This window comes from Drosophila novamexicana, unplaced genomic scaffold, assembly GCF_003285875.2.
Source record: "Drosophila novamexicana strain 15010-1031.04,08,12 unplaced genomic scaffold, DnovRS2.1 tig00004554-arrow-pilon, whole genome shotgun sequence".
In the NCBI taxonomy this organism is placed as follows: Eukaryota; Metazoa; Arthropoda; class Insecta; order Diptera; family Drosophilidae; genus Drosophila; species Drosophila novamexicana.
The window spans coordinates 4152289-4290482 of record NW_020825051.1 but is presented as its reverse complement, the minus strand read 5'-3'; the positions used below and the strand labels follow the sequence as shown (position 1 = coordinate 4290482).

Sequence of the window (138194 nt, the reverse complement as noted above, 5' to 3'; positions counted from 1 at the left end):
TTCAACACTAAGCGAGGCTGGAAACGTCAGGCCAAGCATCGAGTACCCAAGTACGAACACCAGCAGGCGACGCAATCCTCCATGATTTATAGCTGAGACGGCCCGTTTTATGTTTTATTTGCTGCGCTGTGACAATCGCCGACACCGACATTTGCATGGATCGCTTGTTGCACCGCCTCGACAATCGGCCAGTCGTCCAGTCGCCCAGTCTCCCAGTCGCCCAGTTGCCCAGTTGCCACTCGCCAATGCGACATTAAAGGGCATTCTGCTGTCAGCACCGCTGCACACTCGCAGCTGTCCGGCTGGCTGACACCTGTGTGAGATCTGCTGATGTGACTTTCGGAGTCGCGAATCTCGCAACAGACTTTATTAGTCGCCAAACACAGATTGCAGCCAGCTAGTTGCTGAGGCACCCCTTCGTCTGCTCCGGCTGCTCCTGATGCAGGTACTCCACACTAATTGCTGGCAATTAATTTACACGCGTGTATTTTACACATTTGGGTTATGTGCTAATTTCTACACAATGTGCATGACGGATGGCGATAAAGAGGCGCTGATGATGCAATGACATAATAAAGACGACAACGACAGCGGCACACAATGCCACCACCCCTGCTGCCCCTGTGCCTCCTCTGTCAGCGGAATATGCAAATACTATGCGCCGATAAAGATCACGCCGTACAAACAATAAACAGCGGCAACATCAGCAGCAACGGCAACAGCAGCAGCAGCAGCAGGCAACAGCAACAACAACAAGAAGAGTGCTCTTGGCGGCAGTACCCGACTAGCAGATACTCTGGGTCAAGCTACCCCTACAAGCACTTTAGCTTTCTTCTATGTATATGCACGCACAGCTGTGCTTCTTCCTCTTTAATTTATCCCACCCGATATAAAAACCTGTCTTGAATGACTTCGGTGCTTATTGTCCGATCTGATCTTTTGCTTCGATTTGTCTGTTGCATGCATTTGCATGTTTACACCCTTCCACCCATGTTTAATCGATCCAGGGTATAACCAGAGCAACAACGATCGCTGCTAACTGTTGTCTGTTGCTGTCATGTTGACAATTGGTCGTTGGCTTTGTTTTGGCCCCGTTGTTATTATTGTTGCAACAATTAACACACAATGCCGGCTAAGCAAAAGGGTTGCCGTTACCGCTGCCGCTGCTGCTCTTGTGTGCAGGTGGTCCTCCTGCTACCGCTCCTGCTCCTGCTCCTGCTGCAACTGCTGCTGCTTCCACTTATGCAAAACGAATTCAATTAACACCTTAGCATAAAACATAAAATGTCTACGGACTTTCTGAATGCTGTGCGCGGTGGCACGCAGGTCTCGTTGCTTTCGTCACCCTTGTCGTGGCCAGCAGTCGGATTCGACCCAGGCCTGCGCAGCGGGCGACAACAACCACAATAATAACAAGAACAACAAGAACAACAGCAACAACTCATTGAGCAGAAGCAGAGCGCAGAGCTATTGGGGTAATCGGCACGCCAACGCCACGTCCGCTGCGGCGGCCACCAGGAAGACGAGCAAGACATCGCCCGGCCGACAGGTGAAAACATGAAAGGAAACGCAACTGCTGGCTCTAGGGGCGCCGCCAGTAACCATGGCCAGTGGCCAGTGGTGGTGCTCGCGAGCTCGCCTAGTTATTTATGTGACAAAATTTTGCAAATAATTGGATTGACTGATCAAAGCGATAGGCAGGCGAATGTTCTCAACAGTCGGGAGTCGGGAGTCGGTACTCGAGAGTGGGTATACAGAGCGTGGAACAGGAATTGGAATTTAATTCAATTAAATGCGTACTGTGCTGCAATACCTCAAATGGGCTGCCAGTTGTTATTGTTAACCAGTTAAGCGAGCCAGTCGCAGAGGCAACGACAGCTGACCCAGCTGACCCCAGTTGACGTTTTGTGATGTCTTCATCTGATGAATGACCGGCTCGTACCTGAATGATGAGTGCTCATGTTTAGACTGACGCTTATTAAATATGTGCAGCGGTTGCGACAACTTGCAGCTGATAAGCAGCAGCTTTGGGGCAACACACGATTCCAGATCGCAATCGGCTCAAGTAACGACAAAAGCTTTCCCATAACTCTCCAGAATGCCCCCTTCTGCCCCGAAATACGCAGCCTAGCCTAATTGGATTAACTGAATCCAATGAAACCGAAAACAAAATCACATTTGAGTTACCTTTTTTTCGTTTTGTTATGCGAATCATGTTGGGATGATGCTGGGCAGCGGTTGGGCTCCAGTGCGTCCCGACATTGAGTTTTACTTAGAAGCGTCTCATTTGAGACCATTTGCTCATTTGAGCGGATCGACGAGCTTGATGTCGAAATCTATGAGATTCACGTTCGACTTCGGCGTAATAATGATATCCATGGGAAAACATTTATTCGCTCGCCACGGTTCCATATGGGACCAGTGACTCACATTAGTCGCAGTCGAATCGGGTCCTACTATTTACATATAATTATGTCCAAGAAGTCGCCATCAATATTTTAGACTTGTGTAAATATCAGTTGCACTTGAGACGGGACAACGGTTTGACGGGAATATTTCATGTATGCGAAGGCCAATGGCAAAGCCACTTGAGTGTATCCCCCGAGCCCAATAACCCTCAATTTGTGGCCACATCCACAATTGTAAGTAACTATTCTACTCTATAATTTGTGTTATTCGCCTTCGCCCAAAAATATGTACTTCTTGTGTTCTCTTCGGTTCGGTTCGGTCGAAAAAGCCAGCACTGGTCTGATTTTTGAAAATGCAAATTATTGAATTCCAAATGCAAATAATCATTAAATTTAAATTGTGGTAAACTCAGCGGCAGGGCTCGAAAATGTAGCCAACCAAAACGACAAACGAAAATTCGTCTCATACTCTGCGGTCAGCCCTGTAGCTGGGGTAACTTTTCATTTCCATTCCCATTTCCATTTCGAATTTCCATTTGGGTTTCGCCTCAATTATACGCTCGGCCAGCGTCTGTAGGGGGCGGCTTTTGCCTTTAGCTCTGCGCCAGCTTGGAACTCGGTCAAAAGTCTGTCAACCCTTTCGGCCAGCAACACCTCTCGGAAGAGCCACAACGTGGCCCAAAAAGTGGTTGCGCTTCACTGGCATATATTTAATCATAATTAGCGGGACTTCTGTTTTGCACTGACCTCTACTCCCAGTTGGATTCAACGCCACACGATGCCATCACATGGTCGCCGCTGATTGCCTCAATCCTGCATAGCGTTTGACCAGAGCTCTACAATAAATAACTGGCGCATGATTACACTTGCAGCGACCCGCAACCAGGATGATTGCGGCGGCTACTGCAGTGGCAGTAACAGTCGCTGTGGCAGTGGCAGTCGCAGTGGCAATTGCACTTTGGCTATGGCTGTGGCTGTGGCTACTTATGGCCGTAAGCTGTAGTCGCACTCGTAAGTGCGCTGATCGCCATCGCGAGTGCTTCCTGTGCCGGCTATTATACTCCACACACACACACAAGCACACAAATATACACGCAGTTAGAATGGCGAATTTGGGACAGGTTGAGACGCGGACTAGGCATTGGGTGCAGCTCACCTGGACACGAAGGCGTTTGCTCGTAATCGTGTTCGCCTGGCGGTCGCGTATGCGGCATATAATGACCACATTTACCATTTACCATTTACCAATGGCGCATGTGCTTCTATGAGCATGTGTGTTCGTGTGTGTGTGTGTGTGTGTGTCTGTGTAGGTAATTACGTGCAATTTTCACTCCTTTCCAAGCGCACAGCCACAGGCTGGCTGCTTGAGTTGGCTTGTCCAACGCCAGATGGCCAGTGTCGGCCACTCGGGTCCCTCCCCCCAGACGCATTACACAACCTCCATTGTTTCCGTTTTCCGCACAATTATTACTTATACAATATGTGTATAAATTTCAAAATGTATATTTTCATATATGAAAAAAAAAGAAGGTGACAGAGACGCGACCAAGTGCCGTTGCTGTTGCTGTTGCCGTTGCCGTTTTTACGGCCACTTAACAAATAAATAAATGGGCTGCAAATTGCCGGGCTAAAAAGCGTATCAGGAGCAGAGCACAGAACAGGGAGAGCGAGAGCTAACCACAAGACAACCCCAGCCAAACTGCCAGTTTTGGCCAAGATTAATAGCTGTAATTGTTATTCATTGAGCGCCGCGCTCTGCTATTGTCTCAACACTTGGCCGTCATTCGGAGTAGCCGGACCCGGAGCCGGGCCAAGCAGCTGCCATTTGGCTAACATCTTAAACCGCAAAGTCTGCCAAATTGCCGCATCTCTGGCTGCCAACCAAACCAAATTGAAATGTTCGCCCAAGCGATGCGATAATATTTATTGAATTTTCAATTATTTACATAAGCTAGCAGGACGGCCCAATAAATGGCAGTGAATATAGGCATAAACGAATAGAGCCTCTGCAATTATTGCAAATTGTCCATAATTGCAAGGAATTAATTCTAATTTGGCATGCTGGCTAATACCACATTCCTCTCGTATGGCATACGCAGATCATTTGCTCCACTTCGGTTCCCAGAGAACAATTTTTGAAATACAGCTTTGCTATGCGATTCTCATGAGACAGATTTTTAGGGTTCGGAGTGATTCTATTTTAGATTTTTTCCTTTAGATTTATAATATTAAACTTCTCGAACTTTAACTTGGCATATCAAAATCTTTCTTAATTTCATGATGAAAGGTTATATCGGAGATTTTAGTCTTATTTAAGATCCATATTTGAGAGTGATACAATAAGAGAGAGAGAGCTAGGGCGAGAGATAGAGAGATACTTTCTTTTACCTGCTCTCTTTCTTTTTTCCACTTAAAATAGCCTTTCTATGCGCTTCTCTTGACTTCAAGTGAGCATATTTTGATGTCTGATCTCTTGGATCACTACCCGTCTTTCTATGTGATTTCCATAATCTCCAAATAATTGTCAATAGAACATGTGTAATCAAATTGGTATAGTTCTAGACATTTAGCGACTATTTGTATAAAAGCAAAGAGGTCAACAGAAATGGCAGCAGAAACCAAAGGCGAACAAAGCAACGGACCGAATGAGAGGGGCTGAGGGTCTGAGATGGGGCGGTCGTGGTTGGGTCGGGCGTGGATTCACGGACGTGCTCGGCGCAGAGCCAACGAACAATGTGCAAGTGAAGCCCCATAAATATTGTTTAATCGATGTTTGCTCTACGTTTTATTGCATTTATGGCGTTTTTAATGAGCGCGCCTCTCCGCGCTCTGGGGCCGCAGCGGCGCACTGGGCGGCGGGGCGTTTTAGTGCAACATTTTAATTTTATGCCACGCATGGCGAGCGGTAATGGCTGCCCGAGCGGCCAAAGGGGCGACTTGTACGCCGCTAGCGAAAGCGGTCGCCGATGGGTTAGATGGGTGAGCAGGGCGGCGGGGCAGTGCAAATGCGGTCGCAGTCGCTGCCAATAGGCTTACAACGTTTTTGCCAGTGACTTTGAACCAACGCTCCAGTTGCCGTTGGGTCTGACCGCTGGGTTCCAGGCGCAGCAGACAGTGGAGAGGGGGGGCGGCACGTCAATAGGCCGCGGTGCATCAGTGTCTGCGAAATTGACATTCATCAGCAATTAATTTTGTGCGCCTCGGCAACAATGTATTAGCCGGCGCGGAGCGCAGGGGGGGAATGGCCGTGTCCCGAGGCAGAGATTGTGTTGCCAATTGGCTCGTAAAAAGCAGATTATGCTCGCCGTTGCTGTTGTGGATGTTGCCAAAGTTGCGGCGGGTATTGGCCAACTTAATCTTATCGCTTTAACGGTGATTTAGCACTCCAGCGAGAGCGAACGCCTCCGCCTTCGCCTCGGGCTCCGACTGAGCCAAGTCTGTGCTGCAGATGCGGCCATTAAAGTATCTCATCAAGTTTTATCGACCATTAAAATGAAATCCGTATTTAATTAACCAGCCCAAAATGTGAGCATGAATTGGCCTCGCCAGGCGCGCACAATTCCAACACTGACCCGAGTCCCAAGCTCCAACCCAATCCTGCTGCTCCTTGAGCCGCGTTCCCAGCTAGTTTGTTGCTGATTATGGTTATGCTGAGTGTTATGGCCAAACATGCCCGTTGCCACATTGAGCTTTTGGCCATGTTCGACCTCCAGCGCAATTCGGAGTGCTCCATGTGTGTGTGTGTGTAACCTCTGGCCACGGTGTGCTAAATTGCTTAACCCTAACAAGGCGCACGTCTTGGACCATCTGACAGGGTGTTGAGTGGCAGATTACATGCATTAGGCTGCCACTACGCAAGCTGCCGCGCCCCCCGCCCCCACCAGCCGAGCACTGTTGCACATTTATCGCGCCTTGACAAATTTACGGCTTGTAATTGCAGTCAGCCTGAAAATGAAACCGGCGAAAAATCCACAACTTCATAAACACACAGACAGTTCCGCAATACTCGCTTCCACTGGCCAGGCCCGGACCACGCCGACCAGGCCGTCAGCCCGTCAGGCTCCCGATTCGGTCGATTGTCGGCCAATTGTCGGGCTCTGTCTTTTGGCCGCTTATCGCCAGTTGGTTTTCCGCGCGCGCTACCCAGCAATTTGCGACTTTGGTTTCCTGCTGGCCCTGCGATCTGGCTGCAGATGCCGATTCCTCGTGAGCCTCGCCTGCGCCTTCAACTCTGTGTACTTCGTGTTTCAATTTTCAGTAGGCTTGATGCTCACACGGCGCCTTTCACTGCGAATTCGCATTGAAATGGCCCGCATTGACTGGACTGTAATGCCAGCGGAAGTATCTGCTCGCCCAACCCCCCTCCCACTCTGTGTGTGTGCCATAATTTACAAATAAATGTGGCGGCCAGCTGGTCGAGCGGCCACGTCACGCCAGCGCCAGCAGGCACACCACACACACCACACACACACCCCCCGCCGGACGGGCTGGACTCTGTCTGACTGGCCAGTAACAGTAGCCGCTGCGCGCCCACACACCCTCATTTCGGGGATGCGGGTGCGCGTGCTGATAGCCTGCCATTAGAATGCGTCAGCCATGTTTTGCCCATTTGCCTTTGTCGCGACGGGTCCACCCTAAGTGGTCACTCCAAGCTCCGAGCTGCAGGCAATTACTCATTCCGCAACATAATTCACAGATAATGGGATATTTGCCAGAAATGAAAACATTTTCGACTGCTTTGAATACTCGTAATCCATAAAAAAAAACGTTCTTAATTGCAAAGAAAGTGCAATAAGTTTTGAATATGTGGAGAAAATTTAACGAAATTTATTAAGTATGTACTTAATATCGAAGCCAAATCAAGATTAGGAAGATGGAACGCTTTAGTGGACCGTGACTTGAAGTTGCTTAGTAGTTTTGCCGGAATCGATATTTATCAATTTCTTGTTATAAAAGAAGGTTATCGACATTTGTTCCCGACTGCAGATATGTATTCTTTTAGAGCTTAATAATATAAGAGTCCCGGGTTGATATAAGATATTGCTCATATCTAAGAAACTAGATAAAACTAATAAGTACAGAGCTTCGTCAAGATAACTTGCAAAACTAAAAAATGACGTTTATACAAAAACTAAATGATGTACTTTGTTCCTATGACAGATATCTGATACAATGAAACGAGCATTTAGTTTGTATGGACGAGATAGACAGACATATGTCTATATCAACTCGTCTCATGTTAATAAGGAATATAGAATATATACAAATACATACATATATAATGGGGTGGGCGGCGTCTAGTTCTATGCGTTACACTTTTTATGACAAATTTAAAGAAAAATTCTACCAGGTGCGCCTGTTTAGCCATATTATTTTTGCACGGGGGCAATTTTCAAGGAAATCTATTGAATTTTAAAAGTTTAAATCTAGACATAAGCTATAATAGAGCATGTTTGTAAGAATGCAGCTGTATACCGAGTATACTTCCCAGGGAATATACGTTTTTAGTTAGGGCATCAAATAAAAAGAAAGTGTTACGCCCGATAATTGAGAAAGTGCCGAAAACAGAAGGCGGAGGCAGACTGGGAGACTGCGCATCCTGAAGCGATGGTATCTGCAACTGTCTATGGTCTAGTGCGGGGATAACAAATGAAGAGGACGTGATCCACAAAAAATAAAACGAGAAATGAAATATGAATTGCTGTTTAAAATGTGTGTTCTGTGTGTACAACGCGGCGCTATCGCCGACCACGGGCTGATTGATGGTTGCGCGCCTACGCAGCAAAGGCAAAAGTGAGCGGGGCAAATTAAATGGTATTATTAAAAGGTAACAAGCTAAACGCCTTTTAAAATTTCGATGAGCGACAACGCTGGACACCGGGCAAAACAGAGAAAGGAGAAAAAAAGAGCTGCGAACGCTTTATTTATGCATTAGCGTCGAGCCGCGGCTGCACCTGCCACAACGGAGGCGACGAACCCTGTTCTCATCCTGGCCAAGTGAGTGAGTGACTGGAAACAGGAGCAGCCCTTGCAACTGGCCACTACTGTGGATTTAAATAAATTCCAAATTAAGAAAAACGCCGAACAAAGGGTTCCCAAAGCGTTTTCCACATGCTCACACACCCCCTCTCCACTCTCTCTCTCTCTCTCTCCATCTCTCTCTCGGCCAGATCCAGACCCCATCATCAATTCATCAAAACTTATGCAAGGGGTAAGCGGCAGAGTGTGTGCATAGAAGGAGCTCGGCTGCCGATTAAAACAAAAAGGACGATAACCAGCGGAAAAAATTAGAGCAATGTGTATAAGGTCAATATGGCATAAATTTTCGATGCGCACCTAAAACGAAAAGAAAAAAAAAGCGACATCAACTTGTGTTTTTTGATAATGACGCAACATTTGAGGTTTTTGTGGCCGGCGGAAATGCCACGACGGACAGGTGACTTTTGGACTCGCGCAGCACAAGCAACAAAAACGCCAAGTGATAGATGCGTATCCTGAATCCTGCGCGTGTTCGGCATGCGCTGCCCATGAAAATTAGCCTCCTCCGGGCCCCCGGGCCAACAAGCGGCTGCAATCGCGTGCGCCCAGCAGCTTCCCGATGTGAGTGTGTGTGTGTGGACGTGTGTGTGTGGACATGGGCAGCCGCCAACTGCAGCAACTCGTGTGGCCGTTAGCTTCGCATGGAATCGGTTGCTCTAATAACCTATCTAGTGACGGGGCCAGTTCCCAGTCCCCAGTCCCCGGCCTTGCATGACGTCTCATCACCTGCCTGTCGGATGAAGCAATCGACCTTTGTGGCCTGCCACATCAAGCTGTTTTCGACTCTCGCCTCTCGACTCTCGCTCTCCTGCCTGGAGATTATTTTTGTTTTTTTAGTTTTGCGTCGCGTGATTTAAGCATTTGTTTCCTGATACACTTTAATTACGGCCTGCTCGGCCTGGCGCTTTGTAATTGCAGCATCTGTAGGGTGCAGCGAGGCAGAGGAGGGGCACGAATGGAACACTCTGTATCGAAATTGAATTCAATGAACTGCAAAATCATCTGGCTGATGAGTTTCCACATTGAAGTGCTGCACAACTGTTGTACCTTCTCGGGCTTTTGATACCCTGTAGTAAGAAAAGTGTTGAAAAGGGCATAGGGCATAATGGTTAAGGCAGCAATTCTATAAAGTACATTTATATGAACTACTCCAATTCGTCTAGAAATATATTAAGTTAAAAGAAAGGGGTTTCGAAAAACATTTAACATAAATATTAATAAGTTGGTAGTTAAAAAAAAAAGCCTATTCAAATATCGATTTATCGATTTTCAAACCACTTTCACTTTATTTCACTTTATTTCAAGGGGAATATCAAGATATTATATTTATGGTTAAAATCTGCCTTTAAGCTCGGCTTTTGATATAGTTTCCGCATCTCCAAATCTGGTTCAAACTTTAGCTTTTGAAGCATTTTTATTTTCAATTCAATTAAATTTTTAAATTACATTTGCCCGTTGTACTGAAAATATTGCAAGTAGTCAATATTTTCATATGCAAGATGCGGGCTATAATAGATCTCCACCCAAATTTGCAATTACCAAAGTTGGTAGAAATGCAATAATTGGGCCAAGGTTCTTTTTGTTTTAGGTCTTCTTCAAAAGTTAATTATATTAAAGCAAACCCTGTTTTTTTATTCTGAAATGTTTCTAGCTAGTTCAGCAATTATTTTAACAACTAGTTTAATTTAAAGCTCGCTTCAAATCATATTCCGAAAAGAATTCCCGGTTCAAACCCAGCTTGTAGGCTCAATATGTTTAAATGTTACAGTACAATTATCGAAAGCAACACCATATTTTTTTTTTTGAGTATCAATCTTTTGAGCAGATTAACAGAATCATGAGGCACAGCAGAACGTTTTCCTTTTGTTTATGCATATTATTCTTTCTTTTATGTGTTTAACATGGTAAATAAATATAGCATGTATTTATTGGCCTGTTAATATGCTGTTAATTCGTCACGTCGCTAGCCAAATGATGAATGCCTGTCAATTTATGTGTGTGTGTGTGTGTGTGTGTGTGTGTGTGTGTGTACGGCCGATCGGCTCTACGGTTCCTGGTCTTGGGGGCCACGGAGACGGCTGAAGGCAGCGGCAAAGGTAGTCAGAGTCGCGCGACCCATCGGTAATCGACGTCAATCGGTTAGTTAACATATATGCACGCATGTGTGTGTGTGAGAGTGTGTGTGTGTGTACATGTGTGTGTCACGTAGCTCATAAGCGGCATTATGAAGATTGATATGAGACCTAATCACGTGGTAACATAAAGGAATTGTCATTATATTACACTAGCTCGCTCTCTTTCCCTCTCTCTCTCTCTCTCTCTCTCTCTCTCTCTCCCTCTCTCTCTTTCTCGCTCTTGAGCACACACACATGCGAGTTGGCGACAAGTGCGGCAGACACTTTAAAGCGACTAATTCCATTTTCAGGCACCCCGCAGCCTTTCCTGCGCCGCTTCGCTCGTTTTTCTTTTATCAGCTCTGGCGGAAATCTCTAGCTACACCTTGCTTAACCCACACACAGATACACACACACACACTCACACACGTACAGTTGCCGGCTTGTCCTTTGTAGCCGCTGCTACCTCAATACAAAACATCGATCGCTTTTTGATGATGATTTTTGATTAAGTGGCTGCGATTTGTCAAAATATTTCACGCTTGCCGCAGCCAGTGTCGCAGCCAGTGGCAGGAGCCAGGGGAGAGACTGGGGGTGCTCGCACGTGAGCAAGAGTTGGGGTGACACTGCGGATGAGGATGATGCTGGTGCTGCTGGTGCTGTTGGCTCTGGCAGTAATCAGTACTCAGTACTCGATGTCAACGTCCCATCAGCGTTGGCGTTGTCAGCCAGAGTTGGCTGTCCGTCCGTCCGTCTGTCCGTCCGTCTTGACAATCGCAGGGCACTCGGCTACCTGCAACTGTGCGACTCCCAGTCGCAGCTCGCGTTCTAAGCCGTGAGTTGGTGTCGTTAGTGCACTGACAGCATAACTTGTACCTTGGCTTCTGTCAGCATTGGAGTTGACATTAAAAAATGCCCACAATGCGTTATGTTTCAATAAATGGCCGGCAAGACAATGTTGCAATAGTAAACAGTTCTCTGAGCCTGGGAGACTGATACAAGATAAAGATTTCGTGATGAGCAGCAGCAGCTTGTCAGAGTGACTAATTGACAGACGGGCAGCAATACGCATTGGCGTATTGATCGGAATTATCAACAATTTGTGCCGAATACGTGTTCCAGATGCTGCTAGGATCTGAATGGGATTGGGATTGGGCTTGGGCTGATGCCCTCAGCTGGCAGCTAATTGATGTGCAATAATAAATCTGACAAACTTTTCAAATACGAACACAAATACGAAACACACGACTTGCAACTTGCTTTTGGGCACTTGCGCCCGCAGGGACAGGCCAATCCAATTACGAGCGTCTCGAGAGCTGCGGCTAAGCGAAGCTAAACTAACTTCAAGCAACTACAGCTGCAGCTCGCCAGCGCCAGCTTCAGCTCCAGTTCCAGCTTATTGGCATGGAGCCGCGAAGGGAGCGCCAGTTGACACATGCGAGCAACTGCAACTCGTCTGGGGCCCGCGGGCCGCGCCCTGCTGCCCGCACTATCTGCTGCCATAAAAGCAGCAACAGCAACAGTGGATAACAGGGAATCGGGGGGAGGGGAGGAGCAGCAGGAGCAGGAGCTGCCTCTCGGCTGCAGCGACAAAGGCAGAACGGGAGAACGGCAGAAGTGATGACCGGACAACAAACTACATTCAACAGATAAATACTGAATTTATGACTTAATTTAACTGCGAGCCAACGACAATTTTGATGATACGAAGCGGGGCGGCGGGGGGGCAGGGGAGCGGCGGGGCCAGCGGGCTGTGGCTAAGGAGGCGAACATGAGTGGGCAGTGGCAGTCACAGCTTGGCCGTGGCCTGGCATTGGGAACGTACATTAGCCAATCCTGGTCGCACATCGCTTCATTCACAGCCAGAGACAAACATAACTCAAGTTGAAAGTGGGGCGGGCTGGGGCTGGAGCAGGGGCAGGGACAGGCGAGGGCTTGCAGCTGTAAGTACTTGGTCAGGGTCTGGCCTGGGCTGGCCTGGTTTGCTTGATGTCTCTATTGGCGCATTGACTAAAATAAAAGAAGCTCGGCGCAATTTGCGTCACAGCCAGCAGCAAATTGAGGGGCTGAAGAAGCAGCAGGAGGAGCAGGCGGACGATGGTTATCAATGCGTGTATGTGTGTGTGTGTGTGTGTAGTTTAGTGTGCCTGCATTAATTTATCGCTGCACTAGGCGCACAAATTGTAGCCGAAGGACACCAGGCATTGCCCGGACTGCTAGACGGGGACCACATGGCAGCCAAAATCAGAGCAAACACGCGTAGTCTTCACGCGAGTTGGGCATCCATCTCAGCAGCTGGGCGAGCATCAGACAGCTGACGGCCTGACGGGCTGACGGGTTGACGGACTGGCAGGAAGGAAGCAGCACTTGCACAACAAAATATTATCTGCACCTCCGGCTGGACTTGCGTGTTTCTTTTAATGTTATTACGCGTAGCTGCGTACGGAAAGATTTCCATTCAATTCGACCTCAACACACACAACTTTGTGACAGCAATTAACCGTCTCAGTCAAGCCAGGTTCGCCTTTCACCCTGCTGCTGCTCTTAGCCAAAAAAATAAATAAAAATAAGAAAACATAAAAAGTAGGTGTATACACCTTCAACTTGTGGTGTGCGTGCGTAGATATCTAGGCATCCATGAGTAGCTTTGGAGTTCACACACGACGATCAAATGTAACCAAACGAAACGAGTCGAGACGCGAGCGTTTCGTGACCCAAACAAATTATTAATTATTAATTGGGGAAAATATGCTATAATTGTGGCGGTCGCTTCTTTTCTGGCCCAAAAATTAAATGAAATTAGCCGACCAGGTAATTTCACTTTGCATGTGACGATTCTCTCCCCCCTCCTTCTCTCTCTCTCTCTCTCTCTCTCTCTCTCGGGCTAGGAGAGGTGCGTGACCTGATCGCTGGCCAGGTCGCTGGTTACTGGTGGGTGAACCATTTGATTGGCTCAATGCGGACAGCTGGAATGCATTTGGCTTGGCAAGCTGCAGGCGTTAATTGCAGCGCTAAACGCAATAACCAAAATGCGAGACAAGTCAGCATGAAACATGGCCAAAACATTTCGCGCGCCACAAAAGAGATTTTCAGAGCCGTCGACTTCAATTTTGGTTTGTCACATTTGTGCCCGGACCCATCCAGGCCAGGCCAGTCCAGTCGCGTCCCATCCAATTCACTCCAGTTCCGAGCAGGACATGCTGCTCAGACAGACAAATCAGCAGTTGAATGCATTTAACACTTCGCAGCGGTTAACAAGTTCAGCTTTGACCGTTGTGCTTTGGGGCCCGAACGGACCGCGGCGCGACGCTTCGATAATTTTGATTTATGTGGGTAAATCATGAAGGGAACGCAAAGATTTACGACAGATCAGCCGCAGATTTATTACTTTTTGATAGCGCTCCAGAACAGGCTGCAGAAAAGGATTCTCGCCCGATCCGGCTGCTGATACCAGATGCTGCCAGCAGAGAATTTGGGTGCAGCGGGGCAGGTAAATGCGCTAATGCGTGCCGCCGCGTTTTTAAGTTGTTCTAATTTGCCAGCGCCTGTCCTCCAGCCGATTCCCATACAGCCAAGAGGTGTCATCGACGGCACTGACCGCCGCCGCCTCTTGCACAGAGCTGCAGCGTTTGACAGCAATCTTGAGTTTAGCCGCGAATACAACGTTTTTAAAGTATAATAAAAAGGAAACACAATAATTATATTGTAAGAGTCTCAATTTCAAAGAGAACTGACAACAATTGGGCGATACGCATGGGTGTGTTAAAATATATGTCCCATCGATTCGATAAACTACTTTCTTTTTTAATAGTTCAACAAATATTATATGAATATGTTGAAATCCATAAACAAAATGGCTTTGTTCCTCAAAATCGGCTTATTATTGGCCAAGTTACGATAGATTTATTTTACTAAGGATAAGAAATGTTCACAGTCTTTAACTATGTCCTTATATATTCATCAGAAAATGTTGTATTTTCCAATTTAGATACAGAATTAACCTAAAGAGTCAAGCCATGTCAAAAATGATAAATTTTTGTAGAAAATCGCTTGAGTTTTGACAAAGCTATTCGAAGCCTGGCTTACCCTAAAGTTAGGATATTTAGGTCCAAATATTCAGGCATGAATTTGAACAGTTGCATATCCATTTTAATGCAGAAACTAGAGGTAAAGAAAGGTGAAAAGTATATTCTTTGTAGAAACCAGATCCATATTGATAATGTGATATGAAAGTTCGAACTTTCTGACTGGGCTTTAGCAGGAAATTGGCTAATTTTCAGCATAAATTTAGACAGTAAAATAAAAAAAGGATATACTTATATTAAAAACGTGATATACATAAAATGCAGAATAAATCTAGTCGTAAGATCATGATCAAAAATGGCGGTTTAGTTTTAGCAAAATCAAAAAACCTAAAGGTCAACGCAGAATCTTTACTATAGCCTATGCATATGCACCTGGGAGTTTTTTTAATATCTGTTTAGTTGATAATAACTAAAAAACTTAGTGGCTTCTTTAGTTGCAGTATGCGATATTATGGCCCATAAATTGTTCATATAAAGCAGAAACCTATTTCACTGCGAATTGTGATGAAATCGTTTTGTGTTGCGCTGGGGAAGCGCAATGGGAAAGTTGAATGGTGCCGCCAACTCCGTTTGCCACCTGGTTGCTCTTGTTGGCAGTTTCGATTTACGTGGCATGGAGGCAAGCAAAAAAAACGAGCAAGAAGAAGAAGAGCAAGCGCTGGGCTGCAGCTGGACCTGGAGCGGCAATCGTGATTCGTAGCTGGGCTTCGAGCGCAATTATAACGGTGCAGCGTTGTAATTACCTGTGAATGGCATTTGCATAATAGCAGCCAACAGGGCGGCGTGCCACGGCGGGTGGCAGAGCTGGGCCGGACGAAATAACACACAAAAACGAAAACCCAATGCAATTACCTGCATATAGCTAACATCAGCTAACGCCAGCTCCAACACCAACATCCCAGTGCGCTGCCCACCTAACCTAACACGCTTGATGGCACCACCAGCACCACCAGCACCACCATCTCCGACTCCGTCGCCGTCGCCGTCTCCATCTGCGTCTCCGTCTGGCTGTGGTGTTGCTGCCACGCTCTGACGGCTCTCGGCCGCCATTTTGCTGCGTTTTCCGTGACCGTCGGCCTCGCTCTCTCTCTCTCTCTCTCTCTCTCTCTCTCAGAGAGCTCCTCAGCGGGCTGGCAATTGCGCTTTGTTACTCGTAACTCGTAACAATGTAACAAGTCGTTGTTGCTGTTACAGCTACCCCACCCCCCGTTGCCCTGGTTGGGCCTTTGGGGCTCCTTTGCCCTCCCACGCTACGAGCGCTTGTCAGGCGGTCGACAACAATGTTAATCGGTCTTATGGTTTGCTCAAGATTCGGGTGACTAAAGACGTTTCTAGCGTCCATTTATATGCAAATTGCGGTATTTATCGCCATTTTGTTTTTGCATGTTCGCTTTGTGTGTTGTTTCTTATTGCGCTTTTTGTGCAACTTCTAATTGCAGCCGCATTGGAGAAACCGCCGCCGGCCTGGCCTGGCCGGGCCTGGCCTGGCCTGGCTTGCAAATGAAAGCGTAGTTGTACTTACTTTCCGTGAAGTGAAGTCAAGTGGGTGGTAAAGGGGAAGGGGCAGGGGCAGGCGTCTGTGGGACCGTGTGTGTTGCTGCATTTAATTAACCTTATAACGGTTCGCTAACTAAAAGTGCCTTTCGATCGTTTGAATTTGAATTTGTGAATTATACGTTGCGGTCACTGGACAGCCTCGATTTGAATGTGAATGCAAATGGGACCAGCTACACATATAGCAAATGTATCTGGGAGCTGATCGGGTCACATCACAACACAACAAACAATCAACAACAGCAAAGCGAAACACTCGAGTTTTACTTTGAGCAATCGGAAATTGGTTCGTGACGTGCGGCGCTCCTGTGGAGAGTGGAGAGAAGGGAGAGTCGGTAGAGTCGGTAGAGTCGGGAGAGTGTAGAGACGCAGACAGGTTCGCTGCAAGTCAAACAGTCAACATGTTTTTGAGTCGCATCTCTCGATGGGGACCGGGTGCAGGAGTGCCTTTTGTTATCGAATGCAAAACTATTTAGCCATTGCATGTTGTTAATAATTTTAAAATCAGATTTCCGCAAGTTTGACGCAAACACGAAGGTAGCCATAGCTGCAGGAGTTGCTTGCTTTTTGTGTGTTTCTTTTCTTCATGACGTGTCCGTGTCTTGATTGCGGTTGATGCAATGCGCCCTTAAAGCCAGCGACTGCGGCAGCGGCAGCGGCAGCGACAGCGACTGCGAGTGGGCCCTGACAATTGTTGCGCAATTACACAGAAGACCTATGGGCACGCAACTTTTGGACGGTTTTGCGGCTGACGCTGCCAAAGAACATCTACCGAATGCGGATCCAATCCCAAAGCAACGCTTAAACTCGGATCACGCCTCAGAAAACTGATGCAGCTACTGCTGCTGCTGCTGCTGATGTTAATGTTGCTGCTGTCCTCAGCTCTGGGTTCGTCCTCAATCACGCCATGCACATGAACTACTTTAGTTCGTCTCCGTCTCCGTCTCTGTCTCCGTTTCCTTCTCCCTCTCCGTCCCCGTCTCCATCTGCACCTTCAGTTGCTGCGCCTCCGTCTGTGTCATCGTCAGTTGTTGTTTCTGCAAAATCAATGTTGACGCAAATACGTGTATGTAGAATCATTTTACCGACAGTTCGGACTTATTTCTTTCGCTACCGAATTTAATTGGATTTTCTCCCTGACTTAAGGGCTTTAACTGCTGTGGTATGTGGAAATCATTTCTGCCCCAGACACGCAATGCCTGGCCTCCAGTTCAACTGCAGCTGAATTAGCTTGTCGCACAGGAGCACAGCATTAAGAACTTGCCCCGCGTGGCTGCCCCCCCCCCCCCCCCCCCCCCTCCCTCCATCACGCCATTGCTGCCCCATTCCCCATTTACCCCACCGAACCGTTGTTAAGTAAAAACTCACTTAATTTAGCGACGGCGTGGAGTTAATCATTACATTTCGCCAGTCGCCGCCAGCTAGGAGGAGGTCGTCTCTCTCTCTCTGTGTGTCTGTGTGTGTATGTGGAGTGCGTGCAGTGTGTTGGAGATGAATATGGATCCTAAGACTGCTCCCATTCCAGCTGTCTAGCGATGGCCTAAATGTCATGCAATCCACATTTGTTGACATTTGTAATAAAACCTAAATGAATTAAGTAAATTTTCTTTGGTTAATGGTGGATAACTTTACAAGGAGTAAGGCTTCGGGATTCGAACTTGGCATATCAGAAAATTTGTTAATTTCTAAGATACTTTATCTTGTATTCGCTGGAGTAAAGTTAAAAGTTTGATTCTTCTATAAGTCCGAATATTTGTCATTGACAATTTTAAGCTTGGGTTAAATATATCATTAAACTTAAGTTTTGTTTCTTATCACCAAAATATTTACTTTTCAACTAACTTGTTGGCGAAATTGCATTTGTGGCCGCCTCAAAGAGAAGACCACAAAAAAAGAAACGTTCAAGCCAGAAGCTTTGGCCACCTTTATTACTGGCCAGACAAAAGGCGGAACTTTATAATTCTGAGCAGGCGCTAAGCACTTCCTCAGCTGGCGGCCATTGTCAAGCGGTACAAAAAAAAGAAAGGAAAAGCCCGAACTCATTTCCGCTGACTGTGGCTCAAAATGGTAAAGAACTTTGGCTGATTACGAAACCCTAATTCTCCAAAAGAGCTGAGGCGGAATCTTCTCTTGGTAATTCTTCTAGCATTACCAATTTCTAATTACCGCCGTACACATTTCTCAAAGAAGCTAAGAGCAGAAGAAAAGAAGAGAAGAAGGTTCATCGGCGGCGGCAAATTTTGTTTTTACGGTTCACAAAACTTGTGGCCATTGTGTTATTGCCCAAAGGCCATAGTCGGGGTAGCACATATGAATACTGATGCGGTCGGCAGTTACCCCTTGCAGACCATTACACACACCCGCAATCGCAATCAGCATATGCATATGCCTACATATGGGTAAACATCACCGCGCCGCTAACCGTAGGCACAAAAAGCCAGCGACGTGCACTTCTTGTCTATGTTGGCTTGGAACATGTATAGTTGGGCCCCTGCTCGGGCAGACGGACAGACAGGCGGACAGCCGGACACCCAAGCCCGCCAAACAAACAAAAACAGGAAGCGTGGCTACCACAAATATGCGCGGTCTGCGCAGGAGGGCTTTGACTTGGGTTTGGCTTTGGCTTTCGGCCTCGTCTTGGGCCCGGGCTTGGGTTTGGGTATTGGGCATTGGCTGCCACTTGCATGTAGATACTAGATCGTTATCTGACCAGGAACTTTGCTACAGAAATAATAGTGAAATAATGTTTAAATAATGGCGGCGGCGGCTGGCTGTCAGGCGGCCATAATTAATTCCCCATACCCGAAAAGGCGCACGAAACGCAATTAGGCGCGAGCATAATTTGTTGGCGTTGACGTTGACTTCGACGTCGACGTTGACGTCGGCAGCGACACAATTGGCATGCAAATGGCGCATAGAGCTCTTTGTGAGACCATTAGATACAGTGATAAATGCTTAATTAGGCGCGTAATTAACGTAATCAATCATGCTGGCCGAAAACAAAATGAAAATCAATCATCAACAGGCCAGAGGGCGGTGGGGCGCTGGCGGCTGGCGACCGAGCGCCATTATCCAATCTGCGGCAATCAACTACAGTGAGAAATAAGCCAACAATAATGATTTTCTACAGTATTGCCCCACACACACACACACACACACACACATTCATATGTTCTCATTCGGAAGCGTTTACATTCCAATTGAGAACCTTACAAATCGTCTCATACCGTTTAGCGGGGGTCGTTGAGCGGCAGTCGCCAACGCTCATTGGCTGTTCAGCGCTTGCGGCAAACGCATGCGTTAGAGCAGGACAACCGTTGTGCACGCAGCCGATGCAGCATTGGTGTGACTGGCACGCCTCTGATATGTGCAGCGCTCTCACTCAACTTGAGTTCGACTCAAACGCGACTGAGCTCGTAATTATGACATAGGCATTTCGATTATGTAAGTTGAGCCGCAGTGCAAAAATGAGAAAACCAAAAAAAAAACAGAAAAACAATAAAAAGCCAAAGACAAATTTTGTGTTCTCTCAGAGGCAAATTAACAAACTTTTTAGTGAAACGCAGCTTTTTGCTTAGTCTTTTATCTATGGAAATGAACAAACTATAAATACTGGTAGTCGTGCGTGTGTACGCCTGTGTGTATGCGTGTGTATGTGTGTGTTGGTGTGTTTGCGGTGGCATTTTGCCGGTTAAAGTTTGCTGTTTAATTTGAATTATTGTTGCTTTTGCGGTGGCAAATTATAGCCCATTAAAATTGATTATTTTTCATTATCTGACAGAGGGCTCATCAGCAATCGTTCAAGCTGGCAATCACGCCCCCCACCCCCCGACCGAACGCATCCATGCTCTAATATATTGTTTGGCAAAATTGCCATGTAGTCGGATCTTGATTGCGGTGATTGGGCCTATGGAAGCGCGGCCTGTGCGACACTTTTACTGCGTGGCGACGCCTTCGAACTTGGACAATTGGCTGCCAAAACAAAGCAGCGCTTCCGCCAAACACATAACTGTATATAAAAGCAAGAAACGCGCCGCTCCAGGGCTACACAGGCCTGCACAGAGTCACGCACGCTGAGCCGCGCTCCATTTGGCATAATCAGAACGGCGAGAACGGCGAGAAACAAGAGCTACCGCAGTTCGTCCGACAGCCATTACTTTTAACATAAAATACTCGTACTCGGATTTGCGCCGTTGCCCAGACCCCGCTCCCCAAGGGAACCAAGCGCCTCGAGGGCCGCAAGGGCACGGCAATCCAAAGCAAAGCCAACCAGCGTCGTCGTGGTCGTTATACATACATACATATGGATATGTATGTGCCCCGAGAGAGTGTGAGGGGCTTTGGGTATGGGCATAAGAACGGCGACGGGAATAAGCTTGGGAATGGGCAAATAAATCAATTAGGCGCGTCGCATCGCATCGCCCACTGTCTGTGCTGACCTGAGTAAGTGCGTCTCGCTCACACAGGCACACAGCAGGGCAGCAGGAGTGGGGTGGACGTGGACGTGCCACAGCACGTAGCACCATGATTTTAGCGCGCTCGCTCTAGCCGCCACGGAAAACTAGCTCCATCCCAGTCGCACTTGTTGGGTGTGTGTGTGTTTGTGGGGGGGTTGGTTTAAGCTTAATCGGTTACTGTTACTGGCTAGCCAGTCGCGAATTCCTGGCTGTTTCTTTTGCCTGGACCTGCCATTGATGTCTGGCCTAATGCGCTTTTTGCACACCCTGGCCCGGCCTTCGAGCAGTATGATGGCTACTGCACAGCGGGCGCCCACGCTCAGCCCCTGCAGCCAGCGCCGGACGACGGCGTCCATGGTGGAAGACAAGCAGCGACCATGAATGCCCTCATATATCATAATCAAAGTGTGCGATTAGCAGCAGCGGCTACACGGGCTTCCGTTCGCTTGACAAGTTTTCCAACAGCTAAGAGAGACAAATAAATAACTGAAATACAACAACTTTTACCACATCACACATACGCCCCGTATTACAAAACAAAATCACTCATCAATTAAACTGGCCGAAAACTTTTTGAGCTGAATGCTGCTGCTGCTGCTGCCGCTGAACAAAAGCAGCGACTGCTTAGGTAGTCAATTAATTATTGAACTTTTACTACTGTTTGAAAACAGAAACTCGACGAAGCGCTCAATTGTGCGACGGCTTACTCGCTCTCGCGCGCGCGCTCGCTCGCACGCTTAAGCACACACACGCACACACACACAGACACACGCGCACTCACACGTACAAAACGAGTAAAACAAGCAGAGCCCCAATGCTCGCTCGATGGCAACCACAGCCAGAAGCAAACCAACAGCAGTTGAAGAAGAAGAAGAAGAAGAAGCAGCGACAGCAAACAGCAGAAGAAGCAGCAGCATACAGTAACAGAGCAGAGCAGAGCCCGATCAGCTGCGGCTGGCGAGGCGGCAGAGAGACAGACAGGCAAGCAAGCAGGCAACAACAGTCGGCGCGCCGAGTCAGTTTCTGTCTCAGTCTCAGTCTCAGTCGGCGTCAGCCAACAGCGTGAGTGAGTGCGCGTCGAACGGGAACGTTGCGCCGTTCGCGTTCGTTTCTATTTTCTGTGCTCCTCTCGAGCGTGTGTGCGCGTGTGTGCGTGCGTGTGTACGTGTGTCGTATCGTATCGCAAGACAAGCTCAAAACGCCGACGGTTAAGCAAAGCCCTTTTACTAGCCGAAATCTGCTAACAAAAATAAAATATTGCATTTAATATAGCAAGCGCTCCATATTCAAGACAACTTTACAAGTTATCGACTGCTTAAGGATTTACAAAAGTTATCGATAACTGACCGTTAACTATTCACTGTGTTATCGTTTGTGCTATCGTTCGTGCCTTTGTTGTGCTTTGTGGCATGGCTACAACAGCGCCAACGGCAGCCCCCACAAGGACCTCCAGCAAAAGCACTGCGGCCTATTCAACAGTCACGCCCACTTGCACCGCCAGCGTTACAGTTATGCCCAGTGTCGGCATTCCGCCGGGCCTGCCCGTGGGCATGGCAGCGGTGCCCATGCCGCCACATCTGCCGCTGCTGGGCGGCCTGGACAGCGCGGCCGGCAAGGCCATTGCAACGGGCAGCGGCGCCGCACAGCCGACGGCAACAACAAGTCCCAGCTTGGCGGCCGTCTCGCCCACGCCCACAGGTAAGTGTGACAATTAGACCAATTGGACGCTGCCAGAAAAATAGCCCGGCTCAGCACCTTGCCCAGTCTAAACATTGCGCAGAACTTTATAAATTCCTTGAATTGTCAAGGATATAGCTGGCCAAAAGAGCTGAACAAAAAATAAAACCCATGCTTCAGTCCCAAATTAAATTCCTGACCGAGCCTGAGCCCGAGTCTGCGACTGAGCCTGCGACTGAGCCTGAGCCTGAGCCCGAGCCTGACTTGGCCATTGGAAAAGCGCAATGATTTGGAAATTTCACAACAGCAACAACAACAACAAAAACAACGACAAAATAGTCGACTGCAGCGCAGAGCTGCCAACTGTTTTGGTCTTTCGCACATCAGTGGCAATTTGTTTTGCACAAGTATGGGTTGTCAAATAAAATTAGTTCATGTCGGCGGCCATCGAGTGGCCACGTCGAGATGCGACTGCCAGTGCCACGGCGGCAGGGGGGGAGGGGGCAGCAGGCAGCAAATGCGGTTGTTGCAGCGGGCGAGACAACGGGCCAAAGCTTTGACTTGTCTCTAAAAGGTGTTGGAAGTTGCACAATAAATAAATAATTATAAAAAGAGCGCAGAGAGACGCTAAACCAGCAAAGGCACACACTCAACACACACACACACACATACGCACATACGCACACACACACACATATACCATGCGAGACCGACCCGGGTATGGGTACATGGCATACATTGATGTTTAAGCACTGGGCAGAAACCATACTTAAGGGTTTCGGGTTACTTGATGCGTGTATTCGCATTATTCTTAGAAAGCCGAGCGTATAAAAGGTGTGCACAATGATTTTCAAGTGTACATAGCCATAGCCTCCTCAGCTCGGCCGATGCTCATCACATGATGGCCCTCATTTGTGTCCATATGTAGTTGCTCATGATGTTTATGCCACTTATGTCACCCGACTTTCAGTTTGTGCCATAAGCATAAGTCACTTGACCGGAAATTAGTTGGGCCAACCCTTCCGCTTCGTAAGGGTTCTCCTTTTATGGGCATCAATCGAAATATCGTTACGAAATGCATGAGAATACTCTCTTTGACACGTGGATATATTCTTTAGATCGGAACTGAAATATTAAACCAAACACCTAGATCTTATAGCCCATTTCCTTTAATTTTGAATGAAAAGAGGTTTAGTCTGCAATCTATAATGTACTTCTTAAGTATATGATCGTAAATCTACATATCAAATGATGTGGCTCTTAGTTTCCAACACGGAAGTAATTAAATAAATCAACAGATCTTATGGACGTGTGCAGATCGACTTACTTGTGACTGCTCATCAAGTCTCAAGGCCTCTTTCTGCGAAACACGTACGCTACATAAATTCGTTAAGCCTTTGTTTACCAATTTTATGGGCTAAGGATATTCAAACCCATTGACAAAATAAAAGTTCCCTGAGTAACGCGCCATAATATCTTGTAAACATGTGTTCACCTACATATAAGTAGTTTACAATGAACTTTACCAGGCGCATATATTGCTTGCAATATTGATATACTTGTTATTCTTATCCAATTGAATTTTGGATTAGGAATTAGGAATTTGGATTAGGATTAGGAATCATAATATTTAACTAGGCATATAAAATACGATCGAATGGGCAGCCTTTTCGTTGGCAACTGGCTGGCAACTGTCACTGCAAATCGAGCAGCTCTTAAGATGTGCTCAACGTGAGAAGATCACAATATAACGCATTAAAATGAGCATTGTAATTGTGCACACCTACATATGTTTACTCTTCAATGAACTTTATCAGGCACATTTCCTAAGGAAACTTAATTAACGATTTAATACACCAGGAATGCTGGGTAAGAACTTAATACTCTGAGATGTGCATAGGAAATAATTCGAGCGAATTGTCATCCTTCTGGTTAAATTATAGCAACAAAGATCACAATATTACGCATAAGAAATGCACATTGTAAAAGTGTGCACACATACATAAGAGTAATTTACAATTAGCCTTACCAGGCACATGCCTTGATTGTAATATTGATGCAATAGAATTTTGGATTTAATGCTCCAGGAATGCCACGTAAGCCCTTAATACTTTAATAATATGTGACTAGGAATGTATAATTCGATCGAATAGGCATCCTTTTGGTTTAATTAAGGCAACTAGCTGGCAACTGGCTGGCAACTCTCCTTGCAGATCGAGCAGCTCTCTAGGCGAGCTAAACGTGCGAAGATCACAATATTACGCATTAAAAACCAGAAGCCCCAACGAGTAATGTGCTGCGCGCGACAAACAAGATCAGCGAGCAGCAAGTGGCCACAAGGCGGGACGGGACGGTCTTCTAGAGGAGCTTGGGGCAGCGAAAGAGCGACAGAGCGAGAGAGAGAGAGAGAGGGAGGGACATCGCCTGGCTGGGACAGAGCGCTTAGTGAAAAAGCGGGCAACTTTAATTTATATGCAGTGCCTGGCAGCGCAGCAGCGGCAAAAACTTTACCGGTAGCAATAAATCAAACTATCAATTGAATTCCGAGGCGATCATCACTTGTGCTCTCTCCCTCTCTCTTCATCTCGCTCTCTTTCGTTCTGTCTCTCTTGAATGCGGCGTCGCTTCTTGTTAAAAGTTGCACGCTGATGTGCGAGTGCGGCCGGGCTGGACGGAACGGACAGTATGGGCTGCGCCAAGTCGTGCGATTTTAAGCCGATTCTGCAATTGACTGAGGTGCGTCGAGGCAGCCGTAGCTGTCGCATTGCCGCTAAGATCAGTAGTAAATCATCGGGTGTATCCAGCTCGAAGTTGGGTCTCAGCCGCTGCCACTGCCACCGACCTGGTACGCATTTTGTGGTACTGCCGCGTTGACATCCGTGGCATAAGCGCAGGCAGCGTGTACTCTGTGTGTGCTGCAGCCTGGCCTGGCCTGGTGATTGGGCTGGTCGTCAATTGTTTGGAGCGCAGCATAAATCAGGCATAACCATAACCATAACCGCGACCACAACAATTGGCGCAACATGCGGCTGCAACAAATTGTTAACTACCCGATGCGCTACTTGGCCGCAAGCAGATCAGGCAACAGCTTTAATTAGCACAGCTCGCAGCGTAGCTGAGGGTCGTCGAGGTCAGTGTTGGGCATACCAAAGCATCTGCAACCTGGCTGCCACACACGCAGCCACAAGGCAAACAAAAGCAACAACAACAACAACAACAGCAAAACAGAAGAGAAATACCAAAAAAAAAAAAAAAAAAAAAAAAGAGGTGTTAAAATGTGTGCAGTTCTCGCGATCAGATAAAATGTCAAAATGAACATAAAAGCTTCTACATCTGAGGAATTGCTAATCGGTGCCAAGACAAACGACAAACGACAAACGAGATACCCAACCGCCAGCCTCGTAGCCAAGTCGATCCGATCCTCAACAAATTGCCAGCGCGGAGACATCAGGAATTTCATAAATTCCAGCTCAAATTAGCTGTTGGCAGTCCGGCAATCGTTTGCCATACAAAACTGATTCATGAAGGAGACGGTAATGGACCACACCACGTCCACTTGACACGCCATTATGACCATAAACGTTGACACTTCCGCCAGCGGGCAGGGGCTTGGGCAGGGGAATGGGCAGGGGCACGGGCTTGTAGCACTCGTCACATTGTGGCCGGGACTGTGTGTACTGTGTCTTCGCTTAAGTCTTTGACGTGTTCGATCAAAAACAGACCGAAATTTGTCCAATCATTGTTGGCCCCCGTACGCCCCGTCGCCTTCAACCATGCCCATACACTCTGGGCTACAAATTTCTTGGTGTTTGGCTGCCATGCGCGGAATTCTGGCAGCAGCTTCGTTTAAATTCCAATTGACATTTAATGATTTTGCGCACTCGTTCTCTCTCTCTCTCTCTCTCTCATTCACTCTGTCTCTGTCGATCTTTTGCAGCGCTTACGCACAGCCACTGCCCGTCCACATCGATGCTAGCCGCCGGCTCACCACCAGCTCCCACGTTGGCCCTCTTGGCCCCTCAGGGCAACGCAGCGACGGCGGCGGCCACAAATCTCAGCGCTCTGGCCTCCCAGCATCGGCTACTGGAACTGTCACGCTTTGGCCTGCGGGGCTACGATCTGGCCCAACATATGCTCTCCCAACAGGGCGCAGTATCCAAGCTGCTGGGTAAGTCTTTTCTCTATTGGTACAGTTTTTGGGGGGTAGTCTGTGGTTTGTAGGGGTGCAAGTCTGGCCTGACCAATGCAATCAGCTCCAGCGTCTGCATAACGCGGAACCGAACCACAAAGCACACGTGCTCCAAATGCAATTGCCAAATGTGTCCCGCTGAATTAGGAGCCGAAGCGTCCGTAATCGATTTGGACGACTGTGACTCCCCAGACCACGAGTGGGCCACGTATACACGACAAATCGATTGCACCTTACCATGCCCAATTCTGACACCTGGGCAATAGCTAAAGCATGCTCAATAGAGGCCGCTGCCGCCGTCGTCGCAGCCGCCGCACACCTGTTGCCAGTTTTTTCGCTCTAAATTGCAATTCTGCGCGCCGCCCGCGACAAGCTAAACAAATTCCAAGGGGGCACTCGAGCGGGAGGTTAGCTTTGCTTTTGGATAGATTATATTTGTATGACATGGGCCAACTCGACTGCCAGATTCTAAGTCGGACATCTGTAGTGCAATGTCCTTGGCATAGTTAGTTTTTCAAACAGTTTTACAAAGAATTTTGCTTTGTTTTAAATAGCAGCTATAGCTCTTTTTAATAGTGTTTTATGTATAGCTTAGTATATAAGTCAACACATTAAGACAGCTCATCTTCCAAGGGTACGATCATGGTCAAATACTTACAGCAGACACTCACAAAAGAAGTGTTTCCTTCAAGTTCTAACCCAAAAAAGTAGTCAGTGGTTCGAACCAACTCTGCTATTGGTTGCGTTTGCAAAGCTGCTTTATTTCTGGTCTTGGTTTAAGCCTTGGTTTATCATATATATTGAAGCTCGCTATTAAGTTAAGTCAAATTATTAGCTAAGCTAAAGCATTAGCTAGGCTAAATCTGATCCTTACCCAAAATCCATATAGAATGTGTTTAAATTAATCCAATAAGCCAAATTTACTGGCTGGGTCTCCCTCAAAATTTATTGAAACAATGTGTTGGTTCGGGTTGTGATTAGTCTGTCTCTTAATCAACTTGGTTAGGGTCTTAGTAAGAAACAAATTGGAATACCAGTTATGATCACAGCTTGCAGCCTTGGCTCTTACGATCAAAGGTCTGGCTCTTACGAGCACATTTTACTCTTAAGTGTTTTTCAATTAAATAGTTTGATCCTTTTACAACTTGAAAATGGATCTGTTTAGTTACGAAAATTAAAATACATATTCTTGAATTCGCTACAAAATACCGCATATAAGAATTTCCAGACCTTAAGAACTTAAGGGCTTGACTGTATATGATACATTTTCCTATATGATTCGTGTTCGAAATTTTGATATCTGTTTCCCTCTGATCCACTTTTAGTTTTCAGTGCTTTGATTATGCTAAAAAATGTAATATACTCAACTATACCACTTTTTCCATTATTACCATCTTTTTAGACAAAGCTTTTCAAAGTAAATCTAATTGTTAATATACCTATATTTAAGCAGCTAAATTCCACCTGTTGCATTTTGTACTACCTTGATTTGTACACGAGTAAATAGGCGCATTGCTCAGTTCGCTCAGTGCAACCATTCACGGGGCTATCTTTGAATAATACTCATAAATTATCCGATCTGTGCGGAGTCGGTGGAGCAATAATTCATTCACTGTATTTAAATTAACGTTAAGGCAGGTTGCAGGCGGAGGGTTTTGTCGCTAGTTAATTTAAACTGTGTAAATGTGTAAATAGTTTCCGTTTTTTTTTTTGCAAAACTCTAATTTGCATAAGTGTAGATACATATATTAAAGCAAACCTGGGCTACTATGACAATGTATAGTCAATCAATGTGTAGTATTCATGCAATTGTCAGCTACACTGAGAGAAAAAGTGTGATATGTAAATTATATATGTTGGCGTTCAGTAGGTTAGTTTCTAAGAGAATAAGCTATGTTATCTTCTTTCAATCGGTTGAATGTAAGCTTCTTGCATGAAAAACTGGATTTTTCTTCAAGATATCTCGGTTAGACTCTCATAGTTTCTTCTCTTATATAAGCAAAATCTTATCAACTTCTAAATGCTTAATCATTCAGATCCATTTGGATCAACCGTATAGATACATTGGGATTAAAATTGAGTTTTTTTGTATGGGTATTTAATAATTGGTCAGCCGAAAAGTACTAATTAATTACTATTTCAATATCGTAAATGATATTCATTGCAATTAAAAATATTTTAAGCCTTTTAAGTACCAATATTGAGTGCGTTTTTCTCCAAGTGTAACCCCTGATTTCTAACGCCTAATTCACAAGATAAACAGCGCGCGCCTGTCACTCGCTTCCGACAAATTATCAACGAGAAGCTGCGCTGAAGCTGGCATTGTTGTTGTTGCTGCTTTTGTTGTTGTTGTTGTTGTGCGAGTTGTACAATTGTGTCGTTGCCGAATATTCAAATTAGCGCGCCATTGAATGGCGGAACGCGCCTTCAATTGTCTAGTTAGTCAGTTGGCAGCCGCAGCAGGTAGTTCGCAGCGGCTGTCAACACAATGCGGCCGGCGGGCTTGGAGACTGGTTCCGACGCCCACACGAGCCAGACGGGTGCCCAGTCGGGAGCAGCGTTTGATAATGCGAAAATTATGCGAGTTGCCGCAAGGCAGTAGCAGCAGCATCAGCAGCAGAGGTCAACATTTTGCATATTAACATAAAAAGCCAGAGTTAAGCCTGGTCAATCGCTCATCTTTAAGTTCTACATATTTGCAGGCACACTGCGCCCGCCCGGGCTTATTGGCGGCTCAAAACCGAAGGTGGCCACGCCGACAGTTGTCTCCAAGATCGAGCAGTACAAACGCGAAAATCCAACGATATTCGCGTGGGAAATACGCGAGAGACTGATTAGCGAAGGTGAGTGCCATTTGTGAACAATGCGAACAACAAACAGATGCCATTTGGCAAGGTGAAGGGACAGGAACGGGAAGAGAAGGGAACACAGAGCCGAACAGAGCGCGACAGTTGAGCTAATTAAAATAAGAACTGATGGGAACCCCCCAAAAGCGAAATTGCACAAAGCCATTGACAAGCGCCGGGCCAGAGTCGAGAGTCGACCATCAATGAATGGTCCTGTCCGGCGCGGTGCGTCTGGGCGGGCATAGGGTTACGCGTTGCAGCTTTTGAGATGCAGCTACTTGAGCAGCTGACAGCATCAGCTTGATGTGTTTATGGTGCGGTTGTCAGTACTCGTACTCGTAATACGAATTAGCCAGCGAATTGATCCAGGCCAAAGAGGAGCTGCTGCGTTCCTTTCTGTGTGTTTGCGCGCGGTCTCCCAGCTCCTCATTTAATGTTGTAAGAATTGTTTCGGCTCTGTGGGAGATTTATCGATTGGCTAATTTATGAACATCCGCTCCTGGGCTAGTCGATTGATATGTAAATGTGCTCACATTTGTGTCACTCACCGGTGGATGCCCGGCTGGTTGCCTGGTTCCCTGGTTGCCTCCAGCGCTGCGCCAGTCAATTGCGCTGTGCGATGAATAGTCCGATTGCCATCGCTCACATGAGACGTTCGGACACACACAAAGACCATGCTCGAGGGGCTCTGACTGCGACTGTGCTCGTATGTGGAGATGCCAATCGCAACTGGTCTGCTCATTACAGTCAATCTAATTTGCGTCAGTCGGCATTTGGGTTCATGAGCAGGTCACGACGCACTGCATCCGGCGCCAGTATCCGTTCGTAATAGTTTGCGTCTTGCCCCCAGGTGTCTGCACGAATGCCACTGCCCCCTCGGTGAGCAGCATCAATCGCATCCTGCGCAACCGCGCCGCCGAGCGTGCCGCGGCGGAGTTTGCGCGCGCCGCCAGCTATGGCTATGCTTTACATCCAACGCATCCGCATCCACATCCCTATACGAGTTTTCCCACCTGGCCGGCCACGTTGCCGGGCCACCATCCGCTTTGGGGCGCTGTGCCGCTACCCGCCAGCAGCGCTTTGCCCGGCAGCAGCAGCTACAACAGCGACGGCAGCTCCAATCCGAATACCAACAACAACAGCACCAGCGCCGGCGGCGGCAGCAGCGCGGGCAGTGGACGCCTATCCCTGCCGGCACTATCACCGGGGTCGGGCAGCCGGGACAGTCGTTCGCCGGATGTGGATGCCAACCGCATGATAGGTGAGTGCGCAGTTCTCCATAAATCCGGATCTGATCCTCAACAATAATCTGCTGTAGATATTGAAGGCGAGGGCAGCGATTCGGAGGACAGTGACCAGCCCAAGTTTCGGCGGAATCGCACAACGTTCAGTGCCGAGCAGCTGGATGAGCTGGAGAAGGAGTTCGAGAAGTCGCACTATCCCTGCGTGGGCACGCGCGAGAAGCTAGCGGCGCGCACGGCGCTGAGCGAGGCGCGGGTGCAGGTGAGTTGCCCCATGAGTTACCCGTGTACAATGGACTGTGCTCCTAGCCCCTGATTGTTGCCTACTAACCACACACGCCGACGCCGACTTGGACACACAGACGCTCGCTTCTTTTTTTTTTATCAACTAACAAATTGTCTCTCCATCGATTGATCAATTAGGTTTGGTTTTCCAACAGACGAGCGAAATGGCGGCGCCATCAACGGGTCAATCAGCTGAAGCAGCGCGACTCGGCCTCGACATCGCCTCAGCCCGCGGCTGCCTTGGGTCCACAGCAGCAGGAGCAGAGCACGGCTGCAGCGGCAGTCTCCAGTCTGCAGTATGCTACCCGTTCCAGCGTCTACCACACGACACTGGCGGGCGAGGGCAACACCTCCACCCCCATCAGCATCAGCACCAGCATAAGCCCTACGGCCCCAGGCCGCGATCCAGCGACAGCAACAGCGCCGCCGCCTGCCTCACTCACAGCATCAGTTCCATTATTAATGGGCGGTGAGCATAGCGCCTTTCGTGCCGCCCTGCCCGCCGCATCCGCATCCGCCTCCGCGTCGGCGGCCGCCTTCGCCCTGAACTTTGCCCGGCAGTACCTCTGGCGGCATATGGCGGCGCCGCAGAAGGAGCCCCGATCGGAGCTGGATGAGGAGATCAATGTGGATGCGGAGACGGAAACGGAGTCGGAGGCTAATTAAACAGTGCAATCAACATGCTGTATTTCCAGAACTAGATTCTAATCCAAACTAGAAAATATCTAACAAAAAAAAATGATGCAAGTTTGTGGATTTGTCAGTTTCCTATCGCTTTAAATCGAGAATTTAGTGCAATTTTTTTAACTTAATTTATTCAGTTTGCATTCAAAACACGTGCTGAGTACAAATAAAGACGGAATCGATATATGTATACATATGTATATATGCCTATATAAGACAATACATATAAGAATTCGACAAATTCTCACGGGTTTCGTATAATTGGTCGGGAATTCAGCGGAGTTGACACCCATCGATGCGGGAGAAGAGCGGCCGCTCGACGCGCATTCAAAAATAACTCAAGTGGACAAATCTGACAATTTTGTGGCTACCAAGACGAAGAGCCACAGATACGAATACAAACACAAATACAGAGGCTCAGAGTCAGGCTCAAGTGGCTGCGAATGTGGCCGGTCTTGGGCCTGGGCCAGGGCCAGGGCCTGGGCCTGGGCCTGGGCCTGGATGATTAATGTGGCTTTAATTACATGCGCTGAGAAGTCGTCGACGTCAGCGTCCTCGTTGTCGTCGTCAATGTGTATGCTCGGATGGATCACTATAATTATATAGATGGCCGAATTAAATTTTAATTTAACGCCTGTCAAATCAGAAAACCACTTGTATAATCGTTCGCTTAAGCGAGCCACAGCTCTGGCTTGGCAACTGCCTCTGGCTCCGACTCAGGCCTGGGCAACTCGAAACAGTTATTCATTTCACTTCATTTCATTTACTGTCCGACTGCGTCGATATTGAAGGAATCAATTGAACCCCAGCGCCAGCTGCTATTATTGATTGTAATGAGCCACCGAAGGCGTCAACTTCACCAGCTCAGCGCGAGTCCGCCGTGAAAGAAATTAAAGAAAGAAACCTCTGCAGAGAATGAAAACAATTAAACCCATGAAATTTACATACCTGCGGCTTTTGATGAGTCGCTGAAAAGCATTGTGCTTCCAAGTACACAAAATCTACATATTCATTTCTGTAATGGTTCAACTACAAAGGGTGCGACTACAGTGGCTGCTGACATGGCCTAGTTGGAGCTGCAACACCAGCGAAATCTGCGCTACATATCAGTAACAAATAGTTAGAGATGGAGATGTCCCACAGGAATGCTAATTTCTGTGGACCTGTCATGCGACTCGTCTTGCAGGACACGCTGCAAGACATGTCAACAAAGGTATCTTCGAGCTTTTCCTTTTAAGTAGTTTCTATAATGGTGGTTCAGTTCACGGCTCAAAGCAAAGTCCTGCTTTCAGGTTGGGTTTTTAAATCCTTCAAACCAGATTTTGGTTCATATACCTAAAAATGTTGAACAAATAACAATTTTACTGTAAAATTGCCCGTTGCACTGAAAATATTGCAAGCCTAAGTATTTTCATATACAAGATGCGGGCTAAATTGGGGCTTTGCATTTGAGTCTCCCTTGAAAGTATTTGTTCCAGTTTGGGTTTCGATTAAGTTAATATTAATTCCGTTCTCGAACCGGTTTGATTATGTTACAAGACCAGACTGATGACATGTCATCGAGTATGTCAATAGACTAGACACAGCCGATGACATGTCACCGAAGTCGTCATGTAAGCTCATGACATGTCAGCGAAGACGTCACCAATGAGCATGTCATCAAAGCACAGATTTCCATCTGGCAAGAATCTGTGTGCGTGTGTGCGTATGTGTGTGTGTATGTGTTTGTTGTTCGTTGTGTTAGCATGGAAAGTAACCCAACTGGGCTGTCGAACATTGGAATGTCTCTGTTAGCAGCATCCCTGCCATAGCTGTGGCTCTTAATTGCCAAAGGCGTTAGTATTAAGTGGTTTTCGTGCTTATTATAAATATCTCTTAATTTTTGCGATCCCCACACTTTGCTGCTGTGTGTGTGTGTGTGTGTGCTTATGTGTATGTATGAGTGGCAAAATCTTGAAATGGCAATCACCGACTGTCTCAGACTTGGTCGCAGTCCCAGTGCCAGTCGCAGTTGCAGAGCCAGCTAACCAGACAAGTGGAGGACGTCGTCTTTGCTCCTGTCGTCGGCTTTGTTGTCATTATGTTGTGTTATTTGGCACGATTTGTTGAACTAAGGAGCTGACGCTGAATCGTCGTCGTCGTCGTCGTCTGCGTCTGCGTTTCGCAGACCAGAGGCTGGGGCTGTGCGCGGTTGCATGATGCTGGCGATCGATTGAAAATCGATCAGCAACGATCGGCAAAGGCGGCAATGAAAATGGAAATGGTAGCTGCCTGTGCCTGTGCCTGTCCCTTTGGCTGTCCCTGTCCCTGTGACTGTTGCTGTAAGTGTAAATATCAGGCTTGAGTCTGCGGCAGCTTCAAATGCCCCCATCTACGCCCGTATTGGCCATGGGAAGCGGGAGCCAAACTGGCGTCGCTCAGCGCATATAATTGTCGCATGCAACATCGCGGCTATCGCACACATTTATACTTTAGCACGATGCAGAGCAGAGAGGAGCGGAGCGGAGCGGAGTGGAGCAGCGAGAAGCGACACGGAATCGCCCGGGACAGGTAGACATGAAAGGTAACGCATTGGCTTTGCTTTGCAGCGGCCTATAGAGAATAAGTAATTCACTTAACGCTTTAATATCGCTGATAAATGCGAAGCAATGCCCCCAGGATCCGCACTCCCCAGCATCCCCGCGCATCCTCGACAAACACATTGGCCACTTAATTGGTGCAATTTTCAACGATTTTATTGTATTTGCATGTGTTTTATTTTATTTTTTTTTTGTTTTAGGAAGATCACACTGCGCCTGCGCAGACTTTGTGGCAGCAGCGTGCGAACTGGACGCACCTCATTTACATACCATTCGTGTTGCTCCACGCTGTGTGTATGTGTGTCTGTGTGTGTGCGTGTGTGTGTGTGTGCGTGCTCTATAGATGGTTGCATGGAACATAGCGACAGCTGCTGATTAGCAGTGTTCCGGAATGAAGTATGGATTCCAATTTGACCGGATGCCAGACTCGGCTCGACTCGACTCGATTCGACTCGACTCAACGCAACATGCGCCGCACATGCTCAGCCAGGGCAGTTAGCCAGCCGGGCACAGAGCCCCCATCGGATGTCTATGCGAATTTAATGCAATGCTAAGCCTATAATTTGATCATATCCACACTATAACTCAGAGCTGGGTGCAAAATGCCCAGTGGCGCTGGTGGTGGGCACCACCATACACACCAGACGCACAGTGACAGAGCGCGGATAATGGATGCGCAGCAATGCCATTTTTGGCAGCTCGGGCAGTGCGCAACGGCTTCTGATAAGACCACCACCAGGCACCACTGCAGCAGCAGTAGTTGTTGAAAGCGTCGAGTGCCCAGCGAGCCCAGGCCAAGAGCTGGCCAAAAGCTGGCCAAGAGCCGGGCTCACTTAGCGGGCATGCGTCATAACTCAGCGGCGGACGGTGTTCGGTCGATCGGATTACCCGGCAGGCATTTCAATTCAACACATCCTTTGGTTTGCCTGCCCAATTATACGCGCAGCCGGAGCCACGGCCGCGGCCACAGCCACGCCCATCGTGAATCGTTTGCGCCGGGAACAGGGGGCGTGCGACATTGTGACGCAAATTATAGCAATGCGCTGACTTAAATAAATGCGCGAGTTTCAAAATTGAAAAGAAATTAACGTTGGGCAGTGCAGCCATCGATTGCTTGGGCGCGGCTCCACTTGCTGCCCCACAGATTCCCATCTCTGTGAATTGCAAAAATATTGTGCATAATTATATGCTAATGTTCACATTGAATTATTGCCCTCCACATGCTCCTACATACATGTGTACATTGGTATGTGAGCATCTCCCCCCCCCCCCCCTCTCCTCTACCTCTGCTCTAAGTATCTGTGTCTAATGCCGGAGGAAATTGACGCTCCCGGCGCCACAGCCGCTGGGACTCCAACTCCGGGACCACACGCGGCCCCTTTGTATGGGAATCGCTCAGGTAATTCCACAGTCTTGTCTTCCAGCGACCGACAGTGGAATTGTTGTTGATTACTGTTAGGAGTGTGATAAATCTCTGTTTTTATTAACTTTCGGCATGACGCTGCCGAATTGGTCGGAAGAACATGAATGAAATTAAAATGAAAATCAGATCAGCATGATTAGTTATAATTTGTAAGACGCCTCATCGATAACACAACCTTTACGAATACCAAAATTCAACAATAATTAATTAAATTTGTTCGAGTACTCGGGGAAAAGGTATGCAAAACTTGATCCAGTTTCAAATTGATTTCAACTACAGTATAGATATATACCATATGTAATTGATTTTTTCATATAACCAGAACCATAAGGCCTGTCCATAAAGAAATCCTTGGATATGGTAACTGGAAATCTGGAAGAGCATTTATTCAAATTAAATAGTTTTTCAAAAGATGTATATTGTCCACATTTATTAATATTGTACCTAAATGTTCCATTTAATAATATTATTTTAATATGCGAAAAATATAAGAAAATATTGCGTCAAGCTGAGAAAGGTTTTGGTATCCTCAAGGAAAAGTTTTAGGCTGAATAACAAGTATTTGATTTATTGTTGTAATTTATGTTTTAGTTCAAGTTCTAGCTGTTTTAATTGAAAATCATCTTCTCGGCGCTGCTCTTCCAATGCGATTCGGCGTTCCTCTAATTTAAACTTTTGTTCCTCTAATCTCAACTTGCGTTCCTCCACTTCTTTGGCCCATAAAAACTGTTCCTGGTGCAATTTGAGCGTCTCCCTCTCAACCCAAAGGCGATCTTCATGAAACTTTCTTCCGTTTGCATCCATTGATGCTGCGATAAGTCACCGATCCCAGATGTGATCGGGGGATCGGTTGTCGACTCGTCCTCGCAATGCGACATGTCGAGACTGCTCCAAGATCCCTGAGAGTCACGCACAACCATCTCCATTTGCTTGCGGACCGAAAAAATGTCACTCAGTTGTTCGTAGTGGGGGCACATCCTTAACAATTTTGCTGTAAATAGTTAATGCACTTATTGTCTCACTTTAAGAATCTGCAACAATACCTTGTAAGGTTGTTTCATCGATCTTGTCGCTTTCCTCGCCTCCAGCCACAATAGACTTTCTGTGCGCATCTGCCTTTTGCCAGCCGCCCTTTAGATGGCGAACTTTAAAACGAACCAAGTTCCAGGTCGCGTCTAACTTGGTCTCGTCTATCAGTTTTCTATAGTAGATTTGGGCAGTTGGTTTCTGTATGTCATAAGCATATTATTATGAATAGAACTTAAAATGCGCGCCATTTCTAACCTCAATATTACTGTGCACTCGCATATAATTCAAAATATCATTGACTTCCCTCTCCGACCACTTCTTTGGCTCAATCTCCCGTTTGCGCTTCGGATTCAATTTACCTTCCACTGCAATGAAACAAATAAAAACTGGTTTATTTTATGAAACAATAACTATTTAACCTACTTTTGCTTGTTGATGCCGTAAATCAGCCGCTGCCTTAGGCTAAGCACTAATGTATTAAAAATATAACACTTTGGGTGCTAACTTGGCGTTGCAGCTTTGCAAAATTGCAATAACTTGCAACAACAACTTGCCGCGAACAATTTATTGCAACGCTGCTAAACCCAGACCCTTGACTACGAAAAGCAGTGCAAAGCTGCAAAGCTAGAGATGCATAAAGAAACTATAATTGTTAGATTTTTTAATTGAGGTTTGGTGGACTTAAGTAGAATTTAAGTTAAAAGAGCGTCTCTTGAAAGCTCTTAACTGGCATATTTCTCAAATTAGCAAATCTGCTATTAAGCAACCAAAATATAAACAACAACAGCTGATTGTGTAGAGTTGCAACGCTGTGCTGTGCAACGCTCTGTCGGTATAGCAAGCTTGCAAGTGTGCGTAGCTGCAACGACAAGTGAACACCAGTGCTGCCAAGCGTCATTTCAGCAAACCAGCTGAATCGGATTATATACACACATTAAATAGATAAATAAGATTTCTGAGCACGAATTGCTATATACGGGTTTTCAAATGTGCACTTCTTATTGCAATATTAGTTAACAGCTACATTAGCATAACATTTCTAAGGTTTTCGGCTGGCGACCTATGAAAAAGACTAAATTGATATAGAAAATATTTAAACTGGCAGCACTGGTGAGCATCCTAACTGAAATGCGAACTTGTATTAAAAGCAGTGCGACCGAATGCTTTTTGTAGTTGGTATTTTGGTATTAGTTTTGGTCTATCTAACACGTCAACAAAGCTTAACACTTTTAATTATTATATATATTGATATTATAAGCAATATACATTTTATTATTTCAGCTAAATTGTAGTCAGTTTTAAATTGGTCCACCCGTTGCTGGTATTAAAAAAAACCGAAATTGGTTCATTTCGGCGAAACCATTGCATTTCTTGGCACGGTCACACTTACTACGAGCATTCCAAGTGGAACTCTGTGTTAAACAGTTTTTTTTTTTTGGCAATTAACTTTTATGACTGCAGTTAAGGTTGAGGAAACAAATGCACAAATTCATTAAATGTGTTAATTTAAGTGCAACAAATCAGCATTAGCCCCCGTAGTTTCAATTTACATGAATGTCGCATTTTCATAATTCAACGATTGCAACCAACGCCAACGTCAGCAAAAAGTTTGATATCAACTGTGAAGGCAGCGCAGTGTGAAAATCAGTTTAAAGACGGTTGTTAATTGTCACCATGGCTAGCCCCAGAACACGTCGAGTGCTGCAAGAGCTGAAACCTCAGGACGAGAATTCGGTAAGGTTAAGGCACACACACATGTGTGTAAAAAAACACGCAAGTCGCATAGAGAAGACATTGAAAAAACTTGGGCAAATACGTGTCCTAACTGTTTGATAATTGATTCATAGAAATGTTTCGAGTGTGGCACCCACAATCCTCAGTGGGTGTCCGTTACCTACGGCATTTGGATATGTCTGGAGTGTTCTGGCAAGCACCGCAGCCTGGGCGTTCACCTGTCGTTCGTTCGCTCCGTAACAATGGATAAATGGAAGGACATTGAGCTGGAGAAGATGAAAGTCGGCGGTAATCGCAATGCTCGTGAATTTCTAGAAGATCAGGAGGATTGGAACGAGCGTGCGCCCATAACGCAGAGATACAATTCCAAAGCAGCAGCTTTGTATCGCGACAAGATATCAACGCTGGCCCAGGGCAAAAGCTGGAATCAAAAGGACGCCGAAGCGCGCTTGAATAGCAACAGTTCGTATAGCTCCAGCAGCTATACTTCCAGCTCCAGTAGCACTACGCAGACCCGCGCTAACGCAACAGGTTATGGTGGCAGCGGCACCGTTGGAGGCTATCAAAATGGAGGTGGCGCCTATAACGAGACTGGCGGCTACCAGCAGTTCCAGACACAGGAGTTCAAAGATCAGAAGGAAGAGTTCTTTAGCCGTCGCCAAATGGAGAACGCTTCGCGTCCAGAGTATATTATTTGTGCACTTTTTATATGACTGATGCGTTGTAAACTTGGCCAAATATTCACAGAAACTTGCCACCAAATCAGGGCGGCAAATATGCCGGATTTGGGTTTACACGGGAACCACCACCGAAAACACAATCTCAGGAGCTGATAGACTCCACGCTGACCACATTGGCATCGGGCTGGAGCCTGTTCTCTTCAAATGCTTCCAAGTTGGCAAGCACTGCCAAGGAAAAAGCCGTAACTACAGTCAATTTGGCTTCGACCAAGGTGTGTTGATAAGAAAAATCAGCTGGGCTTTCTTTGTTCCATTGCTATTCTTATTTTGTTGTATAATTTTGTTTGAGTTTTCGTTTGCTTTTCGTTTTGGTTGTAGATTAAAGAAGGCACCTTGCTAGAAACCGTTCAGAGTGGGGTTACAGATGTGGCCTATAAGGTCGGTAATCACATGCAAACGCTTATTTTCGGAAAGTTAGAAAAAATTGTTGCTGAAATCTGTTCTGTGTCTATTTAAAACCCAAGGTGACGGATATTGGCAAGCGTGGCTGGAGTAATTTGGCAGGTGGCACCAACACATCGTCTCAGAGCGGCTACAACGATCCCAGTCTCGAGGACAACGGCTATCAACGCTCCCAATCGGTTGGTGGGAACCTGGCCGGCGGCTTGGGCCAGCAGAGCGGCGTTAGTGACAGTGACTGGGGTGGCTGGCAGGAGAATGCTAACAACAAAACGCATCTGACCAGCTCCAGCTCATATCAAAATCAGCTTAACAGCAATGCCATCGGCAAAACCAGTGCCGGGCTTACCCAAGACGACGATTGGGCTGGATTCAATACAACAAGTTATCAGAATGCGGAGACATCGTATCAAAATACACCGTCTGGTGGTCAAAGCGTTCGCCGCAGCATGAAGATGCAGGAGACTTCACAGAAGTTGAGCGAAGGTTTCGACAATCTGGATGTGAAAAATGTGAAACCCAAACCCGCTGCTTCGTTGACTGGCAAAACAAGCGCCGAGGATGATGCATGGGATTTGTTAATGAATTAACAACGGAAGTGAAACATTAGTGAAGTGTATTTGTCAGATATTTTGATTTGTTTTGTATTATTTTTGATTGTTGTCATTTTGTTAAAGAAACTTCGATTTATTCGTACGCGCATTTAATGTAATTAACGAATATTATGATCAAACTTATATTCAACGATTTTCAACAAAGAACGGTTATAATTTCCATTATTATTTTTACAGGTTAGACCAATTTTAAATAGAAATAATACAAAGCGAATTAATATGCAAAATATATATATGAATTCAAACCTAAGCACCTTTCCCAGCTAATTATCTAACAAGTTAACAAGTGTGTCTCAATAATTTGAAAAATCACGTATTTTATTTAATGCGAACTAGTTCAATTTATCCGTTCATTAACTGTGAATGGTTGGCAGCGCGGCCAACAATTCACTTTCAAACTCTGGCAACCCTAATGTGGTGCAAGGTGCGTGTTTGTGTAATTATTAGAAAATATAAATTAAAAACCACTTCACAGATGTCATTTGCAAGTAAATTACTGCAGTGCAGCGCGCGGCTTTGGAATGGCGTCACCCCCGCACGAGGCTTTCATATGCTAATGCGTTCCACGGCCATAGCCACAAGCACACCGGCTCACAGCACAATTGTTCAACAATTGGTGCCCACAACAAATACAACATCCTTTCTGGTGCCGTTCAATTCACTCGTACAACAAGTGGCCGGATTCAAGGTGAAGGGACGTCTTAAGCGCCGCTGTAAGGATTGCTACATTGTGGTGCGTCAGGAGCGCAGTTATGTCATCTGTCCAACGCACCCGCGCCACAAGCAAATGGCAATGAAGAAACGTGACTACAAATCCTGGATCTTGACCCATGCCACACAATCCAAGGAAAGGGGCTTTTAATGAGCATTTGTTCTCCATAAAGAACTGTTACCTATGTAATTAGTCAATTTATTTCTGCTGGCTTGAATTAAAAAAACTGTTCAATTGACGCAGTACGAAATCAATACTTTACATAATACACAAAACTTGCAAGCTTTACTTATATTTGAAAAAACAGTCGGCTAGAGAATACCTGATAAAGTTTTAAATACAGTTTAAGGATTTACAGTTGTTTTACTACTGGCTGCTTGTGCACTTTCCAACACTGTCGAACAGCTGACGCTTTGTTTATCTATAAATTTTGTCGCCGCAATTGCTTCGCAGCTCAATTAACAAGGGTTCGTGTCGAATTACCCATTAAAAACACACCTGACGTCAGTTAAGGTTCGTGGCCGTGTCCGGTGCATTACTGATAACGCGAAACAAATCGCCAGTTTTTGGCCATGACGAGCCATTTTATGAGCGTGCTGCGCCAGGCATTCAAGACATTCGATCGAGCCAATCTTGCCAGCTTCAATGCCAATCTTCAGCACCTCAAGCAGCTAACTGATGAGCTAACCTATCGGGATCTGCACATTAAGGAGGAGCTGTTTCGCGACGATGTCACCAATGCCGCCCGTGCACCCTGCAGCTACATGCACATCTTCGAGGACGAACGCTTCTCCATGAGCTTGTTCATAGTGCGCGGCAACAATTCGATTCCGTTGCACGATCATCCCATGATGTATGGCCTGCTGCGCTGTATCTGGGGCAAATTGCACGTACAGAGCTACTCACAGCAGCTGGCCCCAGATGAGCCGCTATTGTATGATATGAATCCCACGCTGGTCAAGGTTACCGCCGAGGAGCCCAGCCTGGTGACAGCCGAGACATCGAGCGCATTGCTCACGCCACGCAAACGTAACTATCATCAGATAACGCATGCCGGAAGCGGCATAGCTGCTTTTTTCGATATACTAAGTCCACCATACGATGCCAATATGCCGATATATGGTCCTCGCCGTTGCCGCTTCTATCGCCCCAAGTCGGATGGTGACCAGCTGCAGCTGCAGTGCATTCCTTCGCCAGCTAGCTATTACTGTGATTGGACACAAACGCCCGATTCTGTGCTGCAGTGCGTCTTTATGTGCGCCACCGAATCTTACGGCGCCAATGTCACCGATGTACAGTGAAGTATCTATAAAATTTATATGTAACCTTAATTTATTTCCACTCAACATCACATACAGCATGCCAGGAGCGGCAGCTTCAAACATTTTCTGTGTTATTTAAATAAAATTGCCTCTTTTTTTAATGTAAACATCCAGTGGAGTACTCACTGGACCAAGATTAACTTAGCTACAAAGTACATCGAGAGAGAAAGCCAAAACTTATTTTAAACAGGTCGATAAAGCTTTATTTCAATCGTCATCTTCAGCTTGGTAGATGCTTTGATTTCGTCTCTTGAGCTTCTTGAGATTGGGACTACCACAAATGGAAATATTTTCAGTGCTGTCTTCAATTTTTGAATCGTCCGTATCATTGATAGAAGGCTCCGGCTCTTCGTCCACTTCATCTGGCAGGTCAATGACATTCCTGTCAGGCTCTGCTGCTGCAGTCGGCGCTGGCAGCGACAGATTAAGTTTACGTTTGGGCGGCGTTGCCGAAGGCTCTGGAAACGTGCAGCTCTCGTCCACAGACACTTCCTTTGGGCTATGCTTCAGATTGAGTTCAGCAGAGCTGTCCAGTATGCTGCCAGTTGGTGGAAGATCCTTGCCATTGGCCAGCATGGCCAAGCAAAGCGGATCGTCTATGCCCAGGATGGCACAGAACTCAACGCACTGTGGATTCAGCTGTGCATTTGCCTGCTCAATGTGCATTTGCTTGTAGTTGTGATCCTCGTCGGGATCGAACGCCGGCACAGTGCGACAAAAGTTTTGGGGCACTTCGAGGCTTTCGAATTTGCTGCGTATATGTGATAGCTCCTCGGCGGTGGGCGTAAAATTACAGCGCTCCTCAATGCTGCCAGCCTTCTTGCCGGGCAAATAGTAATTGGTATCCTTCACCGAGATTAGATGATTCGTCGTGCGCAATATCGAGAGCCATTCGGCGTCGTATTCCAGCGTTAATTTGCCATCATTGCTCTCACTGGTGGGTATGTCCAACACCTGTAGGAAGCGTCGCTTGGGCAGGCATTTGTCTAGTGCCAGGAACTTGGTGACAGGCACTGCTACAGGCTCTTGCTGTAGGCTGCTCCCATCCTTGTCCTCATTTTCACCCTCGCTATCGCTGCTGCTGCTGCTAGAATCATCCGCATCCAGGGGCTTGTTAGAGTTTCGATTGTGCGGCACAAGCGCAGCAAATTTGCAATGCAAATGCGCAGCAAACCAATATGTCGGCTGCACAGCTTTCAACAGTTCCTCGAGCGGACGACTGCCCAGCTGCCCACTTTCTATGTCTTCTGTAAAATGTGGCTTAAACCGCAGCAGTTGTGCCTTGTTGCCATATTCTTGTATGCCCCTGGGCCAGTCGTGCGACATGAATATGTCCACTTTGCCGGAAAGTTGCTTCAGGCGAAACACCTCTAACTGGCGGACATGGTAGACGCTGCGACATGTTTTCTCCGTATACGGCGGGAATTCGTGGTGGCCGCGCAAAAAGTCGTGGCCTTTGTAGATGCCGCTAATGCCCGCAATGCGGATGCCATTTACAGTGACCACGCCCGCGTAGCCAAGGTAGTAAATATTTGGTGCTACCCAACCACCGTAGGGCAGCTCTTGTAAATAGTTGGAGGCTTCGTGATTGCCGCCAATAAATATCGTCAGAATGGGCGCTACGAGCTCACCGCTGTAATATCTGTAATGGGTTTGACTTAATTAAGTATTCAACACGTCATAGTTTCAGCCACCCACTTGTAGAATGTGCACATGTCCAGGTACTTCCTTGGCACAGCCATTGTTTGCAAATCCGTAACATTTCGCGTCGATTGAAAGTCACCGCAGCAGAGAAGCAGATCGACTTTAATGTTGCGTTCCTTTTCGATGCCTTGTATGGTTTCGTATATACGCTCCAGTTCGCCGTGGGCACAGCCTTCGATGGCGATTTTCATATTCGCGCCTTTTTTGGTTTAGTTTCCTAAAATATAAACAAATGCAGCATAAACACAACACAATCCGTGAATGGCAAAAAACGGTATATGTTATCGGTGCACCGCCACAATCTTGTGTATATGTAAAATCAACATGTGCCTTGCCATGTGTCGTTGCACAACACTGGAACAGAGGGCCAACTTTAAAAGGTTTACCAATTGACATCGCCAAAATTCCGTCAAATAAAATCATTGGTCAACAGTTTAATTCAAACGTTAAAAATGTTTTTATTTTTCAAAAATATCGCTTCGTCTATTACGTTATATACGAGTGTGTGTGTGTGTGTGTGTAGACAATGTAAGTGAAATGCTCTACATTGAATTCTCATTCTGACCATTTTACGCTGGAGTGTGTATGATCCATGCTTATTTGGGCTCGATCTCATTTCATGAGACGACTTCTAAATAGTTTTTCGTTTATAGTTACATACAATGATATACAATAGACTTTCAACTTAAGTTATTATAATTTAGTTGGCATGGAATTGCCAAGATAGAATTTTAAAATATAAATCTACAATAAATATAAAGCGATCACCCCACCCATCGCTGAATCGATGCATGCAACACGTGTATGTGTAAATGTGTACATAAAAGATGTACGAGAATCTAAAGATTGCCTCAATAGCCATCATATCAAGTTCCAGCCACTAGGTATTTTCGTTTTTGTTTTCGTAATGGAAAGAATATGAGAAACAATGAAGTCAGAAGAAAAGCGTACTAAGTTGGTGTCCCATCATTAATTAAGAGCCAAACTTAAACGAGGTGGGCACGGTGGTCTGGGGGAAGGCAAATCCGCCCTGCTTCTCAATCAATTTCGATTCTTTGGCCGCCTTGCGCTGATCAGCGGTCACGACCACTTCCTGCAGCGCTTTGGCCTGTTCGGGCGTTAGGTTCGAGGTTAGCAGCGAGTACCAGGCCTGATCTTGGGCGGAAAGTGCTAAAATAAATAACAGAAATTAGTAACAACATAAGTTTAGAGATCTCAGATTATTTTACCAGTAATAACTTCCTTAAACGTCCAGTATTCGTCGATGGCGCTCTCGTTCTCCTCCTCGTCTATAGGCGTGGTGAAAGTTTCAAGGCCAGTTTCATTTAAATCGCCGACTGATTCCTCTGCTTCATCGTCCGAATCTTCCTCGTCATCCTTGAGTTCAGCTTTCACCTCAAAGCCGGCAGCAGGGCCTTTCGTTTTGGTGTAGTCTGCTAGTTTGTCCAAATAGTTTGGCGCCATCTCATCCATTTCGTCTTCATCGCTCGACAGAGCCTCTGTGGGGCAGCAATAGATGCGTTAGTACCACTTCACTTTACTTCAGTTATTTCAATTTTTTCTTACCCTCGCAATCATCGCCATCCTCCTCTTCTTCTTCCTCTTCCTCCTCCTGTGCACGCGATTCATAGGCTCGCTTGAGGCCGTCGAACAACAATATCAGCGATGGCACAATCTTGCCCGCCACCTCGCTAAGCACCTGAGGCTTGGCATCGCCCAGCGAGATTAGAGTACATAGACCCAAGACGCACAGCTTGCGATCATGAATGCTAAATAAATATATTAATTAGTTTGCAGTTAAAGGTAGTTAGAAGTTTAACGTACCCAAGGAAACAGTCCGTATCATGCAGCCATTGTTTGATGAAGTGCGAGCTGATTGGTTCGTTGTTTGGCTGCGACATCTTGTCCAGAATGGACAGTAGCAGTTGCGGGTTGTAATACAGGGCCGCAATAACCACCTGTAGGCACATAGTGCGCAGCTCGGATGACTGCACCTCGCGTGTCAAACGCGACAGGGCCAGCTCCACAAACATGTGTATCACCGAATCAATTTGTCCCTTGCATTGCAGTATAATAACCTCCATCAATTTGGCAGCATGACATTCGGGATCCTCACCAGGATTGCTAGTCAGCATCTACACATAAAAAAAAAAGAAGCAAACAAATAAAATAAGACCGAACACGGCAAGGACCTCTTTAGTCCAGCTTACAGTTTTGCACATGTCCAGGATGGCCAGGAGACGGTTTGGATTGGAAAGGAAGGCCGGCGTATCGACGGTTACATAGTTATGCAGCGCCGGCATAATGTCAATGAAATAGTCGACACCATCCTTTTTGAAAACCTGATAAATGAGCTCAAGCATTTGCCACATTTCGGCTGAAATTGACTTGGACGTTAAATCGTAGACAAGCGAGAAGGTTTCCTCATAGAAATCTACGAAAAAAACGCAAAATAAATTTCCACAATCCCACATATTTGTATAGTTCCTAACTTACCGGTAATGTTGTGCTGGAATATGTGACCCACTACGTTAATCACAATTGGATGCAAGTTAAGCAGCACGTCCGGATGTTCCTCCATAACGCTGAGCAGTGTTTCTATCGTATTTAGCAGACCCATGGCCGTAATGGCTTTCTCGTCAGATCCCTCCTCCGATTCCAGCACTTGACTGAATGTTGTTGCCAAATGCTGACAAATTTCCGTTGCAACCGGCAACAGTTGCTCCGTAAATGTGCACACAATCTTCTGCATGACATTTGTCAAGTCTTCGTTTTCAGTTTCGCGTATTATGGTCAACAGCTCCTTGGTAATCTCTTTGATTTGAGACTCCACATATTGCGGTGCTTCGTCCTGAGATGATAGGAACATTTGAAGGCCAATAGCGGCCTCCACCTTAACGGGCAGCTCTTTATCGGTCAGCAAGGCGTTGGTTGTCAGGCGCATTGTTTCGGCCAGCACCTGAGGGTTCTTGATTTGGACATCGCAAAAATAGTGCAAAACCCAACAGGCACGTGCACGCATATGACCGGCCGGATTCTGGAATTCCGGAAACACATAGGTAGTCAGCATGGACTCAACCTGATCGCGATATAACGTCTTCTTCAGCAAGACATCGGCAAGTGTGCCAATCATGTGAAGTGCACCATCTTTTTGCTTGTTATCCGCATTGGGCGAGGTAATTATTTGCATAATGGTAGCCATCGCCTTAGGCAGAATGCCCTTACGTTTCTTACAGACGGAATGCAGTAGCGACTGAGCAGCTGGCACGGGCGTGGCATAATCCTCAAAGATATCTATTGAATGGAGCATTTAGAGGATGATTTAAAAAAACGCATACAGAATGGAATGTCGTTAAGGGCATACCAAATTTGAGACGAATGTATTCATAGGGATCGCTCTCCCATAGTTCCTGATCCGAGTCGGTAAATGACATGATGGGGAATATGACATCCTGAATAACAGCCACCATGTGCGGTTTGATCAGCTTCCAGGTGTAGGCGTGGCTCACACTTAAAGGGAAAATGAAATTTAAAACATTTGTGGCATGCTTTCACTAACATTAGCTTATTATGCAATGTGTTAGATAGAGTAAACTTACGCAATCTTCAGATAGTTCAGCACATCAGTAAGAACACGCGGCGATACATAGACACGATTGCGATATTGGTCCAGGATTTTAAGCAGCACCTCCAAGACGCCAGAACTGAAGGTAGGTAGATACCATTCGGCGAATTTTTGATACTTTTCACTAACAACACTGCTGGGACTGCCATAGCTGCAAATAAATTGATGGATATTAAACAAATATGTCGAAGACTTACATAAAATAAAACTCTGTGGACTTACCGCTCAAACATGCGCACCATAATGTGCAGTGCCCATTTCTTGGTTTTCCAATAGGGGAATTCGGTGCGCTCATCGTCATCTAGATGTGAACAATCGGGCACAGCGCGATCAGCTATCTGACGACAAATTTCCATCCACTGCGAGAAAATCTCCTTAGTGATGAGATCAAGCGGCAGACTGTACTGCGTTAGTGCATAATAAATCTTGAGTATTTGTTTTTGCAATAGCACCGATTGCTCTGACTGATCGTTGAGCAACGTCATCATGAGCTGATAAATCATTGGCAACAGCAAATTCATTGCTTCATTGAGCGGCGTGCGTTCTTCGAAGCGCTTGTATTCGTAGGTCTTGACCAGCTGATACATGGTGACCAGGGCGCCGTTCCAGCCATTTACATCCGGATTTTGCAAGTAGATGCTGATGTTGTCAACCACCTGGGGCCAACGGCCGGGAAAATCGCTCTTTATGATATGATTAACACAGACAGAGAGCTGAACTCTGTAGAGGGCATCACAATCATGATTAGATTTTATTGAACTGAATACCGAAAATGCGATCGCAGCTTACCTGATCAGCTCTGGAGCATGAACAATGGCATCCACAATGGCGCTGCGTATCATGGCGCGATCTTGCTCGTGGATGGAAAACGGTATGGGCTCACCGGGCTTAGTCTCATGATCCGACCAGCTGCTATTGATCAGATTCTTTAGATAGACAGCGCCCGCCTGTCTAACCGGCTGCTCCAGCGTAGTTTGCATTACGATTTGCAGAATAGTGGGCACAAAACCAATGATTTTGTGTATCTGAGGCAGAGAACGTGAGAGAACATGTGTAAATAGGTTTTCCGTCTGTTGATTTGTTTACACAGCTGCCGCATAACATGGCGTATGAGTAATACGATTCAGTGGCATACACAAGGGATAACATTTCGCATGCCAATCCAAAGATTGGAAAATTATATTGATAAAACAATAGCAATTTATGTAGCACCAGCCACGAAGCTCCTCCCAAATCGTAACACTTAAAATTCTAAGCACAATTCCCATATATACATGCTATATATTTAAATGGCATGCGTTTGCCCATTAAAGAAGCTCTGTACAGTGTGCCGTGGCCGTGGCAGTAATTTGCAATATATGCTGATAAAGTTAATTAACCGATTGAATAAGGAGGGGCATGGAAATTGTTAGAAGCTGACTCAGCCACAAAACAAGAGGCTCTTGGACAGTGGTGCAAGCTGAGTGGCTAATTGAAGAAAATGTAATGCTGTGTCTCGTAAAGGGAACTTAATTGCCTTCAATTAATTAGATACAAAGCTAGTGTAAAAATAATTTAGCATAGGCATATTTTTAATTAATTGGTTTAGAATTGTTGCCATTTTAATGAGAGCAAAGAGGTATCTATTTAAATTTACCAAATAATTTGTACTGTATGCGGAAGAAAACGGATTTCAATTATTTCAAATGAATTCCAAGACACGGTGCAGCACACACACACACACACACGCATAGACACTTTGCACATGTGTATGTTGATTCGTTCAGTGCATTTGTAAGCGCAACACCCGCGCGTCCCCCATCGACAGTACTTGTTGCCGCACGGCCGATGGGCCAACGGGCCAAATTGTGTGGCACAGCTTGCTAAATGTATTGCAAACAAGAAATAGTGGCTGACTTCTGCTGTTTTTGGCCAATATCAATTTACTATTGACACTAGCACGCCCGCACAGCAGCACACGGACACATATACACGCACACACGCATACAGAGCAGATAGACAGGGAGGGAGGTTAAAAGCGAACAATTAAAAAAGCACATGGTTTTCTTCATGCTTTGGCGAAGGCGCCACTGGGGCAGAGGAAAGAAGGTCGCGTCATGGCACTTTGCTGGTTAGTAGCTGGTCACTTACTTGTGCTAATTGATCCTCGGCCGCTTTCCTTTGCTCCGGATTTGGATCAATGGTTGCGCGCAACAGTTCCGTCAATTTTTGTGCCTCCATTTTCGTATATGTGGATTGTCCTATTCGCCGGTTTTGCTGTGATTGCTGCACAAACAAAGAAGCGCCCACTAAGCACCCGCAATTCGCTAACGTTTAGCTTAATTATCGATATAAATGGTGCACTGGCAAGGCCAATTGCAAAATTATACGTTAATAGGAAAAACGTGGAAAAAGGCTGTCACAGCCACACACACAGCGCCGAAATTTGCGAGTCCGCACGAAGCGTGTGATGATATATTATCGTTGTTGACACTAATAGTTTCGATTGTTTTCAACAGTGTTGTAAAACGCATTCTGTCAATGCAACTCTGTTCATATAGATGTTGTGAATGTGTGTGTGAGTGACAAAGAGCGAAGTTTTTCTAAATGACACATCGTCGCTGGAGGAGGTGTGGTTGAAAATTTATAAAGTTTGGTGTTTATCAGCAAGACAATCCAGTTGAAAGTGGTGTGAAATTCAAGCTTAAAGTGTAATTTAGCCCGTTAAATAGCAATATTAATCAAATCCTCAGTCAACATGGCAGGCAGGCTACCGGCATGCGTAATCGATGTGGGCACCGGGTAAGTTTCGTGTGTGGTAGTTGTAGCTGCTGTCGTCTGTGGAGTGGAGTGAGGTGCATTGGCTATATTGAAGCCTCATGATCCAATGTTTATCTTTGTAGCTACACTAAACTGGGTTATGCTGGCAACAAGGAGCCACAATTTATAATACCCTCGGCAATTGCCATCAAGGAGTCAGCAGGTGTGGGCGACACCAATAAGCGACGCGTCACAAAAGGCATTGAGGATCTGGACTTCTTTATTGGCGACGAGGCGTTCGATGCTACGGGCTACTCCATTAAAGTGAGTAAGCAATATTATCTTTACCATTCCTACCGTATCGGAATTCGTAAAATCGTCGCGATATAAAAACAGCTGATATGAAGTGATATGTGGGGCAGAAGTGTTTAAGCATAAAGATTCAAAAGTTATTGTTTGCTTATTTACTTAAGTATTGAACCTTTGTGTTTATAGTATCCTGTGCGCCATGGCCTGGTCGAAGACTGGGATCTGATGGAGCGTTTCTTGGAGCAATGCGTGTTCAAGTATTTGCGCGCCGAGCCAGAAGATCATCATTTTCTGCTGACCGAGCCACCGCTAAATACGCCAGAGAATCGAGAATATACCGCTGAAATCATGTTTGAAACGTTTAATGTTCCTGGTCTTTATATTGCGGTTCAGGCCGTCCTGGCCTTGGCTGCCAGTTGGGCATCTAGATCCGTGGAAGAGCGCACGCTAACCGGCATTGTAGTAGACAGCGGTGATGGTGTGACGCATGTTATTCCCGTGGTAAGTATGTAACATTATTTGACTGGCCTGCATATCTTATCTCAGTTCTTTACTCCCCCTTACTTTTCAACAGGCGGAAGGTTACGTGATTGGCTCATGCATCAAGCATATACCGATTGCCGGTCGCAACATTACGTCGTTCATTCAAAGTTTATTGCGAGAACGGGAGGTGGGCATACCGCCAGAACAGAGCCTCGAGACTGCCAAAGCGATTAAAGAGAAACACAGCTACATATGCCCAGACATTGCCAAAGAGTTTGCCAAGTACGATGCGGAGCCCAGTAAATGGATACGCAACTTTACGGGCCTCAACACGGTGACGAAACAGCCGTTCAGCGTCGATGTGGGCTATGAACGTTTTCTCGGACCGGAAATCTTCTTTCATCCTGAGTTCTCAAATCCAGATTTTACCATACCGCTATCAGAAATTGTTGACAATGTCATACAGAACTGCCCAATCGACGTACGACGACCTCTCTATAACAATATTGTACTGAGCGGCGGCTCGACCATGTTCAAGGATTTTGGCAGACGCTTGCAACGCGACATTAAACGATCGGTGGACACTCGTTTGCGCATTAGCGAGAACCTGTCTGAGGGACGCATTAAGGTAGATATGCTGACGACATAAATCAATGAGTCATAATCTTAAACATGTATCGGTTTCAGCCAAAACCTATTGACGTGCAGGTGATTACGCATCATATGCAGCGTTATGCCGTCTGGTTTGGAGGCAGCATGCTGGCTTCAACAGTAAGTATTGCATACTATTGAATAGCACATATCGGAATTAACATAATTTGCTTCTTTGCAGCCCGAGTTCTATCAGGTATGTCACACAAAGGCTGCCTATGAGGAGTACGGACCCAGCATTTGCCGTCATAACCCCGTGTTTGGTACCATGACATAATCATAATCGTTTAAAGTGCGTGGCTGTCTGTCGAATTCCGCGTTATTATTACTCATTATTTTCGTTTTGATTTCGTTTTCTATATTCAATATGCGATCACGTATTCCACGCTATAGTATTGCTTAGCCGTTAGTAATGATTTTCTATGTGTTAAGCCGTAAAGTTGTCTAAAATGTTTCTATATATCAGCAATACGCGTAAATCATATTTGGCCAAATGTTTATTTCTTGTGTGATTCTGATTTTGAATTTAAGCTAAAAGATCTTTAAACAACAATGTCTGCCAGTTAAACTTTTTATAAGGTGCATTACTTCTACAAGATTATATAATTGTATATGTGTAACTTTTTATATCCTAAACACACATCCAACACACATACATATTTACACACATACAATTACACACACCAAACGGCTCTCCATTGAATCCCGCTCTAAACACAATTATATATGAAATTGTACTTGTCATAGTAATATTTATAAATTGCAATAACTGCAAAAGGTTTATATGTAAAAGAGAAAAAGATGAAATCTAATATTGATGAGAAATCTGTTTGTTATATTGATAAGCGTAACTGAAAAAGGCATTCATTAAATCAATAAAACATTCTTTAAGCTCAAGGTGACATGAACATCTACAATAATTGCCCCCAACCCAAAATAGTAAAAATGCTCGTTTGTTTGTTTGTTCTAAAGCTTTGACAAAAAATTTTATTAATGGATGAATACAAATGTGTATTAGAAATTTGATAATATTGAAATTTTGTGACAGCTGCGCCTAAGCAACAAAAAGCGACAAGTTTTTTAAAAACCCTGACGCGAGAGCCCCGCTCTGGGATGCTGCATACTAAGCAAATATTAAACTCTTTAGTTTATAGAAATGTGCATTGTTGTCTTTAAGTGGCTGTGAGGGATACAATATATTATAATAATAATATTAATTGACTGACTGTTCTAATCCACATAGTCGCTAGATCCTTCTTCCTCGTCGTCGTTGCTGCTGCTCGACTGGGCAACGGCTGTTTCTGGAGAGCGCAAGTGCTCGGCAATGCGAAAGTTCTGCAAAAAGTCACGCATGGCGTCCATCATCAAAGTCAACGATTGCTGAATACCAGCTTCTACGGGAATAAAGTAACATATATACACAGAGATAATGAGATTAAAGTTGCCACCAGATTAACTTCTAATTAAAATTTACAAACGAGACAAAACCAAATCAAAATTTAACCTTCTGCATCGCCTTGGGCGTTGAGCTGACGCTGCGGAAAGCCAACAATTTCTGGTGCTGCGGCGCCAGCCTCTGCTGCGGCGTCCGGTTGTTGGTGCACAGCCGCAATGTTGTTCAGATTGAATGATGGCAACAACGATTGGAAAAACATAGATACAGAGTTGTTGGTATTTGTGGTTGGGCTGCTGCTCGAAGACGATTTTCTGTGAAATCAAGAAGTTAGCAATGAAAATCCTCTAGGATCCAGTCATAGTTATTTTCTTTAACTAACCGCTGGTAGCAATTGACACTGTCAACGGGTGGTAGCGGATCGTATGTCATGATGGCCTGCTTCTCTTTCGAGACGAAAACGGCCAGCGGCACCTTCTCCTTGTAGTCAGATAGGATGACATGTCGTAGAATGGGACGAGGTGGTGTGCCGCCGTAGCGAACTGATCGTTTATCTTTGTAATCACTTATAATCGGATCTTTGCTGTCTATGCGATCCATTACAGCATTTACATTCGTTTCCAGCCAAAAGAGAACATCGTTCTGACGCCAAACAACCTTGGCGCGGCACACATACAAGCAAACAAGCTGGTGGAGCGCTGGCGATTGACTAAAACGGAGAAAGAGAGAGTTTATTGATTAGATTTGGCTAACCGAGGTTGATAATGGTGAATGGTGACTCACTCGCCAGACACATCGGTAAAGAAATATGATGAGGCCAGCACGCGTTTATCCGTCTGCACAGACATCTCATCTAGCAGCGGACGCAGCACGCCGGGAAACATGAGCAACGCATATTGCAGAGCCTCATTGGCACGCTCACATCTGCCGTGCAGCGTGTAGAGCGCCAGCGCGTAAGAGTATGCCATATTGGGCAACTGGGCCAGATTGCGTGATGAATTATATAACTCGTAGAATTCCACTAGCCAGCCAAATTGCTTGCTGCGTAAGGCGTAATAGTCGATGACTAGTACCATGGCCAACGGATCAACATCAGGCTGCAGACTCAATACCAGCTTGGAGATTTCAAAAGCTGTCCGGCAACAGGCACGCTCCTCCAAGTACTGAGCGTGCTTAAAGAGCACAACAAAAAAGGCGCGATTCTCCTGTCGTCTATAGTCCAGACGCGAATTGCCCGACGTCAGGCTAAAGTTTATGTGCAGTGAAGATTCCAGCAGAAGCAGTGCTCGCTCGATTAGCTCGGACGCCAGAGCAAAGTCCTCGGTCATCTTGCAAACCTCACTTAACTGCACCAGGGAGTCGACATGGTACGGACAACGCTTTATAAGTGTAATCAAAAATTCCGAATCAATGCGTTCCAATGCAGACAGAAACATGTGCTGTACGCCCTGATAGTACTGACTGTGCTGGAAAGTGAACCATTGCACATTCTCTTCGTCGTTTATTTGAATTCTCGGGCTGGTGGATGTGCCAGGCGTTTCGGGTGTGGGCAGCAATTTCATTGTGATGATGTTTTTGGTCAACGGCGGCCATGAATCCTTGGCAGTTACCATGTAGGTGGATTTAAGTGTAGTCTTTTGGCGACCGCGCTTATTTCTAACAGAAAAGTCTCATAAATTATTACCATAACCAAGCTTAGTTGTTGTAGATATAAACTTACTCAACTTTGACAACCCGCCTGCCAAAAGTGCGTCGCATCTCGTTTTGTTGATTCAAGTGTTTTAGCTCTACCATCAATAGTTTTTGTCCACCGCCTGCTGCTGCTGCAACTGTTGGTGGCGCCGGTGTCTTCTCCAATTGTTTGGGCACAGCATCGTAGACTTTGCCCAGAAGTGGATCAACTTTCTCAAAGTATTTATCCTGGCGCTCGTTGTCTTCGCTACTGATATGATTGCCATGGGACCTGACCTTCTTCTTCCGTTTCTTCTTCTTTTTTTTAGCAGCGCTATTTGCCTGTATTGCCGCCGATGGGTGCTCCGTCTCGTTGTCGTCCTCTTTGAATTCGCTCTCCGAGAGACTCTGTTGATTCAGCTGCAAATCACACATGAATTAGTGAAGCCAACGTCGCACATTGAAAACGTATGTATACTAACCAAATCAAATGGATTTAAATGCGATTTTCCTCTGACCGTGTCTAGTTCGTCATTGTCAGTTAAGTGGTCGTTGTCTAATTCATCATCGGGCGGCGTTGCTAGAATGTCTGATCCGCCCTGCATCTTTTTTAGCATTCGTGCGGACATGTTTTTAGTTGTTACTAAGCAAATTTACACATGTGAAAAATTATTTACAAAAAATCTACAAATAAATGTCGTTTTTCTGTTCTATTTTATTTGTTTTTGTCACGAAGACTGACGTCCCTGTCAAAATATACAGAATGTTATTAACATAACAGCGACAATTACATTATTTACTGTGAGCGGTCTGTTATCTCTCGCTCTTAGCATTTTTATTTTCGCCTAGTACCGGTCACACTTGCATTCCGGCTGCTGGACCAGCGGAAGAAACGGAGTTTTTGTATATTTCTTTTTCTTTTGGACCTGTGAATATTCATGTTAAGCCATTTGTTTACACTGTTTTGGTAACTTAATGTTATAAAATAATATTGTTGTTTATTTTGTTAAGTGTTGCTGCCAGTGGTCAGGGTAGTAGAGTTCAAGTGAAGCTTACTTTGGACAAGAAGCTATCATCAATTTTCGCGCCCGCGCCATTTTTTTGTATTTTTAATCATTGTTCATCATTATAATTATAACCATAATTATGGTGGCCCTAAGCATAGATGGCCTCAACAAAGTTGCAGTCGAGCTAGAACCAGACATAATATACCGTGTCGGACGCCGGTTGGGCCTAGAGTTTTTTATAGACGATGAGGTGAGAAGTCTTATTGCTTCCTTCGCACTACACACAAATTGAAATTCCTTTCTATATTTACTTGGTTCCTTAGTCTATTGAGCTCGCGCATGCTACAATTGTTATCATAGCCGGCGGAATTGTGCGTGTATCAGCTGCGACTGGCAAAGTTTACGTGAAGGGCCTGGAAACGGGTCTGGAAATAAAGAGCATAAGCGAAGCAGATGCCTTCAACGGCCTTGTGGATTTGCGCTTTGGTAATGTGGCTGCCAAACTACAATTTAACGATGGCAAGCACCTGGATAACAGAGCGGTAATTATATCAGTCAATGAGTATTTCAAATGATAAACCATTTTAATTGCAGGCAAACGACACGAGTGGCTTTGAGGAGGGGACGAAAGATAAGTCGGCTAATAGAACTTCTGGAAGCTTTTTAATTCCGGAATCTGAGCCACAATCTGCAAACAATACGGCAAATATGGAAAGTTTTACCATTCCTGAAACTCAGGCTATTTGCTTTAATCGACCTTCAAGCGGTCACGAGCATTCCAAGGTTTCATTGGGCGATGATTTTTTGATTCCCGAAACCCAAGATGTCATGCTGAATGTTAATAATCCTGTTCTACTGAATCAAGATCAGGATATTGTCAGCGAGGACGATGGCTCCGAGCTAGGCACTCAAATACGCATTTGCACGCAGGAATTCAATGAGTACAATGAAGATGCCATTGATGATTTTGACTCCTCGCTCCTACTTGGCGATGGTGGTCTGACAGTGTTTCCGCCTCCCAGGCAGCCAGATGGTAATTCAACTCGTTATCTTCATCTGAAAATTATTGCTTCATCTTTCGGCCTTTCAGATAACTCAGGTGCAGACTTGGATATGAGTGCCTTGAATTGGTCTGCATCCAATTCAAAATGCACTGCATTAAACAGCACCAAGGCTAACGATGTGTCTTCGCGTGCTGATATTTGCCTTACACCAGATCTATCTGTAGCAGGACAAAAATCGGAAGAGCTTAATGATGTTCCTTGCACTCCAGATATATTTGATATGTTCGATGTGGAACCAAATGAACGCTTGGGCTCTTGCACGCCTGAATTAAATCTACCCACAACTGTGCTCTCTAGCCCAGCGAATGAAGTTGATGACAACCAAAAGCTTGGCGTTGCAAAGCAGCCAGCGGCTACTAATATTGAGACACCAGAGCCCACTCCAGCCGAGCTGCAAGACAACTCGCAAGATTTTATTGAAACGCAGGCATTTCCACTGCGAAACGCACCCACGCATTTACAAATTTCAAGTGCGGATGACAATGACGAGGACTTTATTGAAACGCAAGCATTTCCTATGGGAATAGCAGGACAACGCAAAACGAATGTATCCTCAGACAATTTACAAGACTTTATTGCCACACAGGCGTTTGTAAGACCTAAGCCATCTACACCAAAACAGAATGAAACGATGAGCACACGATTGAGTATTACAGCCCAAATTCACAACCATAACGAAGACTTCATTGAAACACAGGTATTCCCCACAAAAGCAACACATCCAGTGCCTTCGCCAAAGCCAACGCCGAATGGAACTGAAGACAATTTTGAAGACTTTATTGCCACACAGGCATTTATTAGACCCCAAACTACGGTGCCAAATAAAGCAGTAGATACAATGTTGAATATCACTGCTCAAATTCATAATAACACCGAAGATATGGTGGAGACCCAATTGTTTATCCCACCCACCAACAAAACTGATAAAACTGCAGGTAATATGGAAATATTATATGTATATTATATCAGCTTAACGTTGATTTCTGTTCTAGCTAATGAGAGTTCGGCTGTCATTCTTCAAATTCCCGATTCCATCAAAATTGGAGATGAACTTGATAAAGACCTCAGCCAACTGATTGCTCTCTCTGCAATGCCGAGCTCACCGGTAGATGATGAGGAACCTAATTTTGATATGCAATCCAGCACTTTAGAGAAAACTCATGAAAACAAGGTACTTTCGCATTTTTTAACTCAAGAGCATGTCCGATTAGGCAGATAAAATGTCACATCGACATGTTCTTTACCAAGAAATATACTGAAATGTCAGTTTTGCAGATACCTCCATGTAAGGAGCTCCCAAATGAAGTGGACGCCATACAGGAAGATCAACAAAAATCAAGCAAACGTTATGGCCGCAAACGTGCTTCTCCTCGCCCAGTATCCCCACAAGCTTTAAGTAAGCTTTAATTATATATAAATTATATAGCAACTAACAGGTACAAAGTTTTCGTACAGCAAGCAAAAAAAGGCGCACTCGCCAGGACTCAAGATCGCCCACGCCATTAGGAACAGCGGCGTCCGGGATTGAAACTCTACCAATAGAAACAAAGACGAGACGGAAGCGATCGTCAGTGTCTAACGAGGAATCCACAGCGCGTGAGTCTCAGAAGTTTTGTTTGTGTTTAGCAATTTATGAACTAATTTGAATCCCTGCAGCTCCGAAAAAAACACGCGGTAAAACATCCCAAGCAACATTTGACGACACCATTGATGCCAAACCGCAAAAAAGTGAGGCTTCTAAGAAAGGCAGCGTGCGGGTTAGATTACGCAAAACTCGTACCAAAACGGAAGATTTATCGGAGACTTATCAAAGCGAAGATTCTATCAATGAAGATAAAATTGCAACCGAGCCTAGGCAAGAGCAAATGAAGAACGATAGTAAAGTTGTAAGCTGCAGCATGGAAAGTAAACTAAGCAAATCTAAACAGTCTAAGGACTTGAGTGATGATAAACCAGCTACCACCCAGGACAAGCAGCCAGTAAGCCGCAGAACTAGAAGACAATCCCAACTAACTGATATAATTGAAGCAAATGGCATTGAAAATCAAAAGCCTGCTGCCGAAATTGACGAAGCACTGTCCACAAGAAAAGAACTACGGCGCTCAGTTAAACCGCCCACCGAAAAAGACACCGGCTCCACAAAAGAAGCCAAGCCTGCACCTAGCCTTAGAAGTTTCCGCATGTCGACCAGCAAAACAGATTGTGAGTCCGTGCGGATCTTTTTTGATGTATTATACGTTTATAATTTATACAATATTTTATGTTTATTGTTTACAGTGACTGAGGAAACTAAAGAAGATACTGCCAAAACCAAAAAGAAGATCAATGGGGTCGGTGGCGTGGCCAAAACTAAGAGCAGCAGAAAAACATCACAAGACGCTTTTGAATGTGCCAAGGAAGAGAAGCCAACGACTAGTTCTAATGCCTTAACGCATGGTATGTTTAGAAATTGTATAATTTAAAATTTGATGAAAGCACAAAGCTTTTCTATTTCTCTAAAGATGCCCGCAAAAATAAGCTGCCTAGTCGGAAATCCCTAAAAGGTGCCTGTTGAACTAATGAAACGCATACAGTTTATGATAATTTATGTATTTACCAGATATTAACGACTATATAAAGAAGATAAAACTTTCGGGCCGAAAAATCCGCTTAGCACTATCCATGTGCAATTATACCGAGCTGAACGCTGTATTGGCATCTTTAAGAAGTAAGTTCTTATCAATTACGAAGTTTTATTGTTAATATATTTTTCTCTTTATAGATGCTATAGAAATCACTACGGATCCACTAGACTGTGATTTGCTTATCATGGACAAGGGGGAACGTACATATAAATTTTTAGTCGGCATCGCAGCGAATAAACCCATTTTGTCGACTAAGTGGCTACACGGCATGAAGGAAACACGTTCTATTATCGTACAATCGGATCATATCTTCAAGGATGAAAAGTTCGAGGAAACCTTCAAATTTAAACCCTTATCAGTATTTGAAAATCCCAGTTTATTGAAAGGACTAGATTTTATGCTCGCTGGTGACATCCAGCCGAATGTCAAGGACATGAAAGGTAATTAACTCTACAGCCTAATGCAGTTCATTTAAGAGTTGGGTTTAATTTCACAGCTATCATTGAATGCGCCGGTGGAACGGTGCACACTAAAGCGCCTCCGATTGCCAGCAATGTGCATCTGTATGTGGTCGCCAGCAAGCAGGACAAACACATTTGGCAGCTGCTCAGAAACTACAAGAATGTACAATATATTAAAACTGAAGGCGTTATGCAAGCCTTGGTACAGCGTAACATAGAGCTGCTGGATGAGCACAAACTCAACTTGTCACAGACATGTAAATAGTTCAATAGATGTAAATAGGTTTAAAGATTTTTGTAAAGCAATCAGCTTAGTTATATACAAAAAAAATATTGTGAGATTGCCTTAGATGTCGTTGACAGCGAAACCGTTGTGCCGGCTGGCCATGAGCAGCATCAAAAAATTAGAGTACGTAATCCGCATCAAACAAGGCAGTAATCATCTATTACCTACTTCTGCAGCCTTGATTTTTTCTGATATATTGATGCTGCTTCCATATAAGTATTTGGATATTATATGCTAATTTGTATTTACTTTTCAACTTTACAATTGTTATGTTAACTATTCTAACTTCTTGCGCTTGGAACCCGTTGGCTTGTCAAATTGCTGCCGCATGCCGCCGGCGCGTTCATTGTGAAACTTCATATTGTTGGAGGTCTCGGCATACCATGGCGAATCGAACTTTGTGGTATCCTGATCAACTAAATGCGTATACTTGGTGCGGCCGCAGCGACCGAAGTTTTTCACCTGCATCACCTTGGGCAGAATAGTCTTGTCAAAGTGATCCTCGAGCGTGGCCTGTGCGAAGTCTCGTTTGAGCACATCGTTCTCTTCGTCCAGGTAGAAGGCACCACGATGATAGTATTTCTGCAGGAATTTATATTTGCCTTTGGTGGCCTTATTGGTGACGAGTTTGGGATTCGAGCGCAGCTCCTGGCGTCTCTCCTCTTCGGTGAGATTGCGCATGCGTTCGATTTCGAGTTTTTCACGTTCGGCGCTACAAGTAGAAGACAATATAAGAGGTTTTATCTATTCATGTTTAACGTTTAGTGTATGTAACTTACTTGTCGCGCTCCTCGCGATCTCGCTTCATGCGTTTAAGCTCACGTAATTTCCAGGCCTCGTACTCCACCTCGTCGTTCTCATCGGCTGTGCACACATCATCTAGAGACGCTTCGTTTGTCTCCGGTTTGATCTTCTCCAAGTCCTTTTTTACGCTCTCCTCGACCAAGCGTAATGTGGCACGCCTTCGCTCTTTGGCCGCTCGTTTGGCCTCGGCTTCCAATTGCTTTTGTTTCTGGGCTTCGCGTTCTTTCTCCTGTATGGTGGCACGATCCCGCTTGCGGACAAACAGCGGCTTAAGACGCGGCTCGTTCTCCTCCTCGCTCTCTGTTTCCTCTTCGTATTCGGAGCTCTCTGACTCGGATGATTCCGACTGTTTCTCGTCTTCTTTTTGCAGCACCTCTTCTTCACGTTGCTGCTGCAACATGCGCGACCGCAACTTTAAACGACGCTTTTCCAATTCTGTGTCACTTAGCTCAGAGTCCGTGTCGGATTCCGAAGCTAGAGTAATTTTATTGGTGCCGCGTTCAATGCGCCGCTGTTGTTCACTGTTTTCGTCTGTGAGAGGTTCTTCCTCGCTAGCGCTTTCTACCATTTCGGGTTCATGGATATGCCTGTGGCGTTCACGACGTTCGCGCTCCAAATCTTCCATGTCCACAGGGCGTGCACGCAGCCGTCGCAGGCGTGGATCGTCCACCTCAGCTTCATCCTCTTGCTCTGCCGTTTTCTCGTCCCCACTTTCTCGTCGAGACAGCTCGAGTTTGTGTCGCTCCGCTTTGTTTCGCTCCATGCGCTTCCGGTTGTCCACGAAATCATCATCGTCACTCTCGTCCGAGCTGGAGTCGGCGCGGGCATAATCAGGTCGCTTGCCAGAAATATAACGCTGCACCTTAACCTTTTGCATGGAAATCTCGCCTAGAGCATGTCAAAGGGATCTTTAAATAAGCTTCTTGCACGAGAGTCTTATGTTAGCTTACCTTTTTCATTTCGTATGGGCACCGCACCCGCGGTGCACTGTATGCCCGTTGGGGCGGTGGGAGCGCTCATTATGCCCACGATTTACCCAAAACAACTTTGTTTTTACTTAATTTTTTATTATTTTCTGTAGGAAGTACGTTTTGTTTTTGTTAGAGCTGTTACTCTGTTTTCGATACTATCGGTTGTTGCATAGCGATAGTCATTATCAAACAAAACCATTTTGAGTTTAACATTTTTTTTACAGACGTACAGACGCAACACTGGCGCGCTCTGTTAAGTTTAAATATATAAAGTCTTACTGTTAGTTACCTGTTGTTTGATGTGGAATGACTCAGTACACTTTATACGAAGTCTCCCTCTAATTGAGGTACATTTAATAATTAATGCTATTTATGTAAGCCGCCGACCATTTTAGCAATTTAAACGCCCACTCTCATTAATGGAAACAATTAACAATTGACTCTTACACTTTCTTTTTCCAATGTCCAGGGGCGGATAGACACCCAGGCCAAAGGGCAACAAAAAATTCTTCAATATATTTAATATGTATAAGTTGCTTTTTTGCTTAAGGTTTAATATTGTGAAAGTTTATTTGGAAATAGTCACACATTAATCTTAAAAAAAAGTATATCTTTTCAATTATTTAAATCCTTATTTTCAATTTTGCAGTACCTTTTATTTATTGTTAAAAACACGGCACATGTGGCGTACATGTGACAATTCCTTAATTTTAATCAAAATTTATTGGCGTGTATGTTTTAATTTTATTCATTTGAACTATGCGACGCGAGTGACAAATGCTTTCAATTCCAATTTCTAATACATTTCAATTAAAATTAAACACTCACAACATTTTGCAAGAACAGCAAACATCATAAAAATAATCGTAAACAAATAATTTTCTATTAACAAAGAACGCAAGCCCGCTGCTTGATGTAAATCGGTACCAGATCGAACTCGTTATCGTTATCCAAGCATGAGACACCAAATATGCATAACCGGAGACGTAAGCCCCCCGCGTGCCAATTGAACCGACCGTACAGATAAAATCGTATAGACGCTCAAATATTAATTGGCGCACTTTTTTGTCTTTGCGACTCATTTGAGTTTTTCAAACATTTCAAATACACCGAGAGGGTGTTATTACTCGAACCCCCACTAGTAAGGCTTATTGCTCAATAATTAAACTTATGTATTTTTCCGTAGAACGCACATTGTTTTCCTTTGTTGGAGAAGGCGTCGCCGAATAGTCTTTGGGTGCGTGTTCAATTAATGTCGAGTGTCTGCTTGGAAGAAGTTGTCGCCAGTATTTTCCGCAAATCCCTTTGAACACACAACTATAAGGTAGAGTATTAGAGTGCCAGCAGAGACATTTTTAATCTGTTATTCGTTTAACAACAACAAAGGTTTCTAATGCACTTTTCACACTGATATATCAACGATTAATTATTAGCTTGATTGCAAAAAGATCGTAAAATTTAAATATTCCCTAAATAATGTTCGTAGATAAGCAGAATGGCACATGGATAGAAAGTTTCGCAAAGAGCAGATCGCATAGAATATTGTTTTATTAACTGCAAAAAGTTGGAGAACATAAAAATTACAAAATGTATTTTATGAATTTCTTTAAGATATCAATTAAGGCATTGCCCAGGTCTCCTCTGTGTGCCCGTCGCTGTGCTCTCGCTGCCATCGATCTTTATCTCGATCTCGGACTCGATCCGTCGTTATTTGTTGGCCATACTCACGCTCTCTACGGGCTTTCGTTATGCTCTCTCCTCTGGCCTAAGATACTGAGCGTCGGAGCTGATACAATCGGCTGCTGGCCATATAAAAACCCCAAACGGTCCCCAGACAGATTCATTCATTTGAAAACTGTCAATAAGTTCGAACTGCGAGAAAACAAAAGTAACATTCGATAAACAAAAGTGTATACAAATCAACAAAAACAACCAAAAAACTAAGCTGAATTTTAATAATATTAATTCGAAAACGAAAACACATTTCTGTGACCTGAAAATCCTTGTGCTCAAAGTGTGGCTAACTTTGTTCTTAGCCCAAAATTTGAAATCTTGTGCGGAACTTAATGAAATATAAAAATAATCGCGGCACAATTTTGCAAATACAATTTAGAACATTTTTACGTTAGTTGTGTGTTAAATCAAAACAACAAATCAAGCGAACTCAAAGGATTTTTAGCGAAAAGATTAAACAACATTTGTTAAGGTAAGCGATAATTACTGAGATCTATATAGATTTTGAGATATAACCCAATTTTATTAATGCCCAATTGTCCTGATGTATTTAATTATATATACTTATGCGGCAAAAATTATATAAAATGTACAACAACAAACGATAATATATAGATAATTGTTAAAGACAATAATTAAATTTAAAAAATTGTTATATTGATTTCAATTATTAGAAAAAAGAAAAAAACTATTTCAGTCATACACTGAGTATATTTAAGCAAATATTCAATGGCTTCGCCCTAACTATTTGCAGTTACTAATCAAATTAAACTGCCAGTTATAAATTTAACAAGCACTTAAAACTCAAAAGCTAATAAGCTAATTAACTGAAACACAAAAAAATTGAGTGCGCTTTGCAAGTGGAGCAATTGAAAAGATCAGTAAAATCGGTATATTATAATGCACACATTTGCAGTACATGCAGTTACATATATGGAGAAATATGTAAGTCATGCCGCCAGATGATAGCTTCAGAGTTTGTTTTGCAAAACTCGTAAATTATAATAAAAAAGTTCTGTGTGCACAGCAGCAAATTTCAAACATGTCAAATGGAATTGCGTACAACTTGTCGTGTTTTTCTTTTTTATATTTTTATATTATTAAGTAATATTGTTATTATTATTAATTTTATTATTATTATTAATGGGCAGACGGCTGACAACAAGTGGAATGCTGCCCAAAGCTACGCGCATATTAATTGACTCTATCAGATCACAAGCTGAGGCCGTGGACGATGTTCACGCGAAGACAGCTCGAGGCGCGTCAGGAGAAAGATTGAGAGAGGGAGAGAGACACTCGCAGAGACAGAGATAGACAGAGAGAGAGAGAGAGAGAGAGATAGAGAGAGAGAGAGAGAGAGAGAGAGAGAGAGAGAGAGAGAGAGAGAGAGAGAGAGAGAGAGAGAGAGAGAGAAGGCAAGTTGCCCTTTGAGCCATTGTGGCTTTACTCTTGGGCCTGCCTCTTGGCTGTAGCGCTTCAACCCAACTCGTATTTCTAGCCAAAACTGGCGAAAACCGGCGTATCCAATAATAACCAGTTAAATTCAGTTAAATCTCATTTATGCGCGTTCATTTGTCACTTGTGCCAATAGGCCAGGAGTTTCTCTTATACTAAAGCTAAACAGTTCCGTATAGGTTATAGGAATACTTTAAATGAGACTGCCTACTTATTATTCAGTTCGAGTGTCTTCGGAAATTAATTGTAATTTTTGCATACGTTAAGCTTTCGGAAAAACTAGAGGTTAATTCTTTGCCCTCTCACGATAGTTAACTATGGGTATCTCCAAAATAGTGACGAGACTTGGAGAGTCTACTCAAATGTTTACCAATATTCTTGATAATGATATAATTTCATAAATTATTTAAATAATTTATTATAATAGTTCTGCATTTGAATATAATTATAAATGTGAATGATCGAATTTCTATACTATAAACTATAATGCTTGTAATCATAACAGATATAAGTCAGAATTTAATTTTTGTGGAAGATTATTATTTGTATGACTTGTCCTCTAGTTGTATTTCGCATTTATGTTTAATATCAACATATTTTGTTAATTTCTCAAATCAAAAACAAAATATGTAAAATTATAGTCATGCTCGAACTTTTCACAGTCAAAACATAAGTCTTAGCACCAGGAAACTGAAAGCATGTTCATTGTCCCTGAATAAGTTCCGCTTAAGCTAATAATGTCAATGGATATGGTATACAAATAATAATTTTGACTCAATAACCAATTAACGGAGACAGTTTTTAATCAAATTGTTTATGTAAGGAAATGATAAATTTGTACTTGAACATAAAGCAGCGGCCATTGGCTACAGAGGCTGGCACGAGTTGAATGTATCTTACAGATACAGCTTCAGAACTTAATTGATTAACGACGCCTACAGCCAGCACAGCTTTGTAATTGCCGCCCTGGCGCAATTTCAGCCATAAGGCCTTGAACTTATCAACTCTCCATATATGCTATATAAAATCCTATTTTCTTTTAAATTTTATTCCGTTTCAGTTTGTATCTTGTGGTTGTGAGATGTAAATAAAAGGTTGTTGCATAAGCAAAACTTGATCAATTACCTGGCCAAATCCATACAGCTCTCCGTCTCGTAATCCAACTACTTTTACAAAAATGTTCGCCACCATCGCCAAACTGTTGACCCTGTGCGCATTGGCCCATTCTATATACGCTCACACGCTGAAGCAGCTGCCGCAGCAGCTACCCGTCACACCTGAGCAGAAGTATCTGATTGTGCGAGGAGAGACGCCGGCTGCATCTGCTGCATCCGAGGAGCACGTGCAGTTCAATGATGCAGCCACATTGCTGCTGTCGGCATTTAAGAGGCAACAGCTGGAAGCCGGCCCGGGACTGGAGGAGTGCAGTCAGCCCGGCCATAAGGCCAGCTTTTCGGGCATTGACTATTTCATTCTGTTGTCCATGCTGGTCGTTTCCCTGGGCATTGGCATCTTCTATGGCTTCTTCCAGACGGGCGGCAGCTCCTCGGATGACTTTCTGCTGGGCTCAGGCATGAGCCTGTTGCCTGTCACTCTCAGCCTGACCACAAGCTTTGTAACAGCCATAGAGCTATTGGGCAATCCTTCCGAGATGTACTTTCAGGGCACACAGTTTGTGCTGATTGTGATACCCATGCTGCTGGTCATACCGGTGGCCGTCAAGATATTCTATCCCATTTACTTCAAAATGGAGCTGACCAGCTGTTACGAGTATCTGGGCATACGCTTTGGCAAGGAGATACGCGTTCTGGGCGCCGTGCTCTATGTCGTGCAGGTGAGTTAATACAGTTGGATGCTGGAATCACTTTTGCTAATCGTTTTGTGACTTTCAGATGTGCTTTTATACCGCTGTTGCTGTCCTGGCGCCAGCCATTGCCTTGTCCAAGGCAACGGGCCTGGATACCAAAATAGCTGTTGTCCTCATTTATGTGGTCTGCGTCTTCTACTCCTCAATGGGCGGCATTAAGGCTTGCGTTATAGCAGATTCCTTTCAGGTGAGTGGCAGCTTTAAGTATATCTTTAACTTTTATTCATATCAAGTTATATTATGTAGGCTGCTGTTCTGGCCGTTTCGCTGGTGCTGATCGTCCTGCTGGGCTGCTTTTACAGCGGCAGTCCTGTCCAGGTCTTTCAGATGGCAGCTGAACGCAATCGCCTGGAGTTCTTCAAGTGAGTATTAAGCTGTCCTGTAGATCTGTCGCATTCACAATCTAATCTCGTCTATATTCCTTATAGCTTTGATCCCACTCCCACCACTCGGCACAGTGTCTGGTCTGTGGTCATTGGTGGCTTCTTTTACTGGACCTCGCTTTTTTGCACCAATCAGGCCTCCGTGCAGAAGTGCATGTCCCTCAAGTCCTTGAGGCTGGCCAAGATTGCATTGGGCTTTGCCATCATCGGCCTGGTTGTCGTATTTCTGCTCAACTTTTATACAGGTCTTATGGTTTTCACCCACTATGCTGACTGTGATCCGTTGAGCGTGGAGCGCATCACAGCTTCCGATCAGCTATTGCCATACTATGTGATAAATACCTACGAGCACGTTTATACCGTCGCGGGCATTTTTGTCGCAGGCATCTTTGCGGCTAGCCTAGGGTAAGTCTAGAATTATAAGCCACTAGCACATATTACCCAGATCTTCCCGCTGCCAGTTAAAATATTTATTGAATTTAAATGAACATTAGCTTTGAGCCCATGAAATTAAAAAAGAAAAGCGCAACTTATTTGCTCTTGCGGCTTGAGCGCTGTGTTGATCATCAATCAGTCAATCAGTCAATCAGTCAGTACTAATTTGCAACTTTACAACACTATTTGCAGCACTGTTGCCTCTGCCTTGAACTCACTTTCGGCTGTCACCTGCGAGGATTTGCTTATCAATGGCATGAACATTAAGATTTCACCTGAGAAGGGCGCCACCTATGCCAAGTGGATGTCATTGGGCTTTGGCGTGGGCTCCTTTGGTCTGGTCTTCATTGTGGAGCATTTGGGTGGTGTGCTGCAGGCGACGCTGACGCTTAATGGACTCATCGGAGGCGTTACCTTGGGCCTCTTTGTTTTGGGCATTGCCTGCAAACAGGCAAATTCGAAGGGCGCCTTCTATGGCGGCCTTTTGTCCCTAGCTCTGGTCATATTTGTGGGCGTGGGAGCGCAATTGAGCAATGTGGAAATACCCACGCTACCCACATCCGTGGAGCACTGTGATTGCCATGTGAATGTGACCGGCATAATTGAAGATTTACTCAGCGAAAGTTTGTTGCCCGAGACAGAGCAGGGATTTACGTAAGTGCCGATTATTAACGAGTCCTATGGGAAAAATCGCCCTAATAGCTTTTAATTCTTCTTGCTACAGCTCCTGGTCCATTTTTCGCCTGAGTTATATGTGGTTCAGCATGGTTGGCTGCTTGTTAACCGTCTTTCTCGGCTGGCTGATATCGGTTATCATTGATGCACTGCAGCGACGCAGCGTGCTAAAGATTACGGCCAAGGGCATTGACAATCCCGCCGTCACTGAGGAGGTCTTCAAGAGCGACAGCCCAGTGCTCTGCACCACAATGAAGCCAGTTGAGCTTACCAGCGGGGAGGGGCATGTGAATCTGGCCATACGCCTGGACGATGAATACAATACCAAATAGATGCCTTCTACGGCAGACGAGAGCATGACCAACGTAATATTCCTGGTGCAACCTGTAACCTCCATGTACAAAGCTATCCTAGTTTGTAGTTAATTCGAGTCGCAATCCTAACTGTCTAAGCATAGTCGAATGAGTGATTTCTAGCTTGTAAGCTCACATCTATGGCTATCCATGGACAGTATTCTACTAATATTAATATTTTTACACATGTCACGTGTGAATTTGTCCTAGTACTAATTGAATTTACAACGCTGTTCTTTGCGTTAATAATAAAATGTATTAATTGTATGTTGCATGGGAGCAGTGCAATCATATTGGACGCCACTGTAAGCGAGATCACAGCCTTACCGGTGACACAAACCAGAAGCCGCTGCGAATGTTAATGGCTAAGTCTATGCTGCCAGTGTTGCATAACCTGTCTACTCATATTTTTGTTTTATTAATACTTGATGCGAATATTTTGCGAGTTTTTGAAAATTGCGCGAAAAATATAATTATTATTATAATCTTTCGAGTTGATATTTAATCCGCCTCCCTATATAGAGAAAAGTTTTTTGCTTTCATAACCGAATTACTTTGTTGTGAATTTTTCAAAGACCTTTATTTTGTGTTGGAATTTAAATTCGAAAAAATATGCACACATTAAGTACAATAGTTAATGAATTAGTTAATTAATTAGCTTTATAAGTAAGTATAATGATAGTTACGCAAAATGTACAATTAAAAATGCTAAACATATATTTACAATATCCTTTTCCCTTGCAGCATGTCCTGGCGATCACGTTACGCTTATTTCCTCATCACTGTCCGAGTTCGAGTCGTCGTAGTCCTCATAGTACAGCTTCATGAACTCCGCACCCTGGAAGTGGGCGGCGGATGTGGGCGTGCCACTGGGCGTCACTTGCTGCTGCTGTTGCTGCTGCTGCTGGTGATGATGATGCAGTTGCGCAGCAGCTGCCGCGGCGGCCAGCTCCACCTCGCGCATGGCCGTGAAGTGGGGCGAGTGATGCAGCTGCTGCAGCTGCTCGAAGCGCCGCTGCTTGGCCTCCTGGATGCTGCTCTCCAGCTTAAACTTGAGATCGGCTGCCACCAGCTGCTTTTGCATCTCCGCATTGATCTTCGCCTGAAACTCAGCGGCGCTGCCAATGCCTGGCGGCGAAGACGCGGCCGAGGAGACCGTCGGCGTTGGTGTGGGCGTGCCCGATTGATCGCCCATCTTGATGCTGGTGAGCAGCGGCGGCGGCGAGCTGATTTGCATGCCGAAACCGTTGCCGCCGCCCGTTGGGTGGTTGATGGACGTCGGCGTCGGTGCACCCTCCACTGGTGAGCTGCTGCTGGCAGATTGCGGTGATTTGGGTGTGACAGCGGCCGCTGCCGCTGCCGCTGCTGCTGCGGCTGCTGCTGCGCCAGGCTCATCCTTGGCAGCAGCTGTGGCCGCCGTCGGCGGTGGCGTGGCGCTGCCGCTGGGCGAGAGCAGCGACGGCGACAGCGGCGTGAGCGGGCGATCGCATTTGGCATCGGACAAATCCGGATTGGGATTGTTCTTGTTGGGCAGCGTCTGGTCGCGTGAGCCGCCATTGGCCAGCAGCTCGCGCTCCTTCGAGTTACGCCATTTCATGCGGCGATTTTGAAACCAAATTTTTACCTGCAAGTGCAAATGAAATGGGTAAATTGAATATGTCCAACTGCGGATGGATGCCTGTCCGCTGCAGCTTGCGCCGCCGCCGGCCACTGACAAGGAGCTGGCCTCAAAAAGTTTTCATGACCACAGGCGCAGATAAATTCATGGTCAAATCCAACTTTTTGGCCAAAATTTTCTGCTCAAAAACTTTCTGTGGCAAAAGGCAATGGCTGCCAGTTAGGACGGAGCTGTGGGTGGCTGTCGTGTGTGTGGGCGTGGCTGGGGCTAAAAGTTTGAACTGCAATGCCAACAGCAGACGCTGGCATATCCATAATAAATGCAAATTAGAGACATTTGCTAAGCGGCTACAAATTGATTAGAGGCCGCACAGTGGAACCAAGTGCAGTCAAAAGAAGTCGTGCACATAATAAAGAACAATTGTGAACCTAAAAACATTTTTTAAAAATTTGAATATATAAATGAAATAATCTGAATTGATTAATTTCATATTGAAAATAAATGTGACGAGCTCAGGTCCGGGTTCGTAGTTGTAGTTCGCGAATCGAACTGGAAGACGAGAAGGCAAACATTTGCGGCACACTCTTGCGACACTGTGCCAAAAAGTTGGACCAGCAAAAGTGCTGTAAGCGAATGTGTGAGGGTGTGTGTTTGTGTGTTTGTGCGTGCGCTTGTGTTTATGTATTGCTGCATTTGACAGGGACAGTGAGAGACAAGTAGGACGCAAACACTCAAAGCAAATTGCAGCCACCCTGGCAACCCTGGCAGCTCTGGCCGCTGCGAACTTTTGCGACTGTTTTTGAGTTATTATTCAATGGGTGTTTACCTCCGTTGTGTTACAGTTGCTCTGTCTGGGACACAGCAGGACACTCGCACTTTGTAGCCAAGCCCAAGCCAAACAATTTGCAACAATTTATAGGATTGCCGTCCAAAAAAAGGACTGCCCGATGCCAACACGTAATTAGTTAAAATATTTGGAAAGCAAATTGATGCGTAAAATTGACTTGTAGTCAACGGCATGGAATAAAACCCCACACTCGCTTCTCGATATAATCGGCAGGCGTATAAATAAATAAACAACAGCTACAACAACAACAACAACAACAACAACTGCGACAAGAAGGACAAGAACAGTGCTGGAAAGTGCTGACATGTTAAACAAGCGATTAACCGCAGAGATTTGCCGCGCAGAACGGCCGCTGCCTCAGCCTTGGCCTCGGCCACGTGCCGAGTTTTTCGGTTTTCCTTTGCTTTTTGTGGGCGGGGGGATTTGCTGTTTTACTTACTTCCGGTCATTGAATTTTCCAGCGTCTGTCGCACCCAGCTCCCCGGGCAGACCCCTCCCCCCAACCCCGATGCAATTGAAATAATAAGCTCAGGCGGCGATAAGATTAATGATTATGGCCCAGCCCGAATTGTGAGCAGAGCCTTCGTCCTGGCCACGACCAGGACGCCGTGCTCCTTCTCGTTCTCGTCCTTTGTCGTCGTCTGTTTTTGATGGAAATTAATTATAAAGCGTGCAATTTAGTATGCGTCTGCGACTGGGGCGACGCAGTGCAAAAAGTCGACTGGAAAATGGACCTGAAACTGGACCCCTGCCCACTGCTCCCCTCTGCCCTCCAACCCTGTCCAACTCTAAGCCTCGCCTATGTCCAAGTTTAATGAGCTTGAAATTATGATGTTTGCTTTGGCTTTTAATAGGTTTAATTTCGCTTTGGGCATTTAACAAGCCAATGCGTGCCCTGAATTAGCGCATATCTAAAATATATTTAGTTATATTAAATCCGTTTCTCTAAACTTAATTTTATGATATGTAAATTATAGAATTGGGAGCTCTCATACTAAACCAATTAGAGGTAATTCGTATAAACATAAATGAGCTTTTAGCATGTTTACAAATATTGCGCTTGTTTTGGCCAGCATATTGTTAATGTATTACATCAATTGGTTTTTATTGCCGTTTTATAATATAATTCATGCACAGCCAAATGACATTGGTTTGTGTCCATTGTGGGCCTAATATGCTTGTACATTAGAAATTGTGTGTAAATTGTTTTCATCGATTTGCAAATGCGAATTCAGTTTAAATTTTATTTGTGGAGTTTTTATAAGAAAACATACCAAATTACTTGACTCTTAACTACAGGCAGGGCTTTCAGCTTGAGCTGAGATGAGAAAAGACATATCATAAGACAATCTATTTGAAGTAAATAAAATATTGTACGTATACGGATGTTGCAGACAGCTCCAAGGACTTTTGCCTATTAAGCTCTGTAATCAAATCAAGCGTTTAAATGATGCCCACCAAGGAGTCGACACATTATCCTGAACCAGTTTAGCCCCATTGGTAAGTAAGTAACAGATTTTTCTGACACGCCGCCTGCATAACGTGCAGAGCATTTGTTTGAAGTTTTTATAAGCCAAGCAAAGCGGAAAACAGCCGGAATGGGCGGCAGACGCAGTTGCGGTGCGGGGGTGGTGGGAGGGTGTGGGAAACGGTTGGCTCACTCAGTTTAGCTACAAATTGCTTTGGCCGGGCGACGGCCTCCCTTTTTGCCGAAAATTGACTTTGGCAATGAGCACAAGCTGTTGTTCGTGTGGCTGACTCCGGCTAAAGAGGTGGAGTCATAGTCGGAGTCGGAGTCGGAGTCTGGGTGCGGCAACACATGTTAACTAATGAGGCAGTTGCCCGCCGTGGGGTGGTTTGTGTCAACCCTGCTCGAGAAGCCCGGCATGTCATTCGATATGCTGCGTAATAGCGTATTAAATAGTCTGCTACTATTTGCCAAAGTCATTTCGAGTCATTTGGTCTACGTTTTGGGTTACCAACAATTTGCTACTCGAGCTACTGCCCAATGTCCTGGCTGCCAGTGGTTATTGTTTTAGGACACGGCGCCGACTTGCTAGCTCCCACTCTTGGTCCTTTCAGCATTTATTTAGCAATTTGTCATCAATTTATTTTGTAACCAAAGCTGCAAATGATGGTTTTTAATGTTTCTCAATCGTTTTTGCAAGTCGAGAAATGAAATTCGAGTTACGAACACATTTTGCTATATTCAACTGCTCTTTAACTGCCGTCAAAGTGGCTAAGGCTTGAGGAAAATTGGTAAGTGCACTAAAATGAGCTATAATTTTAGAGTTAACTATAGTAAGGTCTTTTGCCTAGCAGATTTCTTGAGAAGTTGGCTGAAGGTAAAGTGAAATTCAATCTTAAATCATTCGCAGATCTCTCTCAAAGCCATTAAGTCAATAAGAATCATAACAAACAAGTTAAGGAGACCGAAAAGAACAACGCTTTGGTCTATTATGTATCGTCTACATGTATGTAAGCATTAACCCTCATGTGTTCACAGATTATTTATCATAAAATTTGATTTAAAGCGTTTGCGGTTCGAGTTCATAAAAAACAGCAAAATCGAAACGACAAACAAATGAAAATCGAAAAAAATAAAAAAAAAAGCAAATGCCGCAAATGTCTGCAGTAAGCCACCCCACACACACACACGCACACACACAGGGTATTCCCGGCGCAGACAAATAAAATAAAGATAAAAATATTTATAACGTGAAAATGCCAAAAGTGCCCAAGTGAGTACCAAATGCTGAAGCACACAGAGTTTTCACAGTTGATTGCAAGGATTTTCCCGCTGTCTGTATAAATATTTTTTCCTTTCTGTTTTTCATTTGACGGTGCGCTCCCCCATTTTTCGACAAATCAAAAACAGACGAATTTGTTTTGGACATGACACTTAAAAAGTTGCTGCCGGCACAGCGCTGACACGTGTGTGTGTGTGTGTGTTTGTTGTGCGGGGGTTGCTAAAGGCCCAACTCGTTTAGCGAGTTATCCTGTGGATATCATCGCGATTCCTTGAGCTTTGCCTTGCGCATTGATTTAAAAATGCAAATCAGTTTATAGAATTTGCCCTCAAGATGTTTTCATTTCCGTTTTCTGTATTTGGCAGCGCATTTTGTGGTTATTGTTGTTGTTGTTGTTGTTGCTGCTGCTTTCTGGTGGCTTGGCGTTTGAAGTGTCATTAATGGCAATTAAATTTATAGCTGGCGGATTATGAGGCTGGTAACTGTCACTTGCACTCGCGGCTCACTTTAAAGGGGGCGCGTGAATTGTGGGAACCAAAAATCTACTCAAAAGCTTAATATCCATAATACCCTACAATTTTAGCTGAGTTGAACTCGATTATTTTATACGCAACGCAGTGCACGCGACTTGCAGCCATAACAATAATTCGCACATAAATCGCGGCTGGTGCAGAGTTTATAAACGCGCGCGCGTTTTTTAAAAAAGAGTTTCGAGTGCGTTTGTAAAAATCGCAATAAACGTTGCAATGAACAACACTCGAAATGATGAATCACCTGAGCGGTTGGCATCAATGCAACCGTTTGTCAACCGCAAGGCCGTGGTCGAGGCAAAGGCCCAGGACGAGGCGGAGGCCCAGGCCGAGGCTGTGGCCTGGGCAGCCGGCTGCAGCCAGCTAGTCGCAGTGCAACGAGGCCGCATATTTATGGCGGTGAGTGTACACAATAGAAGGCAGCTTGCAGCAAATGAACAACAACAATTGAACAACAAAAAGTGCAGCACGACAAAGGACATTGCGAAGCTCTTAAATCATGTTGCATACAGCTAGGCGCCAGGACACGCGCTGCAATGCAATCCCCACACACACACATATATATACACACACTCTACCTCCTGTGAGTGTCACTTGAGTGTGAATATCCGCACTCGTTCATCACCCAAAACCCACACTTATTAACACACACACACACAAACACACACAGTCAACCACATACCGGGCCCGACCCCCGCTTAGCTGTTAATGGAGCCGGTGTCGCCATCGCCGCCGGCTGGACAACACTTTGTCCTTTGTCCAGCCAGTGGGACCACTGGCACAAAAAACCTCGGACCTCGGATCTCGCAGCTTGGACCCAGGACCAACTGCTGCGCATTGAATGTGAGTTTTTCTGACATTTTTGCACATTTTTTAAACGCTTCTCCTTTGGTGCCTTGCCTTTGTTTTTGACGCCATCCCGTCGACATTTTCATTTTCCCATTTGACAAAGTGCAATTGATGAATGCTTTGATGCTCTCTCTCTTTCTCTATGCTCCATGCACATAGAGACAGAGAGCGAGAGAGAGATAGGAAAATCTAAAGAGAAATCTGCTGCTGTGCTGCAGCTTTGTAGATTTTTTGACTTCAAAGATTAATGGACTAAGGACTGGGCAATAATCATAAAATAATTGTAAGTCCGAGAGTTATACACATGACAAAGGCCAGGCACAAAAGAACATGTATAGAAAATGGATTTTCATGTACGTATGTTGTTTAAATATTAAATTTATCCCAAAATTCTCCCAGATAACTTTTTAAGCTCCCTTAACTTTGATATTGAGTAAGGAATGGATTTTATAGAATGAATATATTGTTAGTTAAATATTTGCTTATGAACAGGAACTGATATTAATTCGGTTTATGATTCGTAAACTTGTTTTTTTTTACCTCATTGAATCTAGGTTTTGATCTGAAGTCTTATATTTACAATCGCCCGTTGTACTGAAAATATGGCAAACCGTAAATATTTTCATAAAAAATATGCGGGCTACATTTGTGAGGATTAATATATCTGAAGTTTACTCAAAGATCAAATCTCATTTAATAACTATTTGTCAACAAATCTTGCCATAACCTTAAATGACCCTGTCTCATTTCATTTCTCATTTCTAATTACCTCAACAGCATTTTTACGTAAGAGCCCAGTTAACAGCACATTTCTAACTGTTTCTATAATGTTGTAATAGCTGAACGGCTTGTTAACTATTTCCATGTTAATTTATTGAGAAAAAAACAACTGAACTCTACTCAATCTAGTTAACCAGCCCGTATAATAACACATATTCCAACACCTCAGCTATATTTAACTAGTTAATTTCTCGGTTAGCCTTTAAGTCGAGAGCAACAACAACTTGGGCCATGCATACATAGCACCTTGGCATTCTGACGTCATCTGGCTGGCATTATAAGATCATTAAGGTGTATATGATCGATCGGCAAAGGGAGGCAGTGGCCTGTGAAAAGGGGGCGTGACCACGTTGCTGTTGATGAATTCATGTCCCGCTTCTCGCCTGACAAATGCAACTGGACACGCTTATTGCGTAATTATGAAATTTTTATGAATTATATGCAGTTCGGCAATGTAACGACAATAACAATAACACAAAAAAAAGCTGCACTAATTTGGCATGAGATTGTCAGCATCATCATTGCCGACGGCTGTTGCCGTTTACCCCCGCTTCCGCTGCCCGCTTCCCGCTCAGTGTTGCCGCCGGCTGCTGACAACTCGCAGTTGGCCCTTTGATTGAGTTGTGATCGATTACATTTTGACAAGGCCAAATTGGTCATGTCAAATTTTCAGCAGCGGCAGCAGCAGCAGCAGCCATGTGAAAATGTCACTGGCGAAAATGTGTTCCAGTTGCATTTCCTCTCTTCCGTTTTTTAGACTCTAGCATATTTAAAATTGAAAAAAAAAAAAACGTCACGCATGAAATCAGTACTGAATTAATGTTGTCTACATATGTACATTTTCTTGATTGCACATCTGAATTTGAATCACAGACTATTGCATGCTTTAGAAGAAGGTCTTAGTAGACAGTGTAGACAGTATTAAAAATCTATTTATTTTCCTTAAGATATAATCTTTCATTGCAAACTTCTCTCGCAGCTTATAAACATTCTGCTTGAAACATGGTCTTCTTTTAGTTAAAGTAACCCACAATTGACCGACTCACAATATCCTGATATCAACAAGATAATGATAACGATAAGCAAACTTTTTGACTTATTAAATTTATTATTGAAGAATATTAATTTATTAAATGAAGAGTATTTAATCGCTGGCATCCGAAAGATACTCAACTTCCGCTGTTTTTACTTAACTCACTTTCAACTTTTACGATTATAAAGAATACAAAAGAGAAGAATAATTTAATTATGCCGTGTTGGCACAATCAATAAAAGCGCCTCCCCCTTCTCCTACTCCGCCCTCGTACCCAGCCCGTTCGCCTGGCAAGCCGAAATGAATTTCTTATGGCTCGTTATAATTTCATTATATGTATTTTGATGGCAACAACAAGCGACCTCTCTATGTATATACATACGGCCAAGACAAGCGACTGCGCATTTAAAGGAAGCACGCCCAGACCCCCATTTACCCCCCACCCAACACCCAACACCCCACACCCTTCGCAACCCCCTTGTTCTGACCTGGCTTCCATTTTGCTCTGCGCAGCCATTGCTGAGAGCTTTCACGATATCTGGAATTTTAAGGGCGGAGTTTTATTTATCCCCGCTTTATGGCTTTTATTTTATACGCCGTCGCATTTGTTGCTGTATTTATTATTATTATTATTATTGTTGTTGTTGCTGTTGCTTTTTAAAGCTGATTTGAAAAGTTTTCGAAATTGTATGCGCGGTTAAAAATAAATTTTACAATAGCATATTTTAAGTTTATTATGAGCTCGTCCGCGAGTTTATTGATCATTTTTTTGGCGCTTGTTTATGATTCAGGGATTGGTTACATCAAATTGGCACAGTTTATGGGAAAAACTTTTGAGTAACAGAATTTTTGTTAAGTGCATTTTAAAGTAGTTGCCGAAAAATAGTTGAAAAGGCAAAGTCTTTTAAGTGAGAGAGAAATTGGAGAGGGACATAATATAAGAATAGATTATTTTCTTAAATCTCTAACTCTGCGCTGATATATTAAAATAGCGAGAACTTGAACTCACCTGAGAGTCTTTTAGGCCCAATCTCTCGGCCAGTTTCTTGCGATCTGGCTTGCTGATATATTTCTGCTGCTGGAAGCGCTTCTCCAGACCCTTGCGCTGTGAATCTGCATGCGAAAAAGAGCAACAGTTATAAGGGCGACCTACAAGCCACAAGGAACACACGCCTCCTTCCGCCTTGTGCCCCACTCTACGAACCTGAGAAGACGGCACGCCGCATCATGCCTCTGCGTGGCTTGCCACGTGTCGAATGCGCCCAGGGGAAGCCCTGACCCGGCGGCAGGGGAAACACTTGGGCACCAACTGCAATTAAACATATTGGGGAAATGCATTAGACGTGTGACGTGCAGCGGGCAGCGGGGTTGGAGCTCTTGTTAATGAGCGCCACGGGGATGCCGAACTGTTAGGCAGAGTGATTACGAGGCATTAGACTGTGGCCGGAGCACTCGCACCACTTACCACTCATGTAGGGATTCCGGCAGTGCGCCAGCAGCGAATGCAAATGCGGATGGTTAAGTGTGTGGGGCAGAAAGGGGGTCGGCCTGCTGGGCATGGGCTTGGCAATCACCGGATGCATGGGCGCTGGCGGTGGTGTCGGATGTGCCGTTGGTGCTCCTCCTGTTGCTTGTCCACTCAACAGTTGTTGCTGCTGTTGCTGTTGTTGTTGCTGCTGCTGTTGCTGCAGCTTTTCTTGCGTTAATCTTCGATTGCTGTTGTCCTCGTTGGTGTCGTTGCTGTTCGCAGTGCCGATTTCATGCGGTCGACCACCATCCAGGACAATGTTGTTATTGGAATTGCTGTTGCTGTTGCTGTGATTGTTGTCGCTATCACTAATTGTGCTGCCAGGTGACGACGAGGATGCGGCCGTCGTTGCTGTGGTTTGCGGTTGACAACTATTGCCGTGGTGATGTTGCTGCTGTTGCTGCTGCTGCTGCTGATGCGTTAGAAATGCGGGATGCGGAAAGTGGGCATGGGCATGATGATGCAGCGGGTGTGACAAGGCCAGTGGCGCCTGCCCCACCAATGCCTGATGGTGTTGCTGATGGTGCTGCTGATGGTGATGATGCGTTGGCGCCAGCGACTGTTGCTGCTGTTGTTGCTGCTGCTGCTGCTGCGCGTGATGATGATGCTGGTGATATTGATGTGTGTGATGTTGCATAAAGTTTTGCTGTAGATAAGGCCATATATGCTGCGGTTGCATAAACTCTGTGAACGATACATTGTATGCATTTATAGCAAAGGTATTTTCACAATTCAATTATGATTTTAAAGTTCGACATTTAAAAGAGATAAAAACATAATTGCCATTTTTTACATGCGGTGACAAAGCTGTCAATAAATATAGCCAAGCTATATTTATAAAACTTTGCAAGGCTTAAACTGTTTGGGAATTCTAGGTGAATGCTTTGCAGGGTCTCTCTTTTGTGTGCTAGTCGAACATATATCTCTCATATGGTCTGTCTTATTTGAAATAGTTTATGCAATTCATATTTGATATTTGGTTTATTTTTCCCCTGCTATTATTGGTATAGGATTTGGTTATAAGTTATTAACCTATCTCTGAAATGGCATGGGCTACTCGGTTCTCTTGCTCCTAATGTACAAATATGTAAAGAACATACATTTCCTTAAATAATAAATAGAGAAAGTGCGGCTAGAAACTTGTATATATCGATGAGAAAACATAAATTATTAAAACTATATATAATCAACGTAAGTAAATTTCCACTCGGGAGTCTGAATCCCAAGCTAATAATAACAATTAAATATTCCCACAACAAATAACAGCAAATATTCCCTTTTAAAGATCTGATACAAATTATGGCCTAAACTTACAACCACTTCAGAGTTTCTGGGCTTAAGCCTATCAATGAGAACTTCGAAACAAGCCCCACGCATACACGCGCACCTTATCAGCCCCAAATATTCTGTTAAGAAATCAACCCCTTTATGTGAGTGTGTGTGTGTGTTTGAGTGTGTGAATGCCTTGACTCTGGCTCCACAGCAGATGCTGCTTTGAAGTGTCAAACTGGCATAATTAAACAGCTCGCAGCTTCACATTTCCCCCCGTTGCTTTCCGTGTCGCTGCCAACACATGGAAAACTTTGAGCACACGCACACACACACACACACCTTGAGTGCAGACACCGCCAACGCCTCCAGTTTGCGATTTCAGTTCATGTGGAAACCAAACAAAAGTTTTGCGCGTTTGATTCTGGAAAGCTGGGTCGGAATGGAGGCGCCTGGGGAAAGATTTTGGCGCTTTGTGGCCGCATTTCAATTTCTAATTAAAGACCTACAAGCAGCAGACGCCATTCACATACACACACAAGCACAAACACACACATACAGCTACGACAGGCGCTGCAGGATATGATTTTAATTCGATTAGAGCGACTGAAACAATTAACGTATTAACGCCTCTTTAGTTCGTTTTGTGTGTGTGATTATGTGTGTGTTTATATGTGTGAGTATGTATGTATGTATTTATGTAAGTGTGTGCTGAATGTTTGTGTGTGCTTGTTTTATTTGCTGCCTAGTTGAAATCTTGTGGCAAGAAGTTTTTAGTATGCGACGACCATTTGCATTGAATGTGTGTGTGTGCGTGTGTGTGTTAGCCACATGTGTGCCTAATGAGCGCACAAATTAAGTTATAATTGTTTGCATTGTTTGTTTGTGCTTTTCGGCGGTTTTTCGGCCAGTTTTGCATCTGTGGCAAATCCAAATTTCGTTGGCAAAAAGTTTTCCCCAATTGGTTTATTGCGCAAAAAGTTAATTTGTGGCCATACTAAAAGTAATTCCACTGTGATAACATTTATTCGCCATTAGTTACAGGGCAATTAATTGTGTTATGAAGGCATACAAATTTTGGATAGCCTAATAGAAAAGGAAATTGTGTGGATGGATAACAAATTCAAGGAGTTGTTATATATCTCTTGTAACCTACCTAATAAGAGATTTGTCTTCATAAGCACTTAAAAAACCTACCTATTTCTCTAAAGCAGCACAATTTCTTAATACTGAACAAAACGTGTAATATCAAGATCAAAAGCCGGCTAAACACTTTATCTTTCAGCAAAATATCAATCTTAACTTATTTGATGTGTGACTCAACGGTAATATAATAACTCTTACTAGTCCAAAAGCTAAGCATTAATAAGCATCTTTTCAAAAGATGTAATTTCCTATATTTGAATTTATTTTATGTACCCTTGATCTACCCACAAACATTGGTTGGCAATTTTTGCCACGCTTCGGTCATAAAATCTACGCGAAAATACCCAAAAAATGATCGAATAAAATCACATAAAATAAAAAAGTAATAAAATACAATAAAAAGCGAAACAGCCCACTCATTAATAATGAAAGACACACAGAAAATCCCACAAGCCTAAACGCTTAAACTGGCAACAAAGCCGAAGCCAGAGCCAAGGCAAAGAATTTGCCAATTCACATGCTAAAAAACTGGATGAAATGCGGCGCAGTTACATTGACTGATAGACAATTAGTCACGCCTACTTTTTTGGTGAGGCAACAAAACCCAACTGAACCCTCGAACCCTGGTAAGCAGCACGCGCAGCCGCAAAGGACGCGCCAGGATATTGGCGAGAGAACGGAACTCGGAACACGGAACTGGTTTATGCGCATTTGGTTCTGGTGGCGGCTGCCGACGGATTTGCCGAGGCTCAGATACAATAATTTAAACATGATTAGGTCTGGTTGTGTTTTTACAGCCGTGCAAGGCCGCCTCAAGGGCTTAAGGAGCACAATAAAATAGATAGACACAAAAAAAAAAACTGATCCGAAATTGAGGCGACCCTCGGTGAGGAACTTTTCTCCTGCTTTTTTTTTTATAGTTCTGCCAAAATTGTTATTCTTTTGGCTTTTCATATTGCAATTGTATTTAGATTTTTGTAGTTCTTTGTTGTCGTTTGGCATTAGCCACGGCAAATTAATTGCCGAGCCGCGTTTATTGCGTTGCCCCCCCTTACCGTTTCTGACGCGCACTCCTTCGCGTGTATCGCCCAGGATGGCGGATACGCTGAACTTGAGTATGGGCTTGCTGTTGTTATCCTTGAGGATGGTGGTGGTGCCACTGTTGGAGCTGTTGTTGGCCTCCTTGGGCTCCACTTTGGGCAATTTGATTGCCTCACGTTGTGGCTGCAGCTCCAGCTCATCGTCCAGCAGCTCCTCCTCGTCCAGGTGCGGCGCCTCAACGCTATCGATGTCAGCGACAATCTCATCCTCGTCCTCTTCGTCCTCATCGTCGTCCATTTCCATTTCCTCGATGCTGTCAACACTTTCCGCACGAATCTCGCGAATCTCACGGCACTTATCACATTTATAGCCACGTTTGGCACAGTTGCACTTGCACTCCTCCGGCGCTGGTTCGCTCTGGCCACGGCTCAGGAGCATCTCGCTGAGGCTCGACTTTAGCTGGCTATCACTGTAGCTCTGGGCGCGCTGTGCATGCAGTAGGCTGTCCACGAGAAACGCCGTCGACATCACGTGCCGTTTTGCTCAAAACGGACAATATCTACTCTCAATATATATATATAGTGTCTATATATGCTTGGCCAGTGCTGTGCGCGCCGCGTAACCGTCGACTGCTCGATTCGTACTGACTGAAGGCACCAACAGAGTCTGGCTCCGGCTGCTGCTCCTGCCTGGCGTGGCTGCTCCGCCACAATTTAGGGGTTGCTCTACGGTGGTTGGTCTGTTTCTCCTGCCCAGTCGCTGCTCGTGGCTCGCTGTTCGCTTCTCGGTTCGCGCTGCTCGCTGCTCGTTTATGTGGCACGTGACGGCCTCCTTATGTACATAAATGCCTATATCCACTCTTGGCTCTCTTTGTATGTGCTTTTGTGTCCTGTGGCGCCTTGGCCCGGCTCGCCGACTGCCTGACTGGCTCTTCTGTTCCCTTATTGTTGTACGCTTTTTATTTGATTTTATTTGTGTGAAAACAATAAAAATTTAATTTTCTTGTTTTGTTGCCTGCCTTGAACTGCTCTTCTGTTTTTTTTTTATGTCTTGCCTCCATTTTGTTGCTGCTGTCCTGGTTATGCTCTCTTCGGTTGATCCTTTGCTGTACGCCGGCAACCTGAGCACACTGTGCGCACAGTGGGCTGGATATGAGCTAAATGCTGCTGAGTAAGCAGGTATGTAAATTCATTTATTTATAATTTTTCACACTGACATACACTAAATAAATATAAAAAAGTTTGACTTGTTATATATATGACAATATCTTTATTTTATAAAATTGTCTTCGGTTCGGATTACGATTTGAACCAACTCTCTGGCTTGAGGTTGACATCGTATATCATTATAGACGGATTTTGTTTAAAATCTTGGCATAATTTTCAATATTTCAAGGAAAAATTCAATTATTATTGTTAACACTTGCCCGTTGTACTGAAAATATTGCAAGCCTTACATATTTTCATATACAATATGCGGGCTACATTTGTTCTTTACCCAAAATTGGCATCTATCAAATATGTTTAGATAAATCCAATGATTGGGACCAGATTTATTTATACTTTGGAGCAGGGTCTCTCGCTAAACTTTCATATTTTAAAAATTCGTTTGAACTATACCCATAAAGAAGGATATAAATATAGAGGAAAGTATCGCCTTATGGCTTCCAAAAGTTTCCTTAATAAACCTTAGCACACTGACAAAACATTCAAATTTTATCGAATTAAAAACAAATTTAGAATTTTTGAAATGAGAATATATCAGTTCCATTTTTATAGAGAATTTTTTGGCAATTTTTCCAAGTGTTGACATATTTCTTATATGCAAGTAATCCATAGTTCGGATTACTTACCCATAGTTTCTCTTAAGAATATTTTAATTTTTAGCTTTCCATTCAATTCAGTCATAAAAAATACGCTATGCGAGCTGTTGTTATTTCCAAAATGGTTAATATAAGCTGCAGCTAGATCCAGTGCAAGTTAGCCTCATGAAATATGCTGATTCACTTAGCCAAAACAACTTGGCCAGAAGTTGTCCATGTCCATACGCAATTTGTTGCAGCAGGGACAACGTTTGGGAAACAAGCGCCAGGAGTCAGTAGATTAACTTTTATTATGACCGCAAATTAGTTGTCCTCGGCGCGTTGATGACGACAATCGACAATGATGACTTATTTACTAAACGGGGAGAGGCGACAACAACTGCGGCATTGCAGGGTTATACGGCAAGTACATAGAGCTGAGTTGGCCAAGTGACAGGATTCCTGCGCTGCGTCTCCTGGGTTTATATAAGCTTGGAAACTGGCTTTGCTTGTCCTTTTGACTTTTATGTGTGCGCCACTCTATTGTACAATACATGCACAAGCCTAGTACTCACACACACACACACACACACACACACGCACAGAGAGACATAGAGAAAAGCAACCCTTGTTGTGGCTTTGCTGAGAAGCAAACGAAAAGTGCAAGTGGTCGTCCTTGTGCCCCTGCTATGCTTTGTGGGCGTGGCCTCACTCGAATTGGAAACTCATCATCAACAGCGAGGAGCACTCTCAGCGCCAACAATAAGAATAAGGCTAACAAAGCAGCGACATATATGTAAGTACTATAAGTGTGTGTGTGTGTGTGTGCTTGTGTGTGTATTATCCTGGCATTGTTTTGCCAGCCTTTTTGCGCTGCCATTTGTGGGTTTTTGCTTTCAAAAGGATTACTCCGCATCCTGCCGCTGCCAGCGAGTACATAAAACATGCTCATATAAGCGTATAAATATGTGATAATAATGATTAAAAGTTCTCATCATGCCAAGCCATCATCATTTATGCAAAGGATTTCCACCATGTGCCCCGTATGTGTCTCTGGGTGTCTCTCTCCGTGTGTGTGTTTTTGTGTGTGTGCGTGTAATTCTGTGTGTGTCCTTACATTTTTATTTGGCACCAAAGCTATGCGACGGCTTCAGCTTGACTATGTGGGTGGCTTTCGTTTTGTGGGGCTGTGAGATTGCGCTTAAGCAGATGATTTCAATTTTCCACAATTTGGTGCTTTGCCAGTTGTCATTGGGAATGCTGAGCTCCTTATGTGTGTGAGTATGTACGTGTGAGTGTGAATCTCTTTGCTGGCTGCCATAATATAAGGACAATTATTTGATAAGTGGGCTGAATGTGCAGCAATTGCTGCTGTCGCGCTCCTTGACAACTGAAAGGGGTCACAATTCAGATTCCGTTTGGCGTGCTGGGCTTCATGGGGTTCACTGAACCCCAAACCACAGTCGGGTAAGTGTTAAAGACAAACTTTTAATTGTTTTATTCGGCGGCTATCCGAGTTTATGTCTGTTTTGTTGGCTGCCAAAGTGTTTGCTGAATTGGAAATATGCAAATTATTTCAGTTGTGTGCTCCATTTAAATATTGTTTGTGAGTCTTTGTGTAGGCGATTTTGCGTGCCTGTGCACGTGGATCGTCAGACTATATAGACTTTAAAAGGTTTTGATTAAAAAATTAGGTTTTATAAATTGTGGAACATGCCAAAGTCAATAACTCGCCTTTTAGTTCGGTTTCGGTTGTATTTACTATTTTTAAAAATTTCTTATAATGAAGTTTGTTCGTTTCTACATTAGCAGTATCAAAAATGTTGCCGTTCTATGCGATTCTCACGAAATCAAGTAAGATTTACAAATACCTTTTTAATTCCCTTTTTATTTAATTAATATTTAGACAAATACATTTTAAATCTTGGCTTGCAAATTAAATTTACATATATTCTCCTAAATGTATTGGCAAATGTCAATTTCATATTTTCAGCTCGCAAAGCCTTGTCAAAACCAAAAAAATGTATCTCTTGGTTCTAAATTAAACTTACAGATTCGATTTATTAAAAAACCTTTGAAATTTTAAGACATTTTATCATAATAATGTATTTATAAAAAGTTTGCCCAGAGCTTTTCATCTTTTTCCAGGTAAGCAACATCGATGGCAGTTCTATCTTTCAAACCGGCTCAAAGACTTTGTCAACTCGCAGATTATCAAAAGGCGGCGGGCGATAAGAAGCCACTACAGCCACAGGCAACAGGGATTGGGTGAAGATGCCAATGGAATGGAATTGACAGCCGCATCATTATATGGATATCATTATATCGTGTACTCGTATCGTATCGTGTGTATCGGCATGGGAACGACTACAATGGATGCCGATAGCACGCAGAGCGAAAAAGAAGGTTAAATGTCACAAGATGCTGCACGCGGGTGTCGCAGACAGGCTGGCAGCCGGAGCTGGGCAGGGCGTAGGGAGAAGGAGGAGCACATATATGTTTCGTTGTGGGCGTGGATGGGCAATATAATAAAGAGCAAACATTTATACACGACACTCGATGGGAACGATATATAGAAAAGCAGAACACGGAGCAGCACAGTTCATGAGCCACGAGGACGACCGCCGCCAAGTCAACTGTCGATATCAGCTGCTGCACGCCCGCCTATTCCCCCCGCACTAACCTGCACCCGCCCGCGCCCCTGGCTTGCCATGAAATGAATGCGAATTCTGTTTGCTATCGATTTTCAGCATAACGTTTATTATTTTTATTATATGGCAAATACGTAGGGTGGCTGGCAAATTATGGGCTTTTCATAACGTTAACAGTCGCATAAATACGCTCTTTTGTGTCAACCAAGTAGAAAAAATGCGATAAAAGATTATAAAGTGTGTGTTGGTTGGCCGGATTCACTGGATTCACTGGATTCACTGGATTCTTTTGGCTTTGGCTATGGCTGTGGCACAGGCTGCCGGGCAGTGTGTGCTTGGATGAGGGCTGGGCGGGCGGTTGGTTCTACTCGGCTTGGCGGCGACATCTGTTTCCGACATCTTTTAATAAAATTTTCATCTTTATTACGAAACGATTGTTTTATGTGCCCCAGCGGCACAGAGCACAGCTCACTACTTAAACTGGACGTGTCCTGCCACGCTGGCAGGAAGTCCTTCTGCGGCTCGCGCGCTCCCAGCTGCAGCTCCCTGATCCTCTGTCCAAACGGAAGTAATTAGAATGAAGCGATTTTTAGTTGCGAGCGGCGCAAAAGTTTTCTTTCTTTCTTTCTTCTCGCATTTGCATTTTCATAAAACTTTTCTGTAAACGGCGGCAAGTTCATGACTTCACTCCATGAAAATTTAATTTGATTTAATTTTTTTCGATTAAACTTTTATTTTTTGTCTACATGTATATGTGTAAAGCTTGTCAAAAGTGGACTGTAAACAGCCGCTTGTATATGGAAATAATTGCGCATTTAATTGCTTAATTTATGAATATTACACAATGCAATTCGTATTTTTATTTATGGCCCGTGTGTGGTGTGTGTGGTTTTGGTTGTGGTTTCCGAAGTGGTCTCGTATAATATTTAAAGTGTTGTCAATATGTTTACGTGCCCGGCTGAGTGGCATATGCAATAATTGCGATTTATGAGTAACTGCTTAATACATAAAATTGTGGAATGCTTCTGCAATATTGATAATGCATTATTTTAAATGTACAAAAACGTTTATGGCATGAGCTTGAGTTAATTAGTCTGCAGGACCTTTGACTCTTTTAAATTTTAGCAAAGTGCTTTAAATAATCAAATTTAAAAAACAAAGCAAATTTTGTACAAACAAATATATATACACTTCTTTTTGGTACTGCGCCTGATCTATGAATAAACATATAAAGGGTACTTTTTGCAATATTTATTTTTTGGGTTTTATTTTTTGTATTCTTTTTTTTTTGGATTGCAGCAACGCAGATTTTTGCATTGATGCTCGCATGAAGGCGCCGAATAAACCAAGCGGAAAATTTGCATGCCCATATTCATATTTTTTTTTGAGTCCACCTCTTGACCAACTAAAGGGTGGGAGGTAGGTGGAGTATCAAATAAATAAACCAGGCATGCGGCAGCTTTAATGAAAACACAAGAGAAAAAGTGTATTGCATAAATTTTAATAATAATACAAAAAATAATACAAATACCGTGCGGTTCCAGTAGTTGTTAATAATTAATATTTTGATTGCATACAAATTGCATAATTAGTCAAAGCTAAATGACAGGCCCAAGGAATTCCAAAATTGAAAGGGATGCGCACATTAAAGGGCAAGAAGAATGGACCAGCCAGGCAAGGGGGAGGGGGGGGGGGGGGGGGGGGGGGGGAAGTGGGTAGGTTAAGGCGAGCAGACGAATGTGTTGTTGTGATTAATAAAATTACACGAAATCACAGCAACAGCAGCGGCAGAAACAACAACGGCAACAACGGCAACATACAGCAAAATTTGACAGCTCGAAACAATAACAAATTCTAACAACAACAACAACAACAACAACAACAGACACAACACGGCTAAGGGTTGCTGTTGTTACCTTTTGAATGCTCCGGCAATTTGGGCGTTAAATAAAAAGGCGCATCACTTGACGCCGCGGCTGCTAAATGTGGCAGGAACAAGGCGCAGGCAAAGGCAGCAGCAGCGACAAAGGAGACAAGGATCCGGGTTAGATCGAGTCTGGCTAGACAGACACTGCCACCGTGGCGCTTGTTGTTGCAGCCTTTAAGGCGTAAGTTGCCACAAGATGTTGCAAGCGACGCGCCGGCAACGTGTGAACAATTTAGGCAAAAGAAGACATTGCCCGCTACTTGACTTACCGGTAGAGCGGGGCAGGGGCAGGGGCAGGACTTTAATTAATTTTTATGTTTGCCATCGTTCGTTGTTGCCTCTTTGTGTGTTGCCTGAGTTATGTGACTCGCTGTGGGCATTGGCCGCATTGTGAAGTACTGTGCCACAGCCCGAGGACTTATTCCCAGTTCTACTTGGTCAGGCGTAAGTAAGTTGACAATTTATGTTGTGTTTTATAATGTCACACATAGCATAGCTGTGTGTAGTGGTAAGTAATTAGTCAAAAGTTAATGTTATTTATGGCAATTTAAGAAGAATGGGTTGTGCAAGGTACAGAGAAGCATCTGATGGTATGTTCCTTAAGAGGTTAAGTTAGTCTTAGATTCGTCATTTAATCGTAGTAAGAACTAAGAGTTCGGTTCACGAACCAAGTTTTGCCCATATATGAACCCAGCTTTTCGTACTAGACTCGATTCGAGAGAAAACAATTTCATTTGCTTAATTTACATATTTCTTATTACAAAAGTTAGTTAATTTAAGTAGCTTAACATAGTCAGATGCAATTAATTGGCTTGGATCAGGTTGAGGTTCTGCTGTTTTTTATTCAATTAATCTGGTTTAGTTAATCTAAAGAAAATTGCTTGAACTGCTTTCAATTTGATTTCAAGATTTCTTCGATTTCTTCCCAAAGTTTTAGTTATGGCTGAACATATTATTTTAGATCTATAAAAGATTGCATTCTCTCTCATATCGAAGTTAATTAATGGAAATTCTTTTCATGCAAGGCCTGCCTTCTTCCTATGATAACTCGACTACATTATGACGAATATTGGATAACCAAAGGACTGATTGATCGCCTTTCGACTCCAACCCAAATGCATTGTCCACATTCAGTCCGGCAAATAAGATCTCATAACTAGTTGTCGCAGCTAATGGGTGTGTGGAGTGCCAGATGACGCACCCGCACCACACCCCAGGAAAAGGCACCAATGTAACGCTTAGTTAGGCAACAGATTGCGCTGAAATATATTGTATGCAAAGATTGAAGCCAGGACAAAGGACAATCATAATATAAAAACAGAACTGATTTAGGGGATGCCCTTCGTTTAGATGCGCCTCGAAATTAGCGAAAGGGTGGCTCAATGTGTCATGTGTGCGCTAGTTTATTAGATATATAGAGCAATAGAGCTGCATTCCAAATGCGATTAGCTGGAGCAATAGAAATGGGAATGAAAATCAAATTCGTTTTGGTCACGTGTTGGTCGCTATTTGAAAGAGAACAGGAAATATGAAATGAATATTCATGGCATGAAGGCAAAAGCAATTTTCAAATTTGACGCAAATCAAAAACGAGAATTTTAAAAAGGAAATTTAAAAGGATTTTAGCTAGCTTTTAATTAACTGACTGCCACAACATTGGAGTGAAAGCCTGCGGCCTGAGGCGCAGCATTTTTAATTAATCCCGTAGATGAAAGTTGATCGCGCCCATTTTACATCGCATGTCCAGTGGCTTCATTTCTGATGGACACTTGGCGTCTGTTTCTGAACGGTAGCCACATCCTAGCAGCTGCTCCTTTGCATCCGCCTGCTGCATCAGCATTCAAAGCGAATCAGGCATTTGCCTTTTTGCCGCACAATTTAATTTGATTTTGCATTATTTTTGCTGTTCTATTTGCATAGATGCTTATATTTGCATTTTTATATTATATTATTGTTTACATTTGTTTGTTTATTTTGATTTGATTGACATTTGTAGCGAGCGGTAGGGCAAGGAAAGGGTTGAATTTACATAATTAATTAATTGGGAGTCGGAAATCAATTATTATTTACTTGGGATATGTCTCCGATACGTTTGATCGGCATCAAATGAACTGACAACATTTCAAATCCAGCAGCGATGTAAAATTAGCTATAAACGTTTATTTTGAGAACCAATTAAAACATTCAACTCAATATAAAATAATTGCCCGTACGCTTATCGTAACGATACTCTACACATAACTGAGCATATCTGTGTGAGCACACATAAATACATCGTAGCAATATGTACGAATATCAGCAGGTCAGTCGCATAGTTCAATTAAAGCATATTTAATATGATACAGCTCAGGAGCGCAGCGCGGGTTTTGGGCGCCTCAATTGAGGTAAGTAAAATCTCAAAACCATTTATAGGCATAATTTTTCCATCAACACAAAAAGCAGATATAAACGAATTGTTGTATTAACTTTTGTTCTTAGCCGCACTCCGCTCCTGTTCAATTCACTTAAGCTGAATGTTTTGTGGCAAAGAAATCTGAATTTGAACTGGAGCGCTCTGTGCAACAGTCGAAAATGGAAAGTCGTGAGATCATGTCAAACAAAAATGTCATCCCGTGGCGATATTGAACGCGGCTCGTATTCAAAATGCAAATGAATTGATAAATAAGAAACTTAATAAACAATTAGGGTATAGCACGTGAGCAAAAAACCGCAAACACTATTGTGCAATAATTAAATACCAATTGAAGCATAATTAAGTGACGGACATGTGGGAGGCACCGACAGAGTTAATTATATTAAGCGCAGGAACAGACGATGGGTGAGTACGCAATTGAGTGTGGCAGTTGAATGCGTGATTGACTAGCAACGAGTGCAAAAAGTGCAATAAATAAAACGAGTTTGTTAACGCGCACTTGGCCACCAATTTATGACCCACATTGCCGCTGCTCAGGTCAGGCCGGGCATGGCCATCAAAGGGCAGCAGCTTGTGTGTGTAGTTTTATAAGCCTTTCCCATAATTGTCGACCTGGGCATGGTTTTAATAAAGTAAGCCCCTTGCTTAACAGAATCTATAGAAAGTTATTGAAGCTAATAAAATGCTTAAATATGGTATCATAAAGTAATATCAAACCAGTTGATCTTAACCTCTCCTATCCTTGTCTTGAATATATCAAAACGAGCCGATATTTAAAACAGTTTAGTTAGGGTAAGGTATCTACTTGCCCATCTACCTTAGCAGCAATAATGGTTTATCCTACCTTTTTTTTACCTTATCCTTAATATATTAAACCTCTATAGGAAAAACAATTTGTTAACTACAGGGTATCTACTTACTGATCCGATTCAACAGCAGCTATGGCAGGAATCTTCTTATTGTAAGGCATATCTTACCTTTTCTTACCTTATCTCTAATATAGATACCAAAACGAGCCGATAAGAAAAATAGTTTGTTAACTACAGGGTATCTACTGGCGCATCCGCTTCAGCAGCAGTTATGGCAGGAATCTTGTTATTGTAAAGTACCCCTTTAGAATTAGCATTGTCTACGTCAGCTGTATAATGCATTTTTCTTACTTTTAATGGTTCCATGCTGACCATGAGTATATGATAATTATTTAATTAGTTATTCCAGGGCAAAGCAAATACAACTACTGGAAAATTTTTGTTGCGAAAAAAAGGTAAACAAGGCATTAGGAAAATCGAACAGTTTAATTAGATATCCGATTCTTTCTGTAAGTCGTTTGTTTATAATAAGGCGGTAAAACCCGTTTTGGATGTTGTGATTTATATGATTTTTGTGGAATTGTTGTTCTGTTCAAAAAGGGTTCTATTATTATAATTAAGTTGATTAATGTGCGCTATTTGTTATTGAACTACTATTTTAATGTGTTGTCCGTCATATTCTTATAATGTCAGCCCAAAGGTATGCCACATTTTATAACAACAGCTTATTAACATAATAGCGCTTGGTCAAAGTGCAGGGGAACATAATGTTAACAGCTCTGTTAAGACTCGATTAAAATGAACGCGGGGATAAAAACCATTGAAAGGGTATAGTAAGAAGAGGTTAAGTAAACAAAAACTATATATATATATATCTATTTGTAAGCATATTTATTTGTTGTTAGGTAGTATTAATAAATTTAAATGTGTAAACAGATGCGACTATCTGTTGTGCGCGCCAGCTTCAAAAGGGTGCGGCCAGAATGTCAAAAGTAGAAACAACAACTTCAAGAGAAACTTTAACCCTCCTTCACATTGGGAGTTGAATCACCTGAGCGAACGAGTCTGGGCACATGGCCTACTAAAGATCGAAAGATCAAATGGCATCTCATTGCCAAGCGAATCGGAAATCAGGCAAGCGACACATGAGAAATGACCTAGCAAAATATGATATATGAATTTAATATATTGTATACAGCATATTGCCAAAATATGGCGTGAAGTGCAATAAGTTTTACATGAATTTCAATTACTCAAACCCAAATGGGCCCATAAACGGGTTTACAAAGCAACAGCCAGCGCTGTATTTGACCTGGTCTTATGGGGCCGTAATTCACAGACGGCTGGCTTAGAAGCGATCCGCAATTCAAGGAGTTTGCACAGCGTTTACGTCGATTTCTTAACTTTTTTGTTGTTGTTTTTAATTGCTTTACGAAGGACAACATTTTAATAAAGTTTTTTGTTTTTTCCCTCTTATTTGCTGTGGGGGTTGGGATGTCTGCGCTTGATATGCGAAATCTTTGAAAAGTTTTCGATGCGCATAATAAAGGCGTTGATATGGAAATAATTACCAGCAGACTTTTTATAATATATAATTCACATAAGCACCACAATTCGATTCGATGAATCATGTTCATGAACGACAAAAATAAATTCATTGCTGTTGAATTATTTCTTGTCTCCGCCAAGAATTCACTTTTATTAGACATAACTTGGATTAAGATTTTAACAAGCGGCTGTTAACTTAAATATGCCGTTAACTAATCGCCCATTTAGGCTTTTTCTGCTTTGTTTAAGTGCTACACAAACTTGAACTTGCCTGTGTTATGGGGCTTGGGCATCTGCAATAGCTGAGCTATTAAAATGGGGCCCTACCCTGCCCTGCCCTGCGCTCATTCAACTCGAATGAGCTTTATTTAAACTATATTTTTTTGGCTTGACCATAGCGACATCTTTTTTTAATGTGCAGTGTGACCTTTTCTGCTAAACTAAAGCAAAATAAAAAAAAAAGAAACTAAACAATTATAATTATAAACAAAATACATTTAATTTTGATGCGTGTGGTTGTGCACAACTTGCTCAAATATGTAAATTCGTTTCACGAGTGCAATTAAGTCGTTCTTGTCAAGCAAATGCAACCTTCGCTGGCTTATTAGATTAAGGTCTTTGCAGTAAGTGCAGCAACATCCTTGTGCCGCATATATATATTAACTTATGCTTATGTAATCCTAGCCTTTAACGGGCCGGAGTCAGTGCCGAGTTCATATTGCAGTTCCGAGCTGGTTCACATTGACTCTGATGAACTTTCATAAACAAAGGAAACACTTCTTAACGCTTGATTAGACTTGTATTTTCGAGTTAAGAGTTTGTTGTTTCAGTTCTTCAAGTGCTTTGTTTTTCTTTACCTTATTCAATTGTCGGCAACTGGCCAAAAGCCAGTTTCCGCTTTTATTGCTCATGCTATTTAATGTGCTGAGAGCTTAGACAAGCAGAGCCTCAATAGAATAGAATATTATAGAATACAACATGGGCTACCTCCAACGGCGGCAATATGCAAATCAGTCAAAAGATCGTTAAGAGCTGATGTTTAGCTGATTTCCATAGCATATTTTCAGACGATATGTAACTGTAATTAGCAAGTATAGCTCCTTAAGAATGCAATTTGTAGACGTAAATATAGGAAATCAATCATAGCTATTATAATAACAATCAATTAGTAATAAAAGTGTTTTACGGGCCGACTTTTTATAGTTTGGCCTAGTGTCAAGCGCCCCTTGCAAGTGCTTGATTTTAATTTTATGATTTTAGTTATTTATTGGCAGTTGCTCATAGGCCATTCAAAGCTGTTTATTATAAAAGTGCGTAATTGAGTTTATGGATTTGCGCAAGTTGTTAGTACCACGTGTTGAGGGTCTACTGTGGCTAACTGAGCGCGACCGAGCGCCTGAACGTTAGTATGAAGTCTAGTTAGCTTTAAGTCAATAAAAAAATTGCGCTATATGTGCTTGATAAATTTTCCAGTACAAAGCGAAGGCCTGTTGTTAAGTACTTAACGTTAAGAATTTTCGCAATATTTAAAAAATGCGCTGACGTAGTTTCAAAATTATGGCAATTTCTGAAGTTTCGAGATAAAACAAAGCTTCTCTGACGTAGACCCAGCCTTGGGGAAAATTTGCCGCCTCAAGTTACCAGGTAAAAGGAAGCATTTACGTAAGTACGTATTCTTCCAGGTGTCGCTTCAAATATCCTTCAGAAAAACCCCATAACGATTATGGACTAAATTAAACAATGTAGGAAGCGATTGAGGCACTCAATGTACAACTCTCAAGTCAAGATCTGTTAACGGCCACTAAACTAGAACTACAAGCCAGACATTAAAACGTAAAGTGACGCAGCATTTTAACAACAACAACAACAACAACAATAACAAAAATCCCCTGGCAGTTCTGCAAAAACGAGTAAAGATCAACAGAAGGAAAACTCAACATAGCGTGTGCTTAACGCAAATTCACCAAAGCGCAGCAGGCGCTGAGAACGTAACGCGCCGACGCCGACGTCAACTGAGCGCCGAGCAGGCTGTTCACGCAGGCGCAGAGTGACCAGCGTCGAGCAAATTGCCAAATTGTTCAATGAACAGTGCAGTGACGCTTTGTAACTAGCAGCGAGGATGGAGCCACCACTGAGAGCCACCTAGACGCACACGTATATATATTCAAGTGAGGCGAGCAGAGATATGCAGCTCAGCTGAGAACGTAGCGCTGCGACGCCGACGTCAGCTGTGGTGTAAATTGCCAAATTTTTGTATCAACAACTGCAGCGACGCGTCGCAGCGAGGATTGCGCCAGGTGATAGCCCCACACACACACACATACACACACGCACATGCATAAGCACAGCTTGCCGACTCAAGCAGAGATTTGCACACACACACACAGGCAGCTCAGCAGCAGCCGAGGCGGCCGTTTGCTCGGCTCAGCTGTGACGATACTTAGTCGGCGTCGCTGCCGTTGCCGCTGCCGCTGCCGACGCTGGCGCTGAGCTACGACGCCGACTTAAGTTTTGCGTTTTAAACAAAAACGTCTTGCGACGCCGTTCGTCCATTCATGCGAGTTTTTCATTTCGACGCGTCAACTTCAACTTTAAAACGACACACGACACATGCTCGGGAGCAGTGCGCGATCGCGTCTAGTACTTTTCAGTTTCGGTTTCGATTTCGATTTCGGTAACGGTTGCGAATTTGGTTTCGATTTCGGTTTCAGTTTTGTTGTGTGGTGTTTGCATTTGAATATTTGCCTGCAAACGTAACTCGAAAATGCGGCATGTGGCATAAGGATATGCAAATTCTTCTGAAATTGGCAGCAAATAAGAAGAAATCGAAATTATATGACAATGCGGCTGATTTGACACCTTAAAGGGCAAAGTAAAAGCGAGCAAAAACAAAAATTCGGCCTCTAACTAATTGGCAAATAACCCCTAATTTCGGATTAGCAGCAGGGAAGCGCAATTTATATAAAAAAGTAAGTTGAAATTTTACAAAAAATAAAATAAAATAGAACAGATCGTATGCGTATACGTAATATGTGTGTTATGTCAACTCTTTGAGAATATACTCAACAATCTTCAACTTAGGCGTGAAACGTTTTTAGTCCCTTTATTAATATTTCTATATATATAACAACTAATATGTGAAAATCGTAATCAAAATCTATTTATATGCAAGATAAGTGTAAATAATTGACTATAAGTACCTATGTCAACTTTTCGAGTGTTCAGGCTCTTTAAGTTCGTTTAATCAGACTCATATGAAATCAAGCAAAACTGTCGAAAATCAAACATATATATTATTTTTGCCCTTTGCATAAGCTTGTCATTTACATCGACCTCTAAGCGCGATCATGGGTTGAAATTATTTAAAATTTCATAATGAATTTAAAAAAAAGAAATACTTTTACTGATCTACAGATTCTGTACATGTCGCAGTATGATTCGAGTGCCCAATCTTTTGCTTATTTGAAATCTAAATCTTTTGTTTTTGCTTCAATTAAATGGTACATATTTCTTGGCGACTGCTGCAAAATGTTTTGCAAAATTGTTGTCTTTGTTATAATTTTGTTTTGCCACAGTCATGAGTCTTTTGCTAAGTGTGGTTATTTCTTATAGATGAAGTCGCTTTGAGAGTCGCAGTTATATGCATATTTTTGGCATTTTGATCTGTCGCTCGGGTTTTGTGCAAATATGCAACCGCAAACACGTAGCATAGATCATGATGATGATGATGATGATGACGATGTTATTTCCCCCTCTCGCTTGACCTACATTTTTGAAAGTGTTTTGCATATGCGCAAAGGTCGGGTCAATGTTAAGGTGAAATAAGTAATGGAAAAACATGTGATGGGTGTCTGGAGCTTGCTCTCTAGTGTAAGGGCCCCCATCTATATTACTCCATTAAGACCCCACTTAAAGGTAAACAGTAAACTTTGTAACCATGAAATATGCCGTTCTTTTATGTTCGGACAACAGTTACAAAAGTGTCTAAAAAAGTCAAGAAATTACAGAAAATATGTAAGTCAATGTCAAATTGGGCTTAAAAAATAATAGTTTTCAGTGTGTTGGCGTTCGGCAAATGAAATAAAAAATGAAAAAAAAGTGTGAAAAATTGTATGTTAATAACGCAAAGAAATGCTAGTTTCGACCGGGGTGTGTCGAAAGTACCAAAAACGCTTGAAGGTTGGGCCCCACATATGAAATGTTTGCGCGTCTCGTTTGTAGTTCAATGCACGAACTGGCATTGACATTGAAGAGCTGCAAAATGAAACGCAGAACATACAAATCTGAGACTTGGTTTAATTACTAAAACATGCAATTGAGAGTTGTCTAAAAGAGTTATTTTTAACACTTGCAAGGTGCCTCAGCTTCGAATAGATATGATCGATTACTTGTGAATGTTACTACTTAAGTTTTGGCAATTAACTCAACTTATCACATAACTGGGCTCATCAATCTTAACTTTTACCCAAAATAAAAATACCAAAGTTTCGCTTTCAGACACCGCAGACAGCAATTTTCATTTTGTAAACCCTCTTTTGATCACTTAAATTTACAGCTAAGCCCCGAAGAGCCAACAAACCATCCATCCAGGCAGGCAGACGCCCACCAATCCACCAATTGGTCATGTCTGGGCACAGAAGTCGTCTTAATTAACCGCAAACTGCAAAAGAGTTAAGTGCAAGAGACGTCACCAAAAAGGCAAAAAATCCAAAGAGCAACAATAACAAGACAAAGTGTTTGCTTTGTTGTTGTTGTTGGGCATTTTTTTTTTTTTTGGTTTTTTCTAGCTGTTAAATTGATATATTGACATAAGCTTGTGATTCACGGCGCTGTTTTTGCGCATGTTGCCACATGTTGCTGTTGTTGCTGCTGCCAGCGGCACATTTGCTAATAACCTGAATATACAACATGCTTATAGATACGTTTATATAATAAGCGGCACGCTTTTTAATTGCAAATTGATTTGCCTATTGATAAGCGCACAATTTCGGCCAGCAGCCCATCAATCCACCAGAGAGAGAGCGGCAGAGAGGCGAGACAGGCAGGCGGACAGACAGCTTAACAACGGCAATCAAAAACGCTGTGACTTAGGTCAGGATTGAGTTAGGATTGGCTTTGTTCTTGTTGTTGTTGCTGTTGCTGTTGTGGACACGCGTCGTTGGCGGCCTTCGTGGCGTCTGTCAGCCTCTTGAGCCAACTACTCATGAGCAGACAAAAAAAACCCAAAAATGATTTACATAGTCACAAAAAAGTAGTCAAAAGCAGCCACAATAAGGATTTGTTTTGCTTAGTAATGAGCGCGCTTTGAGCCAAGCGACAAGCCAAGTTTAAGCATTAAAGCCAAAATTAAATTCTGCAGCGTAATTAGAGCATTTAGCGAAATGTGTTACAAGAGCTCCACTAAAATTGGCTCGCAAGCTAAGCCGCAAACAGAGGCAACGAGTGCGCCAGAGAGTGAGAGAGAGAGAGAGAGAGGGAGCGGGTGAGTGGAAGCGAGATAGCTAATAAACGTATAAATTACAAAACACAAGCAACTAACTAGACGCACAGGCAGCAAAACGCAAAAATCAGCAGCGCAGTTGCCGAAGCAGTTGCCGCCGTTGCTGCTGTTGCCGCTGCTGCCGCTGCTGCTGCTGCTGTTGCTGTTGGCTATTGAAAAAATTGTTTGTCAATAATCCGCTGAAGCGGACACGCTTCAACGATTCGCCACGGCAGCCGAGACAACGAGAGAAGAGCGCGTGGCAATTGCCGGAGTTAGCAAGAATTGCCCAGTTAATATATAGGCTTAAAATCTACCTAAAATAATGAAGTTAACGAGTGGCTACTGAAAAGAGGTGAGCATTTAAATAGCCCAACAAATTAGCTGAACAAATGTTTAAGCAGGTGTCACAAATGCCTAAGCAATTGTTATGCTTGATTTGATACGATCTGAAGAAGACGAAGAACTAAATTAAGATAAGTAGAAGAATTGAGATAAGTTTAGCCAAAAGCGAAGTAAGTTAGTTTGCTGGAACTAAAGAGTTAAAGATCTAAATTGAACTTTTAAAAATTTTGTAAATATGTTTACTTAAAAGAAAATATCGGGACTACAGCTTCAATTACGTAATCAAGAGATCTTAAGCACTCAGTCGTAACAAGCTGATCAATAATTATTTTGCTGATGACTGTAATAGATGTGGTCAAATCGGCTGATAAAGCCGAGCATATATATAATTAGTTTGTGATATACACCCATAGCTAGAGCCAATATTCCAAACTCCAAACTTTAGCTTCTTCGTAGCAACCTTTCACCTGAGCCCAGCTGGATGTCAAGTTCGTTGCCTAAGTCTTTTGTTTTATATTTCGCACTTGCAAACACAAATGTTTCAGCTTGAATGTTCAACAATATACAAATTTAGAGAATAATTTGATGCGCCTGAAGTGTTGCCAATTTAAGTTAATTGAGCACAGCGAAACGATTTACATGGCTCAGATGCCAACTGGTGTAGTGGGTGTGAGGGAAAGGGGGGTTAATTAGCCAAGCAAATGAAAGGCGCCTTTGCGGCTTGCGTGTGATGGTTTTTGGACAGACGCAAAGAAATTGCACACATACCACGATACATCTCGATGTGGCTGTTAAGGTTCAGGCCCCTTATGAATAACCATGCAATGTGTAAGCTGCAATTATAGCTAAATACTTATGCTGCCTGGCTGGCTGGCTGTCTCTTCGGCTCAGTATCGGGCCCGTATAGCGGCAACTTCCGCAATGATTGGGGCGTTTCAATGTCAACGGACCAAAGGATGAACGAACTTTTCAGGCATTGCGAACATTTCGAACATTTCCGAAACTTTTCCTATATGGGCGCCCAGTCCGTTTCAATAATTGCATACAATTTGCCAATCAACGCGTCACAACGATGCCAATTATGATATGCTCACCGCTCCCCAACCGTGCCCGTGACGTCTCATGCCCGTGCCCACTTCCTCACACGGCTGATCATATTCCGGCCCTTTGTGGGCGCTTCCCTGGCATTGGTTTATGAAGCCATTCAAGCGCTGACGTAGTTGCTCCTCTCTATAATCAGCCAAAAACGCAGCACGATCCGCTGCAGTTGCAAAAAATTGAAATTTTATATGCATTGGCTACAAAATTAAGCTAAAATTTATTAAAAATGCATAAAAAGGAGGTGACGAGCGTAAAAAAACCAAAATAAAAAATGTATGTAAAAAATAAGTAAAAGCGACAACAACAACAACAAAACTGGATGTGGAACAGCTGTCACAAGAGAAAGATAAATGGCGCGCGACCTTCGCACTGCAGCAGCCTCCGTTGGATGCTGCGTGAAATGTATAAAAAAAAAAAAATAAAACGAATAAAAAGCAACAACAGCAGACCAAAATAAACAAGTGCAAGACGACAAACAACTACAACAACAACAACAATGGCACTCGAAAGAGCGGCTACTGTAAGCCAAGTGGCAGCCGCAGCAACAATAACAATAAAAACAACAAATGGATGTGAGAAAAGCAACGAATTTGACATACACTAAAGAAATGGCTTTCAACAATCAAATTATATAAAGCGTTAATTTTTTGGTAGTCCGTGCTTAATATATAGACGAACATTCAGCAGAATAATGCGACATGTTAAAGGAATGCTTAAGGAATCTCAAAATATGGCAACTATTAAACTCAAGTGCAATATTTATATAAGAATAAGTCTACAATTTTAAATGTCTACAAAAATGTGGTTGATAACTTAACTAATTTGGCATGTTTAAAGTGAAGTTTATCAAGAAAAGGAAAGTAAAATCTTGAAGATAGGACCTTACATTAATTTCAAGTCCAAATATTATATGAACTTTTAGTTTTTATCTTCTTACTTATGATTTAAAATAATATGTAAGAAATAAAAAGGTTGCTGGTTCGATTCATGGCTCGAACCAACTGCCTGCCTTAAGATTTAGTTCGTGAAGCTGGCTTTTCCCAACTTTCAAGGCATACCTCGTTTAGTTCTATATCGTTGCTTAAATTTGAATAAAAAGGTTACATTTTTAATTGCCCCTTGTGCTGAAAATATTGCAAGCTCTAAATATTTTCATAAACGAAATGCGGGCTACATTTCTTCTCCACCCAAAATTGTCATCTACCAAATGTGGTTAGACTAGGGCAATGATTGGGACCAAAGTTATGCATACTTTGGTTTTATGTCTTTTTCAAAATTTATTTATTTTAAAAGAAACCAATTGAAAAACAAAATACATTTTTCGCTATGGCTTTCGCTTGACTGTTGCATGGAAAACTGGTTTCGTTAAAGGTTCGGTTCATTGAACAAAATAAATTGGAATTCCGGGCTCAGCTGGTTCGGTTAAGAAACCGATTTCCAGCCTTGTTAAAGGACTACAAAGCAAACTTAGCTGACTTTAGCTCATATGCTCGACACAAGGCTAAAACCAGGCGCAGCTCTTGACTCATGCTTTAAAATGCACACAAAGCGATTGCATTAGCGGCAACAGCAACAACAACAACAACAAAGGCAGCAGGTGCAAGCAGGCAAGAAGATTTTTGGCAAATGCCAAGCAGGCACAATGGCTCAGAGACTCAGTGGCTCTGTGGCTCTGTGGCTTAGTGGCTTGGTGGTTTAGTGGCCTGTTGGCCAACCAACCTACTTACTTCTGGCTGGAATGGCCCGTTTGGTGTGTCTGGTTAGCTGGTTGGGCTGCTGCTGTTGCTGTTGTTGCTGTTGGTGCAATCGAAAGTGTTACTGTTACCAATGAGCTGACCAAAAGCGAGAGACTCAATAACGTCATCAGCTGTTGGCAATGCTAGAAAGCACCGAGCACTCGGGTCTGGGAACTGTGGACTGGAGCTGGAGTCGGAGCTGTGGCAATATTGCAACATGGCAACATGGATCGGTTGCCATATGTGCCTGACTGGTTATAAAATAGTATTTAGGTCAATAGATTTCGTATTTATGCAATTTTGCAATATTTCTTTTCGTTTGTGGCAATTTCTTTATTTACGCAAATGTTTGAGCTATTTTTTTTAATGATTTCTAGACAGTTGGTGCGACCAACTGAATTATTTTCTTTTGATTTTATTTTTGGCCCGGCTCCTCAAGAAACGAAAGATGAAAAATAAAGAAAATGGTAAGGCGCGCGCCACTTGCATTTCATTACATAATATGCCAAAGAAGCAAAGCGAACAAAAGTGAACACGAGCCGGGCCAAAAAGAAGTTGAAGCGGCCGGGACGACCAGGTGACCAAGTCGTAGCCGGCCAAAATGCCGGAGTCAATGTGTGAAAATAAGCAGAAAATTGTTAAAACGTGTTTCAGTTACAATTTGCAGCCCCAAAGCGGGGCGGGCTGAGGCGTGGCGTGTCGTGGGGACTTCTTAATGGATTGGCTTTAGCGGCGCTTATGAGCCGTAAACTGCGGGAAAGCGTTTCTGTTTTAATGTTTGGTTAATTGGGGTGGGGTGAGAAGTGGAAACGTTGACATTAAATGCACCGCACAAAAACCTCTCAAAGTCCAATTCAACTTGAATCGACAGCTCCGACAGCTCGGCGCGCCAAGGCAAGTGTTCGCTTTTGGGCTCAGTTTATGAGCCATGAGAATGGGGCCTATAGACTGTCTATAGCTAGTACTAGTACTTCATAAATCAGGCTATAATACACAAAATAAGCTACTCAAAATCAGTTAAGTCAAATTCAAATTATTTTTGACACTCGGTTCAGTCCAATGAGGGTGCTTGGCTGCCTTCGGCAAGTGCTATTTTTGCCCAGTTTTTCTGTTTGCCTAAAAATTGTGTTTGTCATTCGCATTTATTAAAGTTTGTGTGGGAAATAGATTTTAGATTTTTAAGATTTATCTTAAATTAAACACATGAAAAAGTTGTCCTCTCAGTTTCCCCAAATTCCTTAGCGTACATTGCTGCTGATTCCTGTCCTTATGTATCCTTGGAATGCGTCTCGCATATTTCCTCATTGCGCAAATGTTGGCAAATTAAAACTGGCCTTAATTATTTTATGCTCATTAAGCGCAGCCAGAAGACCAAAAAAACTAAAAGTTTGCACAGCTCTGGTTTTTTTTTCTGTATGTTTCTTTAGCCCAGCTTGGCGCAAATTAAGTCAGATGCCGGAGCAGAGACAGGGCTTTTGAACTTGGCCCAAAGCAGTTGACAATGTTTCGTCTGCAGGCATCAATTAAAACGGCGCAAAGAAAAAAAAAAGACTACAACTAAATGTCATTAATTGTGTTTAAATAATTTTCGTACAGCTTTTAGTTTTTTACACAACATTTTGCTCATAACTTAAAAATCGCTCAATTGTAGCAGAGCTGCCGAAAAAAAGAAGAGAAAAACAAAAAAAAAAACTTAAAATAGTTAACTTTTCATTTAGTTATGGGCTGTTATGTCAGACAAATGATTCACTTCGCTTGAGATGAGCTGCAGATCGTTTGGGCTGACACTCGTGGCTGCTGCATGGCACATAAGTTATGAAAGTTGTAGTATTTGTTTTTAAATTTATTTGTTGCTTGGCCGGCAAGTTCGTTGCCAGAGTCTTTTGTTTTTGCTTGTCATGGCAGCGCATTAGGTCGTGCGACTGCTCATGCAGTCAAACGGATTTCAATTAACAATTTGCCCGATCTTCAACTGCTAAGGAATCTCTGAATTGAAATTGCATTTTCCATTTCCCAGCGTTCTGCTGCGACTTGGCTTAATTTGCATAAATTATCGTGCATGCAAAAACAGAAATATAAAAACAAATATTTTATCTGCCAGGCGGCACGAGCTTAGCACGTAGCCAGTGACAACTGTTTTATTTATTTTATATTGTATTCCCTGTAGTTAAAGAAGAGGGTTAGTTGGTTTGTAATATAAGAGCTGAGACCATATACAAGAATGTTTGTATATATACAGATAAAGTCTGCTTCTCTCTTTGCCTTTTGCAAAGTTTTAACTACTAGTTCTTCAATTTATAGAGTATCTACTAGTTCGGTACTCTTAGCTTATCATTTCATCGTCTTTATGCTCATGTCTAATGATCTTGTTGTTGCTTTTGTCTTATTTATAGCTCGATTTGCTGGGGTTTCTGTAATACCGGACATTCTTAATAAGTTCCATGTTAGTTCCCTGTTTGACGTATGACTTAATTAAACTAAGCGCCTCGTGGAGCATGAATGAGCTTTTATTGAACCCTGCTTCAATAAAGTCCCCCAAACTGTAATTAAATGTGTTGCGTAGTGAGAAGCCTTAGACACTGACCCCATAAAACGGAGATTAGACAAATTAAATTTTAATTGCAAGTCATAAATATGTTGTTGACTTTAAAACTAACCAACACGCTTATTCTCTAAACTCAAATGCGGTTCTATTTATCTCATTTGACAGACTTGAATTATGGGCTTAGAGAAACATTATTTGAGGTATGGACGCACGGCTAGAGATCACCTGCTCCACTGGGCTAGCTGTGGGCGTGGCTGTCGACAACAGCAACAGCAACAACAGCAACAGCAACAACAGCAGCAGCAGCAGCAGCCACAACAACAGCAACAACCGCAAGGGTCAACTGCCACGGGGCGGCGTTCACGCCCACATGTAACACACAGAGGAACGCCGTTTTCCATGTTAATATCTCATGGCATTAAGATAAGCAATAGTAAGTATACACAACTTTATATGCAAGTCATCGGCTACGGGAACTATACTTAATTATTAACTAATAATTATAAGCGGAAGTGAAAACAAACAAACAAACAAAATGAGAACTCAGCAACATGAAATATATATATATATATATACAGAGTTTTTCAATTTGTCAAAATATTTGCAAATAAGGCCTAAATATTTTAGACTTAGAAACCAGAGCAAACTTATTTTATATATATTTTTAATTTTTCAACAATTGCATTTATAAAAAGCTCTTGTTTGTTTTTTTTTTAATTTTTTAATAATTGCATTTATAAGAAGCTCTTTTTTGTTAAATTGGTAAATAGTTGAAAAAATTATTTACACTCAATTAAAATTAATTATTAAATTTATCATTTAATGTGCAATTAGCCAGCCTAAAGTCAATATCAACTACCAAATTGGTTAGATTTTGTTATTGTTGTTGTTGGCGTTTGTTGTTTACTTGCCCAAAAATAAAAGCCAAACAAGTTGTGCGCCACTTTAAGATTGAAAAAAAAAAAATAACTACAACAAAAGCGCAATTGCTGCTGTAAATACCGCAAAAGTTTTTACAAAACTGGTCATCCAAGAACTGCAACTGCAATGCAAAACGAGTCTTTGGCCAAAAATACCGACAAACAACAACAACAACAACAAGGCAAGCAACTAATGCAGACTTAAAAACAACAACAACAACAACAATTAAAGCTCAGCAGTGAGATTGAAATCAAGGAAACGGACACACAGACAGTCGCACGAGACTTGCTTAGTTAGCCGCGTTCTGTGCAGTTGGCGACATTGCGTATACGCCGAGTGAGCCGCGCTCATGGAGCTCGAAGCAGCCAAGTGTGCAAACAACAACCATGGCCAAGAACATTGACTGTCGCTCTTACACTCTTACTCTCGCGCTCTCACTCGCTCTCTGTGTCTGCTCTCTGAACTTGGCTTGGCCATATCGCCAAGCACTCGCATCGCTTTCGGTTTCGTTGGTTTTGTTTCGCTTTTGATTGCCTTCATTTTGGGCAACTTCTCGCTGCCATTTGACGTTTTGGCTAGAATAATTTTTTAAGCGTTTTGCACTTGACAGCGCTATTCGGCTGCTTTATAGCCACGTTTGCAATGTGACAAGTGGCGATATCTTGTTATTGGCTCTGCCAATTTTAAGTGACACACAGATGTGACCAATTGTTATGGGGCTTGGCATTTAAAGACTTCTCTATTACGTGCGATCTGATAAAGGCTCTCCATGATTTACTTTATTATAGGCTTGTTAAATATGCGATAGAATTTATGTTTGTATCTCATTTTTATAGTTGTCGTCTTGTCAGTGAGATGCTCTTCACAACGTTTGCCGTCTAAGCTTTGCGAGTGTTTACTGCGCATTTGATGCGGCTTTTAATCATTCGAAGGTTTCATTTAATATTGTCCAAGTGTTGAGCAAAGCGGAACAAAACTAACAAGTTAGAAATTAATAAGCTAATCTTAATGTCAAGAGAGTATCATTAGAATAAAATCAAGTATTGTGAGCATAACCAAAACAAATGAGAATAGCGTAGAAAGGCTATAGTCAAGAAAGGGCTGCTCTTTCTGCCCCTCTCTCTATCTCTCTCTTTGAATCCAACAGTCTCTCTAACTAGCGCCTTCCTATGCGATTGTGTGCTTAAATGTATAGGAATAGGAGAGAAAAAGCAAATGAGTAAGAGCTAAAACGAGAAAAGGAATAATAGAATGAGTTATAAGCATGCAAGTATTGATAGACACCTATAAAGGTACCTCGGTTAAATGTACCTGATAAGACAAGACGCACCAGTAGCAATGACAGCCACACTTTCAATTGGTTTTGTGCTACAGTGCTTGGGCAATTCTTATACCACGCTAAACAGCCTGACAACTAAACAGAAAACCCCATAAAAAACATAAAACAGAAGTGAAGCAAAGGCGAAATAAAAATTCGCAATTGAAAAGTCGAAGCGGGTACTTAACTGGCCAGTGCAATGTTGTCTACTGCAGCAACAACAACAACAGCAACAACAACAACAACAACCACTATTAACTGCCAAATACTACAACTAACAAATACAAGCACACACTCGAGTCTCGTACACACAAAGCAAATATGAAAATGTTGCCAAATCAATATACAAGACCTCAAGAGCCGCAGCCCGAGCCCGAGCCGGAGCCCGAGCCTGAGCCAGAGATGTGAAATACTAAAAACCGAAATCTGTAGCTGCGAGTGGAACCGAAATCTGAGTTGAAGACGACGACGACGGCGGCGACGGCGACAGCGACTGTCGAATGAGTGGAGCGGAGTGGCTAACTCTGGACATGGACTCGAGCTTGGGACGCGGCGACTGCGGACCAAACGAGCGCTCGACGGCATCAAGAGAGTGAACACAAATTAACACAATTAGGCAGCCAAGTTAGCAATCACAGCTGCTGCCTCGATTTTGGCCAATTCTAAGTTCGACTCAAAGAGGTGCCCCGGGGGGAGGGATGGCGTGAGGGCGTGGTATTTGCCATATAGTTTGTGTGCGCTGCACAAACAGAAACAGGCGCGGTTGTCGCCACAGCCTGCCAGCTACTGTGACTGCTGCTGCCACTGCTGCTGCTGATGCTGCTGCAAAAGCAACCTCCACAGAGTTGGCAAGAAGAAGTCTCAGCCGGTTGACTGCACTGGCCAATGCTCACATGGAGTCTTTAGCAATAACAAGTCGCACTCAAAGCTTGCCAGTGTGCGTGAGTTTCTGTCTTAAGATTATATAACCAAATGTGCAGTTGATTCAGTTGATTTAGGCCACATGCAATAGATCGTGCCTAGCGCACGAGGCATTCTCTCGTTCAGCTTTTTGGAAGCTGAGTCTTTGCTGAATCTTTGTCATGTACATTCCAAGAGTTACGTTAAAGGTTCTCTTGCCGAGTCTAAAACAATAAGCTACTCATGCTGTATGTGACAAGCATGTTAAAACTGAATTTTCATATGGTTAACCTTAACTACATATAGATTTCAAGATTCTCTTGGAGTGAGACACAATTATCGATTTACTGATCGATAACAGTTTAAATGCTTCTGCTCTGTCCTCTTACGGTCTTTAAAAGAAAGCTACAGCCTCATACGTTAATTGTTGCTCTGTTTCTCCTCGCCCAATGTCAAGTTCAGTTGTTCTTTTATTAATATTTGCAAATTGCCTGTCTTAATGTTTCTTTTATGTGTTTCTCCCACCAAGCAAGTACAGGGACCTTTCACTTTCGACAACATGCCCTCGTAATTTTACAGCTTTTCAGTTTCGTTAACATGTTTCTGTTTTGTGGAACACCTCCAAAAAAAGAAAAAAAGACCAACAACAATGAAAAGAAACTTTCCAGGGAACGTAGTCGACCGTTTTTTATTATGCCGCTTCGAGATCAGTTGTAAGTGCTTTAATTAAGGGCCGATGTGCGATAACTTAAGAGCAAAATTACCAAGAAGGCACGTCCAGGCCCCAAAAGGAAGACCCCAACAACCGGTTCGAAACATATGTATGCCAGCTAATTGGTATCGTATCGGTATTGGCAGATCGGCTGCATATGGATGCAAATTGTAAGGCGTATGCGGCACAAGGAAGTGCGCCCGCCGGAATTCCAAGCCATGGCCAGTTCCTACAGTTCCTACACAAGAATTGTAATAATTTGCTTAAACAAAAGTGTTTACAAAGTTAAACAATGCAACTGAGACAGAGTCGCCGCCACTTGACAGTCGGGTCATGCCTCAGTTGGGGCACGTTCTGAAACGAAATCTGAGCTTAATTGTTTAGCTGCAGGCGTTGCAAATGTGCAGTTATTGTTGCCGCTTTGTTGTAGACAACAATTCCGCGTCTATTGAAAAGTTGTCCATTTAAGAAATGTGAGTAAAGACTTGCGGCCAGCTGCAACCAACAGCCAGTTATTGTAAGCGCTAATTTTAACAGTCGCTTGTGAAATGAATGTGACGATGAAAAAAAAGTACCCAAATTAACCTAATAGGGCATCGGAGAACTATTTGAGAGACAAGTTAACTGGAAATGAGCTTAACTAATTGCCATTTGGGCAGCTCCTTCAAAGTGGCTGCAAAGTTCACAACATAATTGCGACAGTTCAACAGCGGATGGAAACCAGATACTAGAGTTCAGCACATTGCATGTTCAGCGGTAATTTTCTACAAAACGAACGTATGACACCAGCATTAAGTGTCTAAGTCAGGGGCCTAACCCGAGGGGGGACTCAAAGTGATTAAGCTAAGCTGGAAAACTTATTATAGTTAGGAGAGCAGAGACTAGTTCGAGTCTGATAAAAAATAGTTGAAGAGGTTTGAGGTTATAACTATCTTACAGCTGACCCCCCTTCTCGACGCCTCTGCATCTGGTGTAACTAAAAGTTGTTGCGCATATTTGCAAGAAAGCGCGGCTTAATACAGCATAGCGAATACTAAATATTCTAGCCAAACTTCAAGAAGACAAAAATTTCTTTTATCAATAAATAAATATATATATAAATAAATATATATATCATATAGGACAACAGCTATCAATATTTAACAAGCTGTTTTCTAAGTTAGCTCGATATAACTTAAACAAATCTTTAGTTAAGCATCATTGTCAGTTCAAGCCAAATCCCTTGGCTTGATGTGCGGTTAGTTAGATAATTTTACTCAAGAAGAGAATCTGTTTAAGATCTTGAATAGTTGTAGGTTTTGAACCTACTCTCATAAAATCATTTGTATTTAGGAGGTGCTCTGTCGACAGTACGTTGCAAAGTTTATAGAAATATTGATATACATTCTGGTAGGGTATTGAAAGACGACTTGCAGCAAAAATAGAAATATTAACAACAACCAACAGCTTCAGTGTATGCATTAACAACAGCAACAACTGAGAATTCAGCATTATTGTCAACGGCAGCAGGCGCTCACGTATCAATTGTGTGCCAAATGTTTATTGACCATGTCGACCAGCCCAGGCAAGCGTTGTTGTCAATTGCAGCAACAACAACAACAACAGCAATAACAACATCAAATACGGCTAATATACATATAGATGCATAATTATTGTAATATCAACTAACAACGCAACGCAATCAGATGAAGCCAATCGCCAAGAAACCGAAAAGCCGATAAATGTAAACCGACATTAAATGCCGCGATCAGATTGTGCCGCTGACGAGCGACGGGTATACTCCCTTGACCTTCAGCTTGACAGCTGCCCCAAAAAAAAATGTGTATAAATAAGTATAAGCCAGTAGCAGCAGCAGCAGCAACAACTCTGCCAAAATGTCAACATTTTGTGCTCGATTTTATGACATTTTACGTAACTTTCTCTGCGTAAATTTTGCTGTTGATTTCTCAGCCGCCGGAACAGAGCGCGGGCGCCACCAATATTCAGGGTCAATGGAACGCCTGAACCTTGCCGCACAAATAATAAAATTATCGCGCCCATAGCTCATCTCCGGCTGCAAGATTTACGAGGCATGCCATCATGAAAAATTTCGCGAGCGTTATCGAAAAGCTGATTCGACTGACCCGCAAATATGCACCCTATATGTGCATATATATATATGTATATATATATATATGTATATAGATATTGGTGTCTGCGCTTATTAAAATTATTTTTTAGGTTTAAGTGCTGGGCCTTGCACTTTTGATATTATTTTTTGTTTTTGTTTCTTGGGGTTGTCAGTGCAGCGCGTGTGGCCCGGTCTTGAAGTGCAATCAGTTCGTTGACTGTTTTAGGGGGGCGCGGACGCCGAGCGAGACCCGTTGGCATTGTACGTTGTGTGCCACCGCCCACCAAACACCACTTGGCCACGCCCACTGTGTAACAAAATGCCAACAAGGTAATGGCAGATGGGTTAATCGAGTCCCCTAAGTGCACAGCCCCATTAATATAACAATTTGCAATCTGAAATTTGCGATCGCAAAACGCGTCTCACTCAACTGATAAGCAAAAATCATCATAAATTGTTTGCGCACGTCACAAAATGTTCAATTTCAATAAGTCGGCCAAGAGCAAGATCTACAAAAAAAATATTGAGTGATAGCCGTGAAATACCACAAAACCCAAACGAAGTGCGGCAACAATTTTATGTTCCTACTTAACGCGAAATTGCATTCATTCAAGAAAAGGAGGTGTGAAAAGTCCAGGGAACTGGGTTGGGTGTTTAAGTTGACCGCGTGAGACGAGAAAAAGACAAACCAATTCCCTATACAAATTATATATCATCTGATAAAACAACTAAGAATATTGCAGTTAGCTTAAACCGACTGCCAAATACTCTGTCCAAAGTTTTACGCATTCGAAAAAGTCTCCAGATCATTGGCTTTGTGACTTCAAGAATGTGACCGCAAAGTAATGGCTTTCAAACTGTTATGTTTTTACTACAAATTAAATATATTTTATGTATATATGACAACACTTTTAGCTCGATCTTTTGAGGTCATGAGTAGTTAAGAGTAGCTGACAAATTTGGAGTTCTAACTCCAACAATTTTTGCAATTTACGCAGCAAATTAAGAACTTTGTCTGGCGCGGATAAATAAGAAGCAGACAGCAGGATATACCCTTTTTAGTACTACAAAGAGAATATTGTAAATTACAAAACTCGTGCAATCCTTGGCATTTTCGTTCATTCGAGCCGTGGTTAAAACAGCCAAGACGCGTCCGTCTCTAGCTGGGATTTCTACAACGGAAGCGTGACGCAGTATCCCACAGAATGACACGTTTAACTCTCCGCTTTCTGTCGACGCCCATGTACATAACACCAATAAATTTGCTTAACTGGGTAACTTTTGCTGGCCAAATATTTATTCGAGATTTTTGCATGTAAAGGTCAACAACACGAGCTGCTGTTAAAAAAAAATAAACCAAATATGCTGACTAATCGCACAATTGTTACCAACTGTATTTAACGATTTTAAATTTACTTTCAGATAGACTAGCTGTGATAATTATTGGTATAGTTACATTAATCTTAGGCATAGTTTTAACATCCATACCATGGCTGGACTATTTTATACTAAAGGTAAGTTCGCGTCATCTCAATGTGAGCGCTCAGCTTCTTCTAATATCATGATTCTTCGTATATTCGCAGAATTTAAGGCTGTGGAATGATACATTAAGCTATCATTATTGGCAACGACCCGGCGTCATACGCCTAACCAAGGTCTATATCTATAATGTAACCAATCCGGATGGATTTCTCAGCGGCGAGAAGCCTAAGCTGCAGGAAGTGGGTCCGTTTGTCTACAGGTAAGCACAAGTTTCAGAACAAATTAATAATTATTTTATAATAATATTTAATAGGGGGGAAAGTGGTTACGCCTTTTGATTCTAGAATTTCGAAATTTATTATATAAGTAATACGAGTATTTTCATGGCAGCTTTAGCAAAGTGCTCTTTCGTCATGGCTCTTTGGGAAATATGTGTTTAAAATCAACGTTAATGGTTGTAATTACCATAATTGTGTATTTCTTATGCATAAAACCTAAACTGTCCGTTCGCGCTGCATATAGAAAGCGTTGTTTAATTGTGCTTAAATATTAAACAGAGAAAATCAAGTCTAAATTACACAAAAGGTTATCTGTGCTTTTAATAGATATAACTTGAACTTTGCGGTCAGCTCGCTAAATGAGAAATAAATGCGATCATTTCGTGTTCTACAACGCCAACTGGACATTTTTACAGATAATTATGATTGATTAGCTCACATAAATCTAATGTACATTTGGCTTAAATCGAATTCACGACAATGCCAAATAAATTGCATCAATTTGAAACTTTTTCATTTTAACACTTAATAAAACAAGCAATTATTTCGAGCATAAGAAAACTTGCAACAGCTTCGGTTGAAACTACAACAGCTACAGGAGATTTGCCAATAAACTGCTGACAATTCACGCCTAAATGTCGAATCACTGAGCCGCTGCCAGACCGCAGCAGCCGCTGTTGTTGCCATTAATTGAGCCATCAAATCAAGAAAATAACAAAGCACCGCAGATCACAAACGGGAGCTGGCTTGAATAATATGTGTATCCGAGAATGTGAAGTTTGACAAGTTGCGGGACCGCCCAGAGTTTAAACCAGTTCGAATGAAGGATAACGGGCCATGAGCAGGCGATCGTTGATTAATATCACCAGATACAGACACTGAAATAAAATAAACGAAACAAATATAACTACAATATGAATATCAATTTCAGATGCAGATGCAGATACAGATACAGATACAAATACAGATACAGACACAGATATAAATACAGATACCGACACAGATACAGATATAGATACAGATACAGATACAACAACATATAAATACATAGATACAGATACCGATACAACAACATATAAATGTACAGAAACAGATTCATATAAAGATACAGATTCATATACAGCTAAAGATACAGTTCAATACTGCCTGAATTAGATGCAATTAGGGTGCATCTACAGTTTCATGATGATTTGATGGATTACTTAAAGACAACGACAACAACAATAACAAATCATTTTGCTGTCATGAAATGACTACCTCAAACGGTAGCTGCTTAAAACGCCACTAAAACGCCACAAAAACGCCAAAGCGTTTGTCATCTCCGTTTTTTTGTTTCGTTTCGTTTCTTCGTTTCGCTTCTTTTTTTGTTGCTCACATTTCTCCGAGTGCGACAAATGAACTTGACATTCAGTTGGGTTGGGCTGCTCGCTTTGTGGATCTCTTTTTGTTTTAACGAGCACCGTCCCTGACTTTGGGTTTTGACTGGCGGCCAAACGACTTTGACACGTGCCGTTGATATAAAGATCCGATTACGAAAATGTAACAAAACTGAACATTTATTAATTGTTGATATTGTTGCTCTTGCAGGGAAGACATGGAGAAGGTGAATGTGAAATTCCATGAGAACAACTACACGGTGTCATATCAGCATAAGAAAATATTACAATTTGTTCCTGAACTGAGTATTGATAAGAATACGCCCATAGTCACGCCCAACATACCAATGCTGGTAAGTAGACAAATGCCTGATTTATTGATCAGATTATGCTATATTCAAATAAGAAGCATAAATCCAATGATATAAGTCAAGCTACACTATCCTATATGATATACATAGAAATATAATTTTATTTGAAATCTTTTACCTAATCTCTTCCCCAGACCCTCACAAGTCTGAGTCCCAAGTTGGGCTATCTGCTGTCCAAAACGATATCCTTTGTGCTAACTGCGGCCAAGCTGAAGCCCTTCATCAATGTGACGGCGGATCAGCTGGTCTTTGGGTATGACGACGCGCTGGTCAGTTTAGCGCACAGATTCTATCCGAAGCACATGCGGCCCATGGAAAGGATGGGCTTGCTGCTCGGACGCAACGGTACACTGACTGAGGTGTCCAACATTAAGACGGGCTACCAGGGCATGGAGCAGTTTGGCTATATTGATTCGCTCAATGGCATGGATCACCTGCCGCACTGGAACGAGGAGCCCTGCACGAGCATAGCCGGTTCGGAGGGCTCGTTCTTTCCGCCGCGCGACATTACCAAGTCGGATGTGGTGCACATCTACGACAAGGATTTGTGCCGCATAATACCGCTCAAGTATGTGGAGCGAGTCGAGAAGGATGGCCTGGCCGCAGATCTCTATCGATTGCCCAACAATTCGTACGGCGACTCAGCGCACAATCCGGACAACAAATGCTACGATGTCAACGACTACGATGCCGTCAGGGGCCTGCAGAACATCAGCCCGTGTCAGTATGGCGCGCCCGTGTACATATCCAATCCACATTTCTATGATGCGGACCCGGAGCTGCTCGACGCGGTCGAAGGTCTCGAGCCACAGCGCGACAAACACGAAACCTACTTCAAAATACAACCGGTAAGATTTCTCCCTCTCCCCTTGCTGCTGTTGTTGTTGTCGTCAAGATCTAAGCTGATTCTAATGGTTGTTTAGAAACTTGGAGTACCGCTGGAGGGCAAGGTGCGCATACAGCTGAATCTGAAGGTGACGCGGGCCAAGGACGTGCATCCAGTGCGTGATTTTCGTGATTTCGTATTTCCGGTCATGTGGCTCGAAGAGGTGGGTTAATTGTTCCGCCCAGCCATGAATGAGATAACATCTGTGTAAACCCATTTTACAGGGCATCTCAGAGCTGACGCCCGCCATCCGGGGCTGGCTGTATCTGGCCACTGTCATTGCGCCGCACGCGGTGCCCATTGGCTCCTATCTGATGATCATGGGCGGCGCCTCGGCTGTCATTTTCAGCTTTGTGCGTGCCTATCAGAACTTTGTGTTCGCACGCGATCCCTCGCTGGAGATACTCGAGATGGGCAGACGTTCGCTGCGGCGCGGCAGCAGCTTCATTGCCCATCAGCAGCACAAGCTGCTGCAGCATCATCGGGACAGCTATGTGCTGCTGCGCACCCACATGCCACATGCCATGAGCGCCTGCCTCGATCCCGAGCGGGACAGGGACGACGAGCAGCCGATAATTGACAACAGTGTGGCAAGCAATCAGGATGCATAGCTTTAAGTAATATGTGTGAGTGTGTCCGTGTGTATGCGAGTGTGTCCGTGTGTGTGCGAGTGTGTGTTAGTGTGCGTGCATGTGTTTGTGCTTAGCTTTAGTCACGTTCTGGCCAAAATCGTGGCATAAACTGCTGCCAAATGAAAAACAAAACAAATAACAAAACGGTTTCGATGTTTTACAGGGTTTTTTTTTCTATTCACTTCATTTGCACATCTGAACCGACAATTCCACAATTCATAATCTTGCAACCAAAAGCCAAATCGGGTTTGCTAGTTATTTAGTAGATATATATATATATATGCGCATACTTATCCATAGATATTTGTAAGCTGTACATAATTGTAATTCGCAACTTGTTGCAGCGACAAGAACAATGAATTCACTAGTCATTTTTACAATGTGAAAAATGCGAGCTCGTTTCTAGTTCTACTTAGTTAGTTAGTGCGTTTAGTTAGTTAGCTCGGCTAAATTAAATACATAATTTTAAATTTACCTTTTAATTGAAAATACTGTTTTAGGCAGCGGTTAAAACGCAAACTTTTACGATTTTTTGTATATGAAATAAATGTACAACTTTTCTTTCCGGAATAAAAAATTGTTGCTTGGAAAAGTTCTTTATGATTTTACAGGCTGATAAATCACAGGCAGCGCTCGAATTGCCAGCAACTACATAAAGCACAAAGCGCCAGACATAATTTAAGGCCACCACGTAAAGAAAGGCAATTCGTTTGTCATACCCCAGGATAAGGACTGCAAAGGGTATACAAGGTTGGAGCGAATGCGACTGGCGATGCTGTACGTTGTTTTGCCGAAGCCAGTGAAAGCCATGCTTAAGCCGAACCGGATGGAGGACAGCAATCCAATTTGTTAACCAGAAACGGAACCTAAAAAACAGGATTAATTGAAAACATCCACAAATTAAGCCCAAACCTAACCAACATTTGTAAGAAATGGCTCGTTTCAAAACAAACTTCCAAGTACCATGACTAAGCAAGGTTTAAACAAAACTCTGGTTCAGACATATGCTAAACCAGGTTCACGAACCGAATCCGTAAGACGAAACATTGGTTCGAGCCGAGAACCGAACCGAGCCGAAAATTGGACTTGTTTATTGTGGAGTACTTCGAGTACTAGATACGAACCATTTCGGCCTCTATATGCAATTCATATATAAATAAGTACGATAGCTTTAAGATAGTCTTTAGCTAAAAGACTCGTACAGAGCACCCGCTTGTCGAATATGCCCAGTTTCGTGAGCCTTTGCTAGTTCTGCGGCAGCTTTTGATTGACGTAGTTTTGACTTTTGCACAATTCCGCACACTGCGCTGCGTTTGGCTTCAAAGAACACACACACGACTCGTATGAGCCATAAATTATGTGTGTATACAAGTGCCTGTGGGTGAGAAGGGGTGGGCAAAGGGTGGGCAGGGGCAACAGTAAACGCTGCAATGCCTTTGTTTTGCACAAGAATAAAAAACAGGCACAAGAAATATGATGTTTTCAGTGCTCAAAAGTCAAGAAAGAAAGCTGCAGGAAAAAATAAATAACAAAAACAACAACAACAGAACTTGGCTGGCAGTCGCAGTGGCTGGAACAGAGGGAGGGGGGAGGAGGGGCGGGGGCAGCAGCAGTTACTGCCAGCTTTTGGTAGCTATAACAAAAGCATTTTCATTTCATTTCATTTGGCAAAAATGTTTATACAAAACCAATTTTACAATTTTCGATTCAATTTCTGCAACTGACATTTCACTTAAACGAAAACCTTAAAGGCGCAATTCATTTGGCCACGCCCCATGCCTGGCGCCCGCCAGGCCCCCGACGACCCTTTAACATTGTTGCTGCGCTGTGTAATGTAACAAAAAATAAATAAAAAGTGGGCGCTGCCTGGGCGTGGCATGTGGCCGAGGCTATGCCAAAGGTCAACTAATGTCCAGTTTTGTAATTACACACAGAGGAAAGAGCCATGGCAAAGTTATGTGTTGGTCGTTCATTTGCACATTTGACGAGCACTTCGAAATGCATAAAATTGACCAAATGCTCAACTAATAAGCGACGCCAGCGACAGCTGCGGCGGCGGCACATGTTGTCGCAGTGCCACGCCCACGCGGTGTCAACCTCAAGGACAAGAAAAGTTAAAAATTCATTCCATCAAATCGAATAAAAACAATTGGCACATCAAGAAATCAGAGCGAATCCCGGCGAGATCTTCATCGAGGGTTGGCCACGTAGCCAATGCGTGTCGAAATGGCCCAAAATCGTGCGACCATATGTTGCACGAGGGGATGGTTTGCTCAAAAAGAAATGGCTGAAGTAAATAAAATGCCACCAAGAGGGTGGTGTGTGTGTGGGGGGGGCAGCTCCCTGCAGCATTGGCGCCAGCTGCTTGGCCACTTAGGCCGCCTTTGGTAAGCGTTGATGGAATTGCTTATGAATTATACAAGAATATTAAAACGTGCCCAGCCTGGCAGCTACAGCAAAAACATCAGGCTCCAAGGAAGTCGTCTTTTGCTCTCATTATACCCTGTACGCAATGCGAGATGGATGGTTTGTTTCACGTCTGTCTATCCGATGCATTAAACCTCGCTTATATGCTAGTAAGCAGTTCACGTCCACTTCCGCCTAGTTTGAAAGCGACTGCTTTGGGTCTTAAAGTCTGAGAGTCTAGCAGAGAACTCGTTATGTTGTTAGCGCAGGGTATTGCACAGTCGGTTATACCCCACAAGCAACATTCTCGGCTTGGTTTGTTTTTTGGTTCTATTTGATTTCATCTTTGCGCGGAATATTTCAATTGCCAGCAGGCAAAAAGTTTGCTGTAAATACTTTATTGGAAAAGTATGTGCCAAATGGTTATTGGATGGGCACGGAGGACGGGACGGTGGGCTGGCGGGCAGCGGGGATGGATACAAACAAATTGGGCGCTAAGTTGGCCGTTATCGGTTTTTATGTGCGTCGCCAGCTTGTGAGTGCGGGCGGGTGGGCGGTGCTATGCAAGGCGGGGGGTAGCTCGTACAAGGAGCATAATTTGATTTTTGTTTGTCCAAGTGCACAGAAAAGTTGGAGCTGACCTTCTTGATGTTTATGGCTTGATGATGATGGCATAATTGAGGTCGCATTCAAATAGGCCACAACATTATGTTCAATATCATTTTATTTTTACATTATGTTTGTATATTTACGGGCATATAATTTACAGGCAGCGATCATATTCTATGTACTATACGTATGAATTTAGGCACAAGCTATACACAAATACATTTAAATTAATTAAAACTTAAGTTTAGGCTAAGCATTCAGTCGATCATTCACACGGCAATTCTCACACTCACACGATTCACGCATTACATAAAAATAATTTTAAATTGTAACAGCCAAAAAGCAAATTCAAATTTAACGAAACTTGCACTTGGCATTCAACGAGGCTCAAATCTCTAGGTTTGTGAACTTGCTAAAAGCAAGCAGTGTACGTAACAAAAACTGAAACGGTTCGAGTTTCGTACAGCCTAGCTTGCCAATATTTTTGTACTCGCCAACCGGTTATTGTTTCGTGCAATTCGGCTTAGCCAGCGCAGCAACCAAATGCGTTTGTCCGTTAAACATTTGAATATGCATCAGCGTCCGGAAAACTCAACATTTCTCAGTGATAGCGGGAAAACTGTGAAATGCTGTCCTCATTGGGCGGCGCCACCAACAAAATGGGCTGCAAATTGAGGCCCGTTATGTGCGGATTCGATTTGCGTGAGCCCGCCAGGCTAATGGCATCCGTCAGATACGCATTGTTAATTTCACCTGCAAGAAAATTACGTTATAAAACAAAAGATTGAAGGGAACACACACACACTCACCTTTGTAGAGCGAGTTCTGGTAGATGGGATCCGGCTGCAGGCGCACGTGTCGCGTGGCCAGAATGAAGGCCAATGTGGCCAGCACAACGCCATCCACGCAGCCAATGATGGCCAATGGATATGCCCAGCGAATGCTGCAGAGGCCCAACTCAAAGCGATTCGCCTCCGGCCCACATATCTTGCGGAAATCATCTGAATTCCAGCCAAAGGGAAATGCAGCGCAGGCCACAATCATGCAGAGCGCTAAAGAAAGACAAAAACAACAGGAAAAAACAAGACAATAGATTTAAAATACGTGACAAATGCTGATCGAAGCACAAGAATTCAAAGAGGGCAAAAACAAAAACAAAAACAAATTGAGCGCAATTTCCCAATAAGATTACATTTTGCCAGCAGCAGCAAACGTCGAAACGTGCTCAAAGTAACAGCCAGATAGAATTTCGATATCATTTCTCAAGCCGACTTCCGTCGAAGTCAGCAATTGAAACTGGAAACTCCAAATTGAGAATTGGGCCCCACACACACACACACGCACAAACACACACCTGATATTATTTGCATCCAGCCGCAAATGTGAAAGACGCGCGTCGACTTCATGAACAGCAAACACACCAAAAAGAATATCGTCAGCAAGGCCAGTCCCACGGCGGCGATCATGAAGAATGTGGCCAACTGAAAGCAAGAAATTAAGAAATTGAAATGGCTTGGTATACCCTGTAATATTGAGTGTGTGGCAGGCAGAAGAATACTTATGCAACCACCTAATTCCTGCTCAGCATCAAGAGTCGTTTCCGTTTCCTTTTCTCTCTGTTTCCATGTTGAACTACTCTCTATTAGCATGATCAAAATCTTGTCAACATCGGACATACCCTACCATATAACTTTAGAGGAAGAATCCGTCAAAAATAGAATTTTCGTCTAAGCAACTTTTCCGTCTGTGAAGACAGCTTGGCCTTATCAAATCGGACTAGCCATATGATCATATGGCTTCTAAAGGAGAGATCAATCAGCTTTAAAAGCATTTCTAAGCTAAATGTAGAGTATTTCATCTGCGACTTCCCAAAGATAGACGTTCTTTCCTATTCATCTTAAACAAGCATCGCTTTACTCCTCATACTACACGTGGAACCTTTCAACATATATACCCTATATTAGCCTAGATACTAAATGTGAGCATAGCTACTTGTGTCACAACTGTCGTGTGTCGGTCTTTTTAAGGGCATTTAATCTTCGGCTTGCTGGTTTTTCAGTTTTAAGGAACGCACCTGAAATGAAAACGTGGGCACTGCAAATATGTTCTCCCAGCGACGACGGCAATTGTCGAAGATCTCATCGCGCTGACATTGCTGCCAAAGGCCCAGGCGACCGGCGCTGTCGCTATCCGGATCGCCAATCCATTCTGCAAATGCAACACATATTCAACTATACAAATGTATATAGGGTATGTAAAGAAAGGCTCACCTGGCGTGACAAATGCGACGATGCCAATGATAGCATAGCATATGGTGAATATGGCCCAGAGCACGCCAATTGCCTTGGAGTTGCGTATGTACTTGGAAGCGTATAGATGCGTCGTATCGACGTACTCGATTTTGGTGCCCATTATGTTTGCTTTTTCTTCTTTTTTTTTTTTAGCTATGAATTGGCAGCTTTTTGGCCTCTGTTTGTTTATTGTTTGCTGTTAAAAACGTTAAGCACGCTTAACTATAAGTAAAAAGTTATTAATGCGGTTGCCAGTTAAAAAGAGCAGCAACAACAACAACAACAACAACAACAACAACAATAATCGACAACAATCAACAACTGTTGTGTATTTTTGTCAGTCATGTATTTGCCTTTGTGTATTTCGGTTGTAAGCCTATTATTTTGGCCAGATTTTAGTTTGCCGACCTCGTTTGTTATTATAAGACTGCAAATAAATGAATTGGAGCTTGAAATGTTGATGCTCTAAAAAGAAAACTCCGCAAAGCGAATAATGTCAACGCAGCGAATATATATATATAAAGTAGATCATATATGTCAAGTATCTCAAGATCTTACCAAACCAATTTTCATATATTCAACAATTTTATAACGTTTTCCCCTTCACCTGTCTCTCTACATAACTTCACTTTAATCAATCGAAATATTTGGCCAATTAAAAAACCAAAAGCCACTTTTGCCTAACCACATGCAAAATCGCTTTTCGCTTATGTAAACCCGAAAGATAATTGTTTTGGGGGCTATTGCCTAATTTTCACCAATAGCCAATTCTATGAAGCTAATGATAAACCGATGGAGATGGAGAAAAATCATATGTCAAAAGAAAGATTCAAAGACGTTATGCAAAAATAAGAGAGAGAGAGGAGAGAATAGCTTAACAAGCGAGCAAGAGAGGAGAGAGAGGGAGGGAGAGGGAGAGACAACTCTTGACTCTGTCTAATTTTAGCTGTGATTCATGACGCAAAAAGTTGCAAATGGCCAAAACGGGCAGCGAGCAACGGGCTTGGAGCTTGGCTATCAATAAACATGTTTTTCATTTTGAAAGTGTGGTAAATTTCTGTTCAATTCATCTTGAAGTCAATTCAAAAATGCCAAAAACAAAAGCTTGAAAAAAGAGAAACAAAAAAAATGCAAGTGTATTTTCTGTGCATTGTGTTGTCACGAACCCAAAAGATCCCACCGACAACATTGCGTATGCGTAATTTAGTTTTTTCTTATTCATTTTATCTTTTGTTTTAATTTTTTTTTTTTTTTTTTTTGGGTGGCAGCAGCACAAAGAGGAAAAGAAACGTGTAACTGGCCAGATTTAGGAAAACGTAAGAGCCAAAACTCGGAAAGTTTTCGTTGATTCAACTAAATAAAAGCCAACAATAAAAGAAGAGATAAAAAGTAAATGACACTCAATTAAGCCAAAGAAAACCCGACCCAGTGGCAGTCCGAGTCCGAATGACCAAAACAATTACCATAATAATGCTAATAAGTGCGAGAGAGCGAGATGGCGAGCCAAGCAGAACAGGCTGAAAGAACAATCCCAAGCAACCCATTAACATAAATATCATAAGCAACCGCTAAACAGCCCATTGAAAGTCCGAGCACGTGAGTTAACAAAGGCGTCTGGTCAAAACAAACGATTGGCCGCAACGCTTCCAGTAACAATGGGAAAACCTCGCCGCCCGGAGACTGAGTCACGTCGCGCCTGAAAAGTCTGAAAAGCCTGAAAAGCCTGAGAAAACGAGTCCCCCCCGTCAATTATCGGGCGAGTGGGCCAACTCGAGACGCAGACAAAGCGCAGACAAATAATAATTTCCTGCGACCGATCAGCGTATAATTTAAATGGAAACCGAACGTGAATATGCATATACGATGCATACATATATCTATCTGCGAGTGCCAGATTATGTGCTGTAATTGCAAATTGCAGTTGCCAATCAACTGGCTGCTAGCCACCCAATACGGCGTACACTGAGCCAAAAAGTTGTTCAAGTCTGGGCAGGCAGAAGAGCGTGAGATTATTTATAAGCCAAGACCTTGATTTGAACACACAGTTTTGTGTCTCAGCAAATATATGATATAGTTTCAGTTCCAAGAATTTGTGGTGTACTCTAAACGCAGTAAAAGTCAAAGGTCAGGCGACGAACTCAGTGTCAAAATAGCTAGAGAAATGCAGTGCAATGTACTTGATAAACTTACATTGATTTTTCTTTTTGTCAACAGAAGAATGTGCATAAGACAAAAAAAATCAATGCTGGAATAGCAAAAGAAACGCAACGGAAAAGACTATATAGAATCATGAGGTCGAGAATTTGATGCATAAGAAAAAGTATACAAAAATCGAGACTCAACCCAAAATTAACGCTAATTGAATTTATGCAAAGAGAAAAAGATCTAACTATATTTTGTCTATTCTCCGTGAAACTTCGTAGATCATGTGAGATCTAAATGTGCCAACTGTTATTTTTTTTTATTATTTCCTGTTGCAGCTGGTTTTTGTTTGATTTTGGCCAGACATTTTCGCTCAGTGCATGTGTTATTTGTGTGTACTCGAATGCATTCTTTGCGCACTCACATCGATCAACAAAGAAAGAAAAGAAAGTGACCAGCCAGCGAGTCGAGTGAGTACTGTAACTGGTATTGGTATTGCTATTGCCATGACGCAGCATGAAAGGCCATGGCTGAGCTCGGGAGATGGAGATGGGGATGGAGAGATGAAGAGCTGGCGAGTCGCTGAGATGCGGTATCTACATCCGTTCGCCCAAATGAAGCTGAAGCTCTTGAAGCTGATGTGTTGATGTGTTGCTGCTGCTGCTGCCGGCCGGCGGGCAGCTTAAAATACAGAGTTTCACTTGCCAGCTATATATATATATATTTACAGAAATCAGAGTTGGACCTAACATGAATAACAACAGTGCGACAGTACGTCAAAGCCAATGCTGTTCCCAAGCTGCAGTCTAAGCGTTTTTTTTTATGCTGGCGCGGCAAAAGACGCGCGCAAAACGCGCGCAAGCTCGAAATGCCAAACTAAGTAAATGTGCAGCAATGTGTGTGCGAGTGTGTGTGTGTGTGTGCTAAACGCTGCATATGCTGTAAAATAAGGTCAGTTGGGTAATGGCTAAAGCGCAGTTTGTTAACCAAAACGTGGCACAATGTTTTGCAACATTTGACAGAGTTGGGCAGAAGAGCTGCTAAGTGCAACTGCAACTGCAACTGCAACTTTAACTGCAACTGCAGCATTTGACGGCCTTAAGTTGGCGGCTTTCTACTCGAGCAACAAGTGGCAGCCACTTTGGTCAGTTCACACAAACATGCGGCTGGACTTTCTACTTTGTAAGAGCCGCAACATAAACATAAATTTCACATTAGGCATAACTAGCCGGCAAAGGGGTGAGGAGGCTGTCGGCGGGCAGGGGAGGGGCTCTCATGACTTTGATGGCACCCGCCTGCAATTCATTTTCACAATTTAGCTGCAGCTCTTCAGCTTTTCACGGCTTTTCGCAGCTTTTCTCGGCTAATGCGGCTGAGGCGCAGCAAAGTTGTATCTTTAGCGCAACTTATGTGCGTTGTTCCGCATTGCCAGCCATAGTTGTTCATATCAACTGGCTCTTAACTAGTTGTAGTTTGTATTTCTGCTCATTGTTTTTCCTGATTAATTTCTTTTTCGGACTGAGCAGGCAAGCGGAACCCTAAACAAGCTGAGACGCTTGTCAAGCGGCTGGCGGTCACTCGATTAACACATCCATAGTTACTACACAACGTTGTTGTTGTTGCTGTTGTTGTTAACTGGAAGCTCCAAACTTGTTCCAAAAGACTGAGCCTCAACAACAAGCAGCAAAACACAAAAAACGATACAGAATTATGCGGAAATGACTTCAAAAAGCTGTGTTTCGCCAGGGCGTACAAAAGTTGTAGAATGTTTTTGTTTTTTTTTTAATGGTATTTTTCTCGCTCATTTCTCCCCTTTCGATATCGGTTTTTGCATATGTTTATGGCAGACGATTTCTTTTTCTTTTGCTCGCAACGGAACCCGCAACCGTGCACAAATATTGCGGTCATTTATAACCAACAACCTGGACAGCATTTAGGTCCCAATCAAGCCAAGTCAACAGCTTTGGCCAGCCGTGGGATGTGGCTAGTCTGCGGATCTGTGGATTCTCTCCACAGCGAATGTGTCGCTGCTTGTTTTTATTAGATCACGATTTATAATGTTGGCAAACATTCGCGCATTCCTACGGCCCAGCGAGCTAGCAAATAACCAACAACAACAGCAACAGCTACGACAACTACAACTATGTGGGCCCCATACAAACATATATACGTACTTATGTATATACATAATAGTAACTCACACCGAGATTCTTCAGCAATTTTTTTTTGTACCTTTAGCAGGTGCGGATTGTGCAGCAAACAGGTTTTAAGGCCGCGAGATATTTAAAAGATAGAGAAATGCTTTTGAAATTATGGAAATAATGTTAAGGGGAGCAGTGTTGGAAAGCGTTAAACACATTTGTGCATCTCTCAGGCCCCCCATCTAGCTCTTAACTTTTCTTAAACTTAGTTTTCAATTGTAATCAGTAATTAAGTTTTGCTCTATTCTAAGCTACAGCTCTTTATTAATATTACTTTTTTTCATAACTACGCTCTTGTTAAGCGATGGGGTAGGTCTATACCCAAAGATGTCCTTTTGGGCACATTTCGTACCTAACTTTGTCTCTTTGCCTTTTTTCACTCGTAAAAAATTAACTCCAGCATTAATCATTTGAAGCTATCAATCTAGCTGTATCTCAGGGCACACGTATGCCTTTTTGAGCGCCCCATTTTGGGCGCTGCTAGGGCGCCTATTATGGCAGCCGCTACAGCGCAGTTGCAGAGGCTCATTTCGAACAAAAACAACAAAAAATTGTGCCTCTTTTCTGGTTTTTCACGTTGCCAGCGCGGTTTTTGCCATGCCTGTTGTTGTTGTTGCTGTTGCTGTTGTTCTGGCTGCAGTTGTTGCAGCTGTTGTTGTTGTCGTTGTTGTTGTTGTTGTTGCTGTTGCAGTTTTTGAAACGCACGTCTTCGGAGCAACATGGTCACTAAAAGGTGTTCTATGTGTGCAGCCCCGAGTGTAAGCGTGTGTGTGTGATTGTGTGTGAATGTGAATGTTGCTTGCAATATTGTTTCAGTTGTTGTAGGTTTTCACGTTTTAATGTTGCATGAACTTTGTTGTTGTTGCTGACTTTTTGCGGTTTGTTTTAATGTCAAAACTGCAAGAAACGGGGCACAAGTTTTTGGTTTGCCGCCGCCTTAAAATTGACATTTGCTGTTTAATTTCAAACTTGAGCAACTTTTGTTTTTTTTTGTTTATTTTTTAGGTGGCTTACAATTCTAATTTGAAGTATCAGCCTGCAGAACCGGTTGATTATTTCTTGTTTTGCTTAACGTTATTAAATTTTATTGTTGTTCAGCGTGCGTTGTGCATAAACTTTAAAAAGTCGCGAAAACCATGAGATAAAATTGTACTCGAAACGGACGAACGATCACGAAATTCCGCTGTGAACCGTCACGTTTGGCGCTGAAAAACGAACTGAGATCCGCTTGGCATTGGGAGACAATCACCTCTTCAGACACGACTCGCTCTCAGCTCAGCTTACCTGCCAGGTGACCGAGAGAGCGCGCTTGAGTGACAGAGATGAGCGATGTGCGGGAAAGAGAGCACAATTGTGACAGTTGGCGCGCCTCAGATAAGTGGAATGTAAATTGTTTAAATTTCTTTTCAATTATTTTTGTTTTTACTACTGATAAATGACAGCTAGCAGAGTACTGAATGCGTTTCTTGGAAGAATTATTGAAATTTCTCCAATTATCACTTTTCTGCGTGCGGAGAGAGGAAAAACGCATCCGAATGCTACGATTTGTCTACCTGCAGGATGTCGGCGAATGCCCGCACACTTCTTTTATTTCCCTTCATTCTTTGGATAAATAATGGAAAAGAAAATAAGCACTTGCTGTATCGAAAAACTGTCAAACTCTGACAGACTCGAAGAACTTGGGGCGAAGCGAGGCTGACCTACCGTCGACACACATATCTTTCTAAAGTCCGCCTTTTTTGGAATATACTTTCAAGAACTCAATAAAAATTGTTATTATACCCCGTTCATTTCGGTCAAATATGGTCAACATTAGGCCTGTGGTATTGGAGTTAAATTCGTCTGATTTTATAATGTTATACCTTTTTAAACTCGTACGGATCCCTACTATCAATTGGCATTCGAACAAATTGAAAATCGACTGGCTGAAAAAAATGATTGTCCAAAAACCGATTTGTTTTTAAAATCTGCCTTTTTCGATGATTTTTTGGCATATCTCGGCCAAATAATGTCAGATTTTGTAATTTTATACCATTTTGAGCTCGTAAGGATCAGGATCGGGGTCGGTTCAAAAATCCAAACTTGTTTGATGATTTTTTTGTAATATCTCCGGTAAATATCGTTTGATTTTATAATGTTATACCTTTTTAAACTCGTACGGATCCCTACTATCAATTGGCATTCGAACAAATTCAAAATCGAGGGGGTGAAAAAAATGATTGACCAAAAACCGATTTGTTTTTAAATTCTACCTTTTTTGATGATTTTTTGGCATATCTCGGCCAAATAATGTCAGACTTTGTAATTTTATACCATTTTGAGCTCGTAAGGATCAGTACTATCGATTGGCATCAAAAAAATAAAAATCTAAATTTTGACCAAAATCGACCAAAAATCAAGGGGTTACATCACGTTTTTTTCAAAATCGGTGTCGGGTCAAAAATCCAAACTTTTTTGATGATTTTTTTGTAATATCTCCGGTAAATATCGTCTGATTTTATAATGTTATACCTTTTTAAACTCGTACGGATCCCTACTATCAATTGGCATTCGAACAAATTCAAAATCGATGGGTTGAATAAAATGATTGACCAAAAACCGATTTGTTTTTAAAATCTACCTTTTTTGATGATTTTTTGGCATATCTCGGCCAAATAATGTCAGACTTTGTAATTTTATACCATTTTGAGCTCGTAAGGATCAGTACTATCGATTGGCATCAAAAAAATAAAAATCTAAATTTTGACCAAAATCGACCAAAAATCAAGGGGTTACATCACGTTTTTTTCAAAATCGGGGTCGGTTCAAAAATCCAAACTTTTTTGATGATTTTTTTGTAATATCTCCGGTAAATATCGTTTAATTTTATAATGTTATACCTTTTTAAACTCGTACGGATCCCTACTATTAATTGGCATTCGAACAAATTCAAAATCGAGGGGGTGAAAAAAATGATTGACCAAAAACCGATTTGTTTTTAAAATCTACCTTTTTTGATGATTTTTTGGCATATCTCGGCCAAATAATGTCAGACTTTGTAATTTTATACCATTTTGAGCTCGTAAGGATCAGTACTATCGATTGGCATCAAAAAAATAAAAATCTAAATTTTAACCAAAATCGACCAAAAATCAAGTGGTTACATCACGTTTTTTTTCAAAATCGGGGTCGGTTCAAAAATCCAAAGTTTTTTGATGATTTTTTTTGAATATCTCCGGTAAATATCGTCTGATTTTATAATGTTATACCTTTTTAAACTCGTACGGAACCCTACTATCAATTGGCATTCGAACAAATTAAAAATCGATGCGTTGAATAAAATGATTGACCAAAAACCGATTCGTTTTTAAAATCTACCTTTTTTGATGATTTTTTGGCATATCTCGGCCAAATAATGTCAGACTTTGTAATTTTATACCATTTTGAGCTCGTAAGGATCAGTACTATCGATTGGCATCAAAAAAATAAAAATATAAATTTTGACCAAAATCGACCAAAAATCAAGTGGTTACATCACGTTTTTTTTCAAAATCGGGGTCGGGTCAAAAATCCAAACTTTTTTGATGATTTTTTTTGAATATCTCCAGTAAATATCGTCTGATTTTAAAATGTTTGGAACGACATAGATATGACGTTCCAAAACGACATAGCTCCAGCGGAGATATGACGTTCCAAACGACATAGCTCCAGCGGAGATATGACGTTCCAAAACGACATAACTCCGCGCGGAGATTTGACGTTCCAAAATGACGTTTTTTTCAAAATCGGGGTCGGTTCCAAAATCCAAACTTTTTTGATGATTTTTTTTGTATATCTCCGGTAAATATCGTCTGATTTTATAATGTTATACCTTTTTAAACTCGTACGGAACCCTACTATCAATTGGCATTCGAACAAATTAAAAATCGATGCGTTGAATAAAATGATTGACCAAAAACCGATTCGTTTTTAAAATCTACCTTTTTTGATGATTTTTTGGCATATTTCGGCCAAATAATGTCAGATTTTGTAATTTTATACCATTTTGAGCTCGTACGGATCAGTACTATCGATTGGCATCAAAAAAATGAAAATATAAATTTTGACCAAAATCGACCAAAAATCAAGTGGTTACATCACGTTTTTTTTTCAAAATCGGGGTCGGTTCAAAAATCCAAACTTTTTTGATGATTTTTTTGTAATATCTCCGGTAAATATCGTTTGATTTTATAATGTTATACCTTTTTAAACTCGTACGGATCCCTACTATCAATTGGCATTCGAACAAATTCAAAATCGAGGGGGTGAAAAAAATGATTGACCAAAAACCGATTTGTTTTTAAAATCTACCTTTTTTGATGATTTTTTGGCATATCTCGGCCAAATAATGTCAGACTTTGTAATTTTATACCATTTTGAGCTCGTAAGGATCAGTACTATCGATTGGCATCAAAAAAATAAAAATCTAAATTTTAACCAAAATCGACCAAAAATCAAGTGGTTACATCACGTTTTTTTCAAAATCGTGGTCGGTTCAAAAATCCAAACTTTTTTGATGATTTTTTTGTAATATCTCCGGTAAATATCGTTTGATTTTATAATGTTATACCTTTTTAAACTCGTACGGATCCCTACTATCAATTGGCATTCGAACAAATTCAAAATCGAGGGGGTGAAAAAAATGATTGACCAAAAACCGATTTGTTTTTAAAATCTACCTTTTTTGATGATTTTTTGGCATATCTCGGCCAAATAATGTCAGACTTTGTAATTTTATACCATTTTGAGCTCGTAAGGATCAGTACTATCGATTGGCATCAAAAAAATAAAAATCTAAATTTTAACCAAAATCGACCAAAAATCAAGTGGTTAGTTACATCACGTTTTTTTTCAAAATCGGGGTCGGTTCAAAAATCCAAACTTTTTTGATGATTTTTTTGTAATATCTCCGGTAAATATCGTCTGATTTTATAATGTTTTACCTTTTTAAACTCGTACGGATCCCTACTATCAATTGGCATTCGAACAAATTCAAAATCGATGGGTAAAAAAAAATTATTGACCAAAACCGATTCGTTTTCAAAATCAACCTGTTTTGATGATTTTTTGGCATATCTAGGCCAAATAATGTTAGATTTTCGAATTTTATACCATTTTGAGCTCGTAAGGATCAGTACTATCGATTGGCATCAAAAAAATAAAAATCTAAATTTTGACCAAAATCGACCAAAAAGCATGTGGTTACATCACGTTTTTTTTTCAAAATCGGGGTCGGTTCAAAAATCCAAAGTTTTTTGATGATTTTTTTTGAATATCTCCGGTAAATATCGTCTGATTTTATAATGTTATACCTTTTTAAACTCGTACGGAACCCTACTATCAATTGGCATTCGAACAAATTAAAAATCGATGCGTTGAATAAAATGATTGACCAAAAACCGATTTGTTTTTAAAATCTACCTTTTTTGATGATTTTTTGGCATATCTCGGCCAAATAATGTCAGATTTTGTAATTTTATACCATTTTGAGCTCGTAAGGATCAGTACTATCGATTGGCATCAAAAAAATAAAAATCTAAATTTTGACCAAAATCGACCAAAAATCGAGGGGTTACATCACGTTTTTTTTCAAAATCGGGGTCGGTTCAAAAATCCAAACTTTTTTGATGATTTTTTTGTAATATCTCCGGTAAATATCGTTTGATTTTATAATGTTATACCTTTTTAAACTCGTACGGATCCCTACTATCAATTGGCATTCGAACAAATTCAAAATCGAGGGGGTGAAAAAAATGATTGACCAAAAACCGATTTGTTTTTAAAATCTACCTTTTTTGATGATTTTTTGGCATATCTCGGCCAAATAATGTCAGACTTTGTAATTTTATACCATTTTGAGCTCGTAAGGATCAGTACTATCGATTGGCATCAAAAAAATAAAAATCTAAATTTTAACCAAAATCGACCAAAAATCAAGTGGTTACATCACGTTTTTTTCAAAATCGTGGTCGGTTCAAAAATCCAAACTTTTTTGATGATTTTTTTGTAATATCTCCAATAAATATCGTTTGATTTTATAATGTTATACCTTTTTAAACTCGTACGGATCCCTACTATCAATTGGCATTCGAACAAATTCAAAATCGAGGGGGTGAAAAAAATGATTGACCAAAAACCGATTTGTTTTTAAAATCTACCTTTTTTGATGATTTTTTGGCATATCTCGGCCAAATAATGTCAGACTTTGTAATTTTATACCATTTTGAGCTCGTAAGGATCAGTACTATCGATTGGCATCAAAAAAATAAAAATCTAAATTTTAACCAAAATCGACCAAAAATCAAGTGGTTAGTTACATCACGTTTTTTTTCAAAATCGGGGTCGGTTCAAAAATCCAAACTTTTTTGATGATTTTTTTGTAATATCTCCGGTAAATATCGTCTGATTTTATAATGTTTTACCTTTTTAAACTCGTACGGATCCCTACTATCAATTGGCATTCGAACAAATTCAAAATCGATGGGTAAAAAAAAATTATTGACCAAAACCGATTCGTTTTCAAAATCAACCTGTTTTGATGATTTTTTGGCATATCTAGGCCAAATAATGTTAGATTTTCGAATTTTATACCATTTTGAGCTCGTAAGGATCAGTACTATCGATTGGCATCAAAAAAATAAAAATCTAAATTTTGACCAAAATCGACCAAAAATCGAGGGGTTACATCACGTTTTTTTTCAAAATCGGGGTCGGTTCCAAAATCCAAACTTTTTTGATGATTTTTTTTGAATATCTCCGGTAAATATCGTCTGATTTTATAATGTTTTACCTTTTTAAACTCGTACGGATCCCTACTATCAATTGGCATTCAAACAAATTCAAAATCGATGGGTAAAAAAAATGATTGACCAAAACCGATTCGTTTTCAAAATCTGCCTATTTTGATTATTTTTTGGCATATCTCGGCCAAATAATGTCAGATTTTGTAATTTTATACCATTTTGAGCTCGTAAGGATCAGTACTATCGATTGGCATCAAAAAAATAAAAATCTAAATTTTGACCAAAATCGACCAAAAATCAAGTGGTTACATCACGTTTTTTTTCAAAATCGGGGTCGGTTCAAAAATCCAAACTTTTTTGATGATTTTTTTTGAATATCTCCGGTAAATATCGTCTGATTTTATAATGTTATACCTTTACAAACTCGTACGGATCCCTACTATCAATTGGCATTCGAACAAATTCAAAATCGAGGGGGTGAAAAAAATGATTGACCAAAAACCGATTTGTTTTTAAAATCTACCTTTTTTGATGATTTTTTGGAATATCTCGGCCAAATAATGTCAGATTTTGTAATTTTATACCATTTTGAACTCGCAAGGAACAGTACTATCGATTGGCATCAAAAAAATAAAAATCGAAATTTTGACCAAAATCGACCAAAAATCAAGGGGTTACATCACGTTTTTTTTTCAAAATCGGGGTCGGTTCAAAAATCCAAACTTTTTTGATGATTTTTTTTGAATATCTCCGGTAAATATCGTCTGATTTTATAATGTTTTACCTTTTTAAACTCGTACGGATCCCTACTATCAATTGGCATTCGAACAAATTCAAAATCGATGGGTAAAAAAAAATTATTGACCAAAACCGATTCGTTTTCAAAATCAACCTGTTTTGATGATTTTGTGGCATATCTAGGCCAAATAATGTTAGATTTTCGAATTTTATACCATTTTGAGCTCGTAAGGATCAGTACTATCGATTGGCATCAAAAAAATAAAAATCTAAATTTTGACCAAAATCGACCAAAAAGCAAGTGGTTACATCAAGTTTTTTTTCAAAATCGGGGTCGGGTCAAAAATCGAAACTTTGTCGATGATTTTTTTTGAATATCTCCGGTAAATATCGTCTGATTTTAAAATGTTGGGAACTACATAGATATGACGTTCCGAAACGATATAGCTCCAGGGGAGATATGACGTTCCAAAACGACATAGCTCCAGGGGAGATATGACGTTCCAAAACGACATAGCTCCAGGGGAGATATGACGTTCCAAAAAAATCTACCTTTTTTGATGATTTTTTTTGGAATATCTCGGCCAAATAATGTCAGATTTTGTAATTTTATATCATTTTGAGCTCGTAAGGATCAGTACTATCGATTGGCATCAAAAAAATAAAAATCTAAATTTTGACCAAAATCGACCAAAAATCAAGTGGTTACATCACGTTTTTTTTCAAAATCGGGGTCGGTTCAAAAATCCAAACTTTTTTGATGATTTTTTTTGAATATCTCCGGTAAATATCGTCTGATTTTATAATGTTATACCTTTACAAACTCGTACGGATCCCTACTATCAATTGGCATTCGAACAAATTCAAAATCGAGGGGGTGAAAAAAATGATTGACCAAAAACCGATTCGTTTGTGAAGTCAACCTTTTTTGAAGATTTTTTGGAATATCGACCAAAAAGCAAGTGGTTACATCACGTTTTTTTTCAAAATCGGGGTCGGTTCAAAAATCCAAAGTTTTTTGATGATTTTTTTTTAATATCTCCGGTAAATATCGTCTGATTTTATAATGTTTTACCTTTTTAAACTCGTACGGATCCCTACTATCAATTGGCATTCAAACAAATTCAAAATCGATGGGTAAAAAAAATGATTGACCAAAACCGATTCGTTTTCAAAATCTGCCTATTTTGATTATTTTTTGGCATATCTCGGCCAAATAATGTCAGATTTTGTAATTTTATACCATTTTGAGCTCGTAAGGATCAGTACTATCGATTGGCATCAAAAAAATAAAAATCTAAATTTTGACCAAAATCGACCAAAAATCAAGTGGTTACATCACGTTTTTTTTCAAAATCGGGGTCGGTTCAAAAATCCAAAGTTTTTTGATGATTTTTTTTGAATATCTCCGGTAAATATCGTCTGATTTTATAATGTTATACCTTTTTAAACTCGTACGGAACCCTACTATCAATTGGCATTCGAACAAATTAAAAATCGATGCGTTGAATAAAATGATTGACCAAAAACCGATTTGTTTTTAAAATCTACCTTTTTTGATGATTTTTTTGGCATATCTCGGCCAAATAATGTCAGATTTTGTAATTTTATACCATTTTGAGCTCGTAAGGATCAGTACTATCGATTGGCATCAAAAAAATAAAAATCTAAATTTTGACCAAAATCGACCAAAAAGCAAGTGGTTACATCAAGTTTTTTTTCAAAATCGGGGTCGGGTCAAAAATCGAAACTTTGTCGATGATTTTTTTTGAATATCTCCGGTAAATATCGTCTGATTTTAAAATGTTGGGAACTACATAGATATGACGTTCCGAAACGATATAGCTCCAGGGGAGATATGACGTTCCAAAACGACATAGCTCCAGGGAAGATATGACGTTCCAAAAAAATCTACCTTTTTTGATGATTTTTTTTGGAATATCTCGGCCAAATAATGTCAGATTTTGTAATTTTATATCATTTTGAGCTCGTAAGGATCAGTACTATCGATTGGCATCAAAAAAATAAAAATCTAAATTTTGACCAAAATCGACCAAAAATCAAGTGGTTACATCACGTTTTTTTTCAAAATCGGGGTCGGTTCAAAAATCCAAACTTTTTTGATGATTTTTTTTGAATATCTCCGGTAAATATCGTTTGATTTTATAATGTTATACCTTTTTAAACTCGTACGGATCCCTACTATCAATTGGCATTCGAACAAATTCAAAATCGAGGGGGTGAAAAAAATGATTGACCAAAAACCGATTCGTTTTTAAAATCTACCTTTTTTGATGATTTTTTGGAATATCTCGGCCAAATAATGTCAGATTTTGTAATTTTATACCATTTTGAACTCGCAAGGAACAGTACTATCGATTGGCATCAAAAAAATAAAAATCTAAATTTTGACCAAAATCGACCAAAAATCGAGGGGTTACATCACGTTTTTTTTCAAAATCGGGGTCGGTTCCAAAATCCAAACTTTTTTGATGATTTTTTTTGAATATCTCCGGTAAATATCGTCTGATTTTATAATGTTTTACCTTTTTAAACTCGTACGGATCCCTACTATCAATTGGCATTCAAACAAATTCAAAATCGATGGGTAAAAAAAATGATTGACCAAAACCGATTCGTTTTCAAAATCTGCCTATTTTGATTATTTTTTGGCATATCTCGGCCAAATAATGTCAGATTTTGTAATTTTATACCATTTTGAGCTCGTAAGGATCAGTACTATCGATTGGCATCAAAAAAATAAAAATCTAAATTTTGACCAAAATCGACCAAAAATCGAGGGGTTACATCACGTTTTTTTTCAAAATCGGGGTCGGTTCAAAAATCCAAACTTTTTTGATGATTTTTTTTGAATATCTCCGGTAAATATCGTTTGATTTTATAATGTTATACCTTTTTAAACTCGTACGGATCCCTACTATCAATTGGCATTCGAACAAATTCAAAATCGAGGGGGTGAAAAAAATGATTGACCAAAAACCGATTCGTTTTTAAAATCTACCTTTTTTGATGATTTTTTGGAATATCTCGGCCAAATAATGTCAGATTTTGTAATTTTATACCATTTTGAACTCGCAAGGAACAGTACTATCGATTGGCATCAAAAAAATAAAAATCTAAATTTTGACCAAAATCGACCAAAAATCGAGGGGTTACATCACGTTTTTTTTCAAAATCGGGGTCGGTTCCAAAATCCAAACTTTTTTGATGATTTTTTTTGAATATCTCCGGTAAATATCGTTTGATTTTATAATGTTATACCTTTTTAAACTCGTACGGATCCCTACTATCAATTGGCATTCGAACAAATTCAAAATCGAGGGGGTGAAAAAAATGATTGACCAAAAACCGATTCGTTTTTAAAATCTACCTTTTTTGATGATTTTTTGGAATATCTCGGCCAAATAATGTCAGATTTTGTAATTTTATACCATTTTGAACTCGCAAGGAACAGTACTATCGATTGGCATCAAAAAAATAAAAATCTAAATTTTGACCAAAATCGACCAAAAATCGAGGGGTTACATCACGTTTTTTTTCAAAATCGGGGTCGGTTCCAAAATCCAAACTTTTTTGATGATTTTTTTTGAATATCTCCGGTAAATATCGTCTGATTTTATAATGTTTTACCTTTTTAAACTCGTACGGATCCCTACTATCAATTGGCATTCGAACAAATTCAAAATCGAGGGGGTGAAAAAAATGATTGACCAAAAACCGATTTGTTTTTAAAATCTACCTTTTTTGATGATTTTTTGGCATATCTCGGCCAAATAATGTCAGATTTTGTAATTTTATACCATTTTGAGCTCGTAAGGATCAGTACTATCGATTGGCATCTAAAAAATAAAAATCTAAATTTTGACCAAAATCGACCAAAAATCAAGTGGTTTCAAAATCGGGGTCGGATCAAAAATCCAAACTTTTTTGATGATTTTTTTTGAATATCTCCGGTAAATATCGTCTGATTTTTTAATGTTATACCTTTTTAAACTCGTACGGAACCCTACTATCAATTGGCATTCGAACAAATTAAAAATCGATGCGTTGAATAAAATGATTGACCAAAAACCGATTTGTTTTTAAAATCTACCTTTTTTGATGATTTTTTGGCATATCTCGGCCAAATAATGTCAGATTTTGTAATTTTATACCATTTTGAGCTCGTAAGGATCAGTACTATCGATTGGCATCAAAAAAATAAAAATCTAAATTTTGACCAAAATCGACCAAAAATCAAGTGGTTACATCACGTTTTTTTTCAAAATCGGGGTCGGATCAAAAATCCAAACTTTTTTGATGATTTTTTTTGAATATCTCCGGTAAATATCGTTTGATTTTATAATGTTATACCTTTTTAAACTCGTACGGATCCCTACTATCAATTGGCATTCGAACAAATTCAAAATCGAGGGGGTGAAAAAAATGATTGACCAAAAACCGATTCGTTTTTAAAATCTACCTTTTTTGATGATTTTTTGGAATATCTCGGCCAAATAATGTCAGATTTTGTAATTTTATACCATTTTGAGCTCGTAAGGATCAGTACTATCGATTGGCATCAAAAAAATAAAAATCTAAATTTTGACCAAAATCGACCAAAAATCAAGTGGTTACATCACGTTTTTTTTCAAAATCGGGGTCGGATCAAAAATCCAAACTTTTTTGATGATTTTTTTTGAATATCTCCGGTAAATATCGTCTGATTTTATAATGTTATACCTTTACAAACTCGTACGGATCCCTACTATCAATTGGCATTCGAACAAATTCAAAATCGAGGGGGTGAAAAAAATGATTGACCAAAAACCGATTCGTTTGTGAAGTCAACCTTTTTTGAAGATTTTTTGGAATATCGACCAAAAAGCAAGTGGTTACATCACGTTTTTTTTCAAAATCGGGGTCGGTTCAAAAATCCAAAGTTTTTTGATGATTTTTTTTTAATATCTCCGGTAAATATCGTCTGATTTTATAATGTTTTACCTTTTTAAACTCGTACGGATCCCTACTATCAATTGGCATTCAAACAAATTCAAAATCGATGGGTAAAAAAAATGATTGACCAAAACCGATTCGTTTTCAAAATCTGCCTATTTTGATTATTTTTTGGCATATCTCGGCCAAATAATGTCAGATTTTGTAATTTTATACCATTTTGAGCTCGTAAGGATCAGTACTATCGATTGGCATCAAAAAAATAAAAATCTAAATTTTGACCAAAATCGACCAAAAATCAAGTGGTTACATCACGTTTTTTTTCAAAATCGGGGTCGGTTCAAAAATCCAAAGTTTTTTGATGATTTTTTTTGAATATCTCCGGTAAATATCGTCTGATTTTATAATGTTATACCTTTTTAAACTCGTACGGAACCCTACTATCAATTGGCATTCGAACAAATTAAAAATCGATGCGTTGAATAAAATGATTGACCAAAAACCGATTTGTTTTTAAAATCTACCTTTTTTGA

General features: G+C 42.3%; 15 protein-coding genes and 1 long non-coding RNA gene across 24 annotated transcripts; 8 read left to right on the top strand and 8 right to left on the bottom strand.

Annotated features, from left to right (window-relative positions):
• Nucleotides 1-21698: 21698 nt before the first annotated feature.
• LOC115769566 (paired box protein Pax-7) lies at nt 21699-31775 on the top strand. 3 transcript variants are annotated; one of them, XM_030714420.1, is made up of 6 exons: nt 21699-22355; nt 26272-26502; nt 29226-29366; nt 30220-30630; nt 30688-30872; nt 31051-31452. In XM_030714420.1, the coding sequence occupies exons 1-6, from the start codon at nt 22067-22069 to the stop codon at nt 31366-31368; spliced, it is 1575 nt and encodes a 524-aa protein (XP_030570280.1). In that variant the 5' UTR covers nt 21699-22066; the 3' UTR covers nt 31369-31452. The 3 variants fall into 3 exon arrangements, with proteins under 3 accessions (XP_030570280.1, XP_030570278.1, XP_030570281.1); XM_030714418.1 differs by having other exon boundaries at nt 21710-22355; nt 31034-31775; XM_030714421.1 differs by lacking the exons at nt 21699-22355; nt 26272-26502 and adding an exon at nt 28703-29145 and having other exon boundaries at nt 31034-31775.
• Nucleotides 31776-36047: 4272 nt separating this feature from the next.
• On the bottom strand, nt 36048-37637 carry LOC115769696. 2 transcript variants are annotated; one of them, XM_030714620.1, is made up of 4 exons: nt 37034-37385; nt 36866-36975; nt 36625-36808; nt 36048-36572 (listed from the first exon to the last, which is right to left on the bottom strand). In XM_030714620.1, coding segments are annotated over exons 1-4 (597 nt in total). In that variant the 5' UTR covers nt 37035-37385; the 3' UTR covers nt 36048-36270. The 2 variants fall into 2 exon arrangements, with proteins under 2 accessions (XP_030570480.1, XP_030570481.1); XM_030714621.1 differs by lacking the exon at nt 37034-37385 and adding an exon at nt 37544-37637 and having other exon boundaries at nt 36049-36572.
• A 357-nt stretch (nt 37638-37994) lies between these two features.
• LOC115769404 (ADP-ribosylation factor GTPase-activating protein 1) lies at nt 37995-40090 on the top strand. Its single transcript, XM_030714207.1, has 5 exons — nt 37995-38344; nt 38458-39029; nt 39092-39296; nt 39403-39462; nt 39549-40090. Exons 1-5 carry the CDS (start codon nt 38285-38287, stop codon nt 40071-40073), a joined length of 1422 nt encoding a protein of 473 aa, XP_030570067.1. The 5' UTR covers nt 37995-38284; the 3' UTR covers nt 40074-40090.
• A 316-nt stretch (nt 40091-40406) lies between these two features.
• LOC115769407 (39S ribosomal protein L36, mitochondrial) lies at nt 40407-40991 on the top strand. Its single transcript, XM_030714209.1, has 2 exons — nt 40407-40521; nt 40573-40991. The coding sequence occupies exons 1-2, from the start codon at nt 40423-40425 to the stop codon at nt 40957-40959; spliced, it is 486 nt and encodes a 161-aa protein (XP_030570069.1). The 5' UTR covers nt 40407-40422; the 3' UTR covers nt 40960-40991.
• Nucleotides 40992-41358: 367 nt separating this feature from the next.
• LOC115769405 (2-aminoethanethiol dioxygenase) lies at nt 41359-42238 on the top strand. The gene has a single exon (XM_030714208.1). It carries the CDS (start codon nt 41382-41384, stop codon nt 42108-42110), a length of 729 nt encoding a protein of 242 aa, XP_030570068.1. The 5' UTR covers nt 41359-41381; the 3' UTR covers nt 42111-42238.
• Nucleotides 42239-42316: 78 nt separating this feature from the next.
• LOC115769403 (lariat debranching enzyme) lies at nt 42317-44082 on the bottom strand. The gene is made up of 2 exons (XM_030714206.1): nt 43830-44082; nt 42317-43773 (listed from the first exon to the last, which is right to left on the bottom strand). The coding sequence occupies exons 1-2, from the start codon at nt 44024-44026 to the stop codon at nt 42339-42341; spliced, it is 1632 nt and encodes a 543-aa protein (XP_030570066.1). The 5' UTR covers nt 44027-44082; the 3' UTR covers nt 42317-42338.
• Nucleotides 44083-44513: 431 nt separating this feature from the next.
• LOC115769570 (importin-7) lies at nt 44514-49895 on the bottom strand. Its single transcript, XM_030714426.1, has 11 exons — nt 49591-49895; nt 48250-48485; nt 47683-48180; nt 47435-47611; nt 47200-47345; nt 46332-47129; nt 46046-46269; nt 45660-45970; nt 45402-45604; nt 45065-45334; nt 44514-45005 (listed from the first exon to the last, which is right to left on the bottom strand). Exons 1-11 carry the CDS (start codon nt 49678-49680, stop codon nt 44809-44811), a joined length of 3150 nt encoding a protein of 1049 aa, XP_030570286.1. The 5' UTR covers nt 49681-49895; the 3' UTR covers nt 44514-44808.
• A 143-nt stretch (nt 49896-50038) lies between these two features.
• LOC115769906 (actin-related protein 3) lies at nt 50039-52547 on the top strand. Its single transcript, XM_030714928.1, has 6 exons — nt 50039-50241; nt 50343-50523; nt 50695-51009; nt 51083-51619; nt 51679-51762; nt 51824-52547. The coding sequence occupies exons 1-6, from the start codon at nt 50198-50200 to the stop codon at nt 51917-51919; spliced, it is 1257 nt and encodes a 418-aa protein (XP_030570788.1). The 5' UTR covers nt 50039-50197; the 3' UTR covers nt 51920-52547.
• A 90-nt stretch (nt 52548-52637) lies between these two features.
• Nucleotides 52638-55436, bottom strand: LOC115769904 (transcription factor 25). Its single transcript, XM_030714925.1, has 6 exons — nt 55189-55436; nt 54756-55126; nt 53819-54691; nt 53418-53744; nt 53147-53349; nt 52638-53036 (listed from the first exon to the last, which is right to left on the bottom strand). The coding sequence occupies exons 1-6, from the start codon at nt 55333-55335 to the stop codon at nt 52873-52875; spliced, it is 2085 nt and encodes a 694-aa protein (XP_030570785.1). The 5' UTR covers nt 55336-55436; the 3' UTR covers nt 52638-52872.
• Nucleotides 55437-55458: 22 nt separating this feature from the next.
• Nucleotides 55459-60352, top strand: LOC115769902 (mediator of DNA damage checkpoint protein 1). Of its 2 annotated transcripts, XM_030714923.1 has the most exons (13): nt 55459-55963; nt 56037-56255; nt 56308-56746; nt 56804-57712; nt 57770-57948; nt 58053-58173; nt 58233-58373; nt 58434-58979; nt 59055-59213; nt 59279-59320; nt 59377-59484; nt 59539-59841; nt 59898-60352. In XM_030714923.1, the coding sequence occupies exons 1-13, from the start codon at nt 55853-55855 to the stop codon at nt 60125-60127; spliced, it is 3507 nt and encodes a 1168-aa protein (XP_030570783.1). In that variant the 5' UTR covers nt 55459-55852; the 3' UTR covers nt 60128-60352. The 2 variants fall into 2 exon arrangements, with proteins under 2 accessions (XP_030570783.1, XP_030570784.1); XM_030714924.1 differs by lacking the exons at nt 59377-59484; nt 59539-59841; nt 59898-60352 and having other exon boundaries at nt 59260-59309.
• A 32-nt stretch (nt 60353-60384) lies between these two features.
• Nucleotides 60385-62048, bottom strand: LOC115769905 (microfibrillar-associated protein 1). The gene is made up of 3 exons (XM_030714926.1): nt 61903-62048; nt 60928-61840; nt 60385-60860 (listed from the first exon to the last, which is right to left on the bottom strand). Exons 1-3 carry the CDS (start codon nt 61970-61972, stop codon nt 60425-60427), a joined length of 1419 nt encoding a protein of 472 aa, XP_030570786.1. The 5' UTR covers nt 61973-62048; the 3' UTR covers nt 60385-60424.
• A 1770-nt stretch (nt 62049-63818) lies between these two features.
• On the top strand, nt 63819-69275 carry LOC115769410 (sodium-coupled monocarboxylate transporter 1). The gene is made up of 7 exons (XM_030714216.1): nt 63819-64129; nt 66173-66946; nt 67005-67166; nt 67226-67341; nt 67408-67767; nt 67990-68451; nt 68522-69275. Exons 2-7 carry the CDS (start codon nt 66290-66292, stop codon nt 68802-68804), a joined length of 2040 nt encoding a protein of 679 aa, XP_030570076.1. The 5' UTR covers nt 63819-64129; nt 66173-66289; the 3' UTR covers nt 68805-69275.
• Nucleotides 69276-69499: 224 nt separating this feature from the next.
• LOC115769409 (homeobox protein 5) lies at nt 69500-83431 on the bottom strand. Of its 4 annotated transcripts, none has more exons than XM_030714211.1 (5): nt 82231-82744; nt 78698-79444; nt 78437-78541; nt 78242-78345; nt 69500-70449 (listed from the first exon to the last, which is right to left on the bottom strand). In XM_030714211.1, exons 1-5 carry the CDS (start codon nt 82742-82744, stop codon nt 69583-69585), a joined length of 2337 nt encoding a protein of 778 aa, XP_030570071.1. In that variant the 3' UTR covers nt 69500-69582. The 4 variants fall into 4 exon arrangements, with proteins under 4 accessions (XP_030570071.1, XP_030570073.1, XP_030570074.1 ...); XM_030714214.1 differs by lacking the exon at nt 69500-70449 and adding an exon at nt 77974-78133 and having other exon boundaries at nt 82231-83431; XM_030714213.1 differs by lacking the exon at nt 78698-79444 and having other exon boundaries at nt 82231-83431.
• Nucleotides 83432-95964: 12533 nt separating this feature from the next.
• LOC115769854 (lysosome membrane protein 2) lies at nt 95965-116092 on the top strand. 2 transcript variants are annotated; one of them, XM_030714840.1, is made up of 8 exons: nt 95965-96334; nt 104737-105004; nt 111955-112046; nt 112116-112273; nt 113880-114021; nt 114174-114887; nt 114963-115088; nt 115150-116092. In XM_030714840.1, the coding sequence occupies exons 2-8, from the start codon at nt 104746-104748 to the stop codon at nt 115534-115536; spliced, it is 1878 nt and encodes a 625-aa protein (XP_030570700.1). In that variant the 5' UTR covers nt 95965-96334; nt 104737-104745; the 3' UTR covers nt 115537-116092. The 2 variants fall into 2 exon arrangements, with proteins under 2 accessions (XP_030570700.1, XP_030570701.1); XM_030714841.1 differs by lacking the exon at nt 95965-96334 and adding an exon at nt 104453-104469.
• Nucleotides 111835-112259, bottom strand: LOC115769855. Its single transcript, XR_004018788.1, has 3 exons — nt 112184-112259; nt 112021-112124; nt 111835-111963 (listed from the first exon to the last, which is right to left on the bottom strand). It is a non-coding gene; the product is annotated as an uncharacterized LOC115769855 (long non-coding RNA).
• A 2634-nt stretch (nt 116093-118726) lies between the features above and the next one.
• On the bottom strand, nt 118727-126388 carry LOC115769734 (LHFPL tetraspan subfamily member 3 protein). Its single transcript, XM_030714669.1, has 6 exons — nt 126221-126388; nt 120843-121085; nt 120647-120780; nt 119927-120053; nt 119382-119624; nt 118727-119325 (listed from the first exon to the last, which is right to left on the bottom strand). Exons 2-6 carry the CDS (start codon nt 120982-120984, stop codon nt 119174-119176), a joined length of 798 nt encoding a protein of 265 aa, XP_030570529.1. The 5' UTR covers nt 120985-121085; nt 126221-126388; the 3' UTR covers nt 118727-119173.
• Between the last annotated feature and the right edge of the window lie 11806 nt (nt 126389-138194).

What these genes read in the sequence shown, in the direction of transcription:
- LOC115769854 (XM_030714840.1), top strand. Translation starts at nt 104,746, where the DNA reads ATGGGCTTAGAGAAACATTATTTGAGGTATGGACGCACGGCTAGAGAT. An exon ending in TGGACTATTTTATACTAAAG is followed by an intron (nt 112,047 to 112,115) that starts GTAAGTTCGCGT and finishes GTATATTCGCAG; the next exon opens with AATTTAAGGCTGTGGAATGA. An exon ending in GTGGGTCCGTTTGTCTACAG is followed by an intron (nt 112,274 to 113,879) that starts GTAAGCACAAGT and finishes TTGCTCTTGCAG; the next exon opens with GGAAGACATGGAGAAGGTGA.
- LOC115769734 (XM_030714669.1), bottom strand. Translation starts at nt 120,984, where the DNA reads ATGGGCACCAAAATCGAGTACGTCGATACGACGCATCTATACGCTTCC. An exon ending in CTGGATGCAAATAATATCAG is followed by an intron (nt 119,625 to 119,926) that starts GTGTGTGTTTGT and finishes GTCTTTCTTTAG; the next exon opens with CGCTCTGCATGATTGTGGCC. An exon ending in CCAGAACTCGCTCTACAAAG is followed by an intron (nt 119,326 to 119,381) that starts GTGAGTGTGTGT and finishes ATTTTCTTGCAG; the next exon opens with GTGAAATTAACAATGCGTAT.
- LOC115769904 (XM_030714925.1), bottom strand. Translation starts at nt 55,335, where the DNA reads ATGTCCGCACGAATGCTAAAAAAGATGCAGGGCGGATCAGACATTCTA. An exon ending in TTTACCGATGTGTCTGGCGA is followed by an intron (nt 53,745 to 53,818) that starts GTGAGTCACCAT and finishes TCTCCGTTTTAG; the next exon opens with TCAATCGCCAGCGCTCCACC. An exon ending in CGCCCAAGGCGATGCAGAAG is followed by an intron (nt 53,037 to 53,146) that starts GTTAAATTTTGA and finishes TTATTCCCGTAG; the next exon opens with AAGCTGGTATTCAGCAATCG.
- LOC115769407 (XM_030714209.1), top strand. Translation starts at nt 40,423, where the DNA reads ATGCGAACTAGTTCAATTTATCCGTTCATTAACTGTGAATGGTTGGCA. An exon ending in CAACCCTAATGTGGTGCAAG is followed by an intron (nt 40,522 to 40,572) that starts GTGCGTGTTTGT and finishes ACCACTTCACAG; the next exon opens with ATGTCATTTGCAAGTAAATT.
- LOC115769403 (XM_030714206.1), bottom strand. Translation starts at nt 44,026, where the DNA reads ATGAAAATCGCCATCGAAGGCTGTGCCCACGGCGAACTGGAGCGTATA. An exon ending in GACATGTGCACATTCTACAA is followed by an intron (nt 43,774 to 43,829) that starts GTGGGTGGCTGA and finishes AACCCATTACAG; the next exon opens with ATATTACAGCGGTGAGCTCG.
- LOC115769905 (XM_030714926.1), bottom strand. Translation starts at nt 61,972, where the DNA reads ATGAGCGCTCCCACCGCCCCAACGGGCATACAGTGCACCGCGGGTGCG. An exon ending in GCCCATACGAAATGAAAAAG is followed by an intron (nt 61,841 to 61,902) that starts GTAAGCTAACAT and finishes GACATGCTCTAG; the next exon opens with GCGAGATTTCCATGCAAAAG. An exon ending in GATCGCGAGGAGCGCGACAA is followed by an intron (nt 60,861 to 60,927) that starts GTAAGTTACATA and finishes TTCTACTTGTAG; the next exon opens with CGCCGAACGTGAAAAACTCG.
- LOC115769404 (XM_030714207.1), top strand. Translation starts at nt 38,285, where the DNA reads ATGGCTAGCCCCAGAACACGTCGAGTGCTGCAAGAGCTGAAACCTCAG. An exon ending in AACCTCAGGACGAGAATTCG is followed by an intron (nt 38,345 to 38,457) that starts GTAAGGTTAAGG and finishes ATTGATTCATAG; the next exon opens with AAATGTTTCGAGTGTGGCAC. An exon ending in TTACAGATGTGGCCTATAAG is followed by an intron (nt 39,463 to 39,548) that starts GTCGGTAATCAC and finishes TTAAAACCCAAG; the next exon opens with GTGACGGATATTGGCAAGCG.
- LOC115769405 (XM_030714208.1), top strand. Translation starts at nt 41,382, where the DNA reads ATGACGAGCCATTTTATGAGCGTGCTGCGCCAGGCATTCAAGACATTC.
- LOC115769410 (XM_030714216.1), top strand. Translation starts at nt 66,290, where the DNA reads ATGTTCGCCACCATCGCCAAACTGTTGACCCTGTGCGCATTGGCCCAT. An exon ending in CCGTGCTCTATGTCGTGCAG is followed by an intron (nt 66,947 to 67,004) that starts GTGAGTTAATAC and finishes TGTGACTTTCAG; the next exon opens with ATGTGCTTTTATACCGCTGT. An exon ending in AATCGCCTGGAGTTCTTCAA is followed by an intron (nt 67,342 to 67,407) that starts GTGAGTATTAAG and finishes TATTCCTTATAG; the next exon opens with CTTTGATCCCACTCCCACCA.
- LOC115769409 (XM_030714211.1), bottom strand. Translation starts at nt 82,744, where the DNA reads ATGTCGACGGCGTTTCTCGTGGACAGCCTACTGCATGCACAGCGCGCC. An exon ending in CCGGAATCCCTACATGAGTG is followed by an intron (nt 78,542 to 78,697) that starts GTAAGTGGTGCG and finishes GTTTAATTGCAG; the next exon opens with TTGGTGCCCAAGTGTTTCCC. An exon ending in TGGGCCTAAAAGACTCTCAG is followed by an intron (nt 70,450 to 78,241) that starts GTGAGTTCAAGT and finishes TTGCACTTGCAG; the next exon opens with GTAAAAATTTGGTTTCAAAA.
- LOC115769902 (XM_030714923.1), top strand. Translation starts at nt 55,853, where the DNA reads ATGGTGGCCCTAAGCATAGATGGCCTCAACAAAGTTGCAGTCGAGCTA. An exon ending in GCCTCCCAGGCAGCCAGATG is followed by an intron (nt 56,747 to 56,803) that starts GTAATTCAACTC and finishes TCGGCCTTTCAG; the next exon opens with ATAACTCAGGTGCAGACTTG. An exon ending in TAGTCGGAAATCCCTAAAAG is followed by an intron (nt 59,321 to 59,376) that starts GTGCCTGTTGAA and finishes TGTATTTACCAG; the next exon opens with ATATTAACGACTATATAAAG.
- LOC115769566 (XM_030714418.1), top strand. Translation starts at nt 22,067, where the DNA reads ATGGCTACAACAGCGCCAACGGCAGCCCCCACAAGGACCTCCAGCAAA. An exon ending in CGAGAGACTGATTAGCGAAG is followed by an intron (nt 29,367 to 30,219) that starts GTGAGTGCCATT and finishes TCTTGCCCCCAG; the next exon opens with GTGTCTGCACGAATGCCACT. An exon ending in GGATGCCAACCGCATGATAG is followed by an intron (nt 30,631 to 30,687) that starts GTGAGTGCGCAG and finishes AATCTGCTGTAG; the next exon opens with ATATTGAAGGCGAGGGCAGC.
- LOC115769570 (XM_030714426.1), bottom strand. Translation starts at nt 49,680, where the DNA reads ATGGAGGCACAAAAATTGACGGAACTGTTGCGCGCAACCATTGATCCA. An exon ending in ATTCCAGCACAACATTACCG is followed by an intron (nt 46,270 to 46,331) that starts GTAAGTTAGGAA and finishes TTTTTTTCGTAG; the next exon opens with ATTTCTATGAGGAAACCTTC. An exon ending in GTTTAAGGAAGTTATTACTG is followed by an intron (nt 45,006 to 45,064) that starts GTAAAATAATCT and finishes TATTTATTTTAG; the next exon opens with CACTTTCCGCCCAAGATCAG.
- LOC115769906 (XM_030714928.1), top strand. Translation starts at nt 50,198, where the DNA reads ATGGCAGGCAGGCTACCGGCATGCGTAATCGATGTGGGCACCGG. An exon ending in GTAATCGATGTGGGCACCGG is followed by an intron (nt 50,242 to 50,342) that starts GTAAGTTTCGTG and finishes TTATCTTTGTAG; the next exon opens with CTACACTAAACTGGGTTATG. An exon ending in CTACGGGCTACTCCATTAAA is followed by an intron (nt 50,524 to 50,694) that starts GTGAGTAAGCAA and finishes TTGTGTTTATAG; the next exon opens with TATCCTGTGCGCCATGGCCT.
- LOC115769696 (XM_030714620.1), bottom strand. An exon ending in GAGTGCACAGTAATATTGAG is followed by an intron (nt 36,809 to 36,865) that starts GTTAGAAATGGC and finishes TATGACATACAG; the next exon opens with AAACCAACTGCCCAAATCTA. An exon ending in CGATGAAACAACCTTACAAG is followed by an intron (nt 36,573 to 36,624) that starts GTATTGTTGCAG and finishes AACTATTTACAG; the next exon opens with CAAAATTGTTAAGGATGTGC.